Genomic DNA, 144179 nt, shown 5'->3' on the forward strand with positions numbered 1-144179 from the left:
GCATCACTTTAATAACCCAATTTCTCAACTCTCCTTCCAGCTCATTGAATTACGCGTCAAATATAAGAAATCATTGTTTAATGTTTTAAGCAGTGCCTCTGTCTCTTCTGTCTTGTCGTCTGACAGCTTGCTTTCAGAGAGCTCTGGGCAATTAAGATAAATGAAGGTCTGGGTCATTCAAATTTTTAATCATTTTGTCATAATTCACAGAATGTTAAGATACTAGAAGATACAAATGACAACTCCGTGGATGAGCATATTTCTCTTGAATTTTTGTTGCTTAAACTTACTTAGATCATGGCAATTTTAGATGCTCGGAGAAAAATGATTTCTCTTCTAAAGAAAATAATTTGTGCAATTTTTATGGGAAAGTTTATTCAGTACCAGCTGGTGAAGGTCATAGCAGGTCAGTGTTAACACTTAAAATTGTAATTTGCATCAGAAATGTTTTTATAGTGATTATCAATGTACACTATAAGCAAGATTTGTAGTAATTTATACTATTGAGTCAGTTTAATTTCCAAAGTTATTTACAGTAAAATGCTTATCTTGTGAAACAGATAGAAATACAGAATTGAAGTAGGCTATTGTGTCCTTTCCTCCCCATTAAATGTGGAGGTGGAAAGGCACAGCATATTAGGCAGCATTGGAGACACAGGACGGTCAACGTTTTGGGTCAGGACCCTTCACCCTTTCTGAGTGACTGAAGTATCTATTCGAAATATTGCGTTTCTCTTTTTCCTAGTTCCTGTACATTTTCTCCTTTTTTAAAATAATTATATAACTCTTTTTGAATGTTACTATTAAAGCTGCTTCCTCCAGCCTTTTGGGTATTGCATTTCAGATCACAACTCAATGGGTTAAAAAAGGGTTCTTGGTGTCACCTCTATTTCTTTTGCTAAACACACAAAAATCTCTGTCCTTTGGTCCTTCTAATTGAAACAGATTTTCCTTAACTTTATCAAAACCATTCATTATTTTTAAAACCTCTGAAATATCCTCCTAATCATCTTGATCTAAGGAGAACAATGTCAACTGCTCCTGTATCTCGTATAACTGAAGCCCCTCACCCATAATATGACAGTAAATCTCTGCTCCCTCTTGAAGACTTGGACATACTTCTTAAAATGCCTCCAGCTTAGCTTAACCTGTTTATTTTAAACAAAGGTTCAGTGCAATGCCCTTGCTTTAATACTCTATTCCTTTATTAATAAACCGATGGAAATACAACGTCCCAATTTGGACCTTGTTCTAATGAAACTTTGTTCTCACCCCGTGTCTCCACATCTCAAAGGAAAGTGTGCATTCATCATAATACTCTAGATGTGATTCAGCCAGTGCTCAATGGAAAGAGCTTGACCTGTTATGTCCAGTGACATTCCTGTAAATGTTTGTTACTTCCCTCTGCCGCCCCAGACCATTTCCCTCCAGCATTTTCACTTGTTGCCCACAGCCTAATGGTGCTTAAGAAAGCCAGTAGAATACATAAGCGATATAAAATACAGCCATCTATGCATTTATACTTAAGTTCACACAGACAATGAATGACATTTAAATGAGAATTAAGTAGAGCCTTTGAATGGGAGATAGCAGATTCGGGACATCTGCAGAGTATTTATTAAGATATTATGTCTTAATCATCCCTCAAAACACTATAGGTAATTATTGCATGCTTCATGTTGCTTCTCATTTAGACTGCACTGCACCTTTTAATACAAGAGTGGGACATTTTGGCTCGTACATGATGTTTGGCTCCTTTTATGTTTTAATCATCTTGCAAACTGACTGGGTTACAGATTAATGTGATATCCTTCCCATTAGCCTGGAAGAGAGACTATTGAGAATGGGGTCAGAAGCAAGTCCATGTATTATTCACATGTCGCGTTTTGTAACTGCCTTGCCCATTCAAAGCATCTTTACAGCTCAGTCCTGGGTTTAATTAGCGAAGGTTAGAATTACACCATGTCTAAAATTACTTTGATGTCAAGTCATTAATTGTTTCTTTTTCCAATTTCCACTTTACATCTATGTTAAATGGGGTGAGCTTGTTTTTCCACCTTCTGGAGGACTTGATCCTTAATCTTGGATCACATGTTGACAGAAATAATTTTTGGACAATGGTGCCGTGCCCATTGAATGGGTTTGAGAATGTGAATGGAAATAGATGGTGGAAGCAAAAGGGGACAGTCTGTACCAGACTAGCTCAGCATCCACATGGTAATCTGGACCAAATCCAGAGTAACTTTAATCTGAACCATCTTCTGTGGAATATTCGTCAGTTTCGCTCTGAATTTCTGAAGCACACTGAACTATTGGGTGAGTTTTGCTTTAAGCTGACCAAATTAAAAGGTTTTAAGGAAGAAATAAACATAGTAGTTCTTGTAGTTCTTCCTGGGTAATTAGAGTAATAAAGTACAATTTTGAATTGTTTGAGCTAATTTTCCCACGTCTTTTATTCATATAAAAATCTCAGAATGGGAGATAACAGATTCGGGACATCTGCAAAGAGTATTTATTAGGATATTATGTCTTAATCATCCTTCAAAACACTACAGGTAATTTGAAGGAGGTAGTTTTTCCAGTAGTCTGAATCTCCTCAGTCCTGATCTGCCCAGGTTCACCAGAATGGCATTATATCTTAAAAGGTTTATATTATGAGGGCAGGTTATGTAGATTAGATTTGTATATCATTGAGTTTGGAATGTCTAATCCGATCTAATTGAAATGTCTTAAAGTGATAAAGGAATATGATAGTTTTAAATGCAGCACAAAAACCAAAAGGTGAGGTGTTTGCAAACAAAGTTTTGCAGGTGAAAGGATAGGCTAATACAGCGGTTAGTGAATAATGTGAGATCTTGGACTGAGGAACAAAAGCATAAACTGAAAAGTTAGGAAATTGTGCTAAACCTTTATTAGAGTAAGTCAGCTGCAGCTAGAATAGTGTATGCAATTCTGGGTGCTGCTCTGTGGGATGGACTTGAGAGAGGAAACAAAAGAGATTTAATCTAGCCCAGAACATTGTCATTTCTGCCACTCTGCAAAAGTTATGTTAATGCATGTATGAAGTTTGTGTATTTATGCACTGATCACTTATCAGGAATGTGTCACCACTTATCCTGCGCATGTTCTTGATGAATTATCATGCCTTGCAACATCATTGTGAGTTGTGACTGTCCCCTACAAATGACAGCAAGAAATAAGATTTTCATTTATCACCCTGGGGCTTATCAAAATGCTTTACAGTCAGTGAAGTCCTTTTGACATGCAGTCTCTATTATAATATAGGAAATATAGAGATATTGTGAATATGGCACCAAAGAGACCTCTCCTGCTGTGCTTCGAAATATTGCCATTTGCAGCTTGCATCCACCTGGCGGGGGTCCATGTGGTACAGCAGGTTTTTGTTTTGAACTAGCAAAACAGGTATGCAGTTGATTTATAATGGAATAGAAATGTAGTTTTTCAATTTTCTCATCTGAAGCTATGACTTGGACTGAGATTTTTATCTCTGAACCCGTTCTTTGTGTTTGTCTGGACTGAAAGTGGCTGTTCGCCTCTGTAGTCCATCATGACTGAATCTGATCCACTTACCATTCAGACACTGGGTACCATACTCTGCTGGGAGTCACTGTACAGTGATGAAAAGTGGGGATGTTGCCCTTATTAACTCCCTGCAAGGTTGAAGTTATCACTGTGGCTGATTACCACTTCTTTGCATAACTTTGCATAGAATAGGGATCAAACTGCAGCCTCCTGTCCTGTGTAGCTCAATTCTGTTAAATACAGAGATTTATGAAAATGTCATCCAAATGATGGCTGTAGATTTAGGTGCGCTTTGTGGCTGTTTATTAATAAATTTGAAAGCATACCGAATGATTGTATCTTGTCTTATCAACCTCATAAATGTATTCATTAAATCACCTTTCTACAGCTGCAGCAACAGGCGACCCAAGTTACAAGTTGAAGAGCTATGGGAGTAATTAATAAAATGATGAAGGCAATCATTCTTGCTCTCCTCATATTAACAGGTAATGAAAGATAGACTTGCATTACAACCTCAGGACATCCCAAATAACTTTACAACCAATCAAGTGTTTTTGAAATATAGCCACTGTTGTAATGTAAGAAATTCACCAATTGATTTAAGCACAGCAAGCTCCTGCAAAACAACATGAAAATGATCAGGTCTATTTAATGTTGATTGAAGATTAAATGTTGACCCAGAATGCTCCTCTTCAAAATAGTGTCACAGAATATTTTATATCCATCTGAGAGAGCAGACTGGCATCACTTTAACATTTTTCATCTGTTCATGGTATTTAGTTGTCACTCACTAGGCCAGTATTTATTACCTATCCCTAATTGTTGTGGGAAGGTGGTGCTGAGCTGCTTTCTTGAACTGCTATCGTCCTTTGAGTGTTAAGGAGACACAATGATGGTCAGAAGGGAGTTCCAGAATTTTGACCCAGTGACAATGAAAGAAAGACAATATAATTCAAAGTCGAAAGAGTGTGTGACAGGATTTAAGTGGTGCTGGAAAAGGCAGCATTCGATGAGCAGGAAAATCAACGTTTTAGGCAGGAGCCTTTCATCCGCCCTTCCTGATGAAGGGCTCCTGCCTGAAATGTAGATTTTTCCTGCTCCTCAGATGCTGCCTGACTTGCTGTGCTTTTCCAGCACCACTAATCTTGACTCTAATCTCCAGCATCTGCAGTCCTCACTTTTGCCTATAGTGTGTGACAGGTCTTGCTGTTCCCATGTATCTGCTACCCCTTACTTTCTAAGTGATAGATGATGTGGCCTTGGAAAGTACTATATGTGGCCAGTCAAGTCCAGTTTCTGCTAAATGATAACCCCTAGGTTATTGATAGTGACAGACTCAATTATGGTAATATCTTTAAATGTCTTGGGCTGATGGTTAGATCCTTTTTTGTTGAGGATGGTCACTACCTGGCACTGTCACTTGCCACTTATCAGCCCAAACCTGAATATTGTCCCGGCCTTGCTGCATTTGGTTGGTGTTGAACATAGTGCAGTTGTCATCCCAACTTCTTGATGGAAGAAAGTCATTGATGAAGTAGCTTTAGGTGGTTGACCCTTGAACGTCTTAGCTAAAAGACAATACTCCTGACGATATCGTGCTGTCTCAATACTGGAGTGGGAATGTCAGTCTAGGTTTTATGCACAAGTCTCTTATAATCTTTGCATTTCATTTGTCACCACTGGTGACTTTCAAGTTTTATATGTGATAACTGAAACTTTTCATAAGATGCTGAGCCACGTGGAGCAGCTTTAAGTCCTGACTTGTAACGTTACCTGGACTTGGTTCCACCTCAGTGCTTTGAACCAGAGGGGAGGACATTAGCTAGGGCTCCTTACTGGGATTATTAATTGAAGGAGGTCACTGAATAGGCTATTCATTTAATGCGCATGGGGCTGGAATGACACACCTCTTCCCAATCTTTGACACTCTGCAGGGACCTGCTATTGAGACTTCTACATGGGAATCAAGCACTTTAGCAAGATATCTGAAAGATGCCATCCACCTTCACCAGAGGAGGGGAGGAAATTCCAAAGTTAATGACAAAACATTTATTCGAACGGAAAAGCCATTGTTACACTGCGACAGAAGTTAATAGGAAGATAGGAACACGGTGGCTCAGTGGTTAGCACTGCTGTCTCAAAGCACCAGGGTCCCAGGTTCAATCCCCAGCCTCTGGCAACTGTCTGTGCGGAATTTGCACATTCTCCCCGTGTCTGCGTAGGTTTCCTCCGAGTGCTCCGGTTTCTTCCCACAGTCCAAAGATGTGCAGGTTAGATGAATTGACCGTGCTAAATTGCCCATAGTGCTCGGTGCATTGGTCAGAGGAGAATGGGTCTGGGTGGGTTACTCTTCGGAGGGTCATTCTGGACTGGTTGGGCTGAAGGGCCTGTTTCTGCACTGTAGGTTTAAAGATGAGGCTATTGATTCCTTATATTATTGAATTAGATCATACTTTATCAGTACATTAACTCAGAGAGTACATTCATCACCCTTAGCCTTGCCTAACAAAAATATATCAATCTGAATTTTTTTAATTTTCAGTTATCTGGCAGCCATAACAGCTTTGTGCAGTAGAATTCACATTTTCAAGTACGCCGCGTGTGAAGTGCTTCCTGACTTCACCCCTGAGTAACCTAGTTTTGAATTTAAGGTTAAACCTCCTTGTTTTGGATTTCCTCCGTATTGGTTTCTCTCTAACTAATATACTGAATAATTTAACTATCTTAAAACACCTTGGATGACCCTGAAAATCTTCTGTACTGAAAGATAGGGAACATGACAACTATTGAATATAGATTCTTTAATCTCTGTAGAGAGAGATATTAGCAGTCTAATTGAAATCATTAATTTGGATTTTCAGAAACTAATATGACTTTTACAGTGTGTTATTTTCCCTTCAGTGTCTTCAGGTAGTAGGCAGCCTCAAAATCCTGAAACCAAGTGGCAATCTGTGAATTCAATATTCAGGAAACATAACAACACAAAAATGTCAACTAAAGAGGTAAAACTAGACATAGAAAAAAGGATTTCAGACAACATAACTCGCTCCAGTTACCATAACTTAAGGACATTTCTGTGGAGCTTTTTGGATCCTGCCCATCATGTTGGAGCTTCCTCAATGGATTCTGCTGTACTGGAGGCCATTCAATTGGCAATGACTAGTGCAACTCAAGCAAACAAATGGGAATTTTATTACATGATCTGGCAAGTTCTGTTCAGCAGTCAGGTTGGAGCTACAAGTTCAGAGCTGGACAAACGACTGCCCCAGATGCTTTTCTATCTCTTTCAGGACTCTACATCTTCCTTTGCATTTGTTGAAAAATTGTTGAAGCCATTGGGAGTCGACTGGAAAGTTGCCCTGAGGTCCATACAGAGTGAAGTCTGTTACATTACTTCAACCATGAGCAGAAGATCCTTCAGTGAACACATCAGAGTGTTTCTTGCACCCAGTGTGAAGTCAAATAGGTCAAGAATGGGGACTGATGCCTTCAATATTCAAAATATACTGTTGAATTTCATTAAGAAGCTGCATCAAGTCTTTTTCAATGAGTTAAAGCCCATTTGGTATTTCTTTGGTCAGAATGTGTTCCCGTTGTTTGAATCTTATATTGGTCGCAGTACAAAGCAAATCCTTTTGAAGCTAACAGACTTTATCTTGGAACAAATGCTATTGTCGACCAGCACAATTAAACTGGATGTTAAAGGACAGTGTTCCCAAGGTAAGAAGTCGTATTATTTCGCATTTTTTCCATAAATTCTTTCCTATTGAAGATGTGAGCTTCTAGCAATTTTTTTTATTTGAGGCGAGAGCAGTAAAAGATTCAGTTATTTCAAAATGAGTGCCAATCAAACTCCGCCCAGTATCAACTCTCAATATTATCATACCCTTACTTATTCTTATCTGCAGTCACTTGCTTTCTCCATATCCTGCCCTCTCTGAATCTCGCCCGGCACCTGAGTCTAACCTACTTTGCTACTGTGCCTCTCCTCCACTCCCTCTTGCTGTCCCTACTGGCAAACACTTGAAAGCAACTAACTCTGCTCCCAGACTAGAGACAGTTGGATTGATATTCTTAAATTAAAAAGTGTGCTATAAATCTTAGAAGCATCTGTGGAGAAAGAAGCAGTTAATGCAGTTAATGTTTCATATTGAGTGGATACTACTTAAGAAAACATCTTTGACCTTGAAATATTAACTATTTTTCTCTCTTTACAGATACTGTCAGACCAGTATTTCCAGCATGTACACTTTTTATTTCAGACTTCCAGCACCTGCTGTATTTGTTTTTAGTTTGGATGATGTCCTTCCCTTTCTGTTGGCTTCACAGACCCTATTTATATTAAGGTTGTGTGGTCACACCTGGCCTGTAGAGAATCTGATTCCACAATTGAAAGTATTACACAATATCAAGTGTACAAGCTTCGCTTGTCATAAAACACTCTAGTTTTTGATAACCTGGATGTGATCTAAAAAGGAAAATTCCACAGGAAGGATACTTGCCAAAAGAGGATCCTAATCATTTTGTTTGCCCAGTGAATCAAGGGTCAAAATTTCCTCTAGATCAGGAAATTGTATGTCCTAGTTTCAGTGCAGTACCTTGAATATACAACTTAGACTGGCACTCCCACTGCAGTAGTGAGGGAATTTTGCACTGTCCGAGATGCCATCTTTGGATTGACACATCTGCCCATCAGAGGAATGTAAAAGATCCCATGCTGTCTATTCAAAGTGAAGCAGAGAAGTTTTCATCAATGTGCTGGGCCAATATTTATTTCACAATCCACATCACTAAAATCTCACATTATCTAGTCATTAGCACAATGGTTTCCTGCGTGCAAATTGACTGCTGTATTTTCTACACTAAAGGAGAAATTGCATTTCAAAAGTATTTATTATTGTAAATTGCTACATTTTTTAAAAAGTTGCTATAGAAATGCTGCAGGACTTTTTTAAACCTACATTTACCCCTGAACTGTACCTAGCAGCAGCATCAGGATAATCTGTCCACTGTTAGATCTCTTTGTTTTGCATCATTATAACACTATATCTGTTACTGCACTGTCCGCTGTCCACTTTCACATTCCTATGGTCGCTTCTCAATCAATCCCTTCTTCCTGTGCCTAAATCTTCTGTTTTCTGTCTTCATCTTTGTTCAAATGTTACTGTGTCTGTGTGGAAGTCCCATTACAATTTGATGCCTAATGCTTACCTTTCATATCCTTTGTTTTTTTATACTGTTGATGTATTGTTTTTACAGGGAATCTGAACCAGCTCCTCATTTGGTGAGTTACCAAGCAGTCTGCATTAATTAATTGATTTGGTAGTATGAGTTTCCAATTCATCTCTCATTGCCTGTTTATAAGTATAAGCAAATATAAATATTGTCTTGTCTGCTCTTTCCCTTATGATATTAAATGGCCCTATATCTAATCTGAAGTATATAAAGACTTTTCATTTATACCAAAACCCTTCTTTTAACTGTTTCTGTGCTTGAGTGTAGGTCACAGTGAATGCTGGTCCACACAGTGAATGCTGGTCCACACAGTGGAGGCATTCCCCAGTACTACACCATTCCTGCCACATGTGCCCTCTGCTTGAGAACCCAGGGTTGTTACAGCCAATTGTTTAAGGCTGTCTGATGGCTCAGTTTGATTAAGTAAGATGAACCTTGGACCTGATGAGATGGTGGGTGAGGTGAGAGTTCTGTGATAGGCAGTCAGCATCATCGAGAGGTGAGGAGTCAGAGAACGCAGTCAACATCACTGAGATCCTTGTAGGGAAGTAACCAGACTGGCAGGCGCCTAAAGTAAGACTTGGGATCTCTTCAGATCGTATGAATCTTTCGCCTTTTACTAAATACGTCTCGGCCTTTTGGCTCGGAATATGTGTAGTTCCTGAGGACCAGAGGAAGAGATTCTGCTCGAGTGCTGTCGGTTCAACGCAGCGGACGTGTGCTGGCGGGGGAGAAACCACGGGGATCGTGTTGTGAGTCGTCGGAGCTGCTGGAGACCATCGCTGGATCGTGATTGGACATTGGAGGATCGTTTGGTTGTGCTGACCTGCACTTGGTGGATCTTTATGCTGGCTTCGGCCTAATGCCAATTCAGGTACCAGCCAACCTCAGAGCTATGGCCTCAGCAGCTGCTCGCAGCCCTGGCCAGGGCATTCGCAACACAGTCAGGGTGACTGTGAAGAAGGTGGAGGAGCACACACCGGTCGATCGGACAGTGTTCGTGAAGAAGATTTTGCTGGAGTGACGCGGGTTTGAAGCAGCGGACGTGTACTTGGTCAAGGTGGCGCTGAATGCAACGAATCCGTCTCAGCTGCTGCCTCTCGAGTTGGTGGACAAATGCATTGGCTCGCGGATTCATATTGTTATGAAAAATGATAAGGAGATTGTCGGAACACTGCTTGGTTTTGATGATTTTGTCAACATGGTGCTTGAAGATGTTACTGAATTTGAGATCACACCAGAAGGCAGAAGAATCACAAAACTGGACCAAATCCTATTGAATGGAAATAACATAACGATGCTTATTCCTGGTGGTGAAGGTCCTGAAGTATGAATGGAACCCTCTTTCAACTAAGTGAATTTTTGATTCATGTACTTCTGTTTTATGTTCACTTCTGTTTATGACAGTTTTTTTAAGAGTTTATTTTTTATGACTCCTTGCAAAAACTTGCATTTATTTTGTAGCTGGAACAAATGTATTGTCTCAGAAATGAGAGGTGAATCATGTTTGAGTGTATGCAAAACTTGATTTATTTTTAAAGAGAAAATAAAGGGTTTTCTTTTTCACTTAAAAAAAAAAGGACGTGTACTGCCTGCAGGATTTCCCTGTGGCAGGCTATTTCGATGTGACCTTCAGGAGCGTGAAGAATTGCGAGCAGCTCCTGAAGGTCTTCAAGGAGAAGGAAGGGGAACCTCTGTTCTCCATCTTGTCGGCGGTCCCGTTGTGTGTGCTTCCTGCACAGAGGAGTCGGGTTGTAACAATCCAAATGTACAACCCTCACATCCCAGCAGCAGATGTCCTGACCTTCTTGAGGAGATACGTCCAGGTCGAGGGAGAGAGTACCGATGTGGTCGATCCTTTCGGGATCTGGATCAGCAAACGACAGGTCAGGGTAACCCTGAGGGTCGATGCCAGTGGGAACATCCTCCACCCACCCTCCAGCTTTGCCATCGGAGGAAGCAGAGGTTACCTGACATACACAGGGCAGCCAAAAGTGTGCCGAACCTGCAGGAGGTCAGACCACATGGTGGCGGATTGTAAGGTGACCGTCTGCCGAAACTGCAAGCAGGAAGGCCACCCGATCAAGGAATGTAAGGAGGCCAAGAACTGTAATCTGTGCGGAGAGGCGGGCCACATGTACAAGGCCTGCCCAAGACGAGGGGCCGCCACCTATGCACAGATGGCCGGAGGTGGCAACATGAGCCGTGGACCGCCTAAGACCAGCAAGGTACCACAAAACAGCACGGGAACGGTGTCTGGAGGCAGCCTGAAGGAAGGGCAGGCTGTAGCGGAGCAGACGGCAGACATCGGGGAGATGCAGCAGCCGATCCAAACTCCTTCAAGACAGACGGAGGAAATGGAAGAGGAGGGAACAAAGGAGGCAGAGGATTGGATTACTGTCAAAAGCAGGAAGAGGAAACCTCCTAAAGCCACCCAGCGAAGGGGGAAGTGACACCTACACGACGAAGATACAGGCAGCTCTTCCGACGGTGAGGACGGGCGCAAGGAGGGTCGTCACCAGAGGAAGAGACAGCGCTGCGGGGAAAAAGGGCAGCACCGCCCAAGCAGGAAAGGACGATCCCTCTGAGGGGATGGGTAAAGCCCTCCCCCCACCCGGTGAGAACCAAGAGGTACCCACCGGCCCACAGCTCCAGGTAACTGGGAGCAGCGGTCCTGTGACAGCCCCGCTGTCAGATGGAAAACTGGACTATGCGGACCCTGGGCCCGACCCGAAGACACCAGAGCGGGGAAATGGCTTCAGCGTGGAGCCGGACACCTACCTCAGCCCTGGGAGGTCCAGCAGTTTGCCGTCACCATGGGGATGCACACAGCTACCCCAGAGGGGCAAGACCAGCAGCAAATGGACAGTGTCAACCTTGTAAGCTGTTAAAATGGGGTTAAAAATTGCCAGCATCAATGTGCGTAGCATCAAATCGGCTACGCGATGTGTTTCTACGATGGCCTTCCTGGCCAACGTTAAAGCCGACGTCCTGTTTCTGCAGAAGTGTGGGATACCGCACCTCAGCAGCTACAGGAGATGGTCGAGCTTGTGGGCCCATGGGCCGTCAGTTTGATCGGGGGGCAACGATAGCCGCGCCTCCGGCCTGGGTATCCTGTTGCGAGGAGGCAACTTCACCATCTCCGAGGTTAAGGAGGTGGTGGGCGGGCGCCTCCTCGTCGCCGACGTCACGTACAGGAATGCTCCCCTGAGACTGATTAATGTGTATGCCCCAGTGGGTAAGAGTGAACGGTTGGCTGTCCTGCAGCAGCTTCCACTGTTGCTGGCTACGTCCAGGCCGGTCATTCTGGCCGGAGACTTCAACTGTATCATTGATGCAGATGGACGATCCGGCGGGGGGAACAGTAAACTGAACACCACGTCCATAGCCCTGATGGACACGGTAAAAGATGCCAAGCTGCACGACGTCTTCAGCACCCCTGCAGATGGAGCGCGGCATAGATACACCTGGTCACGGGCAGACGGGTCTATCCGCTCAAGGATAGATTATCTATTTGTGTCCCGAACGTTCTTGGTCAGATCCACCGACATCAAGCCGGTGTTCTTCTCTGACCACTGCCTCCTGCAGGCCGACTGTCACCTACAGGACGAGCAGCGGGCTGGTAAGGGAACGTGGAAGCTGAACACAAAGCTGTTGACCCTGGGAAACGTTGAGGAGCTCAAGAGGGACTATGCAGGTTGGAGAACAGTGAAGCCCCTCTTTGAGTCCCCAGCAGACTGGTGGGAAACAGTAAAAGGGAACATCAAGAGGTTCTTCATCCTCAAAGGTGTTCAGGAGGCGAGAGAGAGGCGGGGAAAACTGTCCCAGCTCCAGGAAAGTATGCAGAACCTGCTCCTGCTGCAGACGATGGGGGTGGATGTCACGGAGGACCTCAACAGCCTGAAGGAAGAAGATGGCTAGATAACGTCATCTCAGGCTGACGTCATGAGGATCAGTAAATCCTTCTATGCCAGTCTGTATGACGCGAAGCCGACCGACAGCGCGGCCTCCCAGTCGTTCCTGTCCTCTATCATGGAGGTCTTAGACGACAGAACACGCGAGAGGCTGGACCAGCCGCTATCTCTGGACGAGCTGACCAAGGCCGTCGAGTCCTTCGAAAAGAATAAAACTCCCGGATGCGACGGCTTACCGGTCGAGATCTATTCTGCTCTGTGGGACTTGATTGGCCAGGACATGCTGGAGGTGTATGTCAGTATGCTTCGAGCAGGTACCATGAGTGAATCCATGAGGAAAGGCATCATCACCCTCATCTACAAGCGGAGGGGGGAGAAGGAGGAACTCAAAAATTGGAGACCAATCTCACTATTGAATGCAGATTACAAAATTCTGTCAAAGGTAATCGCCAACCGGGTCAGGTCTGCTCTAGGGTCTGTGATTCACCCTGACCAAACCTGTGTTGTGCCGGGCAGGAAGATCGCTGAGAGTCTCTCACTCCTCAGGGATACGATCGCCTATGTGTAGGTCAGAGGGTTGGACACCTGCCTGATCAGCCTGGACCAGGAGAAAGCCTTTGACAGGATATCACACAGGTATATGAGAGATGTTCTCTCCAAAATGGGCGTTGGGGAGGGAATCTGCAATTTTATCAGACTGCTCTACACCAACATTGTCAGTGCAGTTTCAATCAATGGGTGGGAATCAGATAGCTTCCCAGTCAGATCTGGAGTCAGGCAGGGCTGCCCTCTCTCTCCTGCCTTGTTTGTGTGCTGCATAGAGCCATTTGCCGAGTCCATCAGGAAGGATGTGAGCCTGAGAGGGGTGACTATTCCCGGCAGCGGGGGCCTGCAAGTTAAGGCCTCCCTGTACATGGATGACGCCGCCGTTTTCTGCTTGGATCCGCTGTCCGTGCGCAGACTCATGTGCATATGTGACCAGTTCGAACGGGCCTCGGGGGCCAAGGTAAACTGAGGCAAGAGCGAGGCCATGCTCTTTGGGAACTGGGCCGACCAATCCTCGATCCCCTTCACCGTCAGGACCGACCACCTGAAGGTGCTGGGTATTTGGTTCGGGGGAGCTGGGTTGTGCACCAAGTCTTGGGAGGAGCGTATCAGCAAAGTGAGGCAGAAACTGGGCAGATGGAAGCTTCAGTCGCTCTCCATCACGTGGAAAAAACCTGGTCATCAGGTGTGAGGCACTGTCATTGCTATTATACGTGGCACAGGTCTGACCTATTCCCAGAACCTGTGCCGCTGCAGTCACCCGGGCTATCTTCCAGTTTATATGGAGGTCAAAGATGGACCGGGTCCAAAGGGACTCGCTGTACAAAGATCTGGGCAACGGGGGAAAAAAATACACCCAATGCCACCCTCACCCTGATGGCCACCTTTGTGTGTGGCTGCATCAAGCTGAGCATGGATCTCCGGTACGCAAACACCAAGTGTCACTACGTACTGAGGTTCTACCTGTCCCCGGTGTTGCGAAGGATGGGCCTGGCCTCGCTGCCGCGGAAAGCTCCGAGTAGTTGGACCGTTCCGTATCACCTGTCCTTCGTGGAGAAGTTTATGAAGAAAAACACCTTTGACCACAAGTCCATCAGGAAGTGGTCAGCACGTAGTGTCCTTGAGACCCTTCGGGAAAAGGAGAGGGCGGATCCTATCGAGCGGTTCCCTGAGCAGACTGTCAAAGCCATTTGGCAGAATGCCTCATTGCCAGAACTTTCCAACAAGCACCAAGACATGGCTTGGCTGGTGGTGAGAAGGGCTCTGCCTGTGAGATCCTTTATGCACGCCCGGACTCTCAGCCGCACCGCACGCTGCCCTCGAAGTGGCTGCGGGGGGGGAAGGAGACTGTCACACACCTCCTTCTGGAATGTGCCAACGCAGAAGAAGTCTGGCGAGGAATGCAGTGGTGTTTGTCGAGGTTCGTCCTGAGCAGCGCCGTGACGTGGGACTCCGTGCTCTACGGCCTGTTCCCCGGGACGCACACCCAGACAAACATCAACTGTGTCTGGAGGATCATCAACTCGGTGAAGGACGCTCTCTGGGCGGTCCGAAACCTGTTGATCTTCCAGCTAAAGGAGTTGACCCCGACTGAGTGTTGCAGACTGGCACATTCCAAGATCCAGGGCTACGTGTTGAGGGACACGCTGAAGCTTGGGGCAGCTGCTGCCAAGGCGCGGTGGGAAAAGACATCTGCCTGCCTAAGAAGAACAGGGGGCCCACGTAGTCATTTGGGATTTGCCGACGCCTCCGCTGAAAATGTAATCGTACAGACCTGTAAATAGGAATGGTTACTCTGTTTTCGGTATGCAAACAAATGGAATGTTTACATATGTATGGCATGTCCAGTTGTACAGATCATCAAAGTATTTTATGAATAAAGTATATTTTTGAAATAAAAAAAGACTTGGGACAAAACAAGAATAGGATTTTTCAAGTCTACATTTAAATAGGCACAAGGATGAAGCAAACACAAAGGCTCTATATTCTAACAAAATATTGTAGATGCTGGAAATCTAAAACACAAACATAAACTGCTGGAGCAACATAGCAAGTCTGGCAGCATCTGTGAAGAAAAACAGCATTAATGTTTCAAGTCCAATAGAACTCACTTCAGAACGGAAAGAGGTTGGAAAGTGGTGGTTTTAATTCTGTAAATAAAGATAGAGGAGAAGCAAGAGGAGCGGATGTTGTGGATGCTCAGAGCTAAAAACAATGGGGTGGTAATTGTGGTGAAAGAGAAGTAGAGCTTTAACTGAATGTGTGAATGGTGTGAAAATAGGTCTTCTGAGAGCAAACAAATCATGGCTCATGATTTAACAAAAAGGGCAGAGGTCATGCTCTGAAGTTGTGGAATTCAATATTGAGTCCTGGAGACTGTAAATCCCAAAGGAAATGTTATAAAAATATATTTGAAGAGAAAGACGGTAATTAGGGAAAGGATAGAGCCCCTTAGGGATCTAAGAGGTAGTCTGTGTGGAACAAGAAAAAGTTGGTACAGTCCACTGATGAATACTTGGCGTAGTTTTTCACAATGGAAATGGTGATGCAGGTGTTGACATCAGGGTGGAGGAGTGTGAAATATTAGAAGAAATTAACATAGAGAGGATGAGGTCCTAGTGAGTTAGCAGTCTTAAACAGTGGATAAGTCTTAAGATGTATCCCAGGAGAGAGGAAAGGACGGATATATCTAAGGCTCTGGCAGTAATTTTCAAATAATCTTTGGCCACAGGTGAAGTGTCGGGGGCTGCTAACATTTCCCTATTCAAAAACGATTTAAGGAAGGGACCAGGAAATTACAGGCCAGTCAGTTTGCTAGTTAGAAAGAAATAATTCTGAAGGATAGGCATTATATGCACTTGGAGAGATACTGACTAATCAGGGGTAGAACATAGAAGAGTACAGGCCCTTTGGCCCTCAATGTTGTGCCAACCTTTTATCCTACTCTAAGATCAAACTAACCTACGTGCCCTTCATTTTACTATCATCCATGTGCCTATCCAAGTCCCTTAAATGTCCCTAATGTATATGACTCTACTACCACTGCTGGCAGTGCATGCGATGCGCCCACCACTCTCTGTGTAAAGAACCTATCTCTGACATCTCCCCTAAACCTTCCTCCAAACACCTTACAATTATGCCTCCTTGTGATAGCCATTTCTGCCCTGTGAAAAGTCTCTGGCTATCCACTCCCATCTATACCTCTCATCACCTTGTACACCTCTATAAAGTCACCTGTCACCCTTCTTCATTCTAATGAAAAAATCCCTAGCTCCCTCAACATTTCTTTATAAGACATGCCCTCCAGTCCAGGCAGAATCTTGGTAAATCTCCTCTGCACCCTCTCTAAAGCTTCCAATTTTTTCCTATAATGAGGCAGCTAGAACGAACACAATATTTCAAGTTTGGGCTAACCAGGACTTTATGGAGCTGCACCACCACCTTGCGGCTCTTAATCTCAAACCTCCTGCTAATGAAAGCCAAAACACCATCTGCCTTCTTGACAACCCTATCAACTTGGGTGGCAACTTTGAGGAATCTATGGACATGGACCCCAGGATCCCTCTGCTACTCTACACTGCCAAGAATTCTGCCTTTAACCCTGTAAACTGCATTCAAATTTGACCTTCAAAAATGAATCACTTCACACTTTTCCAGGTTGAACTCCATGTGCCACTTTTCAGCTCACCTCTGCATCCTGTCAATGTCCTGTTGCACCTACTATAGCCCTCCACACTATCCACGACTCCACCAAACCAAGTCATCAGAAAACTTACTAACCTACCCTACCACTTCCTTGTACAAGTCATTTATAAAACTCACAAAGAGCAGAGGATCCAGAATCGATCCCTGCGGATCACCACTAGTCACTGAGCTCCAGGCTGAATACTTCCTATCTACTACACCCTCTGTCTTCTCTGAGCCAACCAATTCTATATCCAGACAGCCAAATTTCCCTGTATCCCATACTTCCTTACTTTCTGAATGAGCCTACCATGGGGAACCTTATCAAATGCCTTGCAAAAGTCCATCTGTACCACATACACTGCTCAACCTTCATTAATGTGTTTTGTCACATTCTCAAAGAATTCAGTAAGTTGTGAGGCATGACCTGCCCCTCACAAAGCCATGCTGACTATCTCTAATCAAGCTATGCTTATCCAAATAGTCATAAATCCAATCTCTCAGAATCCTCTCCAATAATTTGCCCACCACCGACGTAAGACTGACTGGTCTATAAATCCCAGGGTTATCCCTATTCCAACTGAATAACATTTACCACCCTCCAATCATCTGGTACTACTCCAGTGGACAGTGAGGATGCAAAGATCATCACCAAAGGTACAGCAATCTCTTCCGTCACTTCCCATTGTAACTTTAGGTATGTCCCATCTGGCCCAGGGCCCTTATTTATCCTCATGTTTTTCAAAATTTCCGGTACATCCTCCTTCATAACATCAACCTATTTCACGCTGTCCACACAAATGACATGGTCCCTCTCACTAGTGAACACTTTAGCAAAGTTTTTATCCAAGGACCTCCCCTACCTCCTCTGACTCCAGGCACAAGTTCCCTCCGCTATCCCTGATTGGCCCAACCAACACTCTGGGCCATCCTCTTGTTCCACACACAAATTTAGAAACTTTGGGAATTTTCTTAATTGTACCCGCCAAGGCTTTTTCATGCCCCCTTCTAGTTCTCCGAAGTCCATTCTTCAGGTCCTTCCTGGTTCCCTTGTAACCTTCTAAAGCCCTGACTGATCGTTGCTTCCCCAACCTTAAGTAAGCTTCCTTCTTCTACTTGACTAGATGTTCCACATCTCTTGTCATCCAAGGTTCCTTCATCCGACCATCCTTTCCTTGCCTCAGTGGGACAAATCCATCCAGCACTCGCAAGTGCTCCCTAAACAACCTCCATATTTCTGTCATGTATTTCTCTTGAGAATATCTGCTCCCAATTTATGCTCCACAGTTCCTGCCAGTAGCATTATAATTCCCCCTCCCCCAATTAAATACTTTCCTGTACCGTCTGCTCCTATCCTTTTCCATGACAATAGTAAAGGTCAGGGAGTTGTAATCATTATCACCGAAATGCTCTCCCAACGAGAGATCTGACACCTGACCTGGTTCGTTGCCAAGCACCAAATCCAATATGCCCTCCCCTCAATTTGGCCTATTTGCGTAGGCAAACAGATCAAGTCAGAGTGAATTTGTTAATGGAGACTTATGTTTGACAAATTTGATCAAATTTTTTGATAAAGTAACCAGGTAGGCTAATGCATTTGATGTCGTCCACAATGGCTTTTGATAAGGTCACTCATGGCAGATTGGTCAAAAAAAAGGAGTTAATGGGATCCAGGATAAGGTGATACATTGGATCCAAAATTGGCTGCGAGTCAGGAAACAGCGAATGATGGTCGGGAGGTATTCTCTATACAGTGGAGCTCTGCAGGGTTCAGTCGGTGGCCCTTGCTGTTTATAGTATATGTTAATGTTTTGAGCTTAAGTATTGGGGGAATGATGAAGAACTTTGCAGATGTCATGAAAACTGATAGAAAGGTAAATAATGAGGAGTATAGTTGTAAACTGCAGGAGGATATTAAAGGACTGGTTAGGCAGGCACAGCCGTGAATTCACTCTCGAAGAATATGCGGTGATGAACTTGGAGAGGACTAATGAAGTACAGGGGCTAAGCATAGAATACAAAAGCAAAGCAGTGATGTTGGATATGTATAAAATGGTGTTGAGGCCTCAACTGGAATACTTGTGCAATTCTGGCAATCACAAAGGAAGAATGTGATTGCATTAGAAAGAGTACAGAAAAGATTTACCAGGATGTGAGCTATGGGGCAAGACTGGATAGGCTGGGATTGCTTTCCTTGGAGCAGTGAAGGTTGAGAGAGGCAAAATCAGAAATTGCTGGAAAAATTCAGTAGCTCTGGCAGCATCTGTGCAGAGAAAACAGAGTAAATGTTTTGGTCCAGTGATCCTTCTTTAGAATTGTCTGTTTCTGATTTCCAGGATCCGCAGTTCTTTGGTTTTCCATTGTTTAAGGTTGAGATGGGGCTCATTGTGGTTTATGACATTATGAGAGGCATAGATAAAAATGGACAGGACAGCACTTTTATCCATTAGTAAAGGGGTCAGTAACTGGATGATAAAATTAAGTTGTGGTAGAAGGAGAAGAGGAGAATTGAGGAAGATGGTAAAAGTCAAAAGCTGGAAAATGGGATTAGAATTATAGAATCCCTACAGTGTGGAAACAGGCCATTAGACCAAACAAGTCCCCACAGACCCTCCGAAGAGTAACCCACCCAGACCCAATACCCTAGGCTATAACTTTATATTTACCCCTGACTAATGCACCTAACGTACATATCCCTGAACACTATGGGCAACTTAACATGGTCAATTCACCTAACTTGCATATCTTTGGATTGTGGGAGGAAACCGGAGCACACAGACAGTTGCATAAGGCTGGAATCGAACCCGGGTCCCTGGCAGCAGTGCTAACCACTGGGCCACCATGCCGCCCATTAGTGCAGTCAGACTTTTGCTGACTGGTGTAAACATAATGGCTGAATGGGCCCTATGCTGTAAATGTCTGAGTCTTCTGTAGTGTGCAGCTTAGTGCTGCAGCAGGCAATGTCTTTGTGTCTCAGGCATGAGACTGTCTTTTGCAACCCCGTGTTATTTCAAAACTGTAATTAGATCATAAGAAGTGGGAACAAAAGAAGATTATTTTGTCCCTTGAGTCTGTTCTTAAATAAAATCAACTGATCTGATTGTGGCCTCAATTCAGTTTTCTTGTCTGTCTCCTGTACTCCCTTGTTGAATCATAATCTCTTCAATTCTGCTTTGAACGTATGCAATGACTCACCTTCATTGCTGCCTGGGCAAGAGAACTGGGAAGGTAATTAAAGCCTCTGAGAAATGCATTTCCTTCTTAAATGGGAAACCTGTTTTGAAAGTGTCTCCCCTTCGTCTTGTTTCTCGTTGTACAGCCTGTAAAGCCCCCTTTCCCATTTTAATAAGGTCCTTTTGTTGTACTCAACTCCAATGAGTAAAAGGCCTATCTCCTCAACTCTTCCATATAAGACAACCCCTCCATCTCAAGAAAGAGCCTTGGGAAACTTCTCTAACTGATTCCAGTGCAAGTCTTTACTCTCATTTGCAATGACCCAAATTGCATGCAGTATGCAAATGTGGTGTCATCAATGTCAGGAAGAGTTTTGTAACAAGACATCCCTACTTTTCTGATCCACATCCCTTGCAATTAACGGCCAATATTCCATTTACCTTCCTAATTACTTGCTGTACTTGGATTCTGACTTTTTATGTTTCATTTATTTTAACACCCAGATCCTCCTCAACAAAAAAAATGAAATAACTGTACACTTGCTTGCTGAATTGGCAGATTTGTTCTCAGACATTTCGTCACCATGTTAGATAACATCATCAGTGAGCCTCCGGTGAAGCGCTGGTGTTCTGTCCCGCTTTCTATCTGTCTGTCTTGGCCTGTTGTGGTGGGTGAAATCACTGGTTCTTTTTCTGAGAGGTTGGTACATGGGGTCCAAATCGATATGTTTGTTACTGGAGTTCCAATTTAATGCCAGGCCTCTAGGAATTCCCGTGCATGTCTTTGTTTAGCCTGTTCCAGGATGGATATATTGTCCCAGTTGAACTGGTGTCCCTCTTCGTCTGTGTGTATGAATCCTAGTGATAATTGGTCATGTTTTTGGTAGCTAGTTGGTGCTCATGTATCCTGGTAGCTGGTTTCCTGCCCCTCTCTCCAATGTAATGTTTGTTGCAGTCCTTGCAGGGTATTTTGTATATTGTTGGGACAGTGTCCTTTAAATTCAGCAGTAGCTGTTTCAGTGTGGTGGTATGTTTGTGGGGTACCATGAAGCCTGGTCGTCATCTCCGAGATATCTTTCATGTATGGCAGGGTGGCTAGAGTCTCTGGGCGTGTTGTGTTGTCTTGTTTAGGTTTGTTATGTAGAAATCGGCAGACTGGTCAGTGTGTGTGGCTTTCCTGTGAACTGGGTCCGCTATGTGGATGAAACCTTTGTCATCACAAAATGCAACAAATTAGAAGAAATCCACAAATATATAAACACCATCCTTAACAGTATAATGCTCACCAAAGAGGAAGAGAACAACAACAGACTCCCCTTCCTAGACGTTATGGTAGAATACAAAGCCAATGGAGAGCTACAGACCGGCATTTACAGGAAAGCCACACACACTGACCAGATATTCAATTACAGGAGCAATCGTCCCACAAACTGAACTGCATCAGGACATTATTGAACTGAGCCACAACACACAGCAGCACCCAGGAATTACGAGAAGCTGAGGAAAAAGATGTATACAACGTATTCAGGAACAACGGGTACCTGATAAGCGTAGTCCACCGATTCCTACATGACAGACCTAAACAAGAAGGCACAACATGCCCAGAGACTGTAGCCACCCTGCCATATATTAAAGACATCTCGAAGATGATGACCAGACTACTCCTAGGCATCATTGTAGCCCACAAATTTACCACCACACTAAAACAGCCCCTGATTAATTTAAAGGATCCCACACCAACAACCAGCAGAATGAATGCAATATACAAAATACCCTGTAAGGACTGCAACAAACAATACATTGGACAGACGGACAGGAAACTAGCCACCAGGATACATGAGCACCAACTAGCCATCAAAAGACATGACCAGTTATCACTGGTATCCGTTTACACAGATGAAGAGGGATACCAGTTCAACTGTGACAATACATCCATCCCGGGACAGGCTAAACAAAGACACCCATGGGAATTCCTAGAGGCCTGGCATTCAAACTGGAACCCCATTAACAAACATTTTGATTTGAACCCCATTAACCAACTTCTCAAAATGAATCGGAAGTGATTTCACCTACCACAACAGGCCAAGACACATAAATAACCAAGCAGGACAGAACACCAGCGCTTCATCAGAGGCTTGCTGATGATGTTACCTAGCATGGTGATGAAACGTCTGAGAACAAATCTACCAGCTCAGCGAGCAAACTTCCAACCTGAACCACAACCTGAGCTATAAACTTTCTCAAAAATCGTATGAAATAACTGTGTTTGGATGCAACATGAATAGGAAGGGTTTGGATGGATAAGGGCCAAAAACAGGTAAGTGGGATTAGTTTTGTTCAGAAAACTTGGTTGGCATAGATGAGTTGGACCAAAGGGTCTGTTTCCATGCTTTATGACTCTATAACTGTGGATGCTGGAAATCAGAAACAGAAATTGCTGGAAAAACTTAGCATGTCTGACAGCATCTGTGGAGAAAAAGTAGAATGAACATTTTGGATCCAGTGATGTTTCAGAATAGTCTGAAAATGGGTCACTGGACCTGAAACATTAATTCTGCTTTCTCTCCAGAGATGCTGCTGGACCTACTGAGACTTCCCAGTATTTCTTCTTCTTGTGACCCAGATCCTCCTGGACTACACCATTCTGCAGTGTCTCTTTTTAAACAATATTCTGCTGTTCTGTTCTTCCTGCTGATTAAAACAATTGCTAAGAGAGGAGTGGAGGTACTTGGGCAGTAGTGAAAGGCTCCTTTCTTCAATTTGAGTTAAACCTGATAGTGTAAACTATTTGTATATTATTTAAGAATACTGGAGTGTGAGATTGAAGCTATAACTGTAATGATCAGCAACTGTTTGAGTTTCACTCTTCTAGCTTGTGACATTAATCAAAGCAGTTGGTCAAATTCCAGTTTTGAAGCTCCATCCCATATTCTATGGGCCATTATGTGAATTGGTTGAATTATTGAAGATGATGTGGCATGATTGGATTAAACAGAAAAATAAATGAAAAGGATCTGCACGGTGGCACAGTGGTTAGCACTGCTGCCTCACAGCGCCAGAGACCTGGGTTCAATTCCCGCCTCAGGCGACTGACTGTGTGGAGTTTGCACATTCTCCCCGTGTCTGCGTGGGTTTCCTCCGGGTGCTCCGGTTTCCTCCCACAGTCCAAAGATGTGCAGGTCAGGTGAATTGGCCATGCTAAATTGCCCGTAGTGTTAGGTAAGGGGTAAATGTAGGGGTATGGGTGGGTTACGCTTCGGCGGGTCGGTGTGGACTTGTTGGGCCGAAGGGCCTGTTTCCACACTGTAATGTAATCTAATCTAATCATGATCTGTGAGGTTGTAAACAGAATGGGTATTCTAGAATTCTACTGTGCTTGAATAAGGATCCAGGTATTGAATGACAGACTGCTCAATTTTGATTTGCACTCATTCAACACTTGATCACAATTCAGAGCAGTTGACATTGCGAAGTTACTGTTACAATGAGTAAACACAACAGCAACTTTAATCACAGTCAGAGTCCTCCATCAGCATTGAGCTGAAAGAAGAGTTTGATTGATTGATGTTTGCTGATCATGCTGGAGTGGAGGAATGTTGGCAAGAAATGCAGTTCTGTTTCTCAGGGTTATCTATGTAGTATGCAGTAGCCCTGAGGGAGACCGTCCAGCCTATCCTATCTGTGCCACCTTTTTAAAAGAGCTATCCAATTAATCCCATCCCCTACTGTTTGCCATAGCCCTTCAGATTTCCACCTTCAAGAATTTATTCAATCTGTTCAGTCATAGAGTCATACAGCATAGAAACAGACCCTTCGGTCCATCTGGTCCATGCAGACCAAGTTTCCTAAACTGAACGAGTCCCATCTGGGCGTGCTCGGGCACTTATCCCTCAAAACCCTTTCTATTCATTTATCTGTCTGAATGTCTTTTAAATGTTGTAAATTGTACCAACCTCCTCCACTTTCTCTGGCAGTTCATCCCAAATATGCACCACCTTCACTGTGAAAGAGTTGCACCTCAAGTCCCTTTTAAATCTTTTCCCCTCTCACCTTAAACCTATCCCTTCTGGCTTTGGAATCCCCTATCCTGAGGAAAAGACCTTGGCTATTCACCTTATTTGTGCTTCACATTATTTTATAAACCTCTATAAGGTCCTCCCTGAGCTTCCAATGCTCCAGTGAAGGAAGCTCTAGCCTCTCCTTATAACTCAACCCCTTCAGTCTTGGTAACATCCTTGTAAGTCATTTTTGCATCCTTTCTAGTTAAATAACACCCTACAGAAGGACAACCAGAATTCTACGCACTGTTCCAAAAATGACCTCACCAATGTCTTGTACCACCACAACAAGACATTCTAATTTCTGTACTCAGTGCTCTGATCAATGAAAGCAAGCATGCCAAACACCATCTTTATCACCCTGTATAACTGTGATGCCACTTTCAAGGAACTATGTACCTTTATCCCTAAGTCTCTCTGTTTGATAACACTCCACTGGGCCCTACCATTAATTGTGTAAGTCCTGCCCTGGTTTGTCCTTCCAAAATGCTTTACCTCTCATTTATCTAAACTAAACTCCATCTGCCACTCCTCGGCCCTTTGGCCTATCTGGTCAAGATCTTGTTGTACTCTTACTTAACCTTCGCTGTCCACTATATCACCAATTTTGGTGTCATCTGCAAAGTTACTAAACATGCCTCCTATATTCTCATCCAAATCATTGATGTAAATGACAAACAACAGTGGACCTTGCACTGATCCTAGTGGCAAACCACTGGCCACAAGCCTCCAGTCCAAACAACAACCCTTTATCACCACCCTCTGTCTCCTATCAACAAGCCAATTTTGTGTCCAATTTGTTAGCTCTCCCTGGATCCCAAGTGCTTGAACCTTATTAACCAGTGAAACCTTGTCAAAGGCCTTGCTAAAGTCCATGTAGACAACCTCTACTGCTCTGCTTTCATCTGTGGTCGCCTCTTCAAAAGGCTCAATGAAGTTTGTGAGACATGATTTCCCGTGCATAAAACCATGCTGACTGTCTCCAATCAATCTTTGCCTTTCCAATTGTATGTAAATTCTGTCTGTCAGAATCCCCTCCAACAACTTACCCACCACTGACATCAGGCTCACTGGTCTATAGTTCCTGGCTTTTCCTTACCACGTTTCTTAAATATACCACAACATTAGCCATTCTTCAGTCTGTGGCACCTCACCTGTGGCTTTTGATGCTACAAATATGGCATCAAGGGACCCAACAATCTCTTCCCTACCTTCCCACAATGTTCTGGGATACACCTGATCAGGTCCTGGGGATTTATCTATCTCTTTCTGTTTTAAGACCTCCCACACCTTCTCTTCTGTATTATGGACACTTTCAAGACATTATATTTATTGACTCAAGTTTCTTCATTTTAGTGTCTTTCTCCACATTGAATATTGATGCAAGATATTTGTTTAGTATCTCACCCATCTCCTGTGATCTCACATGTTATCACTCTTTGACCTTTAAGGGACCTATTTTCTCCCTAGTTGTTCTTTTGCCCTTAATGTAGTTATGGAATCATGTTGGATTCTCCTTAACCTTATCTGCCAAAGCTATTTTGAGTGTCCTTTTTGCTCTCCTGTTTTCTCTCTCAAGCGTACTCCTATTCCCCAATACTCTTGAAGAGATTCACTTGATCCAAGCGGTCTATACCTGACACAGGCCTCCTTTCTCTTGACCAGAGCCTTAATATTTCTAGTCATTTAGTGTTCCCTTCTTCTACCAGCCTTGTCCTTCACTCTACCAGGAACATACCATCACTGAACTCTCATTATCTCACTTTTAAAAGCCTCCCACTTGCTAGTCATCCCCTTACCTGCGAATACCCTCCCAATCAACTTCTGAAAGTTTCTGTCTAATGCTGTCAAAATTGGCCTTGCTCCAGTTTAGACCTTTAACTTTTAGACAAAGCCTATCTTTTACCATGACTATTTTAAAGCTCATAAAATTATGGTCATTGGTCCTAAAATGCTCTCTCACTAACACCCCAGTCACTTGTCCCGCCTCATTTCCCAAGAGGAGTTTTGCTCTTTGTATGTTAGGAAAGAAAATCTTGAACATGCTTAAGAAATTGCTCCCCATCCAAGCCCTTAACACGATGGCAGTCCCAGTTTATGTTTGGAAAGTTAAAATCCCCTACCATTGCCACCCTATTGTTCTTACGGATATTTCCCTGGATATTTTCTGCTTACTTTTTGCGGGGTGGGGGGGCCTATCATACAATCTCATCAAGGTGATCATGCTCTTCTGATTTCTCAGTTCCACTCACATACTGCCCACTTGTATCTTTGTGGCATCAAATGATGGAGGATGATACGATGTATCCGGAGGTTGGTGGGGTGGAAGATGAAGGCCGACTGACTCCTACAGCTACCTAGATTACACCTCCTCCCACCCTGCCCCCTGTAAAAACGCCATCCCATATTCCCAATTCCTCCGCCGCATCTGCTCCCAGGAGGACCAATTCCACTACTGAACAACCCAGATGGCCTCCTTCTTCAAAGACCACAATATCCCCTCCGATATGGTCGACGATGCTCTCCACCGCATCTCCTCCACTTCCCGCACCTCCGCCCTTGAACCCCGCCCCTCTAATCGCCACCAGGACAGAACCCCACTGGTCCTCACCTTCCACCCCACCAACCTCCGGATACATCGTATCATCCTCCGTCATTTCCGCCACCTCCAAACAGACCCCACCACCAGGGATATATTCCCTTCCCCACCCCTATCAGCGTTCCGGCGAGACCACTCCCTCGTCAGGTCCACACACCCCCACCAACCCAACCTCCACTCCCAGCACCTTCCCCTGCAACCGCAAGAAGTGCAAAACTTGCGTCCACACCTCCCCCCTCACCTCCCTCCAAGGCCCCAATAGATCCTTCCATATCCATCGCAAATTCACCTGCACCTCCACACACATCATTTACTGTATCCGTTGCACCCGATGTGGTCTCCTCTACATTGGGGACACAGGCCGCCTACTTGCGGGACGTTTCAGGGAACACCTCTGGGACACCCGCACCAACCAACCCAACCGCCCCGTGGCTGGACACTTTAACTCCCCCTCCAACTCCGCCAAGGGCATGCAGGTCCTTGGCCTCCTCCATCACCAGACCCTGACCACACGACACCTGGAGGAAGAGCGCCTCACCTTCTGCCTAGGAATCCTTCAACCACACGGGATGAATGTAGATTTCTCCAGCTTCCTCATTTCCCCTCCCCCCACCTTATCTCAGTCCTAACCCCCGGATCCAGCACCGCCCTCTTGACCTGCAATCTTCTTCCCGACCTCTCCGCCCCCACCCCCTCTCCGGCCTATCACCCTCACGCTCACCTCCTTCCACCTATCGTATTCCCAGCACCCCTCCCCCAAATTCCCTCCCCCCTCCCCTTTATGTCAGCCTGCTTGGCACACCAGCCTCATTCCTGAAGAAGGGCTTATGCCCGAAACGTCGATTCTCCTGCCCCTCGGATGCTGCCTGACCTGCTGTGTTTTTCCAGCATGACATTTTTCAAAACAGATTGTCTGCCCATTACTTCATCGCTTGTTATGGAATCTTGCTATTCAAATTGGCTGCTGCATTTCCTAAATATAAAAGTATCCACATTTTGGAATATACTTTATTGGATGTAAAGTACTATGTGATGTCTTGAAATAAAGAAAGGCACGATAGAAATATAATTTCTTCCATTATTTCTGGGGTTATCATCTCAGAAGTGATAAAACCACGTTATCAGAATATCAAAGTTTTGTAAACTCTCAGATGATAGATTTGAATGCATAATATATTCTTAAATAAACAATTGTTTGTTCTGTACAGGGGTCTTCTTCATAACCTGACCTGGAATTTTGAAGCTGTTACAATAGACAATATGCAAGTCCTCCTTAATCAGCCTCCCACTGAACTGTACAGGACTACCACGGTTTTTAAGGTCATTTCTGATTTTTCTCAACTCCCCACAAGCTGCAACCAAGAACTTTTCCTTTTGCTTAACAGAACCTTTTGCAACAAAGACTTCCAGCATCAATTCAACCTTCGTATGTTTTGTAGTATCATAGGAGGCCTGGCAGGAAACAAGTCAGGCCCACTGGTCAATAAAATTTGCACTAAAGTGAATTTTATGTATACGTATCTCACCAAGGGATTAAACTTCTATGCTGATTACTGTGAGAAAAGAAGTCTCAATGTGGGGCCTTTTTCTTCTACAAGTGACACCAGACAAATTGAAGATCTGACTTGTAATTATGATTCTTGGGTTGCTGGAGATTTGTTCAACTCTACAGATTTTGGTTATTGTGCTGTTGTAGATGAAGTTGGATTCAGAAAAACTGTCTGCCCTAATACGTCACTGTTGGAAAGCATCATGAAAAACCCAGCTCACTTTTGGCTGAAAGACTTCTGTGATAGCAGTTCAAATACTATGCTTGTCCCTATGCTTATGACTGAGGTGGTCAGTGACAGTGCCTATATTGGCTTCACTAGCAGTCCAGCCACCATTGTCCCTCCTGTAAAAGAAGTGGACATCCACTGTCGTTATGATGAGTGGACAGACTTCTCCATGGTAGATGATAAAGTGATCACATTTTGTGCCAGTCATGATGGTGACCAATTCACCAATGTGGTTTGCAGTGATCTATCAGCACTTCAGGAGCTCATAAAGAACAATTTCTGGCTGGCTGACTTTTGCAATAATTACTCCATTTTGAGTGGTAACAGTGAATTCTGCATGTATGACAAGTGGGAAGAGAAACCTATAGATCCATCAATAATTTCGTTATGTTGGAGGAGTGACCAAACAAACTTTAATAAATCAGTTTGCAATGATGCAATTCTCCTAAATAAACTGGTGCAGGATCCTGGCAATACTTGGCTCATGTCTGCCTGCAGTGCTGAGAACAGTTGTGACTATGAAGCATGGCTGAATGATCTTTCCGTGGCCTCTGCTGTTGTGGCACTCTGCAAGGAGACAGATCAAGCTGCTTTTAATCACATGGTTTGCACCAGTCCATCACTGTTGGAAATTCTGCTGAATAATTCTGAAAACTCCTGGCTGAACAACTACTGTGCCAGCAATACACATTCCACAGTGGTCTCCAGTGTAATTCCAGAGGAAGGCAGTGATACGGTGCTGCCCCATGCCACTGCCTACCCAACCACACAAGATCTTACGAATGCTGTGGAAAATCTTTGCCGCTATGAAAATTGGATGTACTCAGCTGTAGTAGATAGCACTGTGGTAGCAGTGTGTTTCAATACCGATAGGGAGCAGTTCAACATCTATGTGTGCAAAAACCCAGTAATTCTTCAGGAGTTATTGAAGAATGAGTTCAATCTTTGGCTGACTGACTTTTGTAATGATTCGTCCATTTTGGCAAGTAGTGATACAGATGTGGCCACCTACTGTCACTACAGTCAGTGGACACATGAAAACGTTGATCCTTACCTGGTAGATTTTTGTTGGAGGAATGACAAAGCAAATTTCACTCGATTTGTTTGTCACAGTAAGGCATTGCTAAGTGAGTTGTTGTTGTATCCTGAAAATGCCTGGTTAAAATCCCACTGCAACATCCAAATCAATCCACATACAAGTGATGAGAATGAATCCTGCAGATATGAAGAGTGGATAGATGTCTCTTCTATAGATCTTGCTGCTGTTGAATTCTGTAGTCAATATGACCTCGACAATTTTGTACAAGCTGCTTGTCACAATTCAACACGATTGTGGGGTTTGCTCATCAATATGAGCAGCACCTGGCTCCCTAGCTACTGCTCATATGTTGAAGCAGATGGAATAAATCCTGCTGCCATGTGTATTTATTCTTTCTGGACGGAACAACAGGTGGACCCAACTACTGTGGCACTCTGCTTTGACTATGATCAGAGTAATTTCAATAAATATGTATGCCAAGATCCCAATGTGCTTCACGCATTGACCAGTGATCCAGAGAACACTTGGGTTGAGGCGGACTGCATGGAAATCAATAACTCTACCAATTCTATGGAGATCAAGATCTGCCCAATGGAAGATCTCATCTCACAACTCCAATGGACATGCACTCTGAATGCATCACAGCTATGCACATATGAACAGTTCCGATTGGGAGATATTCCGCCTCTGATTATGTGTGGTTTGGAAAACATTGGTCTGATGCTACATAACACACTTAGTGAGGACCTGACAGTAAGTCTTATGAATGCAATAAATAAGATCATCATGGTCTTAATGGCTCTGGAAGATGATCGAATTATATTCCTTCAAGTTGTTCAGAATGCTAAAAGAAGTGTCCTGCATACTGTTCTAAACTACCTGCAGAATGAGAACAACTACAGAATCAAGAAAGAATTGCTCCACTGTTTTGGGGTAAGGCATAAAAAATATTAATTGTATTCATGGGAACTAAATTATATTCCTTCACTTTGATTTCCTATTATATATTCTTTGATTCCTCCCTTTTTAGTTATTTGACTTGTTCAGATATGTTATGCTACACCTCTGGAGCAGGTGAGATTTGAGACTAGCTCTTCTGACCCAGAGGAAGTAACACTACCACTGTGCCACAAGAGCCCAACACCTACCGTTTTATAATATCTAGTGGTAAAATGCGATCATGTGCTATGAAGCTGGGATCATCTACTATTATTACAAGAATCTCAATATCGTTCAAGTAGTAACTATTTGTCGATCTGTCAAACTAGAACCTCTTAAAACAATAATATAAGAAATTTAGAGAGTGACACAATGGGTTAAGCTGTTATGTTTGAGTTAGAAGGTTGCATGTGAAGGTCTCACTCCAAAGATTGAGCACAAATCTAGCTTGACCTTCCCAGCCTGCAGGAAATGGGAGTGCTGCAATTTTGAAGACACTGTCTTTCAGAGGAGAAAAACCAAAGCCCTCTGCTGTTTGCCACCACAATTGGATGTAAATGATCCTAGGGCACCATACAAGGAAGAGAAGAAGTGTTCTCAGCAATCCTTGGACCACTGTTTCTCGCTAATATACTGATTGCTATTCCTGGTCAAATATGGGGTGAACTTGTAATTTTATATTAATGTCACCAGAAAACTTCACTGCTATTATGTGACTACAATTGATGTTACGCACCATTTATATTTCATAATGATCCTCCATTGACTGGATTTTGCTGGAAATTGTATACTGCAATTTTGGCCATTGGTTCTATTGCTATAATTTGTGGAGATACATTCTAAATAGATTTTGTAAACTGTAATGTGCTATTAGGAGGAGGTTACTGTTGTAAAATAGACCCTGTTGTGAGTCCTGACATAAGTTCCATCTGATCTGTTTGATAGGCATTGTGGTGTTAATAGGCACTCTTATATTAACACTGTTTTTTTTTTAGTCTGTCCTATTGAACTTGGTGCAGAAGGAAGGAGGATCATCAGGCATGGACTTAGTAAGGGTAATGTATCAGTTATGACAAACATAATACAACTCATATCATGGGAATAACACAATGATCCACATTAAAGAGGGAAGCTTGCATTTGGAAGCTGATAAATGTTTATGAAGAAACTAGATAAATATGCCAGAGAGAAGTGAAAAGTCATGGAGATGTACAGCATGGGAACAGACCCTTCAGTCTAACTCGTCCATGCCAACTAGATATCCTAACCTAATCAAGTCCCATTTGCCAAGACTTGGCCCATATTCCTCTAAACTCTTCCTATTCATATACCCATCCAGATGTCTTTTAAATGCTGTAATTGTACCAGCCTCCTCCACTTCCTGTGGCAGCTCATTCCATACACGCACCACCCTCTGTGTGAAATTGTTGCCCCTTAGGTCCCTTTTATATCTTTCCCCTCCCACCTTAAATCTCTGCCCTCTAGTTCTGGACTCCTCCACCCCCAGGAGAAGACCTTGTCTATTTATCCTATCCATGCCCCTCATACTTTTATAAACCTCTATAAGGTCACCCCTCAGTCTCCAACGCTCCAGGGAAAACAGCCCCCGCCTATTCAGCCTCTCTGTATATCTCAAATCCTCCAACCCTGGCAACATTCTTGTAAATGTTTTCTGAACCATTTCAAGTTTCATATCATCCTTCCATTAGGAAGGAAACCAGAATTGCATGCAATATTCCAAAAGTGGCCTAACCAATGTTACAACATGACCTCCCAACTTCTATATTCAATGCTCTGACCAATAAAGGAAGGCATACCAAACATTTTCTTCACTGTCCAGTCTACCTGCACCTCTACTTTCATGGAACAATGAACCTGCACTCCAAGGTCTCTTTGTTCAGCAAAACTCCCTGGGACTTTACCATTAAGTGCATAAGTCCTGCTCTGATTTGCTTTGGATTTGATGAGGCGAAGTACTTTGAGAGCAGGTTTAGTGCAGAGCAGACACACCAGCTCGGGTCAGTAGGTTGGAATAGCCTGTTTCTATCCTCCATGTCCCATACTGAGCTGTACGTTTATTTACTAAGACATTGGGCCAACTAGAACTTGTGTGAGAGGGCAGAAGAGATATAAGGAACAGTATAGATGCAAATGTGTGATGCGTTACATAAGAACTAGGTGCAGAAGTAGGCCATCTTCACATTCATTAAGATCATGGCTAATCTTTTTGCCAATTCAGCTCCACTTACCCGCGCTCTCACCGTATCCCTTAATTCCTTTATTGTCCAAAAAAAAACTTAGCTTTAAAAGCGTTAACTGAAATAGTGTCAACTATTTCACTGGGCAAGGAATTTCCTAGATTTACAACCCTCTGGGTGAAGAAGTTTTTAAATTCAGTCCTAAATCTGCTCCCCTTAATTTTGAGGCTATGCCCCCTTGTCCTAGTTTCACCTGCCAGTGGAAACATCCTCTCTACTTTTATCTTATCTATCCCTTTTGTTAATTTTTATATTTCTATAAGATGCCCCCTCATTCTTCTAAATTCCAATGAATATAATCCCAGTCTACTCAGTCTCTCCTCATAAGCCATACCCCTCAGCTCCGAAATCAACCTAGTTGAACCTCTGCTGCTTCTCCTCTAGTGCCAGTCCATCCTTTCTCAAGTAGAGAGATCAAACCTGCACTCAGCGGCCTCATCAGTGCCCTGTACAGCTGCACCATAACCTCCCTGCTTTTAAACTCAATCCCTTTAGCAATGAAGGACAAAATTCCATTTGCCTTCCTAATTACTTGTACCTGGAGACCAACCCTCTGTGATTCATACACACAGACACCCAAGTCCTTCTGCATAGCAGCATGCTGCAACTTTTTGCCAAACAAGTAGTAATCCTTTTTACTATTACTCTTACCTTTAAAGGACTAGCTTTTACTTTAGCCACTCTTTTTCGTTTGATATATTTATAGAAACATTTGCTATCTGACTTTATATTCTGTTCTAGTTTTTTCTCATGTTCTATCTTACTTTTCGATGTAATTATTTTTGTGGCTTTCTGTTGACCTTTAAAGTTTTCCCAATCTTCTAGTTTCCTGCTATTCCTGGCCACTTTGTATGCCTTCTTTTTCAATTTGATAGCCTCCCTCATTTCCTTAGACACCCCTTTTTCTTACAGTCCTTCTTTTTCACTGGGATATACTTTGGCTGAGCATTTTGAAAAATTGCTTTGAAAGTCCTCCACTGCTCATCAACTGTCCCACCATAAAATCTTTGTTTCCAGTCTACTTTAGCCAAGTCCTCCCTCATTCTGTTGTTCAGTTTCCTCTCGCACCCTGTACATGGTAATTATTTGTGTATCCTGAAATGAAATGGTAGATTCTGAAGTCAGAGGCCCATCCTATAGTCATAGCGGACCAAGCCAATTCCAGGGGCTATATCCTGAAGCCAGGCAGTTTCATCTTCCAGTGGTGAGCATTGTGTTTTGAGCTTCCAGTATATGTGGTCAGTCATAAATATCTTCTGAACTGCAAGTCTGCAATTAGATAAGTTATTCCTGGTCCTTACAAGGGATATCATGAGATCTGTAATAATCCCTCTTGTATTTCTTTTTCATGTCTTTGTCTTGTTGGAATTTGTGCGCCTTAAGAATCGAATGGGCCGTTGTCTCAATGGTGGGCAAATTCTAAATCAGAAATTAATATCTCTGTCTCTATGTCAGCAACTTGCCATCTATGGAAGTTTAGTTATGCTGCTTTTGATTTAAACATTATACATAGCTCGCAATGCTCCATATTACATACCCATACAGCACAGTGGAACTAAATCAGTGCCAATACAATTGTATGTTTTTATCCAGGTAGTAGCCCTATAGAAATTACTGTTGTTGTGTTTCTCACTGATTTTTTTTCTTGCCCTCCAAAAACAGGAGTATCTGAAACTTTCTGCGGTCGATCTTGAAGGGGTGCTTTTTGCACTCGACATTCAAGCTGCAAAGCAGCTCCTACAGCTTTTAAACACAAACTGGAATGGTTTGCAGGTGTGTTATTTGATGCCATTTATTATTAACCTCTTGACATGCACAGCATTAAGTTAACCAGAAAACACTTTTTTGCAATATCACTACTAAAGAGAATCAAAGCATATGTGAGTTTTTTTAATCCATTTTAAGTATTTAGTTAGTGGTCTCCTACTCTAGGCCCCATTGTGTCTAGCTGAAAAGAAGATACAATCTGAAAATGGAGAGATTTGCAATTCTTGCTGCTCTTTTCACAATTTCGTGATGTCCTTGTGTGCGAAGTAGCCAATGAAATTTTGAAGTATAGGAATTGTAACATAAATGTAGCACGTAATTTGTAACCAACTTCTGGAACCAACAATGCAGTAATGGCCTTACCTGTTATAATAATGTTAGCAGAGGGATGGATATTGGCCATGCATCTGGGATAGCTCCCCTGCTCCTCTTCCTAGTAATGTCATAGGATCTACTTGAGCTTGAAGATGGGACTTTGGTTTAACATATCATTTGAAAGATACCAACTCTGACAATCCTGCATTCTCTCAGTGCTGTACTGAGAGTGACAAGTCTCTGGCTGTCTGATACAGAGGTGGGTGTGATACCCAAGGTATCACCAGCTTTGATACTTGAATGAATTTGTGGTGACTCACCTATTGACTTATCTCCTTTCCCTGGCTTGTGATCCCTTGTGAGAGATCCTTTTACAAAGGTTCAGTTAAGGGCCACTATTCGTTATGAGGCAATTAAATGCTTCCTACTTAATTGGATATAAATTGCACATATTAATATGGAAAGGTAATATCAAACCAGTTGATAAAAAAAGATCAAGAATGAACATTAAGTGAGTAGAACTGCTGAAGTGTCATGTGCAACTGCAGAATCCTAACACTTCCTCTGACTAACAATATATCCCCCTGGGTGGGCTCACCTCACCAACCATGTAGACTTACTTCCATTAAAGGTGACCTACATGATTTATATATAATTACTTAATACTGAATGTTCGAAATGTGGTACTTGTGATATAGTAGCAATTAAGGATCTGTGTTTTATCTATATATGGCAACTTCATTGCTCCTTATACTGCCCAGATCTCTTGTGGATTGTCTGACATTGATTGAGAAAAGATGTGATGTTATTCAGCAAAGCAAGATAGAGAAGTGTTATTTAAAAGCAGAGTGATCCCCAGTGAGTGAAAGACATCTATTAAGATCATGCAATGGAATCTTTAAACTTCAAAATTTTATACATTATATAAATATTGATTTTCAATTTGAAGTATGTTTAATTTTTCTGATTCTGAAATAGTGATTTTTACTTTAAGAGTTCTGGTTTTAATTTCAGATTCAGGATGATTTGAAGCGAGTCATGGCGGCTATTTACTTCAACAGAATCCTGCTTGTCGATCCAAATATCTTTCCAGAGTTTGATAATTTCCTACCACTTCTGTCAGCATCTGAGATCCAAGCTCTTCCAGCAATCTTGGACAAAGAGCAAGTGTGCGTTGCACATCCTGTCAACGGCTTAAGATCTGTGTTTGATTATTTGTGTCATTTCTTTATTGTTTGTTATCTTCCTCTTTGTGTTACAATGGTGTTATGTGTTCACAAAGATTATCATTGACTGATAATAGTTAAAAATCATAAATATAATTGTGATACTATATCACTATATTTGTACAATTAAATTTGGGGATTTGCAAGAGGTCACAATTAGAGGAGCACATAAATCTGAGGGTTATGTAGCTCAACGAGGTTAGAGATTGAGAGAGAGTATGGGGCCATGGAATGATTTGAAATAGAGTCATAGAGATGTACAGCATGGAAACAGACCCTTCGGTCCAACTCGTCCATGCTGACCAGATATTCCAACCCAATCTAGTCCTACCTGCCAGCACCCAGCCCATATCCCTAAAACCCTTCCTATTCATATACCCATCCGACTGCCTCTTAAATGTTGCAATTGTACCAGCCTCCACCACTTCCTCTGGCAGCTCATTCCATACACATACCATCCTCTGTGTGAAAACGTTGCCCCATAGGTCTCTTTTATATCTTTCCCCTCTCACCCTAAACCTATGCCCTCTAGTTCTGGACCCCCCGACCCCAGAGAAAAGACTTTACCTATTTACCCTATTCATGCCCCTCATAATTTTGTAAACCTCTATAAGGTCACCCCTCAGCCTCTGATGCTCCAGGGAAAACAGCCCCAGTCTGTTCAGGAACTCCCGTAGCTCAAATCTTCCAACCCTGGCAACATCCTTGTAAATCTTTTCCGAACCCTTTCAAGTTTCACAGCATCTTTCCGATAGGAAGGAGACCAGAATTCCACGCAATATTCCAACACTGGCGTAACTAATGTCCTGTACAGCCGCAACATGACCTCCCAACTCCTGTACTCATTATTCTGACCAATAAAGGAAAGCATACCAGACACCACCTTCACTATCCTATCTACCTGCGACTCTACTTTCACAGAGCTATGAACCTGCACTCTAAGGTCTCTATGTTCAGCAACACTCCCTAGGACCTTACCATAAGTCCTGCTCAGATTTGCTTTACCAAAATGCAGCACCTCACATTTATCTGAACTAAACTCCATCTGCCACTTCTCAGCCCATTAGCCCATCTAGTCAAGATCCTGCTGTAATCTGAGGTAACCCTCTTCACTGTCCACTACACCTCCAGTTTTGGTGTCCTCTGCAAACTTACTAACTGTACCTCTTATGCTCGCATCCAAATCATTTATGTAAATGACAAAAAGTAGAGGACCCAGCACCGATCCTTGTGGCACTCCACTGGTCACAGGCCTCCAGTCTGAAAAACAACCCTCCAGCACCACCCTCTGTCTTCTACCTTTGAGCCAGTTCTGTATCCAAATGGCTAGTTCTCCCTGTATTCAATGAGATCTAACCTTGCTAATCAGTCTCCCATGGAGAACCTTGTCAAACACCTTACTGAAGTCCATATTGATCACATTTACCGCTCTGTCCTCATCAATCCTCTTTGTTACTTCCTCAAAAATCTCAATCAAGTTTGTGAGACATGATTTCCCACGCACAAAGCCATGTTGACTATCCCTAATCAGTGTTTACCTTTCCAAATACATGTACATCCTGTACCTCAGGATTCCCTGAAGGATATGATTTTAAAACTTGAGGCATTCTGGCCTCTGAGTCATTGTAGGTCAGCAAACACAGGGACTTGGAAACAGACTCAGATACACACATGAATTCTGATGAGTTCCAGTTTACAGAGAAAATAAGACTCATGTATATCGCAGGCTAGGAGAAAGTGAGGACTGCAGATGCTGGAGATCAGAGCTGAAAATGTGTTGCTGGAAAAGCGCAGCAGGTCAGGCAGCATCCAAGGAGCAGGAGAATCGACGTTTCGGGCATGATCCCTTCAGGAATCCTGAAGAAGGGCTCATGATCGAAACGTCGATTCTCCTGCTCCTTGGATGCTGCCTGAGCTGCTGTGCTTTTCCAGCAACACATTTTCAGCAATATCGCAGGCGAACCCTGTTATCAGGTTCACGGAGATAGGATTGTTTATCTTTGTATCAGCGCAGCGAGTGAACATGCCTAATGAATATGCCTCACATAGAACGTCCAACAAATGCAATTTTTATGACTTTTGTGTTAGATGGCCATATCAATGTCAATTTAAAAGGTATGTACTCTCAATTTAAGCCAAATGCAGTCACTTGTTTTGATAAAATCCACGCATGGTCAACTGTTGTCGAGTTTGCTGTTTGGTAAAGGGTATTATAGCAGGCTCTGCCCTTACAGTTTCTTTTATGTTTCCAGATTGTACATGGTTAATCAAAGCTTTGGAAAACTGTCCAGTGACCAGAGACGAGCCTTTGCCCAATGGGCAGTGGATTCTGGGCAGTATAGCAATATCACCACATGGTCTTTGAAATTCCTGCATCAAGTCAGTAGCCTGCTGGTATACCTACCGTTTGAAAAATTTCAGCTTCTGACCCGACTACAGGTACTACAACACAGGAATAAAAAGAGAATTTCTGTGGCAGTGTTTACATTAGGGCATCCTCTGACACTCTATGATAGCAGTACAGAGGTATGTTTGAAGCACACAAGACCCTCTCAGACATGTTTGTTCATGAGCATATCATTTTTTAATGTTTCAGGAACATGCATTGATCATTTGACTGTGACAAATTACCTTACACTTTTTCAGAACAATAATACAGGATCCTTTGCCTCCATCTGAGAGGATTGATTAAACCTAAGTTTATGATCTTATCCAAAATTTAGTGTTTTGAGAGTGCAGCACGTCATCATTACTGCATTGTAGCATCTGTCTAGATCTTGTGTTCAAGTGTCCGGAATGGGATGTTACCATGCAAATGCTCCCACCTTCCTGCAAATCCCTTCCCTTTCCCATCTTTGTGTCAGGAAATGATTTGCTGTCAAGTTCCTAACAGTAATTTACTCTCTTGTTTGCATAGTCTATGAGACTGCTAACTGATGGAGTTTGTTATGTGGACTGTTTGTGCTAGTTACAATTCTCTGATATGGAACTACTGAGTGAGCTGACTGCTTTCCTTAATCTTTTTTTTATTGTATTCCCAGATACTCAACTCATTGAATGTGCTGTTGATGAATAATTTAACTACAGTCCAGGAAAGGTTTGTCATTCATAGCATCTTAAAAGAGGGAAGTGCAATGACAGCTGCTGAGTTTGAGTCGTAAGTAATGCAGTCACTTGAGAGACTTACTGATGACTTACTGATTTTCGGCTGGAAATTAGGTGCAAGTTGGATGTGTGAGCTTTGGCAATGTTGTAGAGAAGATCAATAAGTAAGGTTCTAAGGAATGTGCGAGGAGACAAGGTTAGGCTATCAGGCTCAAGATGATCCAGTTGAGGGACCTTGTTGAACGCAGAAAACAATGAGTGGCTTAGTTAAGATACACTGAGTCCTCACCATCCACTTCCCATGAATACTGAAAAAAATTTAGATACTGTTAATCCCCTCTCCCATATGCCGCCACCTAATATACACCCAATGAAATCAAAACATGCTTTATTCTCTTGGAAAAGCATGAAAGCGTTTTAATAAACACATTTAAATTAATTTTAACTAATCACTTCTGTTACTCTAGACATTGTACTGTAATGTTGCCGAGCATAAAGATCTTGTATAATCTGCCATCCCAAAACCATGTCTGTTCTTCATGAAGCATGTCTGCTTCTGCTTTCAATCTGTTGATGATCTATCCAGATACTGACAGCGCTGTTGTAACCTTTGAGTTGTTGCAGTCACTGAGATTCCCATTTGCAGATTGACAACTACGTTTCACCTCAAAATGACCTTCGTTGTCCAGATCTGAAACATAGGATCCCTGCAGTGTGGGAAGAGGCCATTCAGTTGATTAGGTCTGCACTGACCCTCCGAACAGCATTCCACACAAACCAAGCCTCAGCCTCCTACCCTATCCCCGTGACTCCGCTTCTACCCTGCTAATTCACCTAGCCTGCACACAATGGACAATTTAGCATAGCCAATCCATGTAATCTGCACATCTTTGGACTGTGGAATGAAACTTGAGTATTTGGCAGAAGCCCATGCAGAAATAGGGAAAATGTGCAAACTTCACACACAGTCGCTCAAAGCTGGAATCGACTCCAGGTCCCTGGCGCTGTGAGGCAGCAGTGCTAACCACTGAACCATCATGCTGCCCCTATCTTGTTGATCTTCTGAACTCTGATAGTGTTCTTACCATGTGTATACTGCTTTGTTGCTATCCTGTCGATTCCAGGTGCCAGGTTTGCCTTCAGTTTTTTTCTTGGCTCTTTGAATCCCTGATCTGATTGCTTCCCAGTGGACATCCCATGCTGCAGTGCTGTCACTGAACGCAAATAAGGAACTGGGGTCATGTTGAGGATCTCCTAAAAGAGTTCCACTCTTTTTATGTCCTTTTTGATTGTCCAGCAGCTGAGCATCCTTACCTTTGATTGAAAAATGTGTTGCTGGAAAAGCGCAGCAGGTCAGGCAGCATCCAAGGAGCAGGAGAATCGACGTTTCGGGCATAAGCCCTTCTTCAGAACCTTTGGTTCACTAGTGTTGCTCTTGACGTGGTCAGCCCCAGTACCGCATCTTGGAGTCATTCTGATGCATACTTCTGTGGTGCCCTGTCTTTTAACTCTTGTTTTTATTTCCTGCAACTCTTCTTTGCTATTCCCAGTCTTTTGTACTGAATAATATAACTAGAGGTTAGTAAAAATTAAAAAATTAAAACTTTTAAAAAGTTACATATAGTGCTTGAAGAAACTCCTGGCTAAATGCATGTTCTTGATCAGTTTGGATTGGTATGGATTCATAACCTTGAAGTACAAGGCACAGCAGCTTCAGTAGACTATGTGATCTTTCCTAGCCCTTGAATTTTCTTTAATTTCTTCCTATTCAAGTATTCTCCCTTTTAAAGGAATGGGTAAATAAATGTTGCAGACAATTGAAAAATAGATGCATCCCTTCTTAATTTAACAGGTATCTCTCACTGGTATTTTTTTTCCCATTTTTAGACTGGGCAGATTGATGTGTTCTGCAACTACTCAGGACCTAAGATTCTACAAACAGAATCTGCAAGTGTTTGATATCATCAAGAAACAGATACTGAAATGCATTGGGGATCAAATCTTTGTTCCTAATGAATTGGTGAGTTAACCTCTATCATTGAGATCCTGTCCAGACCCTAATCCAATTGTTGGAGATAATCCTGAGGGACAAAGTTTGCGTATATATGGAAAGAGAAGGACTGATTAGGGATAGTCAACATGACATTGTGCATGGGATATCATGTCTCACTAATTTGAGTTTTTTGAAGAAGTAACAAAGACGATTGATGAGGGCAGGCGGTGAACATGATCTCTTAGGACTTCAGTAAGGTGTTCGACAAGGTTCCTCGTGGTAGACTGGTTAGTGAGGTTAGATCACATGGAATACAGGGAGAACTAGCAATTTGGATATAGAAGTGGCTCGAAGGTAGAAGACAAAGGGTGGTGGTGGAGGGTTGTTTTTAAAACTGAAGGCCTGTGACCAACGGCATGCACAAGGATCAGTGCTGGGTCCACTGCTTTTCATCATTTATATAAATGATTTTGATGTGAACATAGGAGGTATGCTTAGTAAGTTTATAGATGACATCAGAATTGGAAATGTAGTGGACAGCGAAGATGGTTACCTCAGAGTACAATGGGATCTTGATCAGATGGGCCAATGGACTGAGGAGTGTCATGTTGAGTTTAATTTAAATAAATGTGAGGTGCTGCATTTTTGAAAGGCAAATCAGGGCAGGGCTTAGACATTTAATGGTAAGGTTCTGGGGAGTGTTACTGAGCAAAGAGACTTTGCAGTGCAGGTTCATAGTTCCTTAAAAGTGTATTGGCAGGTAGATCGGATAGTAAGAAGGCGTTTGATGTGCTTATCTTTATTGGTCTGTGCATTGAGTCTGGGGTTTAAGAGGTCATATTGCGGCTGTACAGGACATTGGTTATGCCACTTTTGGAATATTGCATGGCAATTCTGGTCTCCTTCCTTTCGGAAGGATGTTATGAAACTTGAAAGAGTTCAGAAGAGGTTTACAAGGATGTTGCCAGGGTTGGAGGATTTGAGATAAAGGGAGAGGCTGAATCGGCTGGGTCTTTTTTCCCTGGAGTGTCTGAGGCTGATGGGTGACCTTACATAGACTTATAAAATCATGAGGGGTGATTAGACAAGGTCTTTTCCCTGGGATGGGGGAGTCCAAAACTAGACGGCATAGATTTAAGATGAGAGGTGAAGGATTTAAAAGGGAGCTAAGGGGCAATATTTTCACCCAGAGGGTGGTGTGTGTATGGAATGGGCTGCTAGAGGAAGTGGTAGAGGCTGGTACAATTACAACATTTAAAAGGCCTCTGGATAGGTATATGAATAACAAGGGTTTAGCAGGATATGGGCCAAGTACTGGTAAATGAGACTAGATTAATGTAGGATATCTGGTCGGCATGGACGAGTTGGAAAGGGTCTGTTTCCATGCTGGACACCTCTATGACTCTGGGTAATATTCTTGCTAGAAGTGTGAGCTGATAATTATACCACGAGAGCAACAGGACATTGGGGACCTTTGTGAATGATGGAGCCATCAATCTTACTCCTTGAGAAATAACAGTCACAAAACAGAAAGAAATCAGGTGAATTAGTCATATCAGAACAACAGAGAGGGCGAGATTGGTATCAAAGAAAGAAAGAACCAGAAATGCAATAGAAGAAAAAATAGATTTTGCTTGTTAAAAATCTCTAGCAGTTCCTGAGCCAGTGAGATTTAGTAGTGGCATTGCCTTAACACTTGTCATGTCATCAAATCATACAGCACAGCCCAACTCCTCATTCCGACCAGGTTTCCTAAACTGAATTATTCCCACTTGCCTGTATTTGGCTCATATCCATCTCAGCCTTTCCTATCCAAGGTTACAAATCACACAACACCAAGTGAAACTATCACTGTATTCTAACAGATGAAAGGCTTAACAGACAATCAGTTTTTCAATGTATAATTTCAGTTACATCACACTGTAAATTGTTGCTATAAATTCTGTGTGTTAGGATTGAGCCCTCCACTATCACCTGATGAAGGAGCATCGCTCTGAAAGCTAGTGTGCTTCCAATTAAACCTGTTGGACTATAACCTGGTGTTGTGTGATTTTTAACTTTGTACACCCCAGTCCAACATCAGCATCTCCAAATCAGGTAATAGTCCAACAGGTTTAATTGGAAGCACTAGCTTTTGGAGCGCCGTAACCACCTGATGAAGGAGCGGCGCTCCGAAAGCTAGTGTGCTTCCAATTAAACCTGTTGGACTATAACCTGATATTGTGTGATTTGTAACTTGTGTACACCCCAGTCCAACACCAGCATCTCCAAATCATTTCCTATCCATGTCTTTAAAATGTTGTAATTGTTCCTGCTTCTACCACTTCCTCTGGCAGTTCTACAAGCGCACCACCCACTGTGTGAAAATGTTGCCCCTCAGATTCCTTTCAAATCTTTCCCTTCTCCCCTTAAAGTTATGCCCTCTAGTTCTGGACTTCTATATTCTGGGGAAAAGACCTTGCCTATTCACCTTACCAATGCCCCTCATGACTGTATAAACCTCTAAGGTTTATACCTCAGTGTTAAGAGTGCTTATTGCTGTTAATTATGAGCCCCAACTTTCTGCAGTAAACTTTTAAATGCCCGATTAGTGTGTAAATCTTCAAAAATGGTGAGATGTCCAATTGTCAACCAGCAAATTCTATCCATTCACAATTTAATCATGTTGTAACAAGGGATTGGTTAGTTCAGTTGGCTGGATGCCTGGTCTGCAATGCAGGGTGAAGCAGCAGTGTGGGTTCAATTTCTACATCTACTGAGGTTACCATGAAGGTCTTGCCTTTTCCATGTCTCACCTTGCAGCCTGATCACCCTCAGATTAAATTCACCACCAGTCATCAGTAATGAGCAAAGAGCCTGATGGTCCTCTGGAACTAAGGCGGCTTTACCTTAGTGTATGTGAACGCCGTGTGTTGATTTATATATTAATAATCCTATGTATCATTACCTAACAAAAACCTTTATTATTTACCACCATCATATTGAAGAGGCTTTTATTTTTGTTAACTTTCATGTCAGCATGAAAGCACAATGAGATTTACAGCAAAGGACAATAAGAAAAGCAAAACAACTTCTTCTGTGATTTACCATGAACTGTTTCTCTGAAAGTTATTGAAAAGTCTTGTGAATAATGAACATCGCATTCACCTCTTGTTTCACTTTCCCTGTCGCTCATTTTGCACCATGCTTTGTTACCCCTGACATGTGGTAATCCATGCCGTGAAGTATTTTAGAGGTATATGGAAATGTTTTTAGAAAAGTCTAAAACTGTTTGCATAATGTTAGGAATCTTATTCCTCCCTTGTACAGCTCACAGAGGTTTTGGTCAGAACAACCAGTGTAACCAATCAAGAAATCTTGATGCATGATGAATTATTAAGTATGGCTGGCCTTCTTCCAATCCTTGGGTTGTCCTTCATAAAACAACTTCAACCTGCACAAATACAAGGAATGCTTCCGGAACTCAGTGCAATGACTTTTTCTCCTGTGCAGGTAATTTTTTTCTTTAATTTTGCTTCTTTATGTTTTGCACAGAGACCCAAGTATATTTTAACAAATTGTTTTGAACTATTGTTCTCATACTTGTGTTTGGGTGGCGAGCCAAGAGAAAATGAACTTCCTGCCTTGCGACAGGAGAAGGGAAGATAGGGTCTGTGATGATGTTGGGAAGGGAGCAGGTGAGGAGAGAATAATTGGCTGGCAAGAAAACGTTATATTCTCAATGGGTTGTGGAAAGAAAGCTTTAAAGCACTATGAGATTCAGCAGTTCCAATACAACTCCAACGCAGTGATTTCTTAGAAATTAAACAGTAATATTTATAACATTTATTTCAGGCAAGGGAAATAACTGACAAGATACTTCAAAATGCATCGGTAAGTATTACATTGATTTGAAGTAAACTGGTTTGTGCCCTATCTGTCAGTTTGTGGATTTGATTTGAAGCATTGTTCACAGTCTGTTTCTCTCTGTAGATTACAGAGGAGTTGCTGAGCAACCTGGGGTCATTAGTAATTGGTCTCAACCCTTCAATTCTGCAAGTCATTCCGACAGCTTTACTGGTGCATGCCATGCCCAGTATGGCAGAGTATGAATGGAAACTCAGTCCTGTTCAGAAGCTGATCATTGTAAACAAGCTATGGGTTAGTATTGGAAAATTGTCTCTCAACATCTCCCTTTTCCTCATTGTCATTGCGGTGCTTTGTACCTTAGCATCAGACTAACTCAGTGGGTAGCTTCTTCGCTTCTTAGAAGATTGTGGTTTAAGTCGTACTCCAGGTGGTTAAGCCTAAACTCTCCACGGATTGCTCCCTTTGTTGAAGAGGCTGCCTTTGGTTGAGACTTTTAACTGAGGCTCCATTAGTTATATAAAGTGGATATAAAATATGCCTTGGTAGCATTTCTAGAAAAGTAGGGGCCTTCTTCCTGGAATCTTCGTCAATATTTTTCCCTCAACCAAAGTCATATCTGGTCACAATCACATGACTGTTTCTGGGGGTTTGTCTGCAAATTGGCTATAATTACACATGTATTACAGCAGTGCACACATTAAGAAATATTTCATTGCCCGTAAGGTTCTTTGAGGCATTCTGGATTTGTAAAAGGACATTTGGAAATGCACATTATTTGTTTTTCTTTCCTTCTTTCTTTCCCCATTGATTTAGGCAGTTGAAATTTCAATTTCAGTATTCCCTTATCTATCAAATTTCCAAAATAAGGCAGGAGAGATCCCAAGAAAATTCCAACACCACTCTTTAGTTTAAAAAAAGCATTCAACCCTTACTAGGTGCACATTTAACTGTGCTCATGTAACTGGTTCAAAGTTTGTGCGAAGATTTGTAGCTCGGGTGCTCGTTGTTGTGGTTCTCTTCGCCGAGCTGGAAGTTTTTGTTGCAAACGTTTCGTCCCCTGGCTAGGCGACATCATCAGTGGTTGGGAGCCTCCTGCCAAGCGCTTCTTTGATGTTTCCTCCGGTGTTTATAGTGGTCTGTCCCTGCCGCTTCCGGTTGTCAGTTTCAGCTGTCCGCTGTAGTGGTTGGTATATTGGGTCCAGGTCGATGTGTTTGTTGATGGGAGTTTGTGGATGAATGCCATGCCTCTAGGAATTCCCTGGCTGTTCTCTGTCTGGCTTGCCCTATGATAGTAGTGTTGTCCCAGTTGAATTCATGTTGCTTGTTGTCTGCGTTTGTGGCTACTAAGGATAGCTGGTCGTGTCGTTTCGTGGCTAGTTGATGTTCATGTATGCGGATTGTTAGCTGTCTTCCTGTTTGTCCTATATAGTGTTTTGTGCAGTCCTTGCATGGTATTTTGTACACTACATTCGTTTTGCTCATGTTGGGTATTGGGTCCTTCGTTCTGGTGAGTTGTTGTCTGAGCATGGCTCATGTAACTGGTGTCAGGAGGGATACAGGGTTCCAGGTTTTAGATGGCTTGGTGCCCCGTATTGGAAATAAAACTAACCAGCTTATCTGTTTTGTTAGGAGAGGAATTGACAGCTAGGACAGCTGCCTTCCTTTTCAAATTGATCCATAACATTCACCTGAACAGGTAGACAGGTTTGTAATTCAATGTCAACTTCAAAAGAGAGGGCCATCTCCCTTTGTGCTACCCTGCACTGCCAACCTAAGTTACATTCTCAAACTGTGAAATAAAGATTGACCCCTGATCTAGAGGCAGGAGTGCTGCCGCTGAGTCAAACTGACATTTTTAAGAGTTTGAAGGTTGGGGGCCTGTAGAGAAATCTCGAAGGAAATATGCTGTTTTAAACTAAGTAGAATTGTCATAAAACTTGAATCACTAAGTCCGGGAAAAAATGAGGACTGCAGATGCTGGAGATCAGAGTCAAAAAGTGTGGTGCTGGGAAAGCACAGCTGGTTAGGCAGCATCTGAGGAGCAGGAGAGTCGACATTTCAAGCATAAGCTCTATCTGTCACCGCCGGTTCTTTTGCTGTTCACATTGAAGCTGTGCTGTCTGCTTACTGCCTCTTCTACCACTGGAATCCGTTTGTTCTTATTTACTCAATCAAATTCATTTTTTATTTTGAGCACCAGCTCTTCATCTTCTCCATAAGAAGCTGTATATTCATTTTTATCTCTGGGAAGTTGCATCACACCTTCTCAATTCCAACTTTGTGTTGGAAGACAACAATTTTGACTCATTATCATTTACACCAGGGAACTAACATTTAAAATAATTTTAATATTTGATCACATTTATGAGGAAGTATTGGTTGATAAATGTAGCAGAGCATAGGGCTTTGTGCTGGAAGGGCCCTGAATAATTGATAAGGCTATGGTTTATAAAGGGATTTGGCAGTGTGAAGTTTCTTTGCAAATGATAACTGAAACTGATAGAGATGAATGATTAGTTAAGGTATTCTGACACCTTATCTGAACCTGGGCCAAGAACAAGTTCTCAAGTTTACAGTAAGCCGGACACCTGAACCATTCATTTGTCAGGATTTGGTAATAGTGGACTGCTCAGTAACCTGATCACAGAAATCTGTCTTCTAAATCAGGCTCGTTAGCCACTTTCTTAATTATATTAAATACTATCCTTTCCAATTTGGATATAGTTTTGCCAATAATCGTTTGATTCAGAAGATTGTTTTGTTCCCTCTCTTTTCCTCCATTTTCACCCTCCTTATGCTGAATGTTATAAGTCACTGGATAGGAGACTTTACTTACTGCTATTATGCTCCTATGAACCAATCATGCATGATGGGTGTGATGGTCAGAGATAGGCAGATGCATGTGTTTATAAATAGAAAGCGGGTCATAACACCAGTGCTTCACCGGAGGCTCACTGATGATACCTAGTATGGTGACGAAACGTCTGAAAACGAACCTTCCAGGTCAGGGAGCAAACATCCAGAACCTCAACCTGAGCTACAAATCCTCTCAAAACTCACTAACGCCTATGGGCGCAAAATGCTAAAACTGGCCCAAAAATGGGAAACCAACACCATCCAACAGAGCGCCACCTGTGCGAACAGTTGTACTTGCTGCACAAATGCCTAAGGAAACACACAAACCAACAGCCACGCTCAGACAACAACTCACCAGAACGAAGGACCCGATACCTAACATGAGCAAGACGAATGTAGTGTACAAAATACCATGCAAGGACTGCACAAAACACTATATAGGACAAACAGGAAGACAGCTAACAATCCGCATACATGAACATCAACTAGCCACGAAACGACACGACCAGCTATCCTTAGTAGCCACACACGCAGACAACAAGCAACATGAATTCGACTGGGACAACACTACTATCATAGGGCAAGCCAGACAGAGAACAGCCAGGGAATTCCTAGAGGCATGGCATTCATCCACAAACTCCATCAACAAACACATCGACCTGGACCCAATATACCAACCACTACAGCGGACAGCTGAAACTGACAACCGGAAGCGGCAGGGACAGACCACTATAAACACCGGAGGAAACATCAAAGAAGCGCTTGGCAGGAGGCTCCCAAGCACTGATGATGTCGCCTAGCCAGGGGACGAAACGTTTGCAACAAAAACTTCCAGCTCGGCGAACAGAACCACAACAATCAGGCACTACCTAAATTTCTTAAATACAAACCTCCCCTTAACACCCAATTGTCAAAAGAATAGCAGAGCAAAACGGCCAAGATTGCTTAGAGAAATGATTAATGATGCCCACAGCAGACTCCGTAAGTACAACTGGGAAATTTTGCACCAAAAAACTCTCCTCACTAATGCGAACAGACCATGAATAGACAGACACAGTAGAATGAACCATCGACATTAGACAGCGAAATACACAGAAAATGAAAAAAACTAGACCTACAGAAAAAACTCAACAAACTCACACAAAATAACAACACAGACAACCTAGAAGCCTGGATAAACAACTTATCTTACTGACCCTTAACAGACACTGAAAAAGCCGTCTTAGTAAGAGGATTAAATCACAATTTGCAGGATGTGGACCAGAAAGATTTCTTAGCCGCATTAGGAGCAACAGTGAAAGACAAAGAACTCACAGAAAAAAAAACAGCAAACCATCAGACAGTTGCACCAACAATAAGCATGAAAAAGGAAGAAAATACACTCAATACACAAGAAAGGAAAGCACTAGAAGGACTCGAAGATAAAAACATCACTATCCTACTAGCAGCCAAAGCACACTTTACAGTCATTTTAAACTTAACAGACTATATTGAGAAAGTGAATGTACTGCTTGCAGATACCGATGCTTACCAACAGGTGGCAATAGACCCGACCCTACAGCAAGAGAGCTGAATCACAGCCTTACTCAATAAAACTTAAGAAATCTGGAGAATTAAACTTTCAAAAAATGAAACCAGATGGATCCAACACACCATGCTTCTATGGATTGCCCAAAATTCACAAACCAGGAACACCCCCTCAGGCTGATAGTCTTGCTACCTGGAACACCAATGTACAAATTAGCCAAGGAGCTACGCCAAAGATGAAGAAGACTCATGCCACTCCATTCACTCCACCCAAGAATTCCTGAAGACCATCAAAGACACCAAGTTAGCAGAGGATGAAATAATGGTCTCCTTTGACGTGACTGCCCTGTTCACATCCATCAACATCAACCTGGCCAGAGCAACACTGCCTACACTATTAGGAGAACGAAAGACACATACACCAGACGCCACCAACTTCATCAACAAAGACAATATTGTCAAGCTAGTGGACCTATGCCTTACCACCCATTTTGCTTTCAATAATAAAACCTACAGACAGACAAACGGAACACCCATGGGATCTCCAATATCAGGGTTCTTAGCAGAGGCTGTAATGCAGAGATTCGAACAAACAGCTGTGCGAACCATCCAACCCAAACTTTGGATCCGCTATGTGGATGACACCTTTGTTATCACTGAATGAACAAATTAGAAGAAACCTTCAAGACCATCAGTAATATCTTTACTGGCATAACATTCACTAAAGAGGAGGAAAACAACAACAAACTGCCATTCCTAGATGTCGCAGTAGAGCGAGCAGACAGTGGGAAGCTTAAACAAGTGTCTACAGGAAAATACCATATACAGACCAAATACTGAACAAAAGAAGAAATTATTCTAACACTCAAAAACGAAGCTGCATTAGAATTAGCTGCATTTCAATGAGCCAGTGCACACTGCAGCACAGAGGAACTACGAAGAGGAACTAAAAACATCAGCTAATGAACTTAAATGACCCTATACAGGCAACAAGCAAAACTAATGTCATTTACAAAATACTGTGCAAGAACTGTAACAAACACTACATTGGACAAACAGGCAGAAAACTAGCCGCTAGGATACATGAACATCAACTAGCCACAAAAGGATATGACCAACTTTCATTAGTCCTTACATACAGATGAGGAAGGACACCACTTTGGGACAACACATCCATTCTAGGTCAAACCAAACAGAAACTCGCACGAGAATTCCTGAAAGCATGGCATTCCAACCAGATCTCTATCAACAAAAATATTGACTTGGATCCCATTTATCATCCTCTGAGAAAAATAATAGGAAATGATGTCACAACAAGAAATGACATCACCAACCCAAGGAAACCTAAACACATAAATAGAAAGCGGGTCATAACACGAGTCCTTCACTGGAGGCTCACTGATGATGTTACCTAGTATGGTGATGAAACGTCTGAAAATGCACCTTCCAGCTCAGCGAGCAGACTTGCATGCAGGTGGTGATTGCTGGCAGGCAGTTTGGCGTGTGAAAACGTCACAACTGAATCTTTATTAATCTTGTTTGATGCCCACACGTGCAGCTCCCGAGATAGTAGTCAGAAATTCCAGTTGTAAACATTTTCTCCAACAGATTTTGGTGGCATAGTGGCTCAGTGGCTAGTACTGCTGTCTCACGGTGCCAGGGATCTGGGTTCAATTCCAGCGTTGGGTGACTGTCTATGTGCAGTTTGCACATTCTCCTCGTGTTTGTGTGGGTTTCCTTCGGGAGCTCTGGTTTCTCCCATAGTCAATAAATGAGTAGGTTGGGTGGGTTGGCCATGCTAAATTGCCCAGAGGTGTGCAGGTTAGGTGGGTTGCCGTCGTAAATGCAGCAATTAAACGGATAGGATGGGGTGCTCTTCAGAGGGTTGGTGCAAACTCTTTGGGTCAAATGGCCTCTTTCCACACTGTAGAGATTTTATTCTAAGTCTATTAATACTGAGGCCAATTGAAACCTCTCTGCTACTGTCCCAACTGAGATCAGCTAAAGCCAAGCAGTGTGAGACTCCTTCAGGTGGTTCCACATCTGAGGCACCGTAGTTATACTGCGTCCCTTCCAAAACAGCAATGCTAAACCCATTTTACTGAGTATGCTAATATTAAGGGCAGAAATGTATGTTTCAGTCTATTTTGTTTTTAAAACAATGCATTTCAACATTATGTTTTTGTTAGGCTTCTGGCAATATGAAGTGGATCAAAGATTTGGATTCTCTTATAAAAGATGTTCCTCTAATAACTTTGAGATCAAAGTTGACCATGTTGTTGTCCAATGTCAATGTCACCAGCCAGATGAAATGGTCTGTGCAACAGGTAATGTTTTCAATTTGGCAATCACCTTTTGACTAACTTTCTCTGAAGTCCTGTTGTAAAGTGTAAATGTGCACTTCTCCTTTGTAGCCCAGCTTGTTACAGCAAGAAGTATTTGGGTTAAAGTGGGAGAGACAGGACAGGTCTCTTGCTCCTGAGCCCTGTCTGGAAACTCATCCTGGAAATGTATACGTGTGCATTCTGGATACAGACAGATCTGGATTTGGTGGGAAGACACCTGTTCTGGAATAGCTTTTTAGCGCTCTTTTTCTTGCTCCTGAAGAGTTGCCATTTGAGGGAAATCAAAGGTAGTGACGGGTGTCTTCTGAACTATAGTTAGAGTTCAGGAGGGGACCAAGTGTTAAAGGTTTTTTGTAAGTAAAGGCTTAGCTGTGTTCAGAATTGTGCATGTAGAAATTAAGAGAAGTTATTGCTATATCACTTGATGCTTCATGAAGTTGTTTTTCCCTATGTTGCAGGCACAAATGCTGTTTAGAAAAGTTTTAGAAGCAAATGGCCACAATATGACCAAAGATCTTTTCATGTAAGTTGCTCTGTTCTTTTTCTAGGCATGAAGTACATGAGCCATTGGGTTTATTGAAGACCAGATACCGCAGGATAGCACAATAGTCATTGGGTTGTTTTGATGAATGAATAGCAACTCTGAAACTTAATTTTTAAAATATGTTCATGGGCTGTGTGCATCATGGGCTCAACCAGCATTTATTACCATCTTTAACTGCCTTTGAGAAGGTGATGAGCTGTCTTTTTGAGGTGCTGCCATCCTTGGGGTACAGATACACCTACAATGCTGTTAAGATTTGAGCTTCAGGGTTTTGATGCAGCGACAGTGAAGGAATGGTAATATAGTTCAGAGAATAGAGTTGGAGGGGAACTTGCAGATATGGTGTTTCCATGCGTCTAGTGTCATTCAAGATGGCAGAGTTTAGAAGATGCAGTCAAAGAAACTTTGGTGAGTTACTACAGTGCATCTTGTAGATGATATACACTGCTGCCACTGTGCATTGGTGCTGAAGGAAATGAACATTGAGGATAATGGATAGAATGCCAATCACGTGAGTTGCTTTGTTCTAGAAGGTGTTGAGTTTCTTGAGTGTTGGAGCTGCATCTATTTTCCGGGAATATTCCATCACACTCCAGATGAGGATCCCGTAGATTTTGGACAGGAAGTGCGGAGACAGTCTGCTCCCTAAAGAATTTCTAGCCTCCGACTTACTCTTGTAGCTATAGTATTTATATGGCTGGTCCAGTTCAGTTTCTGATCCATAATAACCCCCATGATGTTGTTTGTGTTGGATTCAGTGATGGTAATACCATTGAACATCAAGGAGTGATAGTTAGATTTTGTCTTTTTGGAGATGCTCATTGCCTGACTCTTACCAGCACAAATTTGATTGTTGCCCAGCTCTTGTTTCATTTAGGTATGCTGCTTCAGTGTCTAAGTAGTTGTGAATGGTGCTGAACGTTGTCCAGTCATCACATTCTTGAACAGTTTTTACTGCCTGCTAAGTCAGAAGTACAGATCTTAGCAGTTTCTTCATCTCCATAGCTTGGAGTAACTGAGGGCAGTTGCAGAATTCTCTCATCTGCCCTGGCACAGACCTTGAACATAGCCCCTACCTGATCAGCAGCATGATTCACACATTAAACCATTACAGAAGCTCTTTAACTAATGGCATACATACAGGTGGTTACAAAAAGACACAATAAATGTTTGGAGGTTAAATGCCACCTTGCAATTTATAATGCTGGTTTTATAAGCTTTTCAATTACTGGTCTAATTGACGATGGCAAAAGTGAGAACTGCAGATGCTGAAAATTAGAATCTAGATTAGAGTGGTGCTGGAAAATCACAGCCAGTCAGGCAGCATCCGAGGAGCAGGAAAATCGACATTTTTGGCAAAAGCCCTTCATCAGGACGATGTTGACTTATTTTAACATCTTTTACATTTTTTAGTTCTCTTGGATTTGTGGCACATGGTGTGGATTGTCTGACTCTGAAACATCTGACCACGCCCAATGCACTTCTGACATTGCTACAATTTTTCCGGGATTTGCCAATTGAAATGCCAGTGCCTTTGGTAAGTTTGGGTGCCCTCTGCGTGCATCACAGTCCTGTTACTGAATAAATTCCCTGGTTGATGTAACTACCAATGGTTACCCTGTTGTTATACCTCACCAGTTTTCCTTTTATTGCTACATTCATCTAACTCCTTCACACTGTTCAGTCATTCTTCCAAACATATTTTTGCAGTGTTACCATTTACCCCAAAGTTAAAGAAAAGGCATCTTTGTTATAAAGATTAGTTGGTGGCACCTTGATCATTATTACATAAACAACTATTGCTTCACTTAGAAAGTTGAGGCACACGCAAATGTTCTGGAATACTGGTTCAAATCCTGGCATTTGGCGGGGGTGATCCGGATTTGACCTCCAGCACCACAGTTTTAGAATTCAAGACAAGCACATCAGCCTTGATCCAGTTCTGATGAAGGGTCACTGGACCCAAAATGTTAATTCAGCTTTGTCTCCACAGATTTAACCAGACCTGCTGAGTTTGCCCAGCAATTTCAGTTTATGCTTCTGATTTCTGAAATCAGCAGTTCTATAGTTCTTTTGTTCAGCCTTGATCTTATTGATGGCACAGCAGGCTTGAAGGGCTGAATGGTCTACTTTTACTCATATTTAATGGGGTCATATGTTTTGGATTCTGTAAACATCTCTTTCTTTCAAATGCCCCTTAAAAACTAATTCTTATTTCAATGTTCTGTTTAGACTAAACTTAGTTGTAAGGTACTACACTGGCATCTTCAAATCATGAATACCAACAACTTCACTTAGAAACAGAGATAGACCATTCAGTCCCTTAAGCCTTTATTGCCATTCATTTACATTGTGGCTAATCAGTCCCTCCACTCCCATTTATTTGCATTTGACATATTTGACATTTGACATCATGATACTGATGTCAAAGCTTACAGCTAAGTTTAGTCTAACCATTGATCAGCCTGGTGAACCTTCTCTGGACTGCCTCCAATGCCAGTATATCTTTGCTTGAAAAAGGGGCCCAAAGCTGTTCACAGTACTCCAGCAGTCAAAGTTCAACACGTTTTGGGAAGATGGAAGATGCATAGAATTCCATTCACCAAATGGAACAATCCATCCTGTTTTCTAACCCAAGCCATAAGACCTGGTTTGTAAAACAAATGATGGAAAAATTTGGTTTTCAGTCAGCCACAAAGGGACCATTAGACTTGAACCCAGTTATTCCTTCCATCTGACTGTTTCAGCAAACCAGAAAAATTGCAGATCTGCTGCACAAGCTGGCCTCTCCTGGCCACACAGGACTGTTCGCCATGTCTGTCAGAAACTTCTCAAGAGCTTCTCAGAAAGGAAGTTAATTAGAATTATCATGACTGTTGTGCTAAAGGGCTTTGTAGCAGAATAATTAGAGTATGCAGTGCATTAACTGAGAGTGTGGTAGATACAGGTTCAATTGAGAGATTCAGAAAGGAGTTAGCTTGTTATTTGAAAAATAACAATTTGGGTGGTTAGAGGGAGGAAGACATTAAGTAAAATTCTGATTCAAAAGTGTGTGCAGGTATAACTCTGATTCTGCTTAGAATTAGGCAACTAGGCCTATTAGCCTGTGCCAGCTGTTTGAAAAAGCTTACCAGTTTAGTCCCACGCCCCTGCCCTTCCCTATAAGTGGGTATTTATCCACTTCTGTTTTGAAAGTTACTATTGAATCAGCTTCCATCACACTTTAATAAGATCACTTCTCATTCTTCTAGAATCCACTGTAGGCTGTACCTGTTCAACCTTTCCTCATAAGACAAGTCCTCTCATCCAGGAATCAACCAAAAAAAACCTTCACTTGCCTGTTTCGAATGCCAAGTATATCCTTCTTAAAGTAAGAGCTTCATACACCTGAGGGGAAGGGCATTCTAGATTACACCAACTCACGATGTAAGGAAAATGTTTCCTTACGCTATCTTTGTTTATACTGCTGGATTAGGCAAAAGAATCAACGTGGTACAGGTGTAAAAGGGCATGCAAGAATAGAAAGGCTTGGAGGTGTATATACCCATTTGAAGGTGACAGTACAAGCTGATAAAATGTCTTTTTGCCGAACCCTTGACTTTAGATTAGAGATGTGGTATGAAAGCAAAGACATTATGCTGGTTAGACTTCAGTCAGAGTATTCTGTCTGATTCTAGACAGCACACTTTGGAGGGATGTCAGGGCCTCTGAGATGTCATTTCTGAAAATGGTAATGGGATAAGGCACTTTCGCCCTGTAGAAAGAATGACAAGGGTGGGATTGTTCTCCTAAACAGAAGATTTAACAGAGGTGTTCAAACTATGAAGGATTTTGATTTGAGTAGATGCAAAGAAACTTCTCAGCAATGCAAAGGTCAGGAACAGGTGATAGATTTAAAATGATGCACAAAAAAGCCATGCAGGAGTTAAAGGAATAATGTTTTATAGGACTATGGTGAAACAGCAGGAGGTTTGAGTCTAATTAGAATAGTCTTTCAAAGCACCAGCACAGTTATCTTGGGCTGAATAGCCTCTTCCTGTGCTTTCTAATTCCATGTTTTAAACCAGAACAAGGCTGTCTGTTAGCTCGAGCATGGAAGAATTTTCACTTATTTTGAAATTTGCCAGGATTAAATGTAATATTGAAACACTTAAGGCAACATCTTGCCCTTATTTTAACAGAGGAGTTGCATTTTGGAAGCAATGAATGGATTTGTCCTTTCCATGGAGACCATGCAAAGCATGCGACCTCAGCTGCTGTTTGACCTTCAGTAAGTAACAATTCAATGTCAGCTGAAAATAACTGGATGTAAAGATTGCTATATGATTTGAAAACAGCTACTACAAAATATTTACAGCACAGAAACAGACCAGTCAGTCCAACAGAGATCATTGCATACTTAGATATAGTGTCATATGGAAAGGAACAAAGGTAGAATGGGAGTAAATGTTCTAAACTGGGAGAAGGCAAACTATACAAGGCTTAGAGATGATCTGACAAAGGTGACTGGTTACAGCACCTCAAAGGAAAGTCAGTGGCAATTCAATGTGGATCGTTCCAAATTTAGATTCTATGATTAGGTTTTAAGAAGGAAATTAGGAAAGCAAAGAGAGAATATGAAAAAAGGGTAAAATTAAGGTTTTATCTGTACATTGAAAGGGTTCAAAAAAGATTTACAAGGATGTTGCAAGGGTTGGAGGGTTTGAGTTACAGAGAGAGGTTGAATAGGCTGGGGCTCTCACCCCTGGAGAGTCCGAGGCTGAGGGGTGACCTTACGGCATGGATAGAGTAAATAGACAAGGTCTTTACCCCAGGGTGGGAGAGTCCAAAACTAGAGGGCATAGGATTAAGGTGAGAGGGGAAAGATATAAAAGGGACCCAAGGGGCAACCTTTTCACACAGAGGGTGGTGTGTGTATGGAATGAGCTGCCAGAGGAAGTAATGGAGGCTAGTACAATTACAACATTTAAAATGCATCTGGACAGGTATATGAATAGGAAGGATTTAGAGGATTGGGGCCAAGTATGGCAAATGGGACTAGATTTATTTAGGATATCTAGTTGGGATAGACGAGTTGGACTGAAGGGTCTGTTTCTGTGCTGTACATCTCTATTACTCTATTAAGAGCAAGAGGATGATCAAGGAAAGGTTAGACCCTATCAGAGATGTATGTGGTTAACTTGTACATGAATGCAGATGAGTTTGGCAGGGTTTGAAATAAGTTTTTTATTGTCCTCTCAAAGATGAAGGAGGTTGTTCTGGTGAAAGCAGAGTGTGAAATATTAGAAGAAATAAGCATATATAGACAAGTTAGGGTTGAGTTAGGGTTAGTTACAGTAATGGCAGAATTAACCTCCTTGAATATGGATGAATCATTAGGGCTGAATGAAGTGCATCTAGGCTGTTAAACCAAGGAGGAAATAGCAGATCCTGAGAATTGGAAGTCTGCACATTTTGTAGTGTTATTCAAAAAGGGTGCAAGGGTCAGACTAAATTATTATAGTCCGGTCAGTCTGACCTTGGTGACAGGCAAATTACTGGATTGAATACTGAGAGCTAGGATTCACTGTTACTTGGAGAGGCAGAGATTTGTCAAGGATAGTCATCATGGTTTTGTTAAGGGAAGCATGGGTCTTACAAACTTAATTCAAGATTTGAGGAAGTAGTAAGGAGGATTAGTGAGGGTATTGCAGTCGATGCCTTCTACATGGATTTTAGTAAGGCATTTGACTAAGTCCCTCATGGCAGACTGTGAACTTTGTGGATGATGCAAGTATTGGCTGTGTAGTTGGTAATAAAGAGGATGGCTGTTGGCTTTCGGAAGATATTAGTAGTTTAGTTGAGTGGGTGGAAATGTAGCAAATGGAATTCAATTTGGAGAAAACAGGTTATAAAAGCAAGAGGGTATGTGATAAATGGGAGGGTATGAAGAGGGCTCAAGGAATTGAGAAACTTTGAAGTGCATGTCCACAGCCGCAGAAAGTGGAGGGCAGGTAGTTAAGGTGGTAAATGGGACGTTTTTCTTCACTACGCGAAGAATTGAATACAAGATCAAAGATGTAAGCCACAGGTAGGATCTGTGTACGGTGTGGTCACCACGAATACAGGAAGGACATAATTGCTTTAGAGACAGTACAGAGGAGATTTACAGGACTGTTGCCAAGGTTTGTAAATTGCAGGTGTAAGAAGACATTGGATGGGCTAGCATTATTCTGCTTTGATTAGAGGAGGCTGAGGGATGATGTAATTAAGTTGTATAAAATAGTGAGGGCTTTGGGTAGATCCTGTCTCCCCTTGTGGGGTAGTCAGTTACCAGGAGGCATAGATTCAGAGGAATCTATTTTTCACCCAGAGGGTGCTGGGTGCCTGGAACCCATTGTCCAGTTTGCTGGTCGAGGTAGGAACGCTCAATTCATTTGAAAATGAACCTGGACCTACCCCTGAAGAAATGCAACCTGCAAGGCTACAGACAGGGTGTTGGTAACTGGGATTAGAATGGTGGGGCTGTTTTATTCAGCTGTTACAAGCATGATGGGGTGAATGACCTCTTCCTGTGCTGTGACTTTGCTATGGTTCTAACAGGTCCATGCTGGTATTTATGCTTCATATAAGCTTCCTCACTTCCTTTTTCTCACAACTATCCTCCTATTCCTTTCTCCTTCATGTGTTATTCCAGCTTCCCATTAAATGTATCCATTTCATTTGCGTCAACTATTTCCTATGACAGACAGTTCCATGCCCTTACCGGTATAGGAGGTTTCTCATGGATGCCTTGTTAGATATATCAGCGAATGTCTTGTGTTTACAGCCCTGTAATTCTGGTTTTTTCCCCCAAATGAAAGATCTTCTGTAAGTCTACCCTAGCAAACCAGTTCACATGATTGGCAGTCTTAATCGTGTCTCCTCTTAGCCTTCTTGAAAAAGGAGCCCAAACCTGTTTGATCTTTCAGGTCATTGACCTTTTTTTCCAGATTGTTGAAAATGAGAAGATTTTCGAACAACATGACACAGAGATTGCTGCATATCCTGGTAGAGAATCCAATTCCTTTCTTAAAGATCCCAAGTTCAAAGCAGAGCCTGATGGTAGACTGGATTTTACAAGTATTGGTAAGATGTGAACTCTGTCACCATTGGTGAGACATCTCAATGTAACAGAAAAATAATATATGGCATGCCGTTTTATCCATTGCTAATTTATATTGACCAAATTGGATATAATAGCTTGCATTTGTATGATGTGGAGGAGCCGGTGTTGGACTGGAGTGGACAAAGTTAAAAATTACACAACACCAGGTTACAGTCCAGCACGTTTATTTGGAAGCACTAGCTTTCGGAGCGCTGCTCCTTCAGGTACACTGTGGTGCAGGATCATAAGACACAAAGTTTATATCAAAAGATTACAGTGTCATGCAACTGAAACAGACATCTGAAGGTGCTTAAGGGTGCCCTCAAAAGAACAAGGTACGATGTTCAACTCATCAATCGTCAGTTCTGATGTGCCACAGTGAGAAACCAGAATGACCTCCTCAGGAGACAGACACTGGATGCAATTGATAGTATACCCTTTGTTGTCCAGTACTTCTCAGGACCGGAGAAATTACACGATGTTCTTCGCAGCTTGCAACACATTATCGATGGGGATGTGCACCTTGCCAAGATCTTTCCTATTTCTCCGCGTCTTGCCTTTAAACAACCGCTAAACCTTAAAAAGACTATTGTTCGCAACAAACTGCCCTGCCTTCATGACATCAACCACAGCACCATACAATCCTGTCATGGCAGCCAGTGTAAGACATGTCAAAGTGTCTACACAAGTATCACCATTACACCTGGGGACACCACCCATCATGTACACAGCAGGTACTCATGTGATTCGGCCAACTTTACCTATCTCATATGCTGCAGGCAAGGATGCCCCTAGGCATGGTACATTGGTGAGACCAAGGAGATGCTATGACAATGGATGAATAGATACCATGCAGCAATTTCCAGACAGGCGTGTTCCCTCCCAGTCGGGGAACACTTCAGCAGTCAGGGACCTTCGGCCTTGGATCTTCGGGTGACCATCCTCCAAGGTGGACTTCGAGAGGCACAACAGCGCAGAGTGGCCAAGCAGAGGCTGATAGCCAAGTTCAGAACCCATGAGGATGGCCTCAACTGGGACCTTTGGTTCATGTCACACTACAGGTGACCCCACTACACTATATAGTCTCTCTCTCTCTCTCTCTCTCTCTCTCTCACACACACACACACACACACACACACACACACACACACACACACGAACATACTGACAGAGTCAAGCAGACACTCTCTCTCTCTCTTTCTCCCCCCCCCCCCCCCCACTCACACACACACACCCTCCCTCTCGCAGGCTTATACTCCATCATATTCTCTCACACATTTTACCAAGCATGCACACACGCAAACGCACAAACACACACACTGTTTCTCTCTTACACGCGCACATATAAGTCTATGGGGTGAATTTGCATTTGCAGGATTATATTTGCAGGTGCATTTTGCTCAATCTGCAGGCAGTCAATCAATCCATGTAATATTTTATAAGTTCCTACTTTAGAAATAGAACAAGTCTGACTCAAGTTTGGGATACAGACAGGCTCTAACCTCAAACCTTTAATGTATTGTCTGAACTGACATGTCACTTTTTTTTATAAAACCTTAAGTTATCTCAAGAATGTGACTTAAAAGAAGTTCTGGGATTTACATACTAATGAACCAAAACCTGCAACCCATTCTAAAAGATGAAAGACTTAACGCAATCTAGGTTTGTTCAATATATCATTTCGGTTGCATGACACTGCAATCTTCTGCTATAAATTCTGTGTCTTATGATCCTGCTCCACAGCTACCGGATAAAGGAGCAGCCCTCTGAAAGAAAGTGCTTTCACATAAACCTGTTGGACTATAACCTGGTGGTGTGTGATTTTTAACTTTGCAGTTATATAGCATCTTTAACACATCTAATCATAGCATCGCCAATATTGTGGCTCTTCCACATCTCTGGAAAGTTAGGATGAATTTTGTGCTTACGTCTTTAGAGTGGGACTGAAACCACCAAACCTCTGACTTCAAGGCAAAAGTCCTACCATTGAACTGCACCTAGTACTTCAATAACCAATAGCTGCAAATAACAAATTCCAGAGAAATGGGTAAACACACTTTCTGTTTTAGGAAGTAGTCTGTTGGTGATTGGGCTACATTTTTGGACAATCCGCTTAAAGACTAAATCATAACCCTGAACATAATTACATTTTCTTTTTAGATGCATCTGTGAAATTGGACCTTCCATAGTATCTGTTTTCAAATAGCATGTATTTAGTTGATATTCAGAACTCCCAAAGGAAATCTTAACATGGAATTATTCAGGACTCTTGAATTATTATCACGTCGGTGAAGGAATCATCTCGAGACACTTAGCAAAGATGCACTTAAATTTCATTTAGATTAAATCCACAAAAATTCCTCAAATATTTCTGACTGCCTCAAAGCATGTTGAGATGAATTAGCATTATGATATTTTTATATTTTAAAAAGTGTTTGTGTAATTTTCAGTCAGGTTGACCTAGAGCTGGCTGATTTCCTAATATATATCTATCTTTTAATTTTCAGGATTTGTATGATAGACGGTTTTCTAAAGCCGAGTTTAATTTACTGGGACATGCCCTAGCTTTTGTTTCTGATGAAATATTCATGGCCATTTCCCAAGCAGAGATGAAGGCAAATTTATTGAAGATTAAAGATTACTGCTTTGACAGAGGAAAGAAATTTCTGTTGGGAGATATGTTGACTAAAGACACCATGTTTGGGTAAGTAGTGCCATAGAGCTGGAAGATTCCCTCCTCACTCATATTAGGTTCGTATATTAAACTGACTTCCTAAAAAGGGAATAACAAAAGGCAACAAGTAGTAATGTCACACTCCTGAGTGGAACTGCGATGACAAGGTAGTTCTGACTGGGAGTAGAACCATGGTCATGTTATTGTGCTAGTAGTCTAAAGGCCTGGACCAATGTTCTGGAGCTGTGAGCAAATCATGCTATTGGGATAAAATACTAGTATCATTTATTATGATTATGGAATTAAGCCATGAAAACTAAATCTGATTCAATGATATCTATCAGGAGAGGAGATCTGCCAATTTGCATCTCTAGAAATGTACTCAGTCTGGATTGTTAACTGCCTTCTGAAAAGACATACCAAAATCTTTCAGAATAAAAGTGCTGTGAAAATGTTTAATATTTTAATTTTGTTCTGTCCAAACTGGTTTTTGACTCTGCTATGTCAGCCAAAGAGTTTGAGGAAGGGTGGGACTTGCAGGAGATTTACCCCAGTGAAAACAACATGGATGAATATGATTCAGCACGAGCCTCTCTTGGGCAATTAGGGATGAACAATAAATGGGGGCTCCCCAAGAGCAAATAGAAACAAAATTCATGCCTGTGGGTTACATTATTGTAATTGACTAGCATTGATTTAGACACATTGTTTTATTATGTGATAATCTCATGTCAGAGTCTGGGACAGTGGAGTATGTCAGGCCCTATAGCCAGGACTTGGGGCTCTAGAAAGCCCACTGTACTTGGGTTGGGTGTGGGGCCGCTGTGCTCAGGTCAGGGATCTTGTCCAAGAGCAGCACAAAATCTGTGATGTCTGTCCCCTGTGCTGCCTCCACTCACTGTATTTTTGGTTCTGATCTTACTGAATGATGGAGCAGGCTTGAGCCAAATGGCGTGCTCCTAAGTCATATGTTAGTATGTGCATATTTGGATTGAGTAATTGTCCTGCTGTAATTTCTCTCCGTTCCTTTTGTTGTTCCTAGATACTAGCTTTAAAGAGACTGTAGTCTATTTGTTGTTATAGAGGTTATGTTGAAGTACATTGAGGTAAGTTTTTTGCAAGTCCCACCCTTCCAACTCAATTGAGTTCCAACTCAATTGAATTGAGTCAAAACCCAATTGAAAGGTTTTATTTTATGAGGTATGTTGTTTGGAAGAAACTTGGGATATCCATGCAGTATAGAATAGCAGTGAAGCAAAACATTCTATGCTCTGGAGTATAGGAGATTAATGTTGGATCTGATTGAGGTGTTTAACATGTTTTAAAAAGTCAGTAAGGTAGATATGGGCAATCTATTTCTTTGCACTTGGAAATAAAAAAAACAGTGAACATGACCTTGAGCTAGTTTATGTAGGAATAACATAATGTTTTCTCTCAAAGTGTAGTGGAAATGTTAAAACTCTTTCTTCAAAATCTGATACAAGTGGTCAGTTTGAGCTTTTAAGTTGGAAATTGATGGATAACCTTCAGTAAGACTTTCAAGGAATATGGAACTCAGGCACAAAAATAAGAGTTGAACTGCACATCAGTCATCTAATTTAATGGTGAACCAAACTTGAGAGTACGAATTAAACTAGTGCATGCAGACACAAGTTGGTCCTTATTTGAAGCTCAGATGCTTTATCAATTTTTAAATTCTATTGCAATTTAAAATTATTTAATTGTTTTAAAAAAAACATCCTGCTGTTTGGCAAGTGGAGTTTTTTGAATATTAGAAGCTTTCCATCATTACAGATTGAGAAGCCACAAGACTAAAAACCACTACACACAAATACACCACCACTGGCTGGAAGTTGTAACTGTCGTGTGACGCTTGTATAAGCTGCTTCTGTTATAAATGTGAAAATAGGAAATTGTAATTAAAGTTGACAGGAAGAACAAACGAACATAATATTTTAATACATTTCATACAAATCATATGACTGAGTCCTGTGCCTGTAGTATAATGCTCTGTGCTACTCTGATATAACAGCCAACCTGATATTTATTGTCTACAATTGCAGAAATTCACTGGACAATCGATCCCAAGATAATTTGAATTCAAGTATGTGTGAGATTTTAGTAACAATGGTGTTAACGCTGTCATCAAATTAGCAAAGGAATTTTCTCCATTCAGCTTATATGTTTATAAAAATATGTTTATACAGAGCCTGTAAAACAATAATCCTCTTGAGGCACTTCACAGTGGTATTCTAAGACAAAATATGCCACATAAGAGGGTATAGGGCACATGACTCAAAGTGTGATCAGACGTTGTGAATATCTGAAAGGACAAAAGCAAGTAAAGAAGTGGAGCAGTTAATAGAGTGAATTCAGGAGCTCAGGGCCCTTGCAGCTGAACACTTGGCCACCAGTGACAGAACAATTAAAGTTGAAGGTGCTCAAGAGGCCATGATGAGAAGAAAGCTGATATCTTGGCGTTAGTCAGTCTGGAGGAGATTAGAAATAGGGAAGTGTAAGGTCATGGAGGAGTTTGAAAACAATGCTGAGAATTTTATATTTGAGGCATTGCTTAATCAGTAGAAAGTTTGGGCGGCACGATGGCTCAGTGGTTAGCACTGCTGCCTCACATCACCCAAATTCGATTCCAGCCTCTGGCAACTGTCTGTGTGGAGTTTGCACATTCTCCCCGTGTCTGCGTGGGTTTCCTCCGGATGCTCCAGTTTCCTCCCACAGTTCAAAGATGTGCAGGTCAGGTGAATTGGACATGCTAAATTGCCCATAGTGTTAGGTGCATTAGTCATAGGGAAAATGGTCTGGGTGGGTTACTCTTTGGAAGGTCGGTATGGACTGGTTGGGCCGAAGGGCCTGTTTCCACAGTGCAGGTAATCTAATCTAATCAAATCTTTAGGTCAGTGTGCACAGGGATGATTGGTGAACTGGATATGGTCCAAGTATTTTGGATGCTGTACATTTATAGAGAGTAGAACATGGGAGGGTACCCAGGTTTATTAAAGTTGTCTGTAGCTAACTAAAGTTTGAGGGTTTCAGCAGTAGATTAGCTGTAAAGTTACAAATATTAGACAACGGAGTTTTTAGTCGTCATAGTCAAACTTCAATTTAAAGAAATGCTTTCTAAACACTTCTTTGTAGGAATTATGAGAGTTTAATATCAAACTCTGGCATAAAGTTGTCTTAAATTTAATATGTATGAAATGCATCAATTAATGTAATTTTACATTATTTTCATTTTCCAGTGTTACAACAAATTGGACCTCGCTGACCTTGGATAAGATAGACCGCCTGGTTTTCTTCCTTTCAATTGATAATTTACAGAAGATTCCTCAGGTAAAAATCTCTAATACACATTAAAATGTGTATACTCAGGTTACACCTTATTTCCACTAACTGTATTTCTAGACACCACAGTTGTGGAAGGCTTTAATGATCTTGAGAAAGAATGCAGCACAGAGTTTTTGCACAACACTGGCGCTAAAAGGGTTAAATTATTAAGACACGTAAACAGTGGCTTGTGCTTCCTTCCATTGAGATTATATAATTGTGGTATTACACTTAAAGGATGTATTAGGATCAATAGAGAGAAATTATATCCTTTAGTGAGTAGGGAGTCCAGAACGAGGGGACAGAACCTTAAAACTAGAGCTGGGCTATTTAGGGATGATGTCAGAAGGCACTTTCTCATAAGAAGGATAGTTGGAATCTGAAACCCCCTTACACACACACACACACACACAGTTGTCTGGAGATTAATTGAAACATTTAAAATTAAAGGGTAGACGGATTTTTGTTGGGAAAGCATATTCAGGGGTATGGAGCAAAGACTGATAAGTGGAATTGAGTTACAGGTCAAGTTTAATCAAATTGAATTGTAGAGCAGCTGTACAGGATGTTGGTTAGGCCACTTTTGGAATATTGCATCTTTTCAGAAGGATGTTGTGAAACTTGAAAGAGTTTGTGGGCGGCACGGTGGCACAGTGGTTAGCACTGCTGCCTCACAGCGCCTGAGACCCGGGTTCAATTCCCGCCTCAGGCGACTGACTGTGTGGAGTTTGCACGTTCTCCCCGTGTCTGCGTGGGTTTCCTCCGGGTGATCCGGTTTCCTCCCACAGTCCAAAGATGTGCAGGGTCAGGTGAATTGGCCATGCTAAATTGCCCGTAGTGTTAGGTAAGGGGTAAATGTAGGGGTATGGGTGGGTTTCGCTTCGGCGGGTCGGTGTGGACTTGTTGGGCCGAAGGGCCTGTTTCCACACTGTAATGTAATCTAATGTAATCTAATCTAAAAAAAAAGTTCAGAAAAGATTTACAAGGATGTTGCCAGGGTTGGAGAATTTGAGATATAGGGAGAGGTTGAATAGGCGGGGGCTGTTTTCCCTGGAGGTCAGAGGCTGAGGGGTGACCTCATAGAGGTTTAAAAAATCATGAGGGGCATGGATAGGGTAAATAGACAAAGTCTCTTCCCTGGGGTGAGGGAATCCAGAACTAGAGGGTATAGGTTTAGGGTGAGAGGGGAAAGATATAAGGGGCAAGTTTTTCACGCAGAGGGTGGTATGTGTATGGAATGAGCTGCCAGAGGAAGTGGTGGAGGCTAATACAATTGCAACATTTAAAAGGCATCTGGATGGGTATATGAATAGAAAGGATATGGGCCGGGGTGCTGGCAAGTGGAACGAGATATGGTTGGGATATCTGGTTGGCATGGACGAGTGGACCAAAGGGTCTGATTCCGTGCTGTACTTCTCTATGAAACTATGATTCTAATAGTGACAAGAGTTTGGACAGTCTCCTCCTGTTTCTGTTTTTCTAAGAAAACTTTGTGCTACAGGATGCTGCCTGGACTGGAGAGGATGTCTTATGAAGACAGATTGAGGGAGCAAAAAAGCATGAGAGGTGACTTGATAGAGGTGTACAAGATGATGAGAGTCATAGATACAGAGAATAGCTAGAGACTTTTTCCCAGGGCAGAAATGGCTATTACAAGGAGGCATAATTTTAAGGTGAATGGAGGAAGGTTCAGGCGAGATGTCAGAGGTGGGTTCTTTACACAGAGAGTGGTAGATGTGTGGAATGCACTGCCAGCGGTGGTAATAAAGTCAGATACATTAGGATAGGCACATGGATGAAAGTAAAATGAAGGGTATGTAGGTTAGTTTGATCTTCAAGTAGGATAAAAGGTTGGCACCATATCAAGGGCCAAAGGGCCTGTACTGTGCGGCGCTGTTCTATGTTCTTTGGCAATGACTGACTTTTCCAGTCTGCAGGACCGACAAGTCGAAAGTTCTGTGCTGTAAATGCTGTGTGTTGTGACTGTATTTAATTTAATTACTAAGTACAGAGGAGAAAGTGAGGACTGCAGATGCTGGAGATCAGAGCTGAAAATGTGTTGCTGGATAAAGCGCAGCAGGTCAGGCAGCATCCAAGGAGCAGGAGAATTCACTAAGTGCAGACCAGTGTACAAAGAAAGCTGATATGGGAGTATAGAAGCTGCATTGTAGATAGTGCTTATAACTCTGTGTGGTTTGGTAGGTTGGGAGGATAATTTTGCTGTGGGTTGGATTGTACACTTGGAAAACTTTGAGGAGGGGGCAATGTGAGGGGATGGTTGCAAAGATAGAACAGAGGAAGGAAAGAGATTGCAGGATTGTTGGAGCACCTGGAAGGAACAATCTTGGTGATTGGGATAATTGACAAGGAGATACCAGTGTACATGAATCAGTAATTTGGAAAAGTTCATTGTGAGGTAGGGGCAGTAATTCAGTGTCGAAGGAAGCACTTCGATCTGTGTGTTTGTTGACTGATTAAAGATTCTCCATCAATGGAATAAGAAGATTCAACTATCAGATATAGTAAATAGAAAATGTAAAGTATTTCACTGCTCTTGTGGTTTCAGAATGTTTTGATCATGGAGAGGATTGAGATGTTGTTTCACAGCCAAAAACAGTGGGAAGAGAGTGACTTTGGTTCTGCCTGCCTGCAGAAAATGGAGACTTCTGATCTTGATGACCTCTTTAGAAAGCAACAAATATTATTGCAGACCTCAGCCAGACTTCTCAGTGCAAAGCGGCTACAGACCAAAAATGGTGAGACTGGTCACGCTATATTTGCAATTTACTTCCTTCAGCTGTCTTCGTCCTATGTCCTGGAATCCTTCCTTTACCCCTGTTTCTTGGCTTCTCTTTCCTCTTTTAAGATACTCTCTCTGACTTGTAAGATTGCAGTTTGCATCTGGATTTATCCTAAAGAAAAAGTGTACGTATTTCTAGTCTTTTCCGGCTGCATGTTCTTCAAACCAACTTCTGTCACTGCCACCTTTGAACCCAGCACTGGGGCTGCAGAGTAAAAGGGTGGGGGTATTAACTTGTTATCAGGTAATCTTATCTTAGTAAATGGTGCACAAAGGTTGGGGAGATACAAAAATAAGAAAGAAGTCCATGCCACATATTGACTACTAATATTACATGTCTTCTGCTAGATCTTGTCCTGAGTTGCAATGCAGTCCGAACCACCCTTCCATCGGTATGGACCATTGATTTGTTGACTGGCATGTCCAATGACGACTTCGTCAGCTGTTTGGAATTGTTTGGTCAAGATCCTCACTTCCAATCATTTGAACTGTTTCAACTCATGGAGAGGGTTAAGCAGGTAAAAATATTACACAGCGTGGTATTTGGCTTTATACAATGGGTAACTGGTTAATTATTGGGGGGGGGGAAACAAAGAGCAAAGGTTTTTCTGATGGGGTGAAATGACGGAGTGTTGGAGGAAGATTGCAAGGAGCAGAAACTCTGTTCGCCGAGCTGGGAATTTGTGTTGCAGACATTTCGTCCCCTGTCTAGGTGACATCCTCAGTGCTTGTGAGCCTCCTGTGAAGCGCTTCTGTGATCTTTCCTCCGGCATTTGTAGTGGTTTGAATCTGCCGCTTCCGGTTGTCAGTTCCAGCTGTCCGCTGCAGTGGTCGGTATATTGGGTCCAGATCGACGTGCTTATTGATTGAATCTGTGGATGAGTGCCATGCCTCTAGGAATTCCCTGGCTGTTCTCTGTTTGGCTTGTCCTATAATAGTTACTATTATAGGACAAGCCAAACAGAACAACCAGGGAATTCCTAGAGGCATGGCACTCATCCACAGATTCAATCAATAAGCACGTCGATCTGGACCCAATATACCGACCACTGCAGCGGACAGCTGGAACTGACAACCGGAAGCGGCAGATTCAAACCACTACAAATGCCGGAGGAAAGATCACAGAAGCGCTTCACAGGAGGCTCCCAAGCACTGAGGATGTCACCTTGACAGGGGACGAAATGTCTGCAACACAAATTCCCAGCTTGGCGAACAGAACCACAACAATGAGCACCCGAGCTACAAATCTTCTCACAGACTTTGAGCAGAAACACTATCATGGACCTTTTGGAGCTCGGTGGCCTGATTTTCTCTCTATTTCTATGCACCTCACGTTTTATTATAATTTGTTCTGCTCATGAAGATCCTGATGGTTTTTGGAATGTCTTAGTGCTTTTTGGAGTCCATTGGAGGTGAATGTCCTACATATTGTTGTGCTTCTGTTCGCCGAGCTGGAAGTTTTTGTTGCAAACATTTCGTCCCCTGGCTAGGCGACATCATCAGTGCTTGGGAGCCTCCTGCGAAGCGCTTCTTTGATGTTTCCTCCGGTGTTTATAGTGGTCTGTCCCTGCCGCTTCCGGTTGTCAGTTTCAGCTGTCCGCTGTAGTGGTTGGTATATTGGGTCCAGGTCGATGTGTTTGTTGATGGAGTTTGTGGATGAATGCCATGCCTCTAGGAATTCCCTGGCTGTTCTCTGTCTGGCTTGCCCTATGATAGTAGTGTTGTCCCAGTCGAATTCATGTTGCTTGTTGTCTGCGTGTGTGGCTACTAAGGATAGCTGGTCGTGTCGTTTCGTGGCTAGTTGATGTTCATGTATGCGGATTGTTAGCTGTCTTCCTGTTTGTCCTATATAGTGTTTTGTGCAGTCCTTGCATGGTATTTTGTACACTACATTCGTCTTGCTCATGTTGGGTATCGGGTCCTTCGTTCTGGTGAGTTGTTGTCTGAGCGAGGCTGTTGGTTTGTGTGCCGTTATGAGTCCTAGGGGTCGCAGTAGTCTGGCTGTCAGTTCCGAGATGCTCCTGATGTATGGTAGTGTGGCTAGTCCTTTTGGTTGTGGTATGTCCTTGTTCCGTGGTCTTTCTCTTAGGCATCTGTTGATGAAGTTGCGCGGGTATCCGTTTTTGGCGAATACCTTGTATAGGTGTTCCTCTTCTTCTTTTTGCAGTTCTGGTGTACTGCAGTGTGTTGTGGCCCTTTTGAATAGTGTCCTGATGCAGCTTCGTTTGTGTGTGTTGGGGTGGTTACTTTCATAGTTTAGGACTTCGTCTGTGTGTGTGGCTTTCCTGTATACCCTTGTGGTGAATTCTCCGTTTGGTGTTCTCTGTACCATCACGTCTAGGAATGGTAGTTGGCTATCCTTTTCTTCTTCTCTCGTGAATCGGATTCCTGTGAGTGTGGCGTTGATGATCCGGTGTGTTTTTTCTATTTCCGTGTTTTTAATGAATACGAACGTATAGGAACACCTATACAAGGTATTCACCAAAAACGGATACCCGCGCAACTTCATCAACAGATGCCTAAGAGAAAGACCACGGAACAAGGACATACCACAACCAAAAGGACTAGCCACACTACCATACATCAGGAGCATCTCAGAACTGACAGCCAGACTACTGCGACCCCTAGGACTCATAACGGCACACAAACCAACAGCCACGCTCAGATAACAACTCACCAGAACGAAGGACCCGATACCCAACATGAGCAAGACGAATGTAGTGTACAAAATCCCATGCAAGGACTGCACGAATCACTATATAGGACAAACAGGAAGACAGCTAACAATCCGCATACATGAACATCAACTAGCCACGAAACGACACGACCAGCTATCCTTAGTAGCCACACACACAGACAACAAGCAACATGAATTCGACTGGGACAACACTACTATCATAGGGCAAGCCAGACAGAGAACAGCCAGGGAATTCCTAGAGGCATGGCATTCATCCACAAACTCCATCAACAAACACATCGACCTGGACCCAATACACCAACCACTACAGCGGACAGCTGAAACTGACAACCGGAAGCGGCAGGGACAGACCACTATAAACACCAGAGGAAACATCAAAGAAGCGCTTCGCAGGAGGCTCCCAAGCACTGATGATGTCGCCTAGCCAGGGGACGAAACGTTTGCAACAAAAACTTCCAGCTCGGCGAACAGAACCACAACAATGAGCACCCGAGCTACAAATCTTCACACAAACTATGTCCTACATATGTTGCTCAGGTACATATTCTTCACATATAACCTGAGACCATGAGTGCTAATGGACTTTTTCACATATATCGCACATAATCAACTTGAAATCCACAGGTTATAGTAGAGAGCAGCCACAAGAGGGAACACTGGCTGATGTTGTTCTTCCTGGAGACATTGTAACCAAATGTAATATTCCACTGGTTGCTTTATCTGACAACACCTATTCATACCAGTCTGGTGCTGAATCTGGTAATGTTTTAGCTTCTGCATTTCAGCACCAGACCACTCAATTTGTGTAAACCTAAGCCATCAGGGTAACTAAGTGCTTTGATACTGATGTGGTTTGGTGTTGACAAGAAGCTTTTATTCCTTTCTTTCATTCCGTTCATTTCCTTCTGTCTTTAAGACAGAGACAGATAGGTTCTTGATTAGTAAGGGAATCAAGGTTTATGAGGAAAAGGGAGGAGAAACGGGTTCAGAAACATATCATCCACGATCGACTGGCAGAACAGACTCAAATGGCCGAATGGTCTACTTTTGCTTCTGTGTCTTTGGATCTTTCTCCTGTAAATGCAGCTATTTTGATCGTCTGAACTAACCCAAGTAGAGCACATTCAATGTTAGCACAAGTTTCTCTTGAATTCCAATTGGAATTTTCAGTGACTACCTGACATTTATGGACCCTAGTTATGGACTCTGTCATATGTGGAAACATCTATTACACTGTCAAACCATTGATAGTCTTTCAAACCACTTCGGCTTACAGCTCAGCCTTCTTGTTTCTAGAGGAAAAAGCCACAGGTTGGTCAGTCTTGCCATGGATAACCTCTCAGTTTTGTTAAATCCCTTGTACTCTGTAGCGTTCATTATAAAGTTATTACAGAATAATTCTCTCCTCAGATTTACAGACCCGTGTCGGCAATGCCACCCAAGGTGATTGAGCAGCTGGGGCAAATAGCGACTCAGTTCACAGAAAAGGATCTAACGAGGTTGGACCTGTCAGACCTTGGAGCAGTGACGGCTCTAGGTAAAATTGCAGAATGGAGCCAGAAAAAGGTAGCTTATGCCTGTTGACTGATGAAAGTGAGAAACAACGATTTTTATTTCTGTAGCAACTTTCATATCCTCGCGACATCCAATTACAGTCACTGTCTTGATTTTGATTAGTCAGCACTGTTGGAAATCTCATGGTCAGTTTTGAATAGGAAGCTCATAAATAGCAGTGTGATAATGATCAAATGATCAGTTTTTTGCAATGTTGATTGAAGGATAAATATTGCCCAGGATACTAGGGAGAACGCCTCTGCTATTCTTTGAAATATTACCAAGGGATTGCTTTTGTACTCCTAAGGGCAGACTGGCCTTGGTATGACATCTTATCTAAAAGACAGCAGTTCAGAAAGTGCAGCACTCCCTCAGCCTCGATTTCTTTGGCCTTGAACCCACAAATTTCTGACTCAGATGTGAGAGTGCAACTATTTGAACCATGGCTGACACAGCAATGCCAAAATCAGCAGGTATACTGAACTATGCGTGGACACGGTAAAAATCAACCTGTTAGTATGTGCCCAAAATACATTGCTGTTGTGCAGCTTGATCTGGCTGACTAATCTGCATCCTGAAACCACGTACCTATTACGCCAGCTACATGTTTTGTAACCTTTGTACTCAGGTGATTGCACGTGATGCTTGTCTATTTAAATTTTTATGGTTTTCCTGGTGACTCAGCTGGTTATGTCAATGGGTATTGCACTGAACTGACTAGCAGAGGTCCCAGATTTGATTCAAAGTGTGTTCTGAGTAAGTTGATGTCTTACAATATAGATGCGACAATTGATATTTAACCCTTTGAGTGAAGAGATGATGGTCGAGGGATCCTGGTCCTGATTACTGTCCATTACCCATCTGCAGAGCAGGGGACTGAGTTGAAAGGTTGCCATGAGAAGGCCGTTTACTTTATCCAGTCTCTAAACTCAAAAATTTATTCCCTAACCTCACCACCACTTGCTCTGTTTAAAGACATTTCTAATGGGGATAGGTTTACAAGGTCACGAGAGGGCACTGGCAATCAGAATGTTGGTTTGAAATGTGTGTACTTCAATGCCAGCAGCATCCAGAATAAGGTGGGTGAAATTGCAGCATGGGTTGGTACCTGGGATTCCGATGTTGTGGCCATTTCAGAGACATGACTAGAGGGACAGGAATGGTTGTTGCAGATTCCAGGACTTATCTTAGCCTGCTGGACACATTTTCCTCATTCCTGAAGAAGGGCTCATGCCCGAAATGTCGATTCTCCTGCTCCTTGGATGCTGCCTGACCTGCGCTTTTCCAGCAACACATTTTCAGCTCTGATCTCCAGCATCTGCAGTCCTCACTGCAGAGGATGAGGCATGAAGGCTCAGTTAGGGGGCTTAAGAGTTATAAATTAGCCAGAAAATATCTAAAGGGAGGACTAAGAGGAGCCAGGAGCGGACATGAGAAGTTGTTGACGGATAGGATCAAGGAAAACCCTAAGTCCTTTGAGAAGTATATCAGGAACAAAAGAATGACAAGAGTAAGTTTGGGCCAATCAAAGATATTAATGGAAAGTTCTGTGTGGAATTTGAGGACAGAGGGGAAGTGATTAATGAGTACTTTTCGTCAGTATTCACATTGGAAAAGGGGAATGTTAGTGAGAATACAGAGATACAAGCTACAAGATTAGATGGGATTGTGGTTGATAAAAAGGAGGTTTAGCAATTTTAGAATATCTGAAAATAGATGGAATTTATCTTCAGATTCTCTGGGAAGCCAGGGAGGAGATTGCAAAGCCTTTGGCTTCGATTTTTATGTCATCATTGTTGACAGGAGTAGTGCCAGAAGACTGGAGGAGAGCAAATGTTGTGCCCTTGTTTAAGAAGGGGAGTCAGGACAACCCTGGTAATTATAGGCCCGTGAGCCTTACTTCGGTTGTGGGGAAGGTGTTGGAAAAGGTTATAAGAGAGAGGATTTATAACCATCTGGAAAGGAATGATTTGATTAGGGATAGTAAACACGGTTTTGTGAAGGGTAGATTGTGCTACACTAATCTTATTGAGTTCTTTGAGAAGGTGACAAAACAGGTGGATGAAGATAAAGCAGTTGATGTGGTGTATATGGATTTCAGTTAGGTATTTGATAAGGTTCCACACGGTAGGCAATTGCACAAAATAGAGTTTTGGGATTGAAGGTGAGTTAGCGGTTTGAATCAGAGCTGAAAGAAGACGGAGGGTGGTGGTTGATGGGAGATGTTCATCCTGGAGCCCAGTTACCAGTGGTGCGCCACAAGGATCTGTTTTGGGGCCACTGCTGTTAGTCATTTTTATAAATGATCTGGATGTGGGTGTAGACGGGTGGGTTAGTAAGTTTGCAGATGACTCTAAGGTAGGCAGAGTTGTGAATAGTGCTTAATGATTTGTGAGCTACTGAGGGACAGAGATAAGATGCAGAGCTGGGCTGAGAAGTGGCAAATGAAGCTTAATGTGGAAAAGTGTGAGGTAGATCACTTCAGAAGAAGTAAGAGGAATGCAGAGTACTAGGCTAATGGTAAAATTCTTGGCAGTGTAGATGAACAGAGAGTGTCCAGGTGCCTAAATCCCTGAACGTTGCCACTCAGGTTGATGAGATTGTTAAGAAGGCATGTGATGGGTTGGTGTTTATTGGTAGGTGGATTGAGTTTCCAGAGCCACAAGGTCATGCTCCAGCTGTACAAGACACTGGGAAGGCTGCATCTGGGGTATTGCATACAGTTTTGGTCACCACATTATAGGAAAGATGTGGGACCTTTGGAAAGGGTTCAGGGGAGATTTACTAGGATGTTGCATGGTATGGAAGGAAGGTCTTACGAGGAAAGACTGAGGGAACTGAGGCTGTTTTTGTTGGCAAGAAGGAGGTTGAGAGGTGGCTTAATCGAGACTTATAAGATAATCAGAGGGTAAGATAGGGTGGACAGCGAGAGCCTTTTTCCTCAAATAGTGAAGGCTAACATGAGGGGACATAGCTTTAAATTGAGGGGTGATAGATTTAGGACAGATATCAGGGATAGTTTCTTTACTCAGTAGTAGGGGCATGGAATGGCCTGGCTGCAACAGTAGTAGACTCGCCAATGTTAAGGGCATTTAAATGGGCATTGGACATACATATGGATAATAATGGAACGATGTGGGTTAGATGAGCATCAGATTAATTTCACAGGTCGGCGCAACATCGAGGGCCGAAGGGCCTGTAATGCGCTGTAAGATTCTATGTTCTAATGATTAATAATATGCTGACTGAAAGTTACTTTCCAACTGCTTGAAATTGAGAAATCTTAGTGTCTTGGTGAAGAGTAGGAGAATCTAATTGAGCTGGCATGTGTAAGATGGGCTGAAAGACCTTCTTTAGTGGATGAATCTGAGACAGATTTAGGGCCACAAAGTGGACATGTACAGATAAATGACTGTAAAGCCTTTGTGTTGCTACAAGAGAAATTGAATGAATTTCTGCACTCTAAAGAAGAATCTGATATTTGTTCCAGCTCACCGTACTATTTACAACCTTCCTGCGGGTCAACAGGCGCAGTGTAAATGAACTGGATTCTGTCAGCTTGGTAGCTCTGGGGCACCTTATTTGTGGCATCAAACAAGCAGATATCTCTGCAATAGACCCGATGCAATTTAGGTAAGCACCATCAAGATTACATTCTGCGGTACGATAGGTAAGTTAGTGTTTCAGAATTCCTTGTGTTTTCACATGTTAATGGTTCCAAACACAAGGCAGCTGACAATGTGGAAGGCTGAGCTGGGACCATATATGTGGCTCGATTTCAAATAGGAACAGATAGGTCAGAGATGATAGGAACAGTTCTCCTGTTTACATCTCTCAACTGATTGAAGACTGATGTGTTTTAAAAGTAAAAGTAAGATGCTGCAAATTTATGGACGGTAGAATGTGGGAAGACACCCAGATTTACCTGGAGGCTTTAAAAAACAAGGATTTATTATCAGCACCTGAATATATTTGCAACCACATCCATTCAGACACTCATGCAGACAACTACAAACATGCACAATCTCAAGAAACGCAATGTAACTATAAAAGGTTTGCATTTAGGTTTTGAAAGTTTTTGAGATCTCTGTCACACTGCTTTTTCTGAGATGAAATGTTACAGGCCTGTGACATTTTCCTTTGGTCTTCTGAAGGATAGATTCTGGAGTTTAAGGAGGACAAATTTGCTGTGGTTGGTTGCTTGCAGTAAGAGATTTTACTTTCACCACCAGCTGAGGTGCAGTTGAACCTCCATAGTAAAAGCTTGGTTTGTGTTCTCCAAATAGAAAGATAAACACTATCCCACATTCTCTGCTATTAATGGTCCTTAAACATGACCCTATTCATTTCCTGGTCTGGATCTTACTCTTGATGCCCCAAAAATGTGCCTTAGAGAATGTCCTCTCTTTAGTCTAATTTCTGTCATATGAGCAGTGTTTTTCTGTCTGTTGTCTACACAAATGGTTTCTAGTGACTGATCATTATGGAAAAAGTTGGGTCCATGATTCACCTATCTGAGAGTCTGATAAAATAGGGGTCTTTTGCACACAGTCTCTCGAATTCAACTCCAAATCCAAAATGTCTGCTTGCAGTATTGTGAAAACAATTTCTTTAAAGCTGTATTTGCTGACACCAGCATGATATGCTGCTTTAAATTGCATGAGATCAGATTTTCGTTGGTGTCGGTGGGGGGAGAGAGATTTGAAGCAGGCAACCATTAACCACTGCAAGGGTCTTTTGCAATTTAGTGATCTTTCAAAGATATATTCCATGGATACACGGTGACTTGGCTGCGAGGATTCAGAACTGCCCTGCCCATAGAAGGCAAAGGGTAGTGGTGAAAGGGTGTTTTCAAGCTGCAGATCCACAACTGGTGGTGTTCTGCAGGGATCCATACTGGGTTCTGTGCTGTTTGTGATATATGTGACTTGGATGTAAATGTAGATGCATTGATAAGTAAGTTTACAGATGATACAAAGATCGGTGGAGTTGTGGATAGTGTAGAAGGTTGTCAAAAGACACAGCAGGATATAGATCAGTTGGAGATATAGGAGTAAGTGTGAGGTGCTGCACTTTGGGAGATCAAATGCTAAGGAAATGTGTACAGTTAATGACAGGACCCTGAACACATTCATGCACAGAGTTATCTTGGGGTTCAAGTCCAAAGCTCCTTGAATGTGGCCATGCAAGTAGATATAACCTAAAGAAGGCATATGGCATGCTTGCCTTTATTGGTCAGAGAATTGAGTACAAGAGTCAAGATGTCATTTTGCAGCTTTATAGACTTTGGTTAGGCCACACAGAGTATTGTGTTAAATTCTGGTTGCCACATTTCAGGAAGGATGTGAGGTTTTGGAGAGGTTGCAGAAGTGGTTTATCAGGATTCTGCCTAGATTAGAGAATATGAACTATAAAGACAGGCTCAAAAATCTCAGGTTGTTTTCTCTGGAGCAACAGAGGCAGGGGGGAGACTTAATAGAAGTCTATAAAATTATGAGAGGCATTGATAGGGTTAACAGTCATAATCTTTGTTGAGTTGAACTGTTTCATAGTAGGGGACATGGATTTAAGGTGAGGGGGTAAAGTTCAAAGGAGATGTGAGGGGCAAGTTTTTTTTTACACAGAGTGGTAGGTGTCTGGAACATGCTGCCAAGGGTGGTGGTGGAGGAGGCAGATACAATAGCAGTGTTTAAGAGACTTTTAGATAAGCACAGGTAATGGAGGGATATGGACCAAGAGCCTGCAAAAGGGATTAATTTAATTTGATGTCATGTTCGACACAACATCATGGGCCACAGGGCCTGTTCCTGTACTGTATTGTTCTGTGTACTATATCTAGAGAGTTTGTTTGCATTTTGATGACTTGTCTAAACATAGAGAGTAGTTCAAAAGCTTTGTATAGTTCCAGGCAAGGAAAGGTCACCTGACCTTTCAGCTCCTTTTATTTTAAAATCAAGTATTCAGTTTGCATTCATACTCCACAAGGCTCGAGAGTGTGCTGCTGGAAAGCAGAGCAGGTCAGGCAGCATCAGAGGAGCAGGAGAATCTACATTTCAGGCATAAGCCCTTCATCAGGAATCCCGAAACGTCGATTCTCCTGCTTCTCAAATGCTGCCTGTGGTGCTCTACTTTTTCAGCACCACACTTTCGACTCTGATCTCCAGCATCTGCAGTCCTCACTTTCTCCTAATCCACAAGGCTGTATTGTGAGAGTGTGATATAGGGTTAGAGCACAGAGCCCCTGCAAACCTGCTCTGCAGTTCACTGACATCTTGGCTGATCTATGACCTAACTCCAGACAAAGAAGTTGGGTAGAAGGGGATCATGGGGAGTACTGGCACCAGCACAGACTATTTCAGTCACACACGTTTAATGTATTTCTGTGGACCATCTATTAAATATTAGTGATTAATAGTTACTATTAGTTTTAAATTCTTATGTCCTCTCTGTTTTAATACTGGTTAAAAATTGTATTTCTCTTTTCTGTTTAATTGAAAAAAAGCCTTTATTTCTAAATTGAACACACTGGTGAGATGCTGTGTTGTGCTGGTTTGTCTTAGTATGGCAGTCCTGTGGACCGGAAGACTGAGCCTATCCTGTGACGAGCAGCAGCTGGCAGCCCTGGCCAAACTTGTCACTCACTCTCCGACATTCGGAGACGTCAGCCACTGGAGATCTGAAGAATTCACTGAAATTGGTTCTATTGCAGGCAAGCAGCCATTATATTTACATTGTTTTGTAAATTTAAATGCCATTGATTTAAACATAATTTAAACATCTCATAAATGTAAACATCACAGCTTGTTAAGAAAAATTTCCACGTGCACCACTATGTCTGGAAGAACAGGTTATGTGGTGATATATCATACTGCTGTTTCTGGAACTTTGCAATTTGGCTGGCATGTTTCCCACATTACAAAAATGACTGCACTTCAGAAAGATATTTCTTTTGCTGCAAAGAGCTTTGGGACTTGCCAGGGTCTTGGAAGATACTATTTAAATCCAAGTCCTTGAATTCCTATCACAGGACTCCATATTCACGATTGCTGGAGCCTGTTCTATCATTCAGTTAGATCCTTGAAATATGTATTTCAATTTCATTTACCCAACTTTGATCCATTTTCCTTAGTGTACTAACCTGAGCAAAAACCTATCAACACCTAAATCTTGGTGTTTTGGTTTACCCCCAGCATTTACAGCCTTTGTCAGGAGAGAGCTCCAGTTTCCCACTCCCTCATTGTGTGAAAATGTGTTGCCTTGTGGAGCTATCAGAAGCTTGGGACAATTTGAATGATTGCTGTCAGGAAATAAGAAGGATTTGGGGTGAAGGATGGGGATAGCGAAAAATCGATGGAGCGTGATGTCTCCCAGATATTTTTCAATGTGATTGTTGAACAGGAATAGCAACATGTATAATATAGTGGAAGTCCTTGATAACCTGGATGCTGGGGTCCAAAAAAGTGGAATAGCTTATAGCTGAACAAATTTAAGAAATCTCCTATTCTTAAACAGCCAAATGAAATTTTAAATAAAGATTTATCTCTTTTTGGGTCTTGGTTCTGTTGCTCTATATGCCACTTTACAATATATAGAAACAAACTTGCACAACAACAACAACAAATAAAACCAGAAATTGCTGGAAAAGTTCACCAGGTCTGGCAGCATCCGTGGAGAGAAATCAGAGTTCATGTTTTGATTCAAGTGACCCTTTATCACAACTAAACCCAAAACGGGAGAGAAATCAGAGTTCATGTTTTGATTCAAGTGACCCTTTATCACAACCAAACCCAAAATGTTAACTCTGATTTCTCTCCACAGATTCTGCCAGACCTGCTGAGCTTCTCCAGCAATTTCTGCTTTTGTTTCTATTTCCAGCATCCACAATGCCTTCAGTTATCATAGGCTTGGATTATACATGTGCAAAAGCAAAATATTGCAGATGCTAGAAATCTGAGATAAAAACAGAAAATGTTGGAAACATGGGTCAAACTGCACATCTGGAAGTTTGTAATAGGGTATAAACAGTTACTGCATGAATGAATGTACTTACTATCTTACAATTATTATTCTCACTCCCTCTTTGTCACTTCAATAGCTGGACTACCAGATATTATACTGTCAGCTCTGGTTAAAGAACAAATTGAAGGACTCACTCCTGTTGCTGTGGCTACTATCTCGCCAAAGAAATTTTCCGTAAGTGTGGAACATTATCCTTCAATCCATATAATGTAATTAAAATTTTGAATAATTAAAATGGAGAATTTTATTTCATTGACTTTACTTTTCTAAAACTGTTGACTGTTTGTTGGAAAGACATTTTACATGGTCATAAAATAAATACAGGTGACTAGGGCCATTTGGCCCATTTCATTATGTCTGTTGAGAAGACCCTAAATCCATTACTGCAGAATCTAATTATTCCCTAAATTTATTCTAGGAATTTTCCCTCTGTCTTACATTTGAAAATGTATTGCAGCCATTGATAACGATTGTCCTAGAATTGGGTCTAAAATGACTTTTATAATTTCAACCTGTGACCCATCAACCTGCTTTCTCAATTTCATTAGAAGTAACATTTCTGATTTTTTTTTTCAATTCCATTATACTGTTATTTATCCTCCTTTAATGTGATCAAATGCCTCTTTTTCCAGACCAAAAAGCCTGAGTTGCAACCTTATTTTCTCATGGCCCTTTTATACTCAGGATCTGTATAAATCTCTATAAATCTTTGCACATGTTCCAAAATTTGAATGTTTCTGTTTATCTTGTTGACCTGAATTGAACACAATGCTCAAGGTGAAGTCAGACCAGAGCACTGTACATTCTACAGATGCCTGCTACCATGTGGTCTTTGGTGATCTGTCATCTATAAACCTCAAAGGTGAGTTAGCAGGGTCTCCAATGGTCCAGAATATCACAGTCAAGGATGTGAGTTTCCTAAAGGAATAATGATCAGGGAACAGAAACCATAAGAACATTTTCTCTCACATAACCCAGTGACATTAAGGTCATTGACCATGCTACTAAATTGATTGAGACCAGGCAACGCAACATTGGTCTCCATGAAAACCTGAATCATTTAGTTACAATTCTATCTTTAACGCCAGGGTCAATTTTGTGACAGGTCATTAAAGTAGTTTCCAATCCAATTTGTCACCAGATATACTGGGATTTTTTTTAGGTGTTTTCTAATTCCTTTTTTCTTTCTGTTCAGGTTGTATTCAGTCCCACACAGATTCGCATGTTTAATTATCAGCAGGCAGTAGCTGTGACTCCTGCTCAGAGGCAAGAGCTCGGTGACTTTCAGAAGAAAGCTCTGGACATGGTGCTCACATCATGGCACAAAACAGCAATTGACATAAGAGGTAGAGCTGCACTGGTTCTTTGGCCAGCACGTTATATAAAACATACAACAATGTTGTGGTTCTGTTCGCTGAGCTGGGAATTTGTGTTGCAGACATTTCGTCCCCTGTCTAGGTGACATCCTCAGTGCTTGGGAGCCTCCTGTGAAGCGCTTCTGTGATCTTTCCTCCAGCATTTGTAGTGGTTTGAATCTGCCGCTTCCGGTTGTCAGTTCTAGCTGTCCGCTGCAGTGGTCGGTATATTGGGTCCAGGTCGATGTGATTATTGATTGAATCTGTGGATGAGTGCCACGCCTCTAGGAATTCCCTAGCTGTTCCCTGAGAACTCATTCATAGCATGGCACTCATCCACAGATTCAATCAATAAGTACATTGACCTGGACCCAATATACCGACCACTGCAGCGGACAGCTGGAACTGACAACCGGAAGCGGCAGATTCAAACCACTACAAATACCGGAGGAAAGATCACAGAAGCGCTTCACAGGAGGCTCCCAAGCACTGAGGATGTCACCTAGACAGGGGACGAAACGTCTGCAACACAAATTCCCAGCTCGGCGAACAGAACCACAGCAATGAGCACCCGAGCTACAAATCTTCTCACAGACTTTGAACATACAACAATGCGGCTCAACACATCCATGCTGGTGTTTATGTTCTACATAGGCTTACTCTTTCCCTATTTCACCTAATAGCATATGTTTTCATTCCTTTCTTCATTCTGTGCTTATTTAAAATCCCTTAAAGACATCTATGCTGCTTGCTTTACTCACCATTATTTAATTGGTTATGACGAGCTTTCAATGATATCGAACTATCAGCAAAAGCTGAACAACTCATAAATGTTCCAATAAAATTAAAAACATTTTAGAATATTATGAAATGATTAATCTGACAGGGGACTCTGCACTTGTTTGTACTTAGCGAGTTTTGAAAAGATTTGTAGCTCAGGTTGAGATTCTGGGTGTAGGTTTGCTCGCTGAGCTGGAAGGTTCATTTCCAGATGTTTCATCACCATACTAGGTAACATCTTCAGTGGGCCTCCAGGCGAAGCACTGCTGATAATTCCTGTTTTCTATTTATATGTTTGGGTTTCTTTGGGTTGGTGATGTCATTTCCTCTTCTTTTTCTCAGGGGTGGGTAGATGGGGTCTAACTCGATGTGCTTGTTGACAGAGTTCAGGTTGGAATGCCATGCTTCTAAGAGTTCTCGTGCGTGTCTCTGTTTGGCTTGTCCTAGGATTGGATGTGTTGTCCTAGTTGAAGTGGTGTCCTTTCTTATCTGTATGTAAGGATACTAGTGAGAGAGGGTTATGTCATTTTGCAGCTAGTTGATGTTCATGTATCCTGGTGGCTAGTTTTCTGCCTGTTTGTCCAATGTAGTGTTTGTTACAGTCCTTGCACGGTATTTTGTAAATGACATTAGTTTTGCTCGTTGTCTGTATAGGGTCTTTCAAGTTCATTAGCTGCTGTTTTAGTGTGTTGGTGGGTTTGTGGACTACCACGTTGCCAAGGGGTCTGAGTAGTCTGGCGGTCAGTGTTTGTACTGCTGGGCACGGGGCTGTGTGGAGAGTCTGATCATCGCCAACACTGTTAGTTGTTTGGCAGTGCCTCAATATTAAAATTGTAAACTGTTCCCATCCTATAATCATCTGAAATCTCTGTGCTCCTCTAATTGTGGCCTTTTGATGTTCTTTGATTTTAGTTGTTTCACTAGAAGTGGCAGTGCCTTAAGCTGTTTGGGGCCAAAGATCTAGGTTATTATCTTAAACCTCTCAGATTCATGACCTAGTTGAGTGAATATTAATTGTATTTCATTGAATTCAGGTGATGGGCATTAACTGTTCAAGTCCCACCTCATCCAGATGGTAAGAATACGATAGACTAGTGGTGTTATCACTCGACTATTAATCCAGAGACCCAGGTAATGTTCTAGGAGCCTGGTTCAAATCCTGCCATGGCAGATGGTGAAATTGGAATTCAATATAAATCTGGAATTAAGAGTCCAATGATGACCATGTTGTTGATTGTCAGGAAAAACCCACCTACTTTCGAGATATGTAATATAATCTCTTTTACTTGATTTGGTTGATTGGTAAATGTCTGTGATTGTTAAGGGTCTTTGTGTGCGATGGGGGGGCACAGAGGTATGTGATAGCAACTCTGAATAGGTTCACCAGAAAATAAAATATATAAAGGAACAAATAGATTTTGGTTTTTGGTGAGAAGCATGTGTACAGCATGTAACTCCGTAAATTAATTACTGTAAAGTTATCTAAACATTACTTTCAATTCTATCCTTCATCACCTTGATTTCTGGAAACTAACAGACTTCTGAGGTGATTCACTACTGGAGCATTTTTGAGATAGTGACCACAACTCAATTAGATTTAGGATAGGTACTGAAAAGGATGGGCTGGTAATTAAAGCTCTAAACTGGGGAAAGAGACTAATTCTACTATGAGAACGTGAGGACTGCACATGCTGGAGATCAGAATCGAAGAATGTGGTGCTGGAAAAGCACAGCTGGTCAGGCAGCAGCAGCAGGCAGTCAGGTAAATTTCTCTCTGATGTGGAAGGATTCCATCTTGGATCACTTGAACCACACGGGATCAATGTGGATTTCACTAGTTTCCCCATCTTGCTTCCCCACGCCCCCCACCACCACCACCCCACCACCTTATCCCAGTCCGAACCTCCCGTTCTCTTGTACGGTCCTACCTGTCTATCTTCCATCCCACTTTACTGTTCCACCCTCCTCTCAGACCTATCACTTTCATCCCCATCTTCATCTACCTATAACATTCCCAGCTACCTTTCCCCCCCCCAGCCCCACTGGCCTCCCATTTATCTGTCAGCTGCTTTGGCCCAAAAGCTCCCTTCCTGATGAAGGGCTTATGCCTGAAATATCAACTCTCCTGCTCCTCGGAAGCTGCCTGACTGGATGTGCTTTTCCAGCACCACATTCTTTGACTCTCATTCTACTAAGATCAGATACGATTTTTCCAAGTGGACTAGGAGCAGCTACTTTCAAGTAAAACTGTGTCAGAGCAGTGAGAGGCATTTGAAGAGGAATTAGTGAGAATACAGGACAAACATGTGCCAATAAAGTCAAAGGGTGGGACCAAGATTAAAGAACCATGGATGTCAAGGGGCATGAAGATTAGGATTAAGAGCAAGCAGATACTGAGGGACGCGATATCTGGACCTTGGCAATAATTTTCAAATACTCTCTGGCCACAGTGAGGTGCCAGATGACTGGAGAACTGCCAACATTATTGCATATAGGTCAGTCCAGGCAATAATTTCCTTCCTTCTAGTGAACCAAATAAGTTTTTCTGACAACTGATTGTTTCATTGTCACTATTAAAGAAATTAGCTTTCAATTCCACCTTTTTAATAATTGAATTAAGCTTCACTTGTGGAAGACACTAGAACTGGAGGATACCATTTAAAAATAAGGGGTCTCCCAAATACAGATTAGAAATTTCTTTCTTTCAGTTGACTGTGAAATCTGTGGAGCCCTCTTTCTTTAGATAGTAATGGATTCAGGGTCACTGAATATTTCTTAAGGCAGAGAAAGATAACATTGACTGAGAATGGAGTCAAGGGATGTAAGGGATAGACAGAAAAGCGGACTTGAATCCAAAATCATATCAGAACAGGATTGAGGGGTTGAATGGGCAACTCCTACTCCTGTTCCTAAATTGTCTGCCCAATTGCTGCTGATGTGGGACTTGCTTCTGGATTATTAGTTCAGTGACATTGCCACTGCCTTCTCCAGTTTTCAGTGATATTGGATAATTGATGACAATTACCATGTCCTGAGCACATGTCAAAATTACATCCCTCCCCAACTAGGATGTTAGGTGACTATGTTTTAAAAAAAGAAAATCCTTGCTGACATTTCTTGATGAATGTTTCATCCTTGCGGCTAAAGATTGTTAATTCTGGGAAGCAAATAAACAATTCCATTTATGTCCACTGTCGGAATCATGCTACTTCTAGATTTCTGCTGGTAGCTAAGCACCTGCCAAATCTCTCTTTTACCTAATGCACCTGTACATTTCATTTCAAATCCCAGCTATTCATGTGGCTTTGCTCAGCTGACAAGTTTTCTAAAGTACACGTTAGGTTTCCAATGCATCAAATTTCTTTCCTTAACCTTGCCCCCTCTCTTCCTTTCATACCTCCTTTTAAAACCCACCCCTTTGATCTTTTAGATATCCTGCCTGAATTCTTAATTCAGAATAATGACCATTTCAAGGTTACTCTAAAATTGATATTAAAACAATTAATTAAAACTGTATCATGGACCATATGTGCTGGTTATTAATGAAATGTTCTCTGTTTATAGGAAGATCATCTGGAGAAGTTATTTCAGGAAGCGTTATTGGAATATTATTTTGTGTTGTTTGTACTGTTTTACCTTCAAGTAGAGAAGCTTATCTGTAAAATACATTTCATCTTCAATCCTTTAATGTGTCTGTCTAACATTGCATAAGTACATTTTTAGTTGTGTGTTGGACTGACTGCAAACATTCCATATTGAAGAGATGTACTGTTTGTCTTGCAAACCTTTCCATTATTGCTCTTGGCCATCCTTCAACTGTGTGTAATTTAATAAAGAATTGTTTTCTGCTTTGAATTAAATTCGCCATCAGAATCAATTGAGTGCTTTTATTTCTCCAACTGAGGTCTTCAGTTCATTGCTCTACTGTTAATGACCCTGCCTAACTGCTTCAGCCCCGGTATTTGGAATTATCTACCGGAAATGTGCTAACTCTCTTATCTTAATTTATGATGGTCCTCAGAACCTACCACTTTGACCATATCTTGTGTGTAATAATTTGAAAATCACTTCTGTAAAGCTCCTTAAAATATTTTGTTTTAAAGGAGCTATATAAATGTAAGTTCTTGTTGTTGAATGTGGTTCTTAGTTTATCTCCCACCCCTCTGAAGGTGCTAATCTTTGCTGGGATTTGTTTTCACAAGTGCTAATATTTTACTAGTGCTTCATTCAAAAGGAATTCTTCATGAAATCATTGGCTGTTAAAGGAAGTCAATTAAGGTAAAGTAAGCAATCTGTGATTGCTTTGTATAACTATGTAATCTTTCAGTTGCCATATTAGTTTGAAGCACATGTTCTCGATTGAAGTGTGAATGAAGTGATTTAGCTGACATGCTAAGTTGTTTCTGTTTGCCAGTTTAACTATTAAATGTTGAACAGGGGTTCCCTCTTTGCTCTTGCCAATATACTTCAGTCTACATCACTAGCAAAGAGCAATGACCAAAGTCATTCATCTCACTACTCTCTGTAGAACTTTGCTGTTTTCATATTTGCAGGGTGTGTTGACTTATTAGCAGTGCCTCATGTCAGGAACACTTTGATTTGAATCCCTTTGGATGTTCTGGACAAGGTCCAATACAAATATAAGCTTTTCTTTCTATAAGAAGACTTTAATCTGGCAAATATAGAAGATTGGTAGGTGACCAAAATGGAAGTAGATTTTTAAGACTTTTGAAAGTGAGAAAATATAATGTGAGAGAGGGATGGGGGCGTTCCAGGTGGCTAAAGCGTGGGAGAGTTGGGGGGAGGGAGCAAGAAGAGCATGTGTAGTAGAGAGAGTTGGATGAGTGAAGGGATTGGAAAGGATGGAAAGCTAGAGGAGGTGTAAAGCTGAGTATTGATGCCATGCCCATAAAAGCTGACCTTGTGCTTATGAATATTATCAACAAAGAGCAACATATAAATAAGGAAAAGGAAGGGACCCAGGATGAAACCATAGGTCACGTTGGAGGTAAAAATACAGATGTGGGAAGAGACCATGTTTCTATCTGATCTGAACTCAAAAATTATTTAATTAGTATTTCTAATAATGTGGGCACTGCTGACAAAGCTGTGATATTTATTGTCTAGCCCTTGTTACCTTAGATGATATTGAGCCACTGACTTGGAAGCAGCCTGTATGTTAAAGGTACTCCCACAATGATCGTAAGGGAGGCTGTTCCTGGCTTTGAACAGGGTGACAGTGAAATAATGTCTGATTTATGTTTACATTGAGATGGTGTGTGGCCTGGAGGAAGTAGGTGCAAACACGTTTAGAGTCATCGAGTCCTACAGATGGAGTCAAGCCCTTTGGCCCAAACTGGTCCATGCCGACCAAAATGACCATCCACGCTAACCCCATTTCCCTGCACTTGACTCACACCATCCGAAGGGAAAAAGTGAGGGCTGCAGATGCTGGAGATGAAAGTCGAGAGTGTGGTGCTGAAAAAGCACAGCAGGTCAGGCAGCATCCGAGGAGCAGGAGAATCGATGTTTCAGGAATCAGGCTTGTGGGATGGAGTGCTGAGAGATAAATGGGAGGGGGGGGTTTGGGTTAGGGAGAGGGAAGGTAGCTGAGAAAGCAATAGGTAGATGAAGGTGAGGGAGAAGGTGATAGGTCAGAGAGGAGGGTGGGGGAGAGGATAGATGGGAAAGGTGATGGACAGGTCAGGAGGACGGTGCCGAGTTGGAGACTTGGTACTCTGATAGTGTGGGGGGAGGGGAAATGAGGAAACTGTTGAAATTCACATTGATTCCGTGTGGTTGCAGGGTCCCAAGGTGGAATATGAGGCATTCTTCCTCCAGGCATCAGGTGGTAAGAGTTTGGTGGTGGTGGTGGCCCAGGACCTGCATGTCCTTGGCGGAGTGGGAGTGGGAGTTGAAGTGTTCAACCACGGTGTGGTGAGGTCGGTTGGTGCGGGTGTACCAGAGATGATTTCTGAAGTGATCCGCAAGTAGACATCCTGTCTCCTCGATGTAGAGGAGACCACATCACGGATATGGTAGAAGACATTGGTGGAGGTACAGGTGAATTTCTGTCGGATGTGGAAGGATCTTTTAGTGCCTTGGACAGAGGTGAGAGGAGTGGTGTGGGCGCAGGTTTTGCATTTCCTGTGGTAGCAGGGGAAGGTGCTGGCAGTAGGGTGTGAGCTGGTGGGGGCGTGGACCTAAGGGAGTCGCGGCGGGTATAGCAAACGGGGGAAAATATTCATCTTAATAAGTGCTACCCAACCCAACCACAAGACCGGAAGCACTTCCCATCTTTGAAGGTCTTGTTTGATTTTGTAAAATAATTGAACAAAATTGGCTTTGAACAGCCAATCCAGAACTAGAGTTATGAATATACCCAAATACACAAAACCCCCCTTGTGACCACTTAAATGGGAATCGATATTTACCCTCAAAATCTAAGACCACCAATAGGCATAGCCTCTGATTAGCAAAATTAATCTTGTACCCCGAAAAGGCGCCAAATGTGCAGATGAATTGTATCATGTAGGGCACTGAAACTATTTGCAATGATGGAGATGAACCCAGGCGGAACATTTGGCTATCTTAGCAGCAGTTGGGGTGGTGAGGAGGACTGGAAGGGTCCTTTTCAATGAGGGTGGGGGCTGTGGAGTGTCCATTGTAATAAAGTATAAACCATTTCCTCCTTGTCCAAGTGTATACAAAATACACATAATCAATTAAAATAGGCAGCAGCAAAGAAGGAACACAAACTTGTCCAGTAGGGGTCACCCACATTCTGGTTTGAGTATTGAGGGAGTACCCTATTTGTGGCCATAGTTTGTGCTCTTCAGCAGGGGCTTCCCCTGTGATTTCTGTACCTTCCCCAGGTCTGGCATATACCCATCCTTATACTGTGTCTAACCAGGTTTTGCTAGGGGACCAGAAGTTTGGGGTATTAAGACTGCCTGCTTGGCAGCTTCATCTACTTGCCCACTACTTTGGAAACAGTATCAGTTTCCTCAGCATGAGCCGAACATCTTGATAAATGCCAGATTGATTGGACAAAACAACATTCCTATAATGCTGCCTCATGGGGGTTAAAAATCTTCAATGTTCCCACAATGCTCCAAAATCGTGGGTCATACTAAAAACGCAATGAAGAGTCAGTGTATATTAAGTGATTTTCATTTTGCTAGGACGAAAGCATGTTGATTCCCCACATCAGCTCCAAGGTAACATTAAAGACACATTACTCCCCAGTGGCCACATTTCAAAATTTAAAGCAAAGGCCAGCCATTTGTCCCTGGGGTTTTTGATGTCTTGTTGCCAGTCTCAAAGGTGAAATGTTGGGACCTGTCTATACCCATTTTCAGGGTCACCTCAGGAAAAAGGTTGCTCAGCAGTGGTCGTTGGGTGGGTACCTGAGGTAGGCTCCACTCCTGGTTCTAATCAACCCTATCAGGGCTGGCGTACGGTATTTGGGATCGCGAGGGCATTGGATATAATCGGTTTTACCTGTAACTTGCATTGTGGTTCAGTCTGGTTCTGGCCATCCCAATAGAAAACCACTGCTCACCTCATTTGCGACTGGAAATTCCTGGACTGGTTCGTACTGTTGGTCCAGATCATGTCAGTGACTCCAGGCAAAAAACATTGCAAAGCATAGGGTTAAACAAAGGTAATTGAGCTTCTTAATTATTATTCAATTGTATGTCACTTCCGTCAGACAGATAGACACATATTTCAGTCTTGTAACACAAGCCATTCGTATTCAAGCTACTCGCAGAATTTCACTCCATTCACATTTGGACATATTGAGCAAATTGGGTCAGTTTGGTCTTGTGATCAGGGACATGCTTCATTAACTCTAATTCCCGGGATGGGACCTGGTTTAGGATGACGCAGGCCACTCATCCCCATGATATTGGCTATGAAGACTGGATGCTTCATTTTCAAAAGAAGGAAAGGTCTGTAATAAATGGGTAGTGTGCTGGGGACACTCAGGAGATGTTAGGGGCTCAGCGGGTATCCAGGAACAAAATCCCCATCCTCAAAAAAAAGGGGTCGGTATGCCAGACATAGGCTTGGGATTCTGAGTAGCATATAAGTTCTTTATTTTACAGTATTGTTGCTTTAACCCTGTTTGTATATCCCTCAACCTTAGTGGCCTTACACTGTTTCTCATGTCCCTTTTATTATTTTTTTAATCACATGTCCCTTTTATTTTTCATATACCCATTCACAGTCACCTCCCAGCTTTTGGGAGTTCCATCTGCTATACATGCTTCTATCCCCCAGTCACATACAGAATTTCTTCAACTGGCCAGTAAGGTAGCTTTCCATTCTTTAATTAACGACAAATTAATGCAGCCATGCTTCAAATTAACCATGAGGCAATGAGACAGGTCACTGACAATGTGCTGAAAATGTGTTGCTGGAAAAGCGCAGCAGGTCAGGCAGCATCCAAGGAGCAGGAGAATCGACGTTTCGGGCATGAGCCCTTCTTCAGGAATCTGCGCTTTTCCAGCAACACATATTCAGCTCTGATCTCCAGCATCTGCAGTCCTCACTTTTTCCACTGACAATGTGTAAAGAAAAAAAAACAAGCGATCCTGCCAACTACTTTTGATTATGTGATTTGGGCTAATGCAATTGATTATTAAAAATAATAAAATCATTATCTGTAATTCAGAGGTGGAAACTGAACGAGTGACTAAGACATTTTAAAAACCATCAATATGAATTGGAAATTCATATATTCAGTATTCAATATTTAAAATGTATACAGTTTCCAACTTTGAATCCACTATAATTACCTGGTCTAGTCCCTTAATTTAAACCCAAGATTAGGTTCCTTAAGCGGTCCTGACCAGTCATCGCCTATTCACAAAGCTATAGGTCATGAAATGACTGCAGCTGCATTATCTTGTCTACTCACATGATAACAAAAAAAAACTTCTAATGCACGAATAATGGCTGAATCCAAAGACACAAATATTAACCATAGGATATTAATTTTATCACATGATTTATCACAACCTAATGTTGAACTGAAACTTCAATTGTCATTGAGGGAGGGGACTTGATATAAAATAAAGCTACGACTGGCACATCATAATCACCAATGAAACACAGCAGTTTAAAATTAAGTGGAAACAAACAAGTCAGAAACAAAATAAAAGTTGTCTTCCTCTGTATTAAGCTGATTTGAAATTGAATAAGGTTAGCTTTCATGTAAGCGTAAAAGAGATTAGTTAGAAACTGACAGTAGGGCAGTCATGGCCTGTAAGAAGAACCAGTGTTAATATTTCATTTCATAATCACTGAAGGATTTTAACCCTAAAAGAAATCATGTTAAATTTCCAAAATGTAAATCAAATCCAAGACAGTCCCGGGTCACCAGGCAATACAATGCAACATTCAATCACCAACAAGCAAATGTGCATCCAAACCAAATCTGAAAGGGTTAAACTCTCTGCAAATTGCAGGGAACAATACAGCGCTGATTTTTTTTCTCTCTCGCACACATTCACACACATTCCAAAAGTCAAAGTTAGGGAATATTACCTTTATAAATCTTGGCTGTGGCACATAGCTGCTTAACCAAGTGTGTGAGAATTGTGTCACTGGCCAGTTTTCTTACTTTTTGTTAACATGACAAAGGTAGCAACCACCCTCCATATTTCACAAACAAAGAACAAACACCAAAACGATCAGAAAAAAAACAAAAATCAGCAAAGCAAGACAAGGCAAGCCAAGCCAAACAGATATGACATAAATAAACTCGACGTAAAACTTCCGCTAATCAACAGCCTGACAACAAACAAGACAAATGAGTGGCCAACCATCGAACATTTGACTACCAGTCACAGATGACTTCTTTTCGTTTCTGTTGATGTTTAACTTGAGCACGTTCATTTTGAGGAACTCAATAGATTTCATGTTAGTTAATTCAATTCCCAGTTTGGTGGCAGTATCCTGCCAAGAGCGCAAAACTGATTCTTGTGGCTTTTGTCACAGAATTGCTGCCACAGTCTAATTGCCAAATCAATTGCTGGACTGACTTAACCAATTGAATACTTTTAGGGCCAGCAAGTGGCCACTGCTCATCAATTAATGTATTTTTGTAAGGCGCCAAAAGCTTCCACAGACTGTCAGATTTCTCCGGAAACTTTTCACACATATAGAGTTACCCATCTTAAACAGCCTTCCCTTTATAGTCTTGACCCAAAACTTTTACTCTTTAACAGCCCGTCAACACACAACAATCTACTGACCTTCACAACTCCAACAGACCCTTCTTGACTTTCCTTAACCCTCGATAATCCTGTTATAATGTATTGCAATACTTACTTATCTCACAGAACAATTTAAGTATCAAATTAAATAATGCCAATCTGACCAAATCAGAGTTCCCAAATCAGAGTTCCCAACTCTGCTTCCAGATCCCCGATCTGATAATGGAAGTTCCCAACTTCCATAGGATCCTCTAACTTAGCTTATCCCTTTAATTTATTTTCTCAGTAACCACTCTGATAACAGGTACCGGACCTGCTAGGATCCTATCTTATCTTTTCTTGTCTCTTTAATTTCTCAGAGTTCGCAACTCTGCTTACAGATCCCCAATCTGTTAATGGAAGTTCCCAACTTCCATCTTTGCTTTTCTATTTTTCTACAGGTCCCCGACCTGTTAATGAAAGCTCCCAACTTCTGTCGGATCTTATCTTCTCTTTTCTGTTCTCTTTATCTAGATTCCCTGAACCTCAATCTTACTGAGACCGATCTGTTACAGGCTGGACTGAGATGGTAGACAGCGAGGCGCCAGGTCCACCACTACTTGAATGAGACGAAAACCAGATGGATGTGAAAAACTCAAGTCTGGCTGGCCGATTCCTCAACACTCAATAGTGGAGGACTCAAGGCTTTTACACAGCTGTCAACAATCCGTCCATGCCGTATCTGAGTCACGGCACCATATGTAAATCTGGACCCCCGGGAGGAGCCCCTCGGTTCCGCGATCGGTTAAATAAACACTAGCAGCTTGGTCTGATTTCAGCAAGATTTAACAATTTATTATGATGCCGGGAATAGGTTATCCAGCAACACGGGGGTTAAGCACCTCTGCGTTCTCTGGAAAAGCTGCGCACTTTAGCTTAACACAGACAACTTTTACAGGTCCCTTAACAAACAGAACTGCCATAATTGCAAAATGAATCCAACAAAATGAAATAAAGTGACAAATAGACATAAAATTAAGCCAATGATATTTTCTGGGAACTGACTCCTTTGCATGTTTTTATCTTGGGGACACCTGGTTTCCAAGTCAATTTAGGATACTTTAATAATGTCATATCTTACTTAGTTAATTGTTTGCTAATCTTTCAATTAATTCAGGAATGCAGTTTTCAGCAGAGTAAGATGCCATTGCTCCTAGAAGCCATTTTGTTATGTTATTCTCTGTTACTTGCATTAAGAAGCCATTTTGTAGTTAGTAAAAGCATGCATAAAATGGTTGCTCCTGACAACAGCCTAAATCCAGATTTTAGATCCTCAAGGGAGTCATGGTGGGTATAGCAAATGGGGGAGAATATTCATCTTAGTAAGCGCTATTCGACCCAACCACGAGACAGGAAGCGCCTCCTATCTTTGAAGGTCTTGTTTGATTTTGTCAAAGAATTGAACAAAATTGGCTTTTAACAGCCGATCCAGAACTGGAGTAATGAAAATGCCCAAATACACAATCCCTTCCCCCCCCCCCCCCCCCCCCCACGCCCTTTGTGACCACTTAAATGGGAATCGATATTTGCCCTCAAAATCTAAGACCACCCATAGGCATAGTCTCTGATTAGCAAAATTAATTTTGTACATCGAAAAGGCACCAAACACGCAGACGCATTGTATCAAGTGAGGCACTGAAACTGCTAGATTTGACAAAAAAATTAGGACATCATCCGCATACAACAAAATCTTACGTAATTTGACCCCACTTCTGGAGCTGATATATTAGGATCACGATGAATGGCTTCTGCTCATGGTTCAATCACCAACATAAAATGGAGTTGCAAAAGGGGTCAGCCCTGCCGTCTACCCCTAAAAAATGTTTAAAATTACTTGATTGTACCCCATTGGTGATGACCGCAGTGAGAGGGCCACTGTAGAGATCCTTTACCCATCTTATAAAGATTTCACCCAAATCAAACTGCTCCAGAGTATAGAAAAGGTACAGCCACTCAACTCTGTCAAATGCCTTCTCCGCATCTAGAAAATCACCAATTCCTGTATTGACTGTTGTTGGCATGCTTGAATTACATAAATGTTAACATTATTGGAGGATCTGCGGCCTTTTATGAAGCCTGTCTGATCCTCTTTAAAAATAGTGGGTAACACTGTCTCCAGCCTTAATGTGAGAGTCTTAGAGAGGATTTTAAAGTGGAGTGAAATGGGCCTGTACGAAGCACAGTCCTCCGGGACCTTCACTTTTTTAAGAATAAGTAAAATATTGGCCTGTCTAAGAGATAGCAGGAGACAATCATGGCTGTATGAGTCAGAAAAGATATTGAGCTAAATGTGGGCACCATTTGCTTCAGAATCTGATGCATTATGAACAAAATTGAAGACTGCATTCGACATCCCCATTTCTGACCTAACGAGAACAGTCAGAAATGGTCATTGATGCTGCTACAGATTGTCTAGAGGGCATGGGACTAGAAGTTAAAACAATGAAGCAGTTGACATCCCACAATGTATTCTGTCAGTACACAGAATCAATACAGCCAGAATATGCCTGAGGTGGAGTCTCTTTGATCCAATATTTGGACTGATCAAGTGAGCTGATGTGATCAAGATGGTGGTAAGAAAATCGTACTAAACAATGGACCATTTATTATCCACAGCCATATGTTGTAATGTTATTTTCCTTATTCTTTCATGGAATGTGGGCAGCACTAGCAAGGCCAGCATTTATTGCATGCCGACAATTGCCCAGAGAGCAGTTAAGAGTCAACCATATTGCTGATTTGGAGATGCCGGTGTTGGACTGGGGTGTACAAAGTTAAAAATCACAGAACACCAGGTTATAGTCGAACAGGTTTAATTGGAAGCACTAGCTTTCGGAGCACCACTCTTTCATCAGGTGGTTCATCACAACCACCTGATGAACGAGTGCTTCCAATTAAACCTGTTGGACTACAACCTGGTGTTGTGTGATTTTTAACCATATTGCTGGCGGTCTGGAGTGATGTGGGCCAGACCAAGTAAGGATGTTTCCCCAAAGGACATGAGTGAACCCAGTGACTTTTACAACAATCAACTGGTAATGTGTTAGCCATTAGACTAGCTTTTGTTTTATTTCCAAATTCTTCTTGAATTCAAATTCCACCAGCTGCCTTAGTTTCTGCTTTCAGAAATGTTAATTTAAATCATTAGATGTACGTGGACAGAAAATGTAATGGAACTTCAAGTGTACAACATGCCGCATCTTTCTACATAGGTTTCAGCTCTTTAATATCCCCAATTATACTGTTAGCTGCTCGGGAATTCTCTCCCTAACCCTCTCTCTCTTTCTCTACTTCTTCAAGACCTTGCTTAAAACCAGCTTAAATAAAAGCTAAGTCCCATGGATGCTGGAAGTCTGAAATGAAAATGGAGAAATTCAACAGGTCTGGCAGCATGTGTGGTGACAGAAGTCAAGTTGACCTATCAAGTTCAGTTTGACTCTTCAGAATACAACCTACAGTCATGTTGGACTTAATTGTGACACATGCTACCAGAAATAAAGATGCTGGAAATCTAAAACGAAACCTGAAATTGCTGGAGAAACTCAGCAAGTCTGACATCATCTGTGCAGAGAAAACAGAGTTAGTGTTTTGAGTCTATTGACCCTTCTTCATAAGATTCTGATAAGTCACACTGACCTGAAATATTAACTCTGCTTTCAATCTCTATAGAAACAGTCAGGGCAGGCAGGGACAAGGTAGGACTAATAAATTAAACTGCATTTATTTCGATGCAAGGGGCCTAACAGGGAAGGCAGATGAACTCAGGGCATGGTTAGGAACATGGGGCTGGGATATCATAGCAATTACAGAAACATGGCTCAGGGGGTGGGCAGGACTGGCAGCTGAATGTTCCAGGATACAAATGCTACAGGAAGGATAGAAAGGGAGGCAAAAGAGGAGGGGGAGTGGCATTTTTGATAAGGGATAGCATTACAGCTGCGCTGAGGGAGGATATTCCCGTAAATACATCCAGGGAAGTTATTTGGGTGGAACTGAGAAATAAGAAAGGGATGATCACTTATTGGGATTGTATTATAGACCCCCAAATAGTCAGAGGGAAATTGAGAAACAAACTTGTAAGGAGATATCAGCTATCTGTAAGAATAATAGGGTGGTTATGGTAGGGGATTTTAACTTTCCAAACATCGACTGGGACTGCCATAGTGTTGAGGGTTTAGATGAAGAGGAATTTCTTAAGTGTGTACAAGACAATTTTCTGACTCAGTATGTGGATGTACCTACTAGAGAAGATGCAAAACTTGACCTACTCTTGGGAAATAAGGTAGGACAGGTGACTGAGGTGTCAGTGGGGGAGCACTTTGGGGCCAGCGACCATAATTCTATTCGTTTTAAAATTGTGATGGAAAAGAATAGACCAGATCTAAAAGTTGAAGTTCTAAATTGGAGAAAGGCCAATTTTGACAGTATTAGGCAAGAACTTTCAAAAGTTGATTGGAGGCAGATGTTCACAGGTAAAGGGATGGCTGGAAAATGGGAAGCCTTCAGAAATGAGATAACAAGAAACCAGAGAAAGTATATTCCTGTCAGGGTGAAAGGGAAGGCTGGTAGGTATAGGGAATGCTGGATGACTAAAGAAATTGAGGGTTTGGTTAAGAAAAAGAAGGAAGCATATGTCAGGTACAGACAGGATAAATCGAATGAATCCTTAATAGAGTATAAAGAAAGTAGGAGTATACTTAAGAGGGAAATCAGGAGGGCAAAACGGGGACATGAGATAGCTTTGGCAAATAGAATTAAGGAGAATCCAAAGGGTTTTTACAAATATATTAAGGACAAAAGGGTAACTAGGGAGAGAATAGGGCCCCTCAAAGATCAGAGCTTAAAAATGTGTTGCTGGAAAAGCGCAGCAGGTCAGGCAGCATCAAAGGAGCAAGAGAATCGACGTTTCGGGCATAAGCCCTTCTTCAGGAATGAGGAGGGTGTGCCAAGCAGGCTAAGATAAAAGGTAGGTAGGAGGGACTTGGGGGAAGGGGGTTGGGAATGCGATAGGTGGAAGGAGGTTAAGGTGAGGGTGATAGGCCGGAGAAGACGGGGGGGGGGGGGCCGAGAGGTCGGGAAGAAGTTCATAGAGTTCCGGTTGGAATGCCATGCTTCTAAGAGTTCTCGTGCGTGTCTCTGTTTGGCTTGTCCTAGGATTGGATGTGTTGTCCCAGTTGAAGTGGTGTCCTTCCTCATCTGTAAGTGAGGATACTAGTGAGAGAGGGTCATGTCTTTTTGTGGCTAGTTGGTGTTCATGTATCCTGGTGGCTAGTTTTCTGCCTGTTTGCCCAATGGTAGTGTTTGTTACAGTCCTTGCATGGATATATGAATAGGAAGGGTTTGGAGGGATATAGGCCAAGTCCTGATAAATGGGACTAGATTGGGTTGGGATATCTGGTTGGCATGGACTAGTTGGACCAAAGGGTCTGTTTCCATGCTGTACATCTCTATGACTCTAATGAGGCCATTCGATCATCCTGAAATGTTTTTCAACCTTATTCTCCTGCCTTCTTGTAATTCAATCTGCCACTTCTTTGCCCATGTTCCTACCCTGGCCAAGTCCTTCTGTAGCCCCCCGCTCCCTCAACACTACCTGCCCCTACACTTTGTGCCATCTCCAAACTTAGCAACAATACTCTCCCATTGCTTTGTCCAGATCGTTAATGCATAAAGTGAATAGTTATGGTTCGAAAACTAACTCCTGCAGACTTCCACTACTAGCCACTGGCTGCTATCTGAAAAAGACCCCTTCGTCCACACTCTCTGCCTTTTAAGCTAATCCTCTATCCATGCCAGTATCTCGTCCCTAACGCCATGGATTCATCTTATTTAGTAGCGTTCTGTGCAGCGCCTTGCCAGAGGTCTTCCGGAAATCCAAATAGACCATATCCACTGGCTCTCTTTTGTCTAACTTGCTCCTTACCATCTCAAACAAATTCTAACATTTGTCAGGCATGACCTCCCCTTAAAGTCATACTGACTCAGCCCTATGCACTTCAAAGTATTTTACAATCTAATCCTTAATAATGATCTACACTTTCCTGCCTTTTGCCTCCTTCCTTAAACAGGGTTGTTATATTAACCATTTTCCAATCCTCTGAGACCCTCTCTGCCTCCAGTGATTCCTGGAAGATCACCACCAATCCACAATCTCCTCAGCAATCGCCTTCAGAATTCTAGGATGTAGTCCATCTGGTCCTCATGATTTATTCCCCTTTAGACTTTTTCAGCTTCCCCAGAACCTTCTCCTTAAAGGTGGCCATTACATTCCACCTCTGCTCCCCCTCCCCCCAATTGTCCTAATGTTCTGGTACCTGCTGGTGTCTTCCCCAGTGAAAACTGATGCAAAGTTTCTATTCACCATTCCTCTGCCATTGCTTTGTTAAGACCATAAGAGCAGAAACTAGGCCATTCAGCCCACTGATTCTTCTCCGCCATTCCATCATGGCTGATAAGTTTCTCAAACCCACTCTTCCACTTCCTCCCCATAACCCTTGATACTCACGAATCTATCTATCTATCTCTGTCTTAAATATACTCAATGACCTGACCTCCACAGCCTTCTGTGGCAATGAATTCCATAGATTCTCCACTCTCTGGCTGAAAAAGTTTATCCTTATCCCCTTTCTAAAAGGTCTGCCTTTTACTCTAAGGCGATGCCCTCAGGTCCTATGGGGTCTAAACCTGCGCACAATACTCTTCATTACCAAGTCCCCAGCCTCATTGTCCACCAGTCCAATGTCCAATCTTGTCTCTCTTTTACATATCTGGAAAAAACTATTGCAATTTTTTTTATTTCTAACCAGCTTACCCTAATATTTCATACCCCAGCCTGATTTATTTTAGTTACCCTCTGCTGGTTTTTAAAGCCTTTCCACTCATTTTTACCACATTGTACGTTTTATGCCTTCCCTTGTCATGCATAGCTTCTTCATCCTTCCCTTAGTAACAATATGTTAGATAGATACAAAGAGAGTACCTCCCCCCCTTTAAACTGATTAGATTACTTACATTAGATTAGATTAGATTACTTATAGTGTGGAAACAGGCCCTTCGGCCCAACAAGTCCACACCGACCCGCCGAAGCGCAACCCACCCATACCCGTACATTTACCTCTTAAACCTAACACTACGGGCAATTTAGCATGGCCAATTCACCTAACTGGTGTCGCTAAAAGCCCAGCGCAGCGATGCTATTGGGGTGGGCGGACTTCTAGTCCTCCAGCTGGGACCTCCAGTATACCACAACGCCTAGTCCTCCAGCTGGGACCTCCGGTATAGCACACTGCCTAGTCCTCCAGTCGGGACCTCCAGTATACCACAACGCCTAGTCCTCCTGTTGGGACCTCCAGTATAACACAACGCCTAGTCCTCCAGTTGGGACCTCAAGTATACCACAATACCTAGTCCTCCAATATTCCATAATACCTAGTCCTCCAGCTGGGACCTCCAGTATACCACAACGCCGAGTCCTCCAGCTGGGACCTCCAGTATACCACAACGCCTAGTCCTCCAGCTGGGACCTCCAGTATACCACAACACCTAGTCCTCCAGTTGGGACCTCCAGTATACCACAATGCCTAGTCCTCCAGCTGGGACCTCCAGCATACCACAATGCCTAGTCCTCCAGTATACCACAACCCTAGTCCTCCAGCTGGGACCTCCAGTATACCACAACACCTAGTCCTCCAGCTGGGACCTCCAGCTGGGACCTCCAGTATACCACAATGCCTAGTCCTCCAGTATATCACAACGCCAAGTCCTCCAGCTGGGACCTCCAGTATACCACAACACCTAGTCCTCCAGTTGGGACCTCCAGTTCACCACAACGCCTAGTCCTCCAGCTGGGACCTCCAGTATACCACAACACCTAGTCCTCCAGTTGGGACCTCCAGTTCACCACAACGCCTAGTCCTCCAGCTGGGACCTCCAGTATACCACAATGCCTGGTCCTCCAGCACAACGCCTAGTCCTCCAGCTGGGACCTCCAGTATACCACAACACCTAGTCCTCCAGTTGGGACCTCCAGTTCACCACAACGCCTAGTCCTCCAGCTGGGACCTCCAGTATACCACAATGCCTAATCCTCTAGCTGGGACCTCCAGTATACCACAATGCCTAGTCCTCCAGCACAACGCCTAGTCCTCCAGCTGGGACCTCCAGTATACCACAACGCCTAGTCCTCCAGTTGGGACCTCCAGTTCACCACAATGCCTAATCCTCTAGCTGGGACCTCCAGTATACCACAATGCCTAGTCCTCCAGCACAACGCCTAGTCCTCCAGCTGGGACCTCCAGTATACCACAACACCTAGTCCTCCAGCTGGGACCTCCAGTATACCACAATGCCTAGTCCTCCAGCTGGGACCTCCAGTACACCACAACGTCTAGTCCTCCAGCTGGGACCTCCAGTATACCACAATGCCTAGTCCTCCAGCACAACGCCTAGTCCTCCAGCTGGGACCTCCAGTATACCACAATGCCTAGTCCTCCAGCTGGGACCTCCAGTACACCACAACGTCTAGTCCTCCAGCTGGGACCTCCAGTATACCACAACGTCTAGTCCTCCAGCTGGGACCTCTAGTATACCACAATGCCTAGTCCTCCAGCTGGGACCTCCAGTATACCACAATACCTAGTCCTCTAGCTGGGACCTCCAGTACACCACAACGTCTAGTCCTCCAGCTGGGACCTCCAGTATACCACAATGCCTAGTCCTCCAGCTGGGACCTCCAGTACACCACAACGTCTAGTCCTCCAGTATCCCACAGTTCCCCGGCGTGACGGAGAGAGCGGGCAGGTGGCCATGGCGGACTCGGACGGCTGGGGTGAGCGCCGCTTTTTGTGTTTCGGCTTTAATGGCGCCGAGAGTATCCTTCTGGCTTTTCTCCCTGCCCCATTCTCACGTTTTGCCCCTTTCCCCTCCTCAAACTAATGACCGGCTTCGATTCTGTTCGCAGACGACGATTTCCAGACGCAGGGGCCGGTGAACCAGCCGGTGATCAAGCCGGTGATCGTGGACAGATGGGAAGGCGAGGATGAGGACGAGGATGTGAAGGTAAAGAAAACACTAGAGCTGGGCCCAAGGCAGCTTACCCCACCCTTGACCGTTTATCTCTGGCTCCATCTGTCTCTTACTATGCGAAAGATGCTATACAAATGCAGGTTGGCCGCATTTAATTTCTGAAGGGAGTTTGGGGCGTCACTTTTGCTTCCTGCTGTTGGGGTGAGTGGCAATACCGTCCTTCTTACCACCTGCTACACGTTATATTTCCTTGGCTCACTGATCCCGAAGTTGGCACTCTTCAGCACCCGAAGTGTAACCTGCCAATCCTCCTGTTCAAAACCTGCCGTAGATTCCCCCTTTCCCTGGAACTTTGCATGTTCTCTGTTCCTCTAATTCCATCCTTTGGTTTGCTCCTCCAAGTTTCACTCACTGCTGCCAGCTGTGTTTTCAGCTGCCCCATGTCAAAATTAAACTTCACAGCCTTTCTATTCTTTATTCCCTTTTAATTTGCTTCTTAAAGTCGGTACATTGAACAAAATTTTGGTCACTTGTTTAAAAGGTGGCTTGGTGTCAATTTTTGCCTTTTTTGTCTGAGTTTGGTTGAGGTAGAGCGTAACTTCCAATCATTTATTGGTCCTTTCGAGGAGACCAGTTTTCTCACATTAGTTCGCTAGACTTTATCCCTTTGAGAATGTAAATTTTTGTTGTGGTGAATCTCATGTGTTAGATGGTTGTGCTCCCATTTGTTTGGCTTTTCTTTCCTTCCTGCTGTCTACCCTCTAATAATTAAGTTAATGATATAGCAAGATAAAGATTTTTCCATCACTTTGTTGTTTTATCGGGGTAAAGACCTAGTTTGTTAAATTTGAGTCTCCTCAGATTTCTCTATCATGGGGAATTAAAGCACAGAAAGAGCAAAGTAATGAAAAACAATGTCAATTTTTTAGTTCAACCCAAGTGTGTGTTTAATTTAAATACTTGAAAATATTGTTAGTGTATAGTTTCACTTAGCACATTAATTCCAAAAGGTTATACAGAAAAATTATCACATTACTCCCACCATTACAAAGCTAGTACCGCTTAACTGTTCGGCCAAGGGCCTCAAACTTAATTGACTTAGTGGTTAGACATTCAAGCACTGAGCTACACATGCTTGACATCAATATCTTTCGCTACTTTCCAGTGTATCCATGTATTTTATCTGTTTATTGGGGATGATAGATATACTGTATACCAACACATGTCCTGCATCTACACTGCATGGTGACAAATCTGATCCCATTGATATGAAAGCATATTGATCTTCAGGTGTATGTGGTAACTGTCAAATAAAAGCAACATACTGGCGATCTGAAGTTAAAACAGAAAGTGCTTGGAAAACTTGGGTGTGGCAGCATCAACAGAGAGAAACTGTTATCATTTAGAGACCATTACAACCCTTCACTCACGCTTCTTTCTCCAAAGATGTAGTCAGATCAGCTGATTTTGTACAGCACTATATTTTTATTACCTGGATGACTGTGTTGCAGTGAAGACAGAAGATTTCCACAGTGAGTTTTTCGCCAAAGCAAACAAAGAAGTCCTGAGATTTCTAAGTTGGAAGCAAGCTAATACTCAGTGTTTACTGTGCTTCTAAAACTCCCAATGCAAACAAATTTCCATTGCCATCCCGGGCTCTCTCCTCTCATACTGGAACCATGATTTTTTTTTAAACAGGTAAGAATTACAAGTTAGTTATTAAACCTCTCATACACACTGTCCAAAATCTCATGCCACTAGTTAAAAGTCCAAGCTGTAAAATAATACTAATGCATACATAAATTGCATTGCAGAAGTAATGGTGTTCTCAACTAAAAGTGAAATGCCAATATGAAACTGAAAAGAGCAATGGTACACTAAACCTCCATAATTCAAATGATCCTGGCTGCATGGAGAAATGGCAAAGCATTTTGTACAAACTACAAAATGAAGGTGCTTCCAACAGAGTTAAAATTTGCATTGGAAAACATACTGCAGGGAGCATTGTACACTCCTTAAAGTAGTAGTGATATCATAAAATAAGGTACTTACTTTGTGTCAGTATTCACAACAGAGAAAGGGAATAGCAAGATAGGCATCCCAAAGAAACTAATACTGTATCAAGGGTGCTAAAAAGTTAATGTGAGCAAAGTAACAGTAATAAAGGGAGTATTGGCATCAAAGGGTGATGAATCCCCAGGACCAAAGGTACAAAGGGGGCCGAGACAAAGGTGGGTATGTGGAGTTAGATCGCAGATGAGCTGTGATTTTTGTTGGCGTGGAGCTGGATTGTCATCTCCTTTTCCTGTGTTCGTCCGTTTCTGTTGGCTGTGAAGTAAATACTTAGTACCATGATCAACCTGTCTCTTTTCCTAGTCCACTTGCTACTCCAGTCAAACATTATTTGTCTCACCTGCCAAATGAGAGAAGCAGTGATGATATTTATGGCATAGGTCTCGTAGATTGTACAGAACATTGCCTGGGAGAGCCAGCACTGCAGTAGGTGTAACTGTTCCATGGATTGAATGTTTGATACTCCCTCTTGAAGCACACTTCAAAGACTATTTTTTTTGTGGGGTTGAATTGATGGTACATTCAGGAAATAGCATTTGTTACAACTAAACAGTGATAAAAGATTTCCTCAATCTGACAGTATCCAAAATTCTTACTCACTTTACACTAATCCTGGTGATAATCTGAGCATAATAGAAGAACTATTGCCATATTTCTTCAGTAAAGCTGTTCTGGTGATTTCAAAAGCAAGAACAAGGTTAAAAAGTTTTTAAATTGTCAGCAAAATCAGAAGTGGTTTTGCTGACTATTGTAAAATACTCCATGTGTCATCAGCTTGAATTCAAACCTTGAGCTCAGTGCTGAATACTCTTATGCAGATAGACCATGCAGTATAGTAGGATGAAATCAGCCTCCGAATTTAGTAAATACAATCATTTATATTAAATTTGATAGCTATGAAACAAAAAGCAAAGTACTGCAGATCCATGCATCTCGACTAAAGACAAAGTGTTGGAGGTACTCAACAGATTGACATATGAATATAGAGAGAAACAGTTTTAGTCGTTCAAGTTGATTACATCTCGTGAGGACTGATTTGGTGTTGTCTGTTTGAGCTGCGAATACCATACAGTCAAATGATTAAATTTATTCCTTCCAGATATGGTCTATCACTAATGTGATATGAGCAATTCTATTTGATGGAAAATTTCACAGGAATATGTCAAGACATTTAAGAATAGGTGTCCCCGGAGTCTCCAGATTTCTGCATGTTGCTTCACTGATTGAAATACTGATATGTAATGTTAGTTGTGTAATTTTTGTGGTGAGAATATATTGTCACATGATTAATGATCATTAATGTATTTAAAGCACAGCTTGATAACTACACGTGGATGAAAGAAATAAGTAATGTGCCAGTTGAGCAGGGAGCGATTATGTGGAGTTTTCATCATGAGCATAGACGTGGGCTGAATGACTTGCTTCTATAGTTGAACATTTATGCACTTCTGGATTGGATAGATTGGTTTGGCCACTTTTGGAATATTGTGTGCAGTTCTGGTCTCCTTGCTACAGGTAGGATGTTGTGAAACCTGAAAGGGTTCAGAAAAGAATTACAAGAATGTTGCCAGGGTTGGGGGATTTGAGCTATAGAAAGAGAATGAATCGGCTGGGGCTATTTTCCCTCGAGTGTTAGAGGTTTATAAAATCATAAGGCCATGGATAGGGGAAATAAACAGGTACTTTTCCGCCCAGAGTGGGGGAATCCAAAACTAGAAGGCAAAGATTTAAGGTGAGAGGGGAAAGATTTATAATGGGCAACTTCTTCATTCAGCGTGTGGTGCCTGTATGGAGTGAGCTGCCAGAGGAAGTGGTGGAGGCTGGTAGAATGACAGCATTTAAAATACATCTGGATGGGTATATGAATAGGAAGGGTTTAGATGGCAAATGGGACTTGTTTTATTTAGGATATCTGGTCAGCATGGACGATTTGGACCAAAGGGTTTGTTTTCGTGCAGTACATCTTTATGAAGTAGAATGGGGTTTTCGGTATCTATAAATATTGCCCATTAAAGAGATAGTAACTCATTGCTTTAGTATAGTGTTGATAGCTTTTGGCACAGTAGCACTGTGATAGTGATAAAGCTGAGTGATTCCAACTTTTAAAGGGTGACTTTATGTCCCTTCCTGCATAAGAGTAGACATTCAGTGCATTGTTTTGATAAATTGATAGGAGTGCAACACTTTTACCCCAATTTAAATAGACAGCGTTGCTAAGTGTGATAGGCACACTGATAGGTGGTGCACAGCATTAAATCTGGAGAGATAAGAAACAAAGAAATTTGGGCAGGATAGGGAATCCATTATAGTAAGATTCTGAAAATAGATCAACATAGGCAATTTAGAATATATAATAGAGATCCCTGATGGTGGCTGGAAAGGAAATATGATTAAGAAGGGGCTCTGTACCTTAATGGCCAAGGCCTCAAGTATAAGAGCACAGAGATTATGATGGAACCTTATAAAAGATTTATTTGAATAAGCCTTTTGAATTCTGGGCACTGAATTAGACAATAGATAAGATGGAAAGGATAGAGAGGAAATTTCTGTGAATGTTGCCAGGAATGAAAATTTTACTTCTGAAGAAAGATTGGATATGCTGAGTTTTCTTTGGAACTGAGCAGACTGGGTGGGAGATTTGTTTGAAATGTCCAAGGTTGTGAGAATTTGGATAGACTAGATTGGAAGCCCTGTTTTCATTAAAAAGGTCAGTGACCAAGGGTCATAGATTTGAAGTGATTGTTGGAAGGATTAGTAGGAACTTGAGTAATCATTCACTGTGGGAGTCTATGGCTCACTATCAGAAATTATGGTAGTGGCAGAAACCCATCGCATTTTTAAAAAATGCACTTGAGGTGCTAATACAGGAATGTGGGATTAAGCTGGATTGCTGTTTCCTGTCTGATATAGACACAATGGTCTAAATGACGACCTGTGCCATAAATCTATGTTTCTATGAGATGATATCTTTGTTGAGGGTATGATTTAACAGACACAAAGGTATTGTGGTGATTGTCTTCAAATGCAGATGATTGCAGAGACATGCTGGGAAAGATTATAGAATTTTGTTGTTCTGTCGGTCTGCTTTTAAAACTTAGTGTATTCACTTCGTGGTCATTGGTCGAACTTTTAATTTTTTTTCTTTGGTCAGCTGGATGTCAGTCAGGCACTGAAATTTATCTTTGTCCTTGAGTTGCAAATGCACTTCCTGAGAAATCCACAGATGGGAGTTCTAACTGCATGCTCACGAGTCACTGCGGAAAGACACCCTTTTTAGCCAACCCCATACAGTTCCTCGGATGAGGAAGAACCAAGGGTTTTCAAAGGCCTTGAAATGTTTGCAAGATTTCAAAAATGTGATCGTGCATTTCTCATGAGTTGGCTCATATTTGGACATAAATTTGCAGGCTATATGGAGCTGTGTTCTATGTTCTATGTGGTGAATGCTACCCCTGGGTGACATGTCGCTCTCTGCTCCAGGAGAGTAAATGTCTTGCACAAGATTGAATTTGCTCAATTTGGTATCGGTGAGGGTGACTTGGGACAAGTCATCTGAAAGAATTGTACGTGGCATATTTCCCTAACAACATTTACTGGGCGACCTAGTGGAAATTACATACTTGGGTTTTAGCATGACTCCACAGCATCAGATTGTTATGAGAGAAAAGATCTGCGATTGTTAATCCCAGAGACTGCTTTCATAGAGTTTGAAGGTTGGTGAGGAATTCCTGGTGTTTAATTTTCCTTGTTATCTCTTACGCTCTCTCTGTATTTTTGCCTCTTTGAATTATATGGCTGATAGCCAGTAGGATGCATAGGGCAGACTGTTTTTCATACTTTTTCTGAACTTTCTAAGAATTGCCTACAAATAAGGCCTTATATATTAATATATGTTGCTTTCATACATGCAGATCTATCACACTGCAAGCCCCAAAGGCAATCCTAAATTAGGCGTTAGTATAATTCATTGCACACTTAGAATTATTTAGCATTTGTCCGTTTTCCAAATCACATCTAATATTGGACCCCAAGAGATTTGCAAATGATTGCAAAGTACCTTGTGAATGGCCAAATGAATATGCTGAGAGAGTTTGGATGCTGGAAAAACACAGCAGGTCAGGCAGCATCCGAGGAGCAGGAAAATCAACGTTTCGGCCTGAGCCTTTCATCTTTCTGCTTTTTCTGCTCCTCGGATACTGCCTGACCTGCTGTGCTTTTCTAGCAACACACTCTCAACTCTGATCTCCAGCATCTGCAGACCTCACTGTCTCCCTGTTTTATACAATCTGCCAGTCTTTGCAGTGTGACACCTCCGTGTCAGGCATCGCTCAGGTTTGCAATTCATGTGCCATATTACTAATTACAGAGATACCAGCAGGGGTGTTAATGAGGTTTAACGTAGGTGAAAATCGCATAAAGATAGATGTAGAGGGATTAGAAAGATCAATCCTAAGTAATTTTTGCCCTCACTCTCTGTGCTTCACACTGCTTGAGAGTTGAGAATTTTGAATATTCTGGTGTGTTGGTACTGTTTACAGAATAGAAATGGGTCATTTGGCCTAGTTGGGGACCATCATGGGTCTCTGTGTATGCTCTAAATTGCCTGTGTTGGTCTACAACTTTACAGAATCTTACCATATGGATTCCCTTGTCTTATTTGGGTCATGCACATGGTGCTGTTTCACACTAACTGCCTCTGATCTTTCTCAGCCAGCTTCTAATTGTACTGATTCATCCTTCTTTCATTCATGTGTTCTTCAATATTTATGACCTCTACTTTGGTTTTCCTGCAGTTGGAACATTTTCTGAACATCTAACCAATCAAATTTTTTTATAATCTGACAAATCTGTCTGGTCACATCTCAGACTTGTTTGTTAGTCAGTTACTTTTGTCCTTTTGCATTTAACATTTACTTCCCACTGGTTTTTTCTGCACTGTACTCTCTTGCCAGTTTCAGTTTCGCTGAGGCAAATCATTTGGTGATATGCCACTGTAGAATTCCTTCTCTAACAGGTGAATATGTTGATAGGGCACTAGAGTGATCTGATCCTATTATCATTGTCATTTATACCTGCCTTTTACCAACAGAGGCTACTGAAGCCATTAACAGAAGTCCGCGACAATCTGTCGCCTTCCTATTTCAGGAATGCAGAGGCGAACTTTACCTCAGCGGCTAACCTGAGATCAGCTCAGTACAGACTGTGGATTGAGCGATGATCTTCTAATCTGTGTCTTAACTGTACACTGTGGTGTACTCCATAAAGAAGGTACACTAGGCTTTACATGATCTAATGGTTCCCTTTTGCAGTTTATAATATTCATGACCTGTTACCTACAGAGATTTGCTTTCTACAAAGCTGTAACAAGTGGGCCACAAAAACTAAAGTAAATCAGTAGTTTGAAAGCTTTCTTATGTCCATTTTCATTATAAGTAATGAAGATTAGTAGCTTAAGTGCTGTTCACCTTTTTTGTTTCCATAGGACAACTGGGATGACGATGAAGAGGATAAGAAAACCCCATTGAAACCTGGTAGGTATGCAGATTTCTTAATACTGAATTGAGTGGTAACGTAATGACAGCTTTTAGAATTCTGAGGGGAGTAGTTAGCGTGGATCATAATAAACTAGTTCACCTTGAAGAGGATATTCTATTTCTAGCGTTTCCTTTCACTGAGCAGGTACTCAATTTAGGGAACAGGATTCAAAGAAAACAGTGGAATGAATAGGTAGTGATTCATTCAGATTTAGCAATATTTTGAGATGGAGTATCAGTAATTTGTGTCATGACACTGGGAGCAAATGACTTTGAACCTGCTGTTTCTACACTTTTAATCACTGGGAGTTTTCCTCTTCTGATATCTGGGACTGCTGTAGACTCAAACTACAAGGATTGATCATTGTGGTCAGACAATAACTCCCATAATCGCATCTTATCAAACTACCCAGATGGTAGAAGGTAAACTACAGTGGCCTTAGACTTCTCTGTGGCTCAGTTGGTGGCATTCCTGCCTCTGAATCTGAAGAATCAAGCCTCCACTATAGTTTAGTTCAAAATCAAGATTGACATTCACAGTATTGTACTGCACTATCCAAAACTCAGTCTCTCAGGTGAGGTCTTTAAACTGATTTCCTCCCTGGTTGTCTGGAATTATCCCACGGACTGGGGTGGCTTGGTGGCTCAGTGGTTAGCATTGTTGCCTCACAGTGCCAGCGACCCTGGTTCGATTCCACCCCCAGATGAGTGTCTCTGCAGAGCTTGCACCATCTGTGTGTCTGCCGTGGTTTCCTCCAGGTGCTCTGATATCCTCTGACAGTCCACACGTGCAGGTTAGTTGGATTGGCCATGATGTGCAGGCTAGGTGGATTAGCCATGGGAAATGCAGACTTTGAGAGATGGGGTTGCAGAGTGATTCTTAGTGGGATGCTCTTCTGGGGGGTCAGTGTGGAGTCAATGAGCTAAATGGCCTGCTTCCACACTATCAGGATTCTATGAATAAATACTGATTCAACATTACACTTCAATTTTTATGTTTTCTTCAAGTTGCCTGTGTTTTTATTAGTTTTTGGGAAGTGGGTGTCGCTGGCTGGGCCAGTATTTATTGCCCATCCCTAGTTGCCCTTGGGAAGGTGGTGGTGAGCTGCCTTCTTGAACCGCTGCAGTCCACCTGGTGTGGATTGACCCATGGTACCATTAGGGAGGATATTTCAGAATTCAAAGTTTGTGAGAAGATTTGTTGCTCGGGTGCTCGTTTTTGTGGTTCTGTTCGTCGAGCTGGGAATTTGTGTTGCAGACGTTTCGTCCCCTGTCTAGGTGACATCCTCAGATTCAATCAATAAGCACATTGACCTGGACCCAATATACCGACCACTGCAGCGGACAGCTGGAACTGACAACCGGAACGGCAGATTCAAACCACTACAAATGCCGGAGGAAAGATCACAGAAGCGCTTCACAGGAGGCACCCAAGCACTGAGGATGTCACCTAGACAGGGGCGTAACGTCTGCAACACAAATTCCCAGCTCGGCGAACAGAACCACAACATATTCCAGAATTTTGGGCCAGCAACAGTAGAGGTTCGATAATGTATTTCCAAGTCAGGGTGGTGAGTGGCTTGGAGGGGATCTTGCAGGTTATGGGTTTGGAAGGTGCTGTCTGAGGATCTTTGGTGAATTTCTAAACTAAATCTTGTCGATAGTACAGACTGCTGCTCCTGAGTGTCAGTTAGGGTGGGGGATGCATAGTACTTACTGTGAATACTCATTGCAGTATTCCTAGCTTGACCAGCTGTTGTAGCCACTGTGTTGATGTGGCGAGTCCAGTTGAGTTTCTGGTCAGGATGTTGATAATGGGGGATTTAGTGATGCTAATGCCCTTGAATGTCAAGGGGCATTAGTTAGATTGTCTCTTATTGATGATCATCGCCTGGCATTTGTGTGGTATGAATGAAAAGTTGCGGATGGTGCTGAACATTGCAATATCAGTGAACATCCCCACTTCTGACCTTAAGATAAAGGGAAGGTCATTGATCACTGCCCAGTGAAGCAGTTGAGGCTACCTTATTGAATCGTTTTAAGACAAAGATAGATTTTTGAACAGCAAAGGAATTAAGTTTTATGGTGAGCAGGCGGGTAAGTGGGGCGGAGTCCAGGAAAAAGATCTTATTGAATGGTCGAACAGGCTCGAGAGGCCAGATGGCCCACTCTTGCTCCTATTTCTTACGTTCTAATGAAAACAGCTGAAGATGGTTGGGTCTCGGACACTACTGTGAGGAACTCTACAGAGAAGTCCTGGAGCCAAGATGACTAACCTCCAACAAACACATCCACCTTCCTATGTGCGAGGTCTGATCCAAACAATGGAGAGTGTGCCCCCAATACCCATTGATTCCAGTTTTGCTAGGGCTCCTTGATGCTACACTCAGTCGCATGCAGCTTTGATGTCAAGGGCTGTCCCTCTCCCCTCCCCTCTGGAATTCAGCTCTTTTGTCCATGTTCGAACAAAAGTTATAATGAGGTCAGGAGCTGAGTGGCCCTGGCAGAACCCAAACTGGGCATCACTGAGCAGGTTATCGCTGAGAAAGTGCTGCTTGACGCCCTTACTGATTACACCTTCCATTACTTTACTGATGACTGAGAGTAGGCTAATAGGCTGGTAATTGGCTGGGTTGGATTTGTCTGCTTTTTATATACAGGATATACCTGAGCAATTTTCCCCATTGTCAGATAGATGACAATGTTTAAACTCTACTGGAAGAGCTTGGCTAGGGAGCAGCAAGTACTGCAGCACAAGTTTTCAGTAGTATTGGTGGAATATTGTCAGGGCCCATAGCACTTACAGTATCAAATGCCTCCAATTGTTTGTTGATATCACATGGAGATAATTGAATTGGCTGAAGACAGTTAACTGTAATGCTGGGGATCACTGGAGGAGGCCGAGGTGGATCATCCACTTGGCACTTAGTCATAGAGGTATACAACACAGAAACAGACCCTTTGGTCCAACTCATTCATGCCGACCAGATATCCTAACCTAATCTAGTCCCATTTGCCAGCACTTGGCCCATATCCCTGTAAACCCTTTCTTTTCATACTTCTGGCTAAAGGTTACTATGAAAACTTCAGCTTTATCACCGGTTGAAACCCTGTGTTACACCTGTTGTAAACTATGCCTTTTCAGAGGAACTTGTTGTTCTATAAACCTGAATTCCCAAATTCCACTTTTGGTTTGAATAGTTTTCTCAGATTTGCTGGTCAGGATTGCACATGAAGAATAGTCACTTGTGTGAGAAACATCAGGGTAGTGGGACTTGGAGGAATTTTTATCTAATTGTCAGGTAGCCCCTTCAGGAGAGGAGTAAATTGGGGTTAGGGCTAGATTGTATAATACTTAGTTTAAAACAATCTCTTTCTGCTAGAATATAGAGGAGAAAATAACCTGCTTTCAGATTATTGTTGTATAGTAACCTTATGAAACCAACCCAATCTTGTGGAGACAGAGGGATTTAGGCACATAAGAACTAGGAACTGGAGAAGGCAATTCAGCCTCTCGAATCTGCTCCACCATTCAATATGAATATGGCGGATCTGATCATACCTCAACTCCACTTTGATGCCTGTACCTGTAACCTTTCAACCTGTTGGTTTAAGATCTGTGGTTTGTTTGTTCTCTTGATGGTTAAACAAATATTGATGCACCTACTGTAATGTTTTGAAGGTTATTCAGCACAAGTGCCACATATTTGAAATAGAAGATGGATGCAATCGATTGAATATTGATGTTGTTTGAAACAGCTAACTGTAAAGATCATTTTAATGCATTTACTTCTCATTGTGATAAAACACTGCATCACCATGTCACTAACTGAGAGTTTTGACTTTTCTGAAATTCTATAGTGGAAGTCAAGCCAGAAAAGAAGAAATTAAGTGATCGGCTTAAAGAAAGGGAGGAAAAAGAAAGGCAATTGAAGAAGCAAAAACAGGACTTAAAAAACGTAAGTTGCTTTATATCCTTCAGGATGAAATATTCCATTGGTCCAAGGAGTCTCTCCTTTTGCAATGCTACAAAGTGCTGCAGAATCTATTTAATCAGTACAGGACAAATTATGCGGAAACTTAAAGCATAATTTAATTAAATTAAAGGATATAAGACCTGAAACACAATACATTAGCCATTCACACTTTTTGTTTCTATTCACTCATGGGACGTGGGTGTTGCTGGCTGACTAGCCTTTTTTATTGTTCATCGCTAGCTGCCGTTGAAATGAGTGGCTTGCTAGGAAGTTTTCAGAGGGTATTTGAGAGTCAACCATATTGAATCATAGAATCCCTACCATGTGGAAACAGGCTATTCAGCCATTGGGTCCACACAAACTATCTAAAGAACATCCTGCCCCCCTACCCTATTCCTGTAACACCCATGGTCAATCCACCTAACCTGTGCACCTTTTGGACTGTGGGAGGAAACCGGACCACCCGGAGGAAACCCAGGCAGACACGGGGAGAATGTGCTGACCCCACACAGTCACCCGAAGGTGGTATTGAACCTGCTGCTGCAGAGCAGCAATGCTAACCACTGAGCCACTGTGCTGCCCTGCTATGGGTCTGGAGTCACATTTAGGCCAGACCAGATGAGGATGGCAGATTTCCTTCTATAAAGAACATTTTTGAGTGTCAGATGGTTTTTCTAGCAATTGGCAATAGTTTCATAGTCATCAGTAGATTTTTAATTCCAAATTTTTGTTTAAAATTGAATTCTGATTGCACCATTTGCCATGGCAGGATTTGAGCCCATCTCCCCAGAACATTAGCTGAGTTTCGGGATTAATAGTTTAGCAACAATATCATTTATTCTAGGGGAGGTGATGGCCAAAATTCAGGAGTGAGCAGCAAGCTGTTTGGGGCCTGCTTTGCCATTTGATAAGATTATACCTGATCTGGTTGTGGTCTCAACTCATAACCTCTTACTTGTGCCCCATAACCCTTGACCTCCCAGCCATCAAAAAGCTAACACAACATTGAATAAATACATGGACCTAGCCTCCACAGCTTTTTGAGGAAGAGAATTCCACAGATTAATGACCATCTAAAAGAGAAGAAAAATTCTTTAAAATGTTATGTCCCCTAATTTAATCTCCTCCACAAATGTAAACATCTTCCTGCTGAATAACCAATCAAGTCCTCTTTAAACTTGTGAATGGTGAGTTTGCAGTCTGTGCCTGTGCACTGCACGCAATCTTCAGGACGTAAGTTTCGTTCAATATTGTTTCTTTAGAGTTGCAGGTAAGTGAAGATTAGACTCTTAGTGGGTGTATGGTATGTTTCACGAGGGCAAATTACTTCATGCAAAGTGCAAAGGGCTTAACAATGTGTTTTAATAATTTCAGTCCTCAATCTTGTAAACTCCAATGGGTATAGGCCCAACCTGTTGTCTTGAGATCCCCAAATGAGTGCCACTTTATCACATGCCTTTAGCAATTCAAGTACACCACGTTGTTTATGTCTGCCAGGCTTGTTGATTTCTCAAAGAACTCTCTAAATGAATTAAAGATTATTTCCCGTTCACAAATTCACGTTGACCCTCTCTGATCCATTGTGATTTTCCGAATATCCTACTAAAACCTCTCCATAATGGACGCTCTCAATTTCCTTATGACAATTCTTAGGCTAGGTAGCCTATAGTTTTCACTCATCCCTCCTCTCTTTTTGAATAAGGATGTTACTCTAGCTATTTTACATTCACTATTTTCCGATCTACTGGGACCCTTTCAGAATCAAAGAAAGTTTGCATGTTTTTAACCAGTCAAACCTTTAATCTTATTAGATTTTGTTTTTTCTTACACTTGGTTAAAATAACTGAAACCGCTGTTCCCTCATGATGCTTTAAAATCTGTTTAAATGAATGTAGCTGGACAGTAATTCAACTCCCAATATGAAACTTTGATTTTGTTGTTTTTAAGATTTGCACTTAGAGGTTCACTCAACATGAATGGTGAACATACTGTCAGGTCATTATAAAACCACAAGTGGTTAACGAATATGCATTCAAGAGGAGAGTCTAACATCCTTACTCAGTCTGAACTTGTACATGATTCCCATGCCATATCAATATGGTTGACCTAATTTTCTTCTAAGATGATTTGGTGAGTCCCTCTTTTTTTGTGGCAATGAGCCAGCAGTTCAGGAAAGCAGCTACCATTATAACCATCTCATGGCAACACTGAATGGATAATAACTGCTGGCCTTACCAGCAATGCCCATCTGCTGACAGTGAATTTTTGTTTTAAGTTATTCTTGTCAGAGAGGGAGAGGGTTAGGCAGACTTTTAGATTAGATTAGATTACATTACAATGTGGAAACAGGCCCTTCGGCCCAACAAGTCCACACCGACCCGCCGAAGCGCAACCCACCCATACCCCTACATTTACCCCTTACCTAACACTACGGGCAATTTAGCATGGCCAATTCACCTGACCCTGCACATCTTTGGACTGTGGGAGGAAACCGGAGCACCTGGAGGAAACCCACGCAGACACGTGGAGAACGTGCAAACTCCACACAGTCAGTCGCCTGAGTCGGGAATTGAACCCGGGTCTCTGGCGCTGTGAGGCAACAGTGCTAACCACTGTGCCACCGTGCCGCCCACTTGGGGAAAGTAAAAATGACTGATGCAATGTGTTAATTGGAAGAACTTATGTTTTGTGTTCTGCCTATCCAATCCTGTGTGCCTCTTGCTTTCAGTTGGAGAAAGCAGCCGCACCAGTAGAACTTTCACCAGAGGAACAGCTCGCAGAAAAACTTCGACTAGCAAAGCTACAAGAACAGGCAGACCTGGAGGTAGCAAAGGACACATTTGGTAAGTTGCAAATAAATTTAATAAGCTCATTAATGTTATTTTGTCTTATTCTGCATTGGTGGAAGTTCCGATATAATTATCAAGTTTGTAAACGTATGATTAGGAGCAGTAATATACCATTTGGCCCTTGAGCCTGCTCTGCCATTCAATAAGATCATGGTTGATCAAGTTGTGTTTTGAATTTTACAGTCCCACCTACCTCTGATTAACTTCAGTTACTAACAAGATTCTAACTCCATCCTGGTGGCATCAGCAAGCACAGTTTTATGTAATATCTTGCAAAATGAATTCTGGAAAACCAAGTACAGTATGTCTGCAAGCTCCCCTTATCCACAGAACATCTTCTTCAAACAATTCCAGTAAATTGGTTAAACCTGATTTCCACTTCACAAAACATTGTGCTGACTCTTTTAGATTGTCTAGTATTTTTTAAGTGTCCAGCTAAACATTCTTAATAATTGATTCTAACAATTTCCCACTGTACACAGTAACCTACTGGCCTGTAGTTTTCTTTTTTCTATCCTTTCCTTTCTTGAATAGAGGTATTACATTTGCTATTTTCCAATCTTTTAAAACATTTCCACAATTTAGCAAATTCTGGAAAATTAACATCAATGCATCTACTGCTTCATTAAATTGGAGAAGGTTTAGAAAGGATTACCAGGATGGTGCCAGGAATAGAGGATTTGAAATCTAAAAACAGCCTGGAACGTTTTTCACTGGAGCACAGGAGGTTGAGAGTGACCTTATAAAGGTTTATAGAATCACGAGGGGTATAGATAAGGTCTTTTCCCTAGGATGAGGGGATGTTTTTATGGTGAGAGGGCAAGTTCAAAGGGTATGAGGGGCAACTATTTTACCCGCTGGTTTGAATGTGGTGGGTGCAGATACAGTTAGAACATTTGAAAAATATTTGGATAAGTACACTTATAGGAAAAGTTTGGAGGGTTATGAGCCAAGCGCAGGCAAGTGGGACTAGTTTAATCTGGGAACGTGATTGTCATGGACTAGTTGGACCGCAGGGTCTGTTTCCATGCTGTAATACTTTGACTCTAAGTCCATCAGGATTCTGAATCTTATCAGCCTGCAGCTCCATCAGTTTGCTCAGCACCACTTTCTTGGTAATTATAATTTCACTAAGTTCCCCTCTCCCTTCAATCTCCTGATTATAGATACTGCTAGAATATTTTTGTGTCTTCTATAGTAAAGATAGCAAAGTATTGGTTTATTTCATCTCCTGTTTCTTTATTATCTGATATTAACTTCCAAATCTCACTCTGGAGTTGAGGGGTCAATTACTAAGGGACACAGTTTAAAGTGTGGGCTGCGGGAGTTTAAAAGAGATGTGAGGTAAGTTTTTCACAGAGTGGTGAGTACCTGGAACATGCTGCCACAGGAGGTGGAGACATACACAGTAGCAACATTCAAGAAGCACATGGACAAGTACATGCATAGGAACGGAACAAAGGGATATTGATCCTGTAAGTGAAGACAGTTTTAGTATGGAAAGGCGAAATGTGTCGGTGCGGGCGTGCAGGGCCAAATGGTCTCTTCCTGTGCTGTGCTGTTCTTTGTTCTGTGCATTCAATAGCCACCTTATATATGCTGTGTGCATTCATTTATTGAACACAGCCTCTTGAAAGCTATCCTTAGCATTTGGCAAGAGGGAAGAGACCTTGGAGTGCAGGTTCATAGCTCCTTGAAATGGAGTCTCAGGTAGATAGGATAGCGAAGAAGGTATTTGGTATGCTTTCCTTTCTTGGTCAGAGTATCAAGTACAGGAGTTGGGAGGTCATGTTGTGGCTGTACAGGACATTGGTTAGGCCACTGTTCGAATATTGCTTGCAGTTCTGGTCTCCTTCCTATCAGAAATAAGTTGTGAAAGTTGAAAGGGTTCAGAAAAGATTTACAAGGATGTTGGAGGATTTGAGCTATAGAGTCATAGAGATGTACAGCATGGAAACAGACCCTTCGGTCCAACCCGTCCATGCCGACCAGATATCCCAACCTGCCAGCACTTACCAGAGGGGAAAGATATAAAAGAGACCTAAGGAGCAACTTTTTCACGCAGAGGGCGGTGTGTGTATGGAATGAGCTGTCAGAGGAAGTGGTGGAGGCCGGTACAATTGCAACATTTAAGAGGCATTTGGATGGGTATATGAATAGGAAGGGTTTTGAGGGATATGGATCAGGTGCTGTCAGGTGGGACTAGATTGGGTTGGGATATCTGGCCAGCATGGACGGGTTAGACCGAAGGATGTGTTTCCGTGCTGGACATCTCTATCGCTCTATGAACAAGGTCGGTGGGAAAGGAATTGAATCCCAGCAATTTGTGAAGTTGTTCAATTTATGCTTTACAATTTGTTAAAATGAGCAGGAAACTGGCTTGTATGCTATGTTGTTAGTAGGAAAGGCTCAGCTATAGTACCCTTGACTTTAAGAAAATTAACTGATTATGTTGCCTGCTTTGGCTGAGGGAAGACACCACATCAAAGTGGCAGAAGGTGTGCACTCTACTGTTGCCAGTGGAAGGCTTTTCTTTTTATTACAGTAGGAGATACTTGCAGGGCTATGGGGAAACGGCAGATGAGTGGGACTGTTGGATAGTTCTTTCAAAGAGTCAGCATAGGTACAGTGCCCCAATGGCCCCCTGTGCTATACAACCTAGAAATTGTGAATGCTGTGCTGTATAATTGTGGTAAACAGTGATGCAGTTCTTCTGCCGTTCTGTAGATGGAGCTAAAACACCATAGACTCCTTGATAATTGGAGTTGTGTATTGTGTCCTTGTGATAGCACCTAGGTTCACATTTAATCACATGGTAAGGTTTGAAGCTACTTCTGGATTTAGAGGAATTGGATTTTTCCTTGTGTTTTAAATCTTTTAGTTGCTCTGATACAGTGCTATGTGGCTACAGTCAATCCCATGATTTAAGTATTACACTTGGTCTTTTAAAAAGAAGCAGGCTTGCTGTACAACAATGATATTACTACCTTCTCCCTAGCACCCACCCCCCAATTTATCTCTCCACCCTGGAGGCTCTCTGCCTCTGTTCCGGATGAAGGGCTTTTGCCCGAAACATCGATTTTCCTGCACCTCGGATGCTGCCTGACCTGCTGTGTTTTTCCAGCACCACTCTAAACTCTCGTTTCCAGCATCTGCAGTCCTCACTTTTGCCTAATTGATTTTAACCTTACTGCGAATCCTCTTGCAAGGATGCCTACTTTGAAGAAGTTCTCCTCCTCTCTCCACAAGAATCTATGAGCCTCTCTCTCTCCCCAGGTCATCTCCTCTGCCCTGAAGCTCTTAACACTTCAACCCCAGGGCATACTCTTTGTTACCTACAATGATATTACGGTCAGTGCTGAAAATACACAGCAGTACTGGGCAAGTTTAAATTGCAGGTGACAATTCAGAGGAAAATCATTCCAGTACACTGGAGGGACAGATTCAGAGAGGGTTGCTGTTGTTTGAGTTTCAGCGGTACATCTGGTAAATGGTGCTCACTGCTGTGACTGAGAGCCTGGTGGTGGAGGGAGTAAATGTCTCTGGATGTGAAGCTACCCCCATCCAGGCAATTGGGGAGTATTCCATCACACTCCTGACTTGTGCCTTGTATGTGGTGGGCAGGCACTGAGGAGTCAGGAGGTAAGTTACTCACTGCAGTACTCCTGACCTCTTCTAAAAGCCTACTTTCATGTTTTTCTTTATCAAATCACAAATCAAATAAATATTCTTGAACTGTTGAGTTAAATGGGTGGTGCACAAGGCCTGAGTGTCTGCTGGGCAGGAATAGTGGAACTGATTGTAATTGGCTGCTACTTGCTCTTGCGAAAGGATCCATAAAGTTTTCAAAAAATAGCAGAGCCCTTGGGTATGCCTTTGATATTCATCTACATATAAGGAAACAAGTCTCCCATACCTCTGTTTGAAAAAAACTACTGAGCTCAGATTTAATGTGGTTAAATAAGACTTCATATTTGCAGCAAAGGTACTCTGCAGGATTACTGCTCACGTTGTGCACTCTCAGATTCTGGTTCTGCACAAAGGCTTGAATAAAAGTTGACCAGTTGCTTCAGAAGCATTCATTATTGAGCCGTCAGGGGGGCTGGCTGAATAAACCCTTAACACGAAGTACTTCCAGAAATATATCATTGACCCCATGTTAATAGAGCCTTTGGTTTTTGGTGTTCCTGCCAAAAATAATCAGCTGACTCCTGGAACAAGGAGTGAGTGTTATGTACAGTGGAGGAAGAGGGCCTGATTATAAGGTTTGTATAATCCCACTTTGGAAACTACAGTATGGGTGATTTATCATGCATTAACTAGAACATTTTATATGGTGTTTAAGCTATATCAGTTTCTCCAATAAGAAAGCTCTTTTGAAAGAAAACTAAACAGAAGTACAGAAGGCCATGTTACAACATAACTGCATCATCTAATATAGCAGTTAGTGAGAAGAAAAAGCCTATAAAATCAAACCATGTTCCTCAAATGTCTCAAACAGCCCGGATGCAGAGAATATCTTAACCACTGGTTTCCAGGCCTGTAGTGTTCACTTAAGCTTTGACCGCAGCCTGTTTCCAGAATGGCAGAGAAATCATGTGGAACTGAATGGCCTTGAGTTTGTATTCCTTAACAAGTGCTGTGTATAATTGCTTTGGTAAGACCATGTGATTGATTTTGGAAGGCAGAAGGCTATGGATATTGTAGCTACCATTATCAACCGCTTATCATTGAGTCATACAGCACGGAAACTACTGAAACTACTAAACTAGTTCCACCTGCCTGTTCCTGGCCCATACGCCTCCAAACCTTTCCTATTCATGTACTTATCTAAATGTCTTTTAAACTTTGTAATTGTATCCCCATTCATCACTTCCTCGGGAAGTTCATTCCGCATGCGAATGTCCCTTTGTGAAAAAGATTTGCCTCTCGTGTCTTTTTAAAATCTCTCTCCTCTCACCTTAAAAATGTGCCCTCTCGTCTTGAAATCCCCCATCCTCGGGAAAAGACAACTACCATTAGCTCTATCGATACCACTCATTATCAGAGAGGCTCTGCTTTGATCCCACTTGCTTTAACATAAATGGTCACTGTTGTGGCTCACAGCTGACTAATGGGTCAATTATGTGTGATGCTTGAGCGCTCAGGTGTTGCAGAAATGATTGAGGTGAAGGTCAACTTTGTGCAGTTAATAAAATTGCAGGGACAGCCCAGTTTGTCAGTGAGCCAAAACACTGAAACACCTTTTGTGTTATTGTCAGACTGTTTTATTCCTTTAGAAATAAACGAGACCTTCTTTAACTGTCTTATATCAATCTCCTGACAAAAACTGAATCTTTGGTTTAAAAATCTGGACGTGAGGCAAGATCAGAGTAGAAGTGAGAATTCTGTGGCTTTTGACCTTCTGTAAGTTGACAGCATTTCTTTAGGAATTGTGAAGAAATGTGTGTTGCACTAAACTAAGAAAGGTTTCTCCATCTTTAATCCTGAAGTTGTCTTGATTTTAATAACGAGGTGAGTCTCTGATAAACAGTGAATGCCATAATTGGAAAACGATTAGCCCTTAAATTAAATTCCTTGCTTTGTGATTCAGCTGCCCTCTTCAGATTAGTGAACCAGAATATTATCTTTGCAAGTTTCTGTGTTACAGTACTTTGAGAATTGGTTATTTTAATACCAAACTGAACCAGGTTGTATTGGATTACTGCTGTACAAATAAGCTGAAATATATGACGCTTTTGTTTCAGTGTTTAATTTCTGGCAGGTTTGTGCTAGAGATACTATCATTATTCCAGACAGGGACCTTGAAATTTGAATCTGACTGTGTCGATCATCTGAACAGCCAATAGGTGACATGGAACTTGCTCAACCTGACTTTGACCTCGTACAGCAGCTGTTGTGAAATAGAATTTGTATTAATCCAGAACCTCATTGCATCTCTCAAATCCAAGACGGGTTACCCCAGACCTCCTAACTTCACAAGGCCAGTGTAGCCTGCAAAGCATCACTACAAACAAGAATCACTTCATTTTCAGTCTTGCAAGCTGTCACACATTAACTTATGTTGAAAGCAGATTTGTTGGCATCAGGACTGCAGGGTGGGGTATTTTGTGATGGTCTGAATGTTCAACAGCTGTCTCCCTGTGAGCATGGGATGGAAATGTACTAGTGATAAACTGAGTTCTCTGGGAGTTAAATGCAGCGGTCAGTTCAAATGTTAGAATGTTAAAGAAGCAATGAGGATAAAACGGAGAGGTAAAGTGATATGAAGTCGCCATAGTACTAGTGGTCCATAGGGCTGCTGTATTTAGAGAGGGATGACTGGTAGTGGTTTAACCTCAGGGTAACCATGCTAAGGTGCAAGGTTGAGTCTCTCATGGTAAGGGTAGCATGGTGGCACAGTGGATAGCACTGTTGTCTCACAATGATAGGTACCCCAGGGTTCAATTCCATCCTTGGGCAATTGTCTTTGTGGAGTTTGTACATTTTTCGCATCTCTGCATGGGTGTCCACTCCAGGCTCCTCCCAAAATCCAAAGATGTGCAGTTTAGGTGGATTGGCCATGAGTAATGCGGGGATAGGATGGGATGCTCGTCGAAAGGTCAGTGCAGACTCAATGGGCCAAATGGCTTCTCTCTGCACTGTAGGGATTCTGTGATTCTTCTAACTTCAACCATGCGGGCATGGGACCCATGCTGTTGGCATCATTCTGCATCGCAAACCAACCATCTAGCCAACCCTCCGGGGTTGAGAAGAGAGAATATATAAAGACCCGACAGCAATTGCAAGTGGTCTAATACTTGTGGAATGTTTTAGAGTATTTTATGACATAGCAATGACTAATTCTAAAGCATTTTTACTTTTTGACAAAAATGTAATTTGTAATTGAGACTTGTATATCAATATCTAAGAGTCCTTTTTTTCAATAGAAGTTATCATCTTCAATGAAGCAGAAAACATAGAGTTTCAGTTTGGAGATGATTGCTTTAGCTGGGCATCAAAGATGGACATATGGAGGGCGGGTCAATGTGTGGCCATTATACAACACAAAGCAACCAGCATATTTCTAATGATAGACCTGCCTTTATATGTGAACCCATTTGAGTGCTCTGACCATAACCAGATTTACACTATTTGATGCTGGGTCATGTTAAATCTGTGAATAATTTATGACAAGCTCTACTATAGTTTCCTTAATTCCCAGAGAAATTAGCTTGAGAATATTAAACCCCTGGTGGTTATATGTTGGTGTATTTTACTGCAATTATACCAGCCAGTTAAGTGAATGAGGCATGAACTCTTCCCTCCTGTAAATCCAGCTGAGTTGATTGTGCCGTTTGCTGAAACTGCAACCTCTCCAGGGAAGTGTTACACACAGCTTTGAATCCAGATGTTGGAATAATGTCGGATGGAGGGGAAGGAATGAAATGTGGTATATTCACCAGTGAGCAGTTGAAATATGGCCAAAGGAAAGCTATTTTCCAGAACAATCATTGCTGGAATTAATGTGAACGAGTAATGTTGTAAGGTTTTAGTACTTGGGAGTACTTTGTGCTGGGTATATCCATTTTCCTGCTCTCATGTCTTGATCTAGGGGATTAGCCATAGCATTTCTCCACTGTGTTATAAATCCTTGATTCTCTGTTCGGTCGCTGTCTGTATCCAAGGCAACAATCATGGATATTTGGACACTAAGGGAATCTAGGGATCTGGGTGACAATGTGAGGTTGAGATAAATCAGTCACGATCTTATAAATTGGCAGAGCAGCCTCAAGGTATCAAATAACCTCCTGCTCCCCTTCTGTTCATAAGGGTGGTGGTGTAACCTGCTGACCTGGTTACCAAATGAATTACTTTAAACAAGCAAAACAAAGCATTGCTGTTGTCTTCACAGTTGAATTTGGGCAGCCTCACTCTAATACCTAGCCTTAGTCTCAAAGCTAAAGGAAGTTGATTGAAGATGTATTTTAAAATCATAACTTGTTTGCAAACATTGCGAGGACTTAAATCAAATCAACTGATAATTTTCCATTGATGATTGCAGAACTCAGTATTTTGGCTGAAAATTGTTTTCGATGTCCTGAAGTGGTTGCAAATGCTGATTTCTGTTGCATGTGTGACCACGCTAGAAGTTCAAACCACAAATATTTGGATAATGTACTTTTTGTACTTTGCTACAAAGTTGGTTACACACACAGGTTTTTACTTCGCAGTTGTTCTCTCTCCACAGTGGGTACAATGATGGGGTCACTTGGCATGGGTGTGTATGGTGCAGGAATTTGGAGGCTTATCTGAAGTGATTAAACTTTTGTGAAATGTCACCTTGCAGGCATCAATAATGTATCACAGTTTGGAATCGACTCCATGTACCCAACCACTAAAGAAGACTTTACAGAATTTGGAAAGCTTTTGAAAGAAAAAATTACGCAGTTTGAAAAGTCTGTGCATTACGTAGACTTCTTAGAGACCTTACTTCGAGATATTAGCATTTCATGTAAGTTGATCCTTTGCAAGTGCATTAATTATTTTGCTTGTCTTATCTGAATTGGCCTTGAGCAGGATCCAGTCAGTACACTACCAGAGTTTCCTAACTGAGTTACTCCTCATCCCACAGAGATAGGGGTTTTCTTTCCCCTCTGTATCTCTGTGTTGCCAGAATCCAGAAAGCTTGAATGTAAATTAGTTTAATTGCAGCTTGCAGACAGTACAGCAGTGTGTCATTCAGCCTTGTCATTGCCAGAGTGTGCTCTCCACACAGGCCTTACTGGTGATGCACCATTCCATGAAAGTATAGAAAAGAAACACTGAACTCTCATCCTCTACATACCTTCCATTCTCTTCAGTCCGTTTGTTTACCCTTAAACTGCATCACTGCTGTTTACTTTAACTGGATAGAGGTTTCGTCTGAAATCCCTTTTAAATTTATTAATAATTATTTTATAATTTTGGACCCTAGTTTTGGACATCCCAAATATATTTGTCAAATCATTTTGTAATCTTGTAGAGATTAGTTGTCCTTTCTAAATGTTTGCTGACAGTGTGGGAATTGACACCAATTTACCCCACACTGCTGGTCAGCCTTCCGTTTCCTTTCCAGCATTTTGCAAGTTTACAAGATTATCTGAAACTTAAAGAATCTGCACTTACTGGTGTGTCCCACTCTCTGGGTCCCCTTAGTGAGTTAGTGCATTTGAAAATTTTGATTTTATTATTAAGTACTGAATTATTTAAAAACCCATTGATATGTCGTAGCAGTGTCAAAAAGTGGATCCCTATCTGGGGCATTGTTGGACTTGAGAAACTGAAAACAACTTCAAAAAGACCGAGCAGCAGAGATTTGCGCCTCTCGGTTGTTGGTGTTGAATAAGCATATTTCTCACATGGAGCTTAGATTAACTTGAGGCTACTCTGCTCTGTGCAGAACAGACTTAACCTGGAGAATTTCTTCCTACAGATCTAGATGCAAAATCCAATCCCAATCATAATCCCCCTCCCTTGAAGCAACACGTGCAAAAGTATTTCTCTCATTGAGGCTTGGGGTGCAGTTCTGGCTGTGTGCATTCTCTCTGACTGGGTTTCATCAGGCTGTTATTTTTGAATGTGGTTGAAACTCTGTTCATTGCTATAGTTTTTCAACCATTTATGTTTTGGCTGTGGTAGCTGGAGGAACTTAGCTCTGTGACCTCTCTTGCAGTGGAAGTTGACGATTTGAAAAAGCTGAACAACTCTTTGACATCATTGTGTAGTGAAAAGATGAAACAAGAGAAGGTAAGGAGACACCCTGGGGGTCGTCCTCTCTCCCTCACCCCTGCCCCCCCTCATCAAAAATTGACTAGGATCATAAAGTGGTGTATTTGTTAAAAATAAGTGCAAGGAATTTATAGCAACAGAAAACAGGAGTGGGCCATTTAACCCACCAAGCCAGTTCTGCTGTATGAGATGATTGTGGCTGATCCTCCCACGCTCTAATCTCCCCATATCTCTTGACCCTTTCACCCTCTATAAATCTGTTTCTTTCTGAAATGTTTGTGACTTGGCCTCCATAGCCTTCTGTGACAAGTGTTTTCCATAGTCAGCCCCCTTTGAGTGAAGAGATTTCTCCTTGTCTCCTCGGCCTATTGTGTACCCTGAAACCATAACCCCTCATTCTGCAATGCCCCCACCCTGACAGCGTGAATGTCATCCCTGCTTATGCTCTGTCCAGCCATGTCAGAATTTAATGTTTTAATCCTCCTCTCACTCTTCTATTCTCCAGGAAATACAGGCCCAGTGCGAAATATTTACAAAACATAATTTGGGCAGTAACTAGAGCCACGTTACATTTTGCACAATGGGTAGCTCCCTCAACTGTAAAGAAGGTGGTAGTGAGTTCTAGTCAAATTGTAGAGACTTAGAGTCATGAAAATCTACAGCATGGAAACAGACACTTTGGTCCAACTCGTCCATGCCAACCAGATATTCCTTATCTGTGTAACCTTCCGTAAAGAACTCCAGTAGAATAGGTGGTCAAACATGATTTCTGTTGCTATGGGCGGCACGGTGGCACAGTGGTTAGCACTGCTGCCTCACAGCGCCAGAGACCCGGGTTCAATTCCCGCCTCAGGCGACTGACTGTGTGGAGTTTGCACGTTCTCCCCGTGTCTGCGTGGGTTTCCTCCGGGTGCTCCGGTTTCCTCCCACAGTCCAAAGATGTGCAGGTCAGGTGAATTGGCCATGCTAAATTGCCCGTAGTGTTAGGTAAGGGATAAATGTAGGGGTATGGGTGGGTTGCGCTTCGGCGGGGCGGTGTGGACTTGTTGGGCCGAAGGGCCTGTTTCCACACTGTATGTAATCTAATCTAATCTTTGACTAAACTGTTACCTCTAATTACCTTAAACTTATCCAAGTGCCCTGCTACAACATCTTCCATCCTCACATCTGACATTTCCCCTGTGATAGATGTTAAGCTGTTTAGCCTGTAGTATCCTGCATTCATTCTCCCTTTTTAAATAAAGGCATTACATTTGCAATCCTGTCTAATGGGACCTTCCCTGAATCAAGGGAGTTTTGGAAAATTAAAACTAATATGTCAACTCTCACAGGCCACTTCTTTAAAGACCCTGGGATAGATCCACCAGGACTTAGGCATTTATCAGTATGTGGCTGCAACAGTTTACTCAGTGCCATTTCTTTGTGATCTTTTTGAGTTCCTCTCTCCCTTCGGTTGCCTGATTTGGTTTGTTTTGTGTTACTATTCTGTGCTTTCCAATTATAAGTGGCCTTTTAACCAACTGTGCCATGACGACCCCAATAACTAGCTGTTTGGGACCCTACAGTTTATGGTTTTGACGTTGTCTTTAGGGTGGGACATCATATTAATTCAAATTAATCTCTTGAATCTTTAACACCTAGTTCTGTTCACCCAGAATTGATGTACTCACTCATTTATATTGGCTCCTGGCCCAACAGTACTTCACTTAAAATTTTCATTTTTCTGATGAAATAACTCTTTTGGCATTGCCTCCCCCTAAAGGGCAGCGCGGTGGCTCAGTGATTAGCACTGCTGCCTCACAGCACCAGAGTCCCAGGTTCGATTCCTGCCTTGGACGACTGTCTGTGTGGAGTTTGCACATTCTCCCCATATCTGTGTGGGTTTCCTCCCACAGTCCAAAGATGTTCAGGTCAGGTGAATTGGCCATGCTAAATTGCCTGTAGTGTTAGGTGCATTAGTCAGTGGGGAATGGGTCTGGGTGGGTTACTCTTCAGAGGGTCGGTGTGGACTTGTTGGGCTGAAGGGCCTGTTTTCACACTGTAGGGAATCTAATCTAATCTAAATTCAGTAACCTCCTTGAAACCTGAAGCTTTTGGAAACTATTTCTAAACTTCCACCACTCCAACGTTTAATTGCCTAATCATTCTTAGCCATGCCTTCAGCTAGAATTCACTCCCTTAACCTTTCCACCTGCTGTCCCCAACACCCCGGAAGATGCTTTTTTACATTTCTTTCTGACCAAGTACTTGACCAGCTGTCAGTTGACAGTTAATTTTTGTCCAACATCCCTCTTGTGAAGTATCTTGGGACAGTTTAGTAGCTTTAGTGAAAGTTGTTCTGGCTTGTGAACAGACTTTTGACTTCTAATTTCTTTGACCTTTTAGCAAAGCAAAAACAAAAAGAAGAAAAAGGCCCCCGTGCTTGCAGGTGGATTTAAAGCAAATCTGAAAGATGATCTTGATGACTATGGTTACACGCAGGATTATGATGACTTCATGTGATAGTGTCCTGTGACCCAGGCTTCTTCCAGCATGTTTTTTGCAGACAACCTCCTGGTTTCTTCTTGAGCTGCACAGAACCTTCTATTGTTATGGAATCGGCTAGGACTACAGATGCCAATGATAACACCAAATTTGTTACTGGTACCATAATTATACATTGTTGCTTGTCAGTGACACTATGTGGACAAAGCAGCCGCATGGATTTGGGAGGGAGTGGGGGTGTGTGTGGTGCAGGCTGAGTTCAGGAGCGAGCAATATATATTTGAAAAAATATGAAGTCTTGCAGTGTCCATGCCTCAGCATCTAGATTCTGACCTGAGCTGATGTAATATCACGTTTATTGTGATACAGTAAAATTGCAAAGTAAGATTACTATTTTTAAAATTTCTTGAATATTGCCTGCTTTTTCCTTTCTTTGGAAACTAAAATGGACTAAATAGACATTCTGATTTTGTGCTGATGTTATGCTTTTGGTTGCTGGGTCAGTCCGCCTTAAAATCTCAATATTCACATGGTCCCTGAATTGGGACCATAGGGTGCTGGGCATGTGACTTTCCTGTGTCATTATTCATGTGACCACACCAGGGTTGAGCCTGAATGCTCGTTCATTTTATTATTTTCCTTCTCCCAACTTAAAACCAATCTCCAAGTGCAGTTAACCAATTTTAACAGTTTATTAAAAGTGCCATGGTTTAAACCTACTGAGGGAGAGGCAGGATTTAAGAGACTATTTAGAGTAGGAGGTCCCTGCATGTCACTGTTTTGTATGGTGAACTGCAGGTTGAGCTTAAGGATTTCATGATCAGTAGCCATTGTAGATGTTTGATCCAGCCTCCAGTGTACACAATACTGCTATGGCTCAGATGCTGGATGGATCATTGAATCTATATTCAAGAGTAATCTTTTTGCTGAGATCCTGATCGAGGCCCACCTACTCTTGGGTGATATAATAAAAAGTAAATGTCATTCTAACAGTACAGAGGTTCTCAATATTCGACCTTGAGTCAACATTACAAACACACCTGTGTGTGTTGGGGTTTGCTGTGTAGAAATTGACTGCTGTGTTTCCTCTTCAGTATGTCAGAAATGCTTTGAGCTATAAAAGGCACTTTGCCATAATTCGAGGCTGAGAAACTCTATAAGGCAAATCTTTTTAAGGATGAATGATCTCTAACTGGTCAAAGTAGGACTGTAGAGAGGACCTACTCATGCGTGTGGATAGAATCCAATGGAATTGGCTGACACCAATCTCCCCCCTCTGCCTCCACCTTGTTATCTCGGCTGAAGAAGGGTGACTACCTGAGGGACAGCTGTTTCTGTTTATTAACAGAATCACATGCTTGGGTTTTCTAATGGACAAATACAGCCCATTTAATGGTCACATCAGCAGTTTGACATTAAACTAAATGGCCCTTTTTTTGTTGAAAGTATTGGATGGGAAAGATGAATGCTCCTTGAAGTGTTTTTGAATCAATGTATTGCTTAATGAGGGTGAGAGCAACTAATTAATTTCTCCCTCCTGAAGGCAAGTGACTTGCACTAATGGAACTGAAGTGCAGAATCTTTTTAAAATCTGCTGGAGTGGAAGAAAGGAATTTGTGGCCTTTTTATTTTCACTTATACCATTTTTTTGATTGGGTTGGGAGTTTAGTTTAAAAACATTTCCTGAACACAGATAAAGATGTGCTTTTTACTTCAGGACAATCCTTTGTAAATGGTTAAGTGCACATAAATGGGCATCAGTACAGTAAATGCTGCACTTTGCACAGATTCTACATTGATCATGAGGTTTGGTTGCAACCCAGTGTAATTGCTTGGAAATATGCATTATTTTTGCCATCCTGTTGCATTGTGTAGTGGCACTCTGCAGTCTTGAGCATACACAGGTAATGGGAATAGTTCTTGTATTAAATATATATCTCCTCCCCTTTCCCAGTAAATTCATATTTATTATACAAAACAATTTCTCACTTGTCTGCAAAAAGGACAATTTATACAATAGATGAGTAACTTATTTTTACATCTCATCTATTGATTAGTTGGGAAAGCTTATTAATGTAAACATAATTGGACACTTGCCATGTTTTAGGACAATAAATGAATATAATGTAATTAGTTTCTGCATTGTCTTTCCTCCAATACATTGTGTAGTTTTTTTCTTTCCTGCAGATTAAGCTACTTTGAAAATTGTCACTATTCACAAGTGTTTCAAAAACAAATATTATGGCCCTAACTGACATGTCGTCATCTTTGATTTTGCACTTAAATGCCTGTCATTTCTTTAACTCCTGCACAGAACTTATGTAAAACCATTGCCAGTTGCAGGAAGCTTGCTACAATTCATTTTACAACAGTCTGACAATTCCAGGAAGGGTAGTATATTTCCAGTGCTGTATTTTACAAACCACCTGCCAATTTAGATGGTGTTACTGCAACTTAAATTATCTGCAAGCAGTTTTTACATTCAGTCTCCATTGACCACACCATCAGCCAGTAAGCTGCATGTGTTATACAAGAGGTTATGAATAACCATGTTTATTATTGAGTTGTGGTTTTGAATGAGCAGAATGCTGCAGATTATTTGGTGCTACCCACAACAGGCTTGCACAGAATAACTTAATTAATCTGTCTCCTCCATTCTGCACGGTCCTGGCTGGGTTTCAAAATCACTCATTTCTGGAATGGAATCTTAACTACTTTTTCATTAGAATTCCTTATATATAATTTGAGTGAAATTGGGCCAGTAAGCCCATTGTCAGCTCAACCATTCAGTGTTTCTCAAACCCCATTCTCTTGCCTTCTCCCTATAATCCTTAGTTTCCCTTATTAATAAAGAACCCATCAGTCTTAAATAAGTATACTCAATGACTTTGCCACACAATGCTGTGGAGGCCATGAGTTCCTTAGATTCACTCCATCAGAGTCTTTGACTACTCTCATATGACAGAGCCTTTGTTGCTGGGATCATTCTTGTAAACTTTCTCTTTAAGACCGTAAGAGAATCCTGAACGAGGACGAAGTCCAAATCCCTTTGTGCTTCAGAAGTCAGGTTGACAGAAGTGGTAACATTCTAGGATGTGTTGGAAAATGTTGGTTATACATAATCCTATACACATCAATGAAAGATGAGAAATTCTATAGATTCAGTAGAGATGATTACTTTGACTGCATTATTTATTGCTTTTTCAGAGACGAGAGAAATTAGATTACAAAGTATTTACACTTTTTTTACAATTATAAAATATTTGTTGAGATAATTTTTTAAAAGTTTACCAATGCTGGAAACTAAGTACAAACAGCTAACTGGCAATCATGTCATTCAGATAGCAACTTGTCTGAGGTTCTTTAAGGAGCTTGTTTGCTACATCAGTAAAGTTGTGCTCATAAGCCAGTTTGTAAACCAGGTAGATGTTCTCACAGTGCTGCAGCAACTTCTTCATGTTCTGACTTGCAGCATCATGTCCCTTGTGTCGTTTAAACCTAAATGTTTGAGAAAAAAAAAATCCATTTTTGTAATTCACTCCATCACTTACCCTACTTTCAACTTATTTCCCATCTCTCTGAAGCACTGTCATGCTCTACGTGTTTTTGAACTTTGTCTAATGCAGTTACACTACATCACACTGACATTTTGAAATATTCAGTTCTAAGACATTAACTCCTTTCCTCTTAAACTACTTGTCATTAAAAGGAATCACTGAAGTCTAATGAGACAGCACATTATAGAGATGCCACAGACCATGTTATGTTTATCAGTGCTCATTTGTTTAATTGTACTATGTCAGTACTGGACCCAAGATACTATCTTTTGTTTCATTGACCACCTGTTCTGAGAGAAAAGAAATAGTTTTCTCCCATTCTTTGCTAACCCCCAGTTTTGGAGCTGCTACTTATTCTCTCATGGGATGTAGGTGTTGCTGGTTGGCTGAGCATTTATTTATCACCTACCCCCAGTTGCTCTTGAGAATGTGAGGGTGAGATGTCTTCTTAAACTGTATTCCAGGTGGTGTTAGGGAGAGATTTCTGGGATTTTTACCGAGTGATAGTAAGGAAAAACAATATTTTCAAACCAGGATGTTGGTGTATATGTTTATCCTTTTAGATGGTCGTGGTTTGGAAAGTTCTGTCCAAGGATATTTGGTAAGTTTCTGCACTGCATCTGGTATACCATACACTGCTGCTACTGAGCATTGGTGGCGGAGGGAGTGGATGTGATGACATCATCCAGTACAAAAGAGCCTGCTTGATTGACAAGCTTCTGGAATGTTGTTGAAACTGTACCCATCCAAACAAGTTATTCCATCACACTTCTGGCTTGTGCCTTGTGGATGGTGGACAGGCTGAGGCAGACAGCAAGTGAGTTACTTGTTGCAGGATTCCTAGGCACTGACCTGTTTGTAAAGCCACTGTTTTCACATGGTGAGTCCAGTTGAGTTGCTAGTCAATAGTAATCCTAGGATGTGATAGATAATTCAAACAATTTGATGTCAAGGTGAGGTGGTTAGATTGTCTCTTATCTGTGGCGTGAATGTTACTTGCTACTTACCGTGTTTTGTCTCCCACTCATCCAGCACTCCAGTGAGAATTCCACGTCATTCTCATAAGTTCCCTGTTCAACTATTCATTTTGTTTTACTGAATACAGAGTCAAAAACAACACTAAGCACATCCAAGGCCACAGGGGTGTTTCATACAGTGAAGTCCAAGCAGGAGCTGCAAGGGTATACTCACTTGTTCGAAATCTCTTCAAACAGACTTTGTTGTAGATGGTTTTGTTGCTTAAACTCGTCGAGATAGGAAAATTCACCACGAACAATAACCTGTTCATATAGCACCTCTGCCCAATCCGGTACAAAGTCATATGCCTCTGCAACAATGGCAGCCTACAACAAAGGAAGAGAGGAGAGAGTGACAATTTCACTCAGAAAACACCACATTTATCATCAATAAAAAGTCTGGCTGTCGGCAACTAAATTAAAAATAGCTTCAGACTTGCATATAGGGGCTGTATGAAGCAAGATACTTGAATTTGTTGTGAAGAGTCACTAATGTATTTTCAAATGAGATCTTTCACCAGTTAACCTGGAAAGCAGGAAAATGAATCACGGTCTGGGGATTCTATCCCAGGCTACAAACTTTTGCATTATTGATCATTAAGATAAACTACAACCAGATGGTAAAATCTTAATTTACTTGGAAAAAGAATACATTGTTCATTACAGGAAGCACAAAAGGTAACACACATTTAATAATCTGTATTCTCTTTAGTGAATCTCACAAAACAGAAAGCAGTACCTTTTAAATCTACAAGTGTTTCACTCCTAGAGGATATCTGTTGTTACTAGAAAATTGGTGGTGTAGTTTACATTGAAGAACATTATCTAAGATTACAACTGGATCTTGATCAACAGGGCCAGTAGGCTGAGGAACAGCAGATGGAGTTTAATTCAGATACTTGAGGTGTTGCATTTTGGAAAGATAAACTAGGGCAGAATTTACATAGGATAATGAGGTGGAAAGTGAGACAAAAACAAATTGCTGGAAAACTCAGCAGGCCTGGCAGCATCTGTTCTGAAGAGTTAATTCTGCTTTCTCTCCATAGATGCTGCCAGTCCTACCGTTTGTGGTTCTGATTTCTAGTTCTTTGGGTTTCTTTTGCTGAGGGAGTGGAAGCACAGAACAGAACCACAGCAAGAATAGGTCAGATGGGATTTAGGTCTGTCAAACATGCTGGTGGGGATTCCACAACTAAGAAGAGATAATAACATCTTAGGAGTACTGCTGTGGTCAAGTATGAGAACAAATCTCACTTTCTCCAAATAAAAGAAAAACTGTTGCTCGGGTCCCTGCATGTTATTCTAGTCTTTCTATTGGCTATTCTTGTTCCTGTCTCTCACAGGCTCCCTCTCTCCAATCTTTTTATAATGCGTCGGTTCACTGAAGACATGCAATTTCCTGCTCCTTCTGAAAAAGTATCAACTTTGTTTCCAATTTCTGCTCTTCTCTCATTTTAACCTGGTCCATCAATGATACTTCCCCTTCCTTTTTCTCCCTATGCATTTGGGCAGAAGACTCTGAATATTCATGTCCACTGACTCCCACAACTACCATGACTACACTTCCTCACATGCAGCAGCCTGTTCAGACTCTGTTCCACCGCTGCAAGCATGTAATTATTTTTGTTCTTTGTGAATATTTTTCTTCAGACACTCAAATGTTGCTTTTTGTCATTCTTAGCTTCCAAACGCACAATGGCATTAGCTGTGTCTCTGTTCTCTCAGTGGCAGGGTGACAGGAAACTGGGAGGGGAGAGGAGAGGTTAACATCTCTGCTAGGACCACTGAACAGAATTCAGCTGAAAATTCTGCCACTTCTGGCCCAAAGTTGCCATTTATTTCTGCTTATGGAAAACTTTTTAAGTGTTTTTTTTGAGGGGGTGGGAGGATGTTCTTGCAAAACAAGCTCCAAGTGATATTTTCTCTCACTGCATCCAACATGCCACGAGCCTGTGAAAAAGGACCAGGTAGGGACTTCCACATGTACACCATTTTGACTTCCTACTTCCAACAAAGTTTGTGATTTTGAGAAAAACATGTATCTGGCATCATTTGATGTTGTGGATTTATCAGAGAAATGGGATTACCATTCATTAGCTAGTTTCAATAGCTGATATGTTAGCCTACGGCTTTATTCAGGTTCTAGGGCCAACAAGCTCAGGGGGTGAGCTATCTAAAAGATCTGAAATTCAAAACATAGATTTGGGTATTTTCATTCTTATGATTTTAAAAAATTATCAAAACTCTCCCATGGATGAGCGCTACCAGATTTACAAACTGTCCAATGGAACAATTCTTTCAAAGTACCTGATAGAACCTCGGCAAGGAGAGGATACATGGCATCAGATCATTTCTCTGGAGGTTAATTAATTGCACGTCCTGATTGTTGTTTAGGAGATGGAGCTGCAGAGTGACCAGTTTGGCAAGTTTCACACACTGAGAGGCACGTCGGATACACGAATCCTGGGAAGGGGAAGAGGAAGAAGGCACCTGAGAGCTGTTTAAATTCTCAAACTCATTACTTTAACATAAATTAGATATTATTTAGCTTCAGCAATCCTCTCTTATTAGACACCATCATCCTCAACAATCTGGTCCTGTCCTGCCATGCTTCAGGACATTGCATCTTTTTAACAGAATGGGGAGGAGCTAACAAGCTGACTTGGAATGCTTTCCAAATGCAAGTCATCACTTCAATAACTGGACCCACATTTTCAATTATCCATAAGCTGGGAAGGGTGATCAGGACAACACTAAACCAATTCCACAGATCACCACCACAAGGATGCATAGAGGAACTTCCCTAAACCAGGAATGAGACAGAACAAAAAAGGCAGACATCTAATAGCAATTTAAAAGGACAGTACTGTCCCACTGTAAAACCCAAGGACAATGTACAAAGGTTGCATCATGGACCAAAGGCACCAGTTTCACGAGACGTCATTTTCAGGAAATATTTTCAGCTAATGGCTGAAGTGGTTGATTGGAATAAACAGGTTACCAATTTAAAGCTCATGCAATAGTACACAAAATAAAACGTGAATCTGGATGATCACAGCCAATGATCCTTGAATTGCTTCTTTAATCCATACGAACTTTACAATAAGTACAATATTATTAGGCTGTCTCCTAATGAGCCATCTGCTTTCAGAAAGGACATTAATGTACAAGATGTGGTTTTATTCACATAGACAAGCTGTTTCCAGCCAGCAAGAAAATTAAAGATGTTGCAGGGGACACAAGTCTTCAATGGAAATCGTTTTAATCTATAGCAGGAGAATTTCCATGGAGATTTCTGATCTCCCACCATAACGCGAAAGAAAGAGAGAAGTTCTGACCGTCTGTAGTTAGAAATTCCGTGTACATGCCTTCTACGAAATGAATGAGATGCACCTCCATTGCGGGTTATCTGATAAACAAGAGCTCTGATGGAACGATGTCACTCACTGTGAAGAATTAAAATTGAATCAAACTACCCATTGGAAAATTTGTGTGAGGGTTTAAGCACTTAATGCCTAATTTCTGCACTCCCATCAAAAGGAGAAAGTGAGGACTACAGATGTTGGAAATCAGAGTCAGAGTGTGGTGCTAGAAAAGCACAGCCGGTCAGGCAGTATCCGAGGAGCAGGAGAGTGGAGTTACGGCATAAGTCCTTTCTATTGAAGGTCCCAGAATTGTTGACTCTCCTGCTCCTTGGATGCTGCCTGACCAGCTGTGCTTTTCCAGCACCATACTCTTTGACTCGAAACAAAACCAAAGCATTTATCACGAGCAACCTCCAAACTCAGGTTGATGTTTGAGGTTCTGTATATTTTCAGTGAGATGTTAAATCTGCTTCTCTGCAGACATTGAAACATCCCACAGTGTAATCTCAAAGAGGAGAAGGGAGGTTCCTCCCCATATTCTGTCAAGTATTTATCCTTAGACCAACACTATAGTACTCCAGTACTTCAGATGGCTTTGCATAACACTTCAGAATGCCCTGAGGTCACGAACAGTGCTCCAAGGTCTTGTTACTTATTTCCAGTATTTCTAGCTTGTAGACTGCTGCAGCCATAAAGTGAAGAGCCAGCGGCTTGTCTTTAATTCAGGAAGCTCAGAGATACTGATCAGAAGGATAACAGTGTGTTTCAGAGTGATAAGTGATTCAAGAAGCATACAGATTCACTTTAAACAATCGCTTCAAATGTTAGACTTAATGTCACTTGGGTCTTCACAGAATTCAGATAGAAACAGGTCTGAAGATTATCAAATACTATAATTAAATGAATTGTTTGCTTTCAAAATATCTAAATTAAATCTCAGTGTATAATTTCCTAGGATAGGTACAGGCTTACACTAGGTTAGGTGACAATTTCTGGGGAAACAGGACAAGGCAGTTAGTGGATTAGCAAGTTTGAATCCATCAAATACCATAAAAATTAAATATTTTATTTCTGATGTGTGGATCTATGGATTTGTGTATCAAAATTGTTATGGTCGTAGCAGATGGTAACTCCATACAACTCTGACCCTGAAGTGAAATCTGGTCTAATAGACCCCAAGTTCCATTTTCGTACATTGTTTACCAAAGCGGTCACGAGGCTGCATCAAAGTTCACCTCACACAATAGTGGAAAACAGAAACAGATGATGTTACATTCTAAGAGATCACATATTTTTCTTTATTAAGATTATAAACAGAAATGGAAATTAGATTGCTGTAACTGGGAATACCAGGAGAGTTTTGCAACTCATGATCTGGACTTTTGATCTTCAGGATTCTGTTTATCTTATCCAGTCTCTCTTCCACTCATTATATGCTTCCATATTAAAGTTGTAATTGGGCTTGTCAGCAAATTATTGAATTCAACAATGCTGTTTCTTTAGTTATTACCTCTTCCCACAATGCTTAAACAAATGTCTAAAGCACAGCTCCTTATTTGTGAACATGAATCTTAAACCTCTCTCACACAGCCCTCTGTGTCTGAAGACTTTCGTGTAATGACATTAAAACTACTCAGGACTTATTTCCCTCTGCCCTGATTGTTTGGGGACATTTTAAACTGCATCACGGCTCCTCTGTCCCGTTTCTCTGATGGGAGCTTCTCTCCTTAAAAGAGACCTGCACACTCACTAATATTCTGGATGGTTTTCTTTTTGTCTCTGTGTTGTAGGACACTCAGCATTCTAACCGTTTACTCCTACCCTAATTTCTAAAGCACTATAGTATTCATTTCATGGGAGTCTCTCTTTTAAAGTCTAATGTACATGCCTGTAAATAAGTTTCCAGACAACCAAAAACCACTCTCAGGACTTAAAAGTATAACAAACTATTTATGCTCTTCCTCATCTACATAATACAGAAATACAAACCAAACCAAAAGCTTTATTTGGCTCTATCCATTTTGGAACCCACAGTTTCCTAATAATGTCATGAAACCTCCACATTATTTAAAAATAACTCACGAACATGGAATTTCCTGAACTCAAATGTTCAAAAGTCCCTTTCAGCTAATGAAGTACTTCTGAAGGGTAATGTACTAACTGTTTTCACATCTGCATTACTGTCCCTATTGCAGGCTTGTGAACTGTGGGGACATCACACAACTAGAATGGGGTGAAGAGAGAAACTGCAATGATAAAACACACTGTACATTCTGACAGTTGTCCAACTTCAAGCCCAGAACTCCTTGCAATGTAAACTTAGGGTTACTTTTTTAAAATGCCATCCACACACACGTCAGAATGCTGCAGGTTGCATGTTCCTCTAACCCTGCCTGAGAGCAGGTGGCATTTTAGACAAGGTGGGCACTCAATGTAGCTGGGAGCCCAGTCTAAGGAGAAAGTGTCCAAGAAGCAAAGCTCCCTGCCCCCACATCACCACCACTGGGAGGTTGCTAGGATTTACCTGGTGGTAAGCCCTTGTGATGGAGGGGCCTTCAACCATTCATGAAATGTCCGAATAAAGGAGAGAGATCCTATATTTGCCCTTCCAGTGGTTTAACTGGATTCTAAGATGGCGGGTAGTCAGATTGCCACCATTATGCTGATGATATTACGTAATGGTCAGAGAATGCTACATACTTTCTTTCCAAATATCATTCCAACCTCCTGCCTTCTACCCCATCCCTAAATGATGGGCATAAATAAGCAAAACTCCACTCCCACATCCGCTAGCATCATTTTCATCAGTGCCATTAGTGCCCCACAACAAACTAGTGCCTAAGCTCTACAATCCTTCTCAGCATCCTCTGTATAAACTGTTTTTCAAACTGTTTCATGCGTTTAGTCACTCGCCCTAATGTCTCCTTCCATAGCTGACAGTGTTTGATAATACTGCTGCCTTGTCATGAAATGCAAATTGTAGGTGTTAGAAAATCCGAATTTGCTGCATGTGCAACAACATCGTAATGCTGAGGAAAAAAAATGACCAAAGTGAGAATTTCAACAATTTTGAAGTTTTTCTGGATGTAGGAATTGGAGCTCTTGCTGGAAGAGGAGAGACACTTAGAATCCCTACAGAGTGGAAGCAGGCCATTCAGCCCATTGAGTCCACACTGACCCTCTGAACAGCATCCCATCCAGAATCTCTCCGTTTCCGCCCCCATTTCTGTAACCCTGCATTCTCTGTGGCTCACCCACCTAGCCTGTACATCCCTGGACACTATGGGCAACCTAACTGGCCGATCCACCTAACTTACACATCATTGGACTGTGGGAGGAAACCAGAGCACCCAGAAGAAACCCACACAGTGTGTGCAAGCTCCACACAGTCACCCAAAGGGAGAAACGAACTGCTAAGAGGCAGCAGTGCTAACCACTGTGCCACCCCAACTCTGTACGCACATTTCGTTTAAAGAAATAAATCTCAAGTACCAAGATGAACCTTACATGAGAAACATTTGCCCAAATAAATCCAGTCTTGAACAGTGGTGTTCATTGACACTTCTGGTATAAAACAGCCAACAATATCTAATGATTGCAACTAGGATCCAGTGGCATACGGGGATTCAATCTTCTGCGGTCTCCTTAAATTCCTAGATCTGAAAGTCAGCCTGTAGCACGTTTCACTGCACAATGTAATATCAGTATAATTTTCCATTGTAAATATCTATTACTTGGATGAGACATTAAACCTAACGCTCAGATGGACTTAATGGAAATGCCAGAATTATCTGAGGAGGAAGAGGATGTTCTGCCACTGTCCTGATCAACATTCAACACTCAGTAAGAACCACAAATTGATTGTTCAGCTTGGTGCTTGTTAAACTATCATTGCATTTTCAAACAGAGTTTCTGCACTTCAAAAACAATTCACAATGTAACCCAAGGCACTGTGTGAACATATTCATCTACTTGCAACAATAGACAGTACATTAAATACACTTCACAACTGAGCTCTAAACATTCAAACCTTTGAGTAGCTCTCAGCAGCATCTTTCAAAAAATTCAAGACTTTCACCAGAGATTTCTTCAATTCAGGAGTCACCTCTGAAACAGACAAACAGGAAAATGTAACAAAGTGGAAGCAGCAAGACTCAGAGAATCTCAAAGTCATGCGTCAGAATTGAGATTGAGTTGTTTTTCTACATTATACATAAGCAGAGGGGTTCTGAAACTTCAGTTTATTTGCAACAGTTGCGCTAACAATAGAACTAAAATTATCTAAATAAATATAATTATTATTCAAAAAAATACTTCAGTTGCTCTACTGATAAAACTGTAAAACACAACTGGAATCAAAGTTTATTTGTGCAACATTTTCCAGCATTAAATAGTTATCTTCTGCTTCTCCACTCCATCAAAGCATTTCCAATTTAAAAGCCAAATTCCCAAAAAGGATTTTCCTAAGGTTTGGAATAAAACTACACCTTCACAGAGTAAGAACACAAAAGACTCAGCATTTGGTGATTGAACTTCCAGAGGATAGATCAATGCAAACTACTAGCACAGATAATGGTGGGAAATCTCAAAACACTTGTGCTCAGTGTTTTCCCAGGAAAGAAATACTGGGTTAGAAGGTGACTCTCTGGATGGAGCCTCATCCATAAAACTGTCCCCTGTTTGGTTTTGTTTTAGCAAATGAACTGTAGTGGCTTAAAAAAGGTATTTCACCAATTTCCCATGGGCAACTAGAAAAGGGCAATAAATGCCAATCCAGCCAGTGATGCCTACATCCCAAGAGTGAGTACATTTTTAAAAAATCACCCTCAGGTCTTCAGGGAGAATCCCACCGTTTGTGCTGGTTAAGGAAGTTCAAACTGCATTCCATTTACCCAGGTGCACATCCAATTACAATGGTTCAGTAACCCCTTTCAAATACACAATGTTTGTTACAGCACAGGAAGAGAAAAAAGGGAAATGATTATTCCGTGATGCTGCCTAACTGCACAGCCTATACTCACTCCCCCCCCCGCCGAGGGAAATCTTTCAAAGGGCAACACAATCCCAGTGGCATTCCATCCTTCAATGGCGAAGGGTCTGCACTAGTGCCCTTCTGAATCTGGGGCACTTCCTCCAATAAGGATTAATTTAAATAGGGTCACCCTGTTACAGAAAGGATATTATGAAACTGGAGAAGGTTCAGAAGAGATCCACTGGGATGTTACTGGGTATAGAGAGTTTGAATTAAAAGGACAGGTTGGATAGGCTGGGAGGTTGAAAGGTAACCTTATAGAGGTTTATAAAGTAATGAGGGGTGTAGATAGGGTAAATGGTGGGAGTCTTTTCCCTAGGATGGGGGATTTCAAGACTGGGGGTATATTTTTAAAGGAGAGAGGAGAGAGATTTAAGACATGGGGGCAATTTTTTTTAAAACACAGGTTGGTTTGTGTGGAATGAACTTGCTGAGGAAGTGGTGGATGGGAGCACAGTTACAAAGTTTAAAAGACATTTGGGTAAGTACATGATCAGGAAAAGCTTGAAGGGACAAGTTTAGCTTGAGATTATGTTCAGCATGGACTAGTTGGACCGAAGGGTCTGTTTCTGTACTGAATGACTCGCAGGTTCAAGGAAGATTTTAAATCTGCAATGGCTCAGGAGTGTCTTGGTAGAAAGTGCTTTGTAATCCGATCAGCAGAATTGTGAGCTCATTCATGGAGATAATTTCCCAATTGTGTGCAAAGTGCAAACAGTGATGTTCGATGCATTATTATAAAACTTTAGAAACAGGAGACAAAGCAGCTTCCCCACTGGCTACTCACCCCAGGATTGCGACTCGATGATTTTAAGTTGTACACGGGCTGCACCCTCGTGGTTTTCCCCAATCTCACGACACATACTGAAGCAAAAAGCCACCATGTTGTGTTTTTCACTATCCCCAGGGAGACAACGTTTGATGTAATCTAGCAAAGCTGTCTTCAGGTCTCCATTCTGCAAGATGAAAACAAGGCAGCAGGTTGTTGGGAGCCAATGGTGAGCCAAAGTGACTGGACAATCCCTACAAATCGAGATCTGACCAACATTTTGACACCATTATACAGGCTCAGTGATTATGCCACTAGTATCATAATTCAAAGTTCCAGTTGAAATTCCACCATCTCTACATGAATTGCAGTTGTTTACCACTTCTTAAAGCATTGGGAATGAGCAAAACACAACATTCAACCCATTTTTAAAAAGGTTCCAGCCCTACACTACATGGTGATTCATATCGCTCAGGATAAATAGGGATGGGCAATAAATACAGCTGGGCCAATATTGCAAACATCCACAAAGAAAAATAAGAAAAAGTTTGATTTATTCCCAAACACCAATTCCATTGTCTTTCTGCTTCCATTGAACAGGCCAGAATTCTGGCTGAACATGTTATCTGGAAAATGACAACTCTAAAGGTCCCTATCCTGAAGACATCACCAACCCTGTAAATGTGCCCTTATGTGGGTGAGGTGTTTAAACTCGGAACCTGTGTGCTTTAGAACAAATAAGGAAAATAGCAATGAACACAAATTATAGAAGGGAAAAGAAAGATTCTTGACAAATTGCTGTGGCAGAGAGGGAGGGGAAATCACAGATGAAGCAGGTTAACTACTTTCCCAGTTTACTTCCCCAGATAGCCCTCACTTACTGATTCAACATTTTTCCTCAGTAGCATTTCAAACCGATGGTTCTCATGTAGCAGGTCAAATATATACGTCATGTCATTGTATCGGCCAATGCCAGTCACCAGCCGGACCTGGGGGGAGAGAAGGATATTCACACCGCTGTTCGTTCTCTTAATAATGCACATTTAAACCTCTCTCTCTCAATTAAAGTACAACTCATGTACGGACTGAAAACTCTACATAATCACATACATGTCCATCAGAACACAAAATCCTCTCATCAGTGAAATAGTTTCCTATATATGGGAATTCATGGAGTATTGAACTATTTGGAAACATTACACAGTGAATTGGAATCCTGGACTTGTTACAGTCAAATTTTTGGTATCACGAATTGAGGGAGGAACGTTAGACTGTTTCTGGAATAGACCGACATAATCTTTAATTTGTGGAATTCATTCCCCCATGACATTGAGTAAATTTGAGGAGGAGATATACAGATTTTTAATTAGTAATGGGTTAAAGAATTATGGAGAGTGGGCAAGGAAGTGGAGTTCAGGCAGGGGCGAGATCAGCCATAGCCTCCAGGGTTATACAAGTTGGAAACGGGGATTACGTTAATCAGATCTTTGTTGACCAACATGAACACAACAGGCCAAAAGCATCCCTTCTGTGCCGTAAATATGTATAAGTTTAAAGACATCAATTTAAGTAGACAGGGACAATTGGCAAGCTGCAGCATTAAGTAAACACACTGTCAGTGAAATGGATGACACACAGAACCATTTAGACTATAAAGGGGAGGCGATGGTCTTGCAATATTATCACTGGACTGTTAATCCAGAGACCCAGCTAACATTCTGGGGACCCAGATTCGAACCCCCCCCCCATGGCAGATGGTGGAATTTTGAATTCTCTGGAAGAGAGTCGAATGATAAAGAATCCATTGTCAAATGTCCAAAAAAACCCATCTGGTTGACTGTCC

General features: G+C 42.0%; 4 protein-coding genes across 5 annotated transcripts in view; 3 read left to right on the forward strand and 1 right to left on the reverse strand.

The window, feature by feature from the left end:
* Positions 1-2651: 2651 nt before the first annotated feature.
* strc1 (stereocilin 1) lies at positions 2652-86506 on the forward strand. The gene is made up of 28 exons (XM_087981440.1): positions 2652-4028; positions 6445-7263; positions 8803-8827; positions 27961-30502; positions 31504-31563; positions 34429-34539; positions 35863-36017; positions 38327-38513; positions 39116-39231; positions 41067-41199; positions 44482-44664; positions 45007-45045; positions 45145-45312; positions 51594-51731; positions 52208-52272; positions 53707-53830; positions 56475-56563; positions 59265-59400; positions 61927-62123; positions 65351-65441; positions 68002-68191; positions 68584-68753; positions 72344-72499; positions 75978-76120; positions 79048-79196; positions 80583-80680; positions 81702-81852; positions 86206-86506. The coding sequence occupies exons 1-28, from the start codon at positions 3971-3973 to the stop codon at positions 86301-86303; spliced, it is 6591 nt and encodes a 2196-aa protein (XP_087837566.1). The 5' UTR covers positions 2652-3970; the 3' UTR covers positions 86304-86506.
* Positions 9825-10357, forward strand: LOC122540835 (U6 snRNA-associated Sm-like protein LSm5). The gene has a single exon (XM_043677052.2). The coding sequence runs from the start codon at positions 9923-9925 to the stop codon at positions 10109-10111; it is 189 nt and encodes a 62-aa protein (XP_043532987.2). The 5' UTR covers positions 9825-9922; the 3' UTR covers positions 10112-10357.
* Positions 86507-101600: 15094 nt separating the features above from the next.
* On the forward strand, positions 101601-130727 carry LOC122540887 (eukaryotic translation initiation factor 3 subunit J). Its single transcript, XM_043677123.2, has 8 exons — positions 101601-101733; positions 101866-101963; positions 109486-109534; positions 113399-113496; positions 116243-116357; positions 124693-124857; positions 126058-126131; positions 128499-130727. The coding sequence occupies exons 1-8, from the start codon at positions 101613-101615 to the stop codon at positions 128613-128615; spliced, it is 837 nt and encodes a 278-aa protein (XP_043533058.2). The 5' UTR covers positions 101601-101612; the 3' UTR covers positions 128616-130727.
* Positions 130728-131766: 1039 nt separating this feature from the next.
* spg11 (SPG11 vesicle trafficking associated, spatacsin) overlaps positions 131767-144179 on the reverse strand; it is a 143916-nt gene continuing 131503 nt past the window's right edge. The window contains exons 35-41 of one of the 2 annotated variants that reach the window (XM_043677120.2): positions 143218-143325; positions 142355-142523; positions 140566-140642; positions 135478-135633; positions 133346-133497; positions 133007-133068; positions 131959-132095 (exon numbers count right to left, since the gene is read on the reverse strand). In XM_043677120.2, coding sequence (XP_043533055.2) covers positions 133053-133068; positions 133346-133497; positions 135478-135633; positions 140566-140642; positions 142355-142523; positions 143218-143325 — 678 coding nt within the window. In that variant the 3' untranslated portion in view covers positions 131959-132095; positions 133007-133052. Of the gene's footprint in view, positions 132096-133006; positions 133069-133345; positions 133498-135477; positions 135634-140565; positions 140643-142354; positions 142524-143217; positions 143326-144179 lie in introns of both variants that reach the window. The other variant, XM_043677119.2, reaches the window with a different exon arrangement.

Source organism: Chiloscyllium plagiosum, unplaced genomic scaffold (assembly GCF_037043375.1).
Source record: "Chiloscyllium plagiosum isolate Xiang-an unplaced genomic scaffold, Cpla_swu_hap1 HiC_scaffold_39, whole genome shotgun sequence".
NCBI classification, from domain to species: Eukaryota; Metazoa; Chordata; class Chondrichthyes; order Orectolobiformes; family Hemiscylliidae; genus Chiloscyllium; species Chiloscyllium plagiosum.

What these genes read in the sequence shown, in the direction of transcription:
- LOC122540835 (XM_043677052.2), top strand. Translation starts at nt 9,923, where the DNA reads ATGAAAAATGATAAGGAGATTGTCGGAACACTGCTTGGTTTTGATGAT.
- strc1 (XM_087981440.1), top strand. Translation starts at nt 3,971, where the DNA reads ATGGGAGTAATTAATAAAATGATGAAGGCAATCATTCTTGCTCTCCTC. An exon ending in CAGGCATGGACTTAGTAAGG is followed by an intron (nt 31,564 to 34,428) that starts GTAATGTATCAG and finishes CTCCAAAAACAG; the next exon opens with GAGTATCTGAAACTTTCTGC. An exon ending in ATTTACAGAAGATTCCTCAG is followed by an intron (nt 65,442 to 68,001) that starts GTAAAAATCTCT and finishes TTGTGGTTTCAG; the next exon opens with AATGTTTTGATCATGGAGAG.
- LOC122540887 (XM_043677123.2), top strand. Translation starts at nt 101,613, where the DNA reads ATGCCTAGTCCTCCAGCTGGGACCTCCAGTACACCACAACGTCTAGTC. An exon ending in GGCGGACTCGGACGGCTGGG is followed by an intron (nt 101,734 to 101,865) that starts GTGAGCGCCGCT and finishes TTCTGTTCGCAG; the next exon opens with ACGACGATTTCCAGACGCAG. An exon ending in AAAAGATGAAACAAGAGAAG is followed by an intron (nt 126,132 to 128,498) that starts GTAAGGAGACAC and finishes TTGACCTTTTAG; the next exon opens with CAAAGCAAAAACAAAAAGAA.